This window comes from Pan troglodytes, chromosome 7 (assembly GCF_028858775.2).
Source record: "Pan troglodytes isolate AG18354 chromosome 7, NHGRI_mPanTro3-v2.0_pri, whole genome shotgun sequence".
Lineage (NCBI taxonomy): Eukaryota > Metazoa > Chordata > Mammalia > Primates > Hominidae > Pan > Pan troglodytes.
The window spans coordinates 145,459,778-145,603,956 of NC_072405.2; the positions used below are offsets into that span (position 1 = coordinate 145,459,778).

At 42.1% G+C, this 144,179-nt stretch overlaps 1 protein-coding gene across 3 annotated transcripts; it reads left to right on the forward strand.

The window, feature by feature from the left end:
* The first annotated feature begins 40,780 nt into the window (after positions 1-40,780).
* On the forward strand, positions 40,781-106,103 carry LOC134810798 (uncharacterized). 3 transcript variants are annotated; one of them, XM_063816832.1, is made up of 6 exons: positions 40,781-41,164; positions 94,500-94,516; positions 97,579-97,755; positions 100,162-100,274; positions 102,901-103,156; positions 105,811-106,103. In XM_063816832.1, exons 1-4 carry the CDS (start codon positions 40,909-40,911, stop codon positions 100,222-100,224), a joined length of 513 nt encoding a protein of 170 aa, XP_063672902.1. In that variant the 5' UTR covers positions 40,781-40,908; the 3' UTR covers positions 100,225-100,274; positions 102,901-103,156; positions 105,811-106,103. The 3 variants fall into 3 exon arrangements, 2 of the variants coding, with proteins under 2 accessions (XP_063672902.1, XP_063672903.1); XM_063816833.1 differs by having other exon boundaries at positions 100,198-100,274; XR_010159386.1 differs by lacking the exon at positions 94,500-94,516.
* Positions 106,104-144,179: the final 38,076 nt, after the last annotated feature.

Below are 144,179 nucleotides of genomic sequence, written 5' to 3' on the forward strand. Positions count from 1 at the left end.
AGGGGCACAGATCACTTCTGCCCCCAGTCCATTAGCAAAAACTAGTCATATGACCCTGCTTAATTGCAAGGATGCTGGGAAATGTAAGAAAGCTCATGGACATAGAGTGGGCAGTAAATGCCTCTGCCAGCTCGGCTGGCTCCTGGACATCCCACATAGCCTTTAGCAAGGTAGTTCAGATTTAGCAATTTTCCCATGGAAGTCAATACCTTCTACCAAACTGTTCCATCTTCTGTATTTCTAATCTTTTAAAAGAAAAGGGTCAATCTCAGCACTGTATCTGGAGCTGTAACTTGCCTCTGCTCCCCTACTTTAGGCCACTTGTGAAACCTGACTTATTTTATCTCCTTGATTTTCCTTGTCCTTGACTTCTTTGAATCTAAGCCTACTTGCCTGTTCCTAACCCATTAGTCTAAATTTGCTTCTCAACAGCTCTTTTCTGGATTTCTGAAGTGTCTCCTATTACTCCAGCTGTTCACACTCCTTCTCTAATTCATCCTTCCTAAGGCTGCCAGAGTGGGCTTTGTTTGTTTTTCCTAGAGTGCTAATCCAAGCACACAATGTCCCTGCTTAAATACCGTTAATGTCTATAACCTTTTGAAACTCAGCTGGTCCAAAACCTAACTTCTTATCTTCTCCCTCAAATCTCCTCCCCAGAAAGTTCCCCCATCTCAGGTAAAGGAGCTCCATTCTTTAGTTGCTCAGCCAAAATCCTTGACGTTATCTTTGGTTTTTCTCTTTTTCTCACATTGTACATCCTATCAATTAGAAAATCCTATTTGCTTTATTTTTATAAGATATCCAGAATCCAATCAATTCTCACTAGCTCTCTCACTCTGGTCCAAGCCACCAACATATTTCACTTGGATCAATGCAAGAGACTTCTAATTAGTCCCTTGCTTCTATTTTTGCCCCTTTCCATCTATCTCATACAGATCAGTAAGAGAGACCCTTTCATAAATAAGTCAGTCAATCACTTCAGTGCTCAAAACCCTCCCATGGCTCCAGATCTCATTCAGGGCAAAAGCCAAAGACCTCAGGATCTCACAATCTGGATACCAGATGATCCCATCTTGGACAGACCTTCTCTTCCAGGACTCTCCCTTTGGGTCACTCCATGTGGTCACACTGATCTCCTTTTTCTTCTTTGAATTCACCAAAGTCCTTTGCTTCCAGGCCTTTACTATTCTCTTGGCCTGGAGAATAACCCCAGATCCTCAGGACTGGATCCCACCCTTCGGGTCTTTTGTCACATAACATCTTCTCTATAAAAGCCTTCCTTCAAGGCTGATGTAAAATTCATCCTCTCCCATTGGCCACTCCCTGCCTTACTTTTTATCCATGCACTTATCACCATCTAACACACCACACTGTTCTTCTTCTTTATCTTGTTTATCATCTGTCTCTCTCAGGAGAAGGTAAACTATATAGAGACAGGACTTTGCTGTCTATCCCTTCACTGATAGATACTTAGTGCCTTGAAGACTGCCTGAGACATAATAGGTGTTCAATATATATATTTTAAGTTGTCCTGAAGGTAATGGCTAATCTTCTTAGTAGAGCCTTCACCTATTTGTGCAATTTCTTTGCTGGCCATCCTACCTTCTTCTTCCTGGTTTTAACCCAGCATTTCCAAATTACAATCTGGACAATGCCCATCCTGCCAGCATAGATACTTTTTAAAAATGTTTGGGAAATACTTCATATTCTTGACCCTCCCACCACCCCACCAAATTGGCTAAGTTTCATAATACATAAGGGCATAATGGAAAATTCAAGAAGTACTGCAAAATGTTTAATTTTGTTTCTAAGCTTACCTGTTAGTGAAATTCTTTTAGATGATTTATAGTGGTATCCTGTGCAATTATAGTTCCAGTGTGTGGCTTTTCTGCTGTACTGGATCTTTTAGTTATCAGAATGTATCATATTATTTATTTCATCTCATTGTGTTTTCTCATTCTTGAATTTTCAAATGCCTCTATGCTACACGCATATGCACACACACCCATGCACACACTCACATGCATGCACATACACAAGCACACACGCTCACTGTCCAGAGCAAACAACTACTTCTTTCTTCCTTTATCCAAGCGGTCACTTCCTCTATGAAGCCCACTTTGATCCCCTACTCCTCTAAACTACTTTTTTTCTCTCGTGCCTGCATCATGGCCTGGACAGTTGCTGATCAGAGCATCCCACTTAGTTAATTCCAGGTATGTAATCACTTGTCTGCCTTCCTGATTAGCTGTAGCTTCCCAGAGGCATGTGCGGTATCATTTCATCATTATATGCATGGCATGCAACCTGCTACCTCCCACACAGAAGGGTGGCCTTCATCAATAGAAACGGCAACCTTATGGGTCTTCTGGAGTTAGGCCGTAAGAATCCTTGAAAGCTTCTGCCTGGTTCTCTTGCATCTCTTGCTCTCAATACTTTCCCTTTCCAAATCCGTCCACATCCACCATCTGTGAGAAGCCCAAGGCATGTAAAGAAGCCTTTTGTAGGTATTCTGATAAAGAATCCCAGCTGAACTCCCAGCTGACAGCCAGTAGTACCTGGCAGCCAGGGAATGAGCCATGTTGGGCGTCCAGACATGTTTGGCCTTCAGATGGCTGCAGTCCCGGCCACTCTCTGCCTGTCACACATGGAGACCCCAAGTGAGAACCATTCAGCTGAGTCCAGTCAACCCGCAGAATCAAGAAAGATAAAATTGTTATATTAACCCATTAATTTTGGTAGTAATTTATTAGACAGCAGTAGGTAAATGGAATAGTTGTCCCATCCCACCTTGCCATGCAACATGTAAACAAGCTTGGTTTAAACTTCCCCCTTGTGGGCAACCCTGCTTTTTCTAATGAAGTAACTTTGGAATGTGAAGCACATCCTTTCCTATTCAAAAAGTCTTGTAAGCTCTTAGATCTGCTAATTAGGAGTAATCCCCTTTAGTCCAATTACAATGTGGTCATGGGGTACCTCCTGCTAGAGTCTGCACTAAACGACCAGATCCCTCCTTTTTCTTTTTTTTATTTTTCCTTTTTTTTTTTTTTTTTGAGATGCAATCTCACTCTGTTACCCAGTTTGACTGCAGTGGTGTGATCGCGACTCACTGCAACCTCCACCTCTGGGGCTCAAACGATTCTCCTGCCTCTGCCTCCCAAGTAGCTGGGATTACAGGCATGGGCCACCATGCCTGGCTAATTTTTGTATTTTTGGTAGAGACGGGGTTTTGCCATGTTGGCCAGGCTGGTCTTGGATTCCTGACCTCAAGTGATCCACCCGCCTCAGCCTCCCAAAGTGCTGGGATTACAGGCCTGAGCCACTGAACCCGGCCGATCCCTCCTTTTTCTATCTGTGCAAATTTCATCCTATTTAAGAGCAGGATGTCTTTTTAGAAACCTTATTCTGTAAATACCATCTATTTCTGTTTGGTATTGAGAAGTGCTCCATGAGCCAGTGCCTCAGTGTGGATAAGTTGTTGTGACATATTATCCTTTGGCTATCACCCACAAGATACAGTAATTGGCTTTCAACAATTCATCTTAAGACTTCTATGTGGCACCTTCTCACTTAGGTATCTCCCCAAGTGCTCCCACATTGTGCTCTCCTATTTGCAGAGCTCTTTCATTCCATGATGGCAGCATTTCATTTTCGTGGTGGCTTGGTTTGCAGTGGTTTCACAGTTCAATCCCTAGAGGTCAGCCTTATTTTCTTAAATTACAAAGTATTGGTGAGACAGGGTGTGCTACTTACAGCCCTCCACTCAGGACCACCTAAAGCAAAGCTGAGATTCGGGGTAGGAAGATAATTTAGGACCTGGAGACCAGCTCTGGGGTTTCCCTGATGGATGACTCTTCAGCTGATGAGACCCTGCAAAACATTAACGCCCTCATCTGAAAATAGACATCCTGCCTCCTTATATCCTCAGGATTATCAAATGAGATAAGATGAATTAAGCTTCAGCAAGCTCACTAGATGACCTCTAAGTTACCGTTCTCTGAGGTTCTAGCACAGGGGTTCCTTCTTAATGAAAATTAGGAGGTAGAATTAGAAGTTAAACATCCTCAAATTCACCCTTGTGCTCTTTTGCCTGCATCTTTCTTCTTCACTAAATTTGCAGCCCCTGGAGGGCAGGGACTTCTGACAAATGTCAAACCTCCTCTCCTCCACAGTGCCCCAGGCCATGCCATGCATTTAGAAAACCTGAGAGGGATAGAAGCTTTTCAGGGAAATAGAGTAAGACACAGGGCAACTGGTTACATTGAAAAGGAAATATTAGATATAAAAGAGTAACCTTAGTATAACTGGGTACTTTGGATTCACCATGTTCCGTGATTTGTCCCCTGTGTCCACCAGAGACAACCACCACTGGCTTGGGAATGCCATCACTAAGTTTAAAACACGTTCTGAAAATGACCAATCATTAAAGAATGATTATTAATATGGCCATGAAAAATGCATGACTCATATTTAATAGCAAAACTAACTCTGTTGCTTTTGCCCACTGGTCCTGTTGCTGCCCACTGGAGACATTCAGGTAAGCTCTCACCTTCCCAGATACCAGGCCTCTGGGCTTTCGAAGTCAGTGACCATGTCTCCCCACCATTTCTCTCCAGTCCAAACACCCCCATTTCTTCATTTGATCCTCAGGTAGCTCTTTCTAGTCCTGTCACTATCCTGGACTCCCTTCCAGGGGGAAGTCATGTTTGTCTCTGTCAATCTAAGCACATCTTCTCTAACAGCTTGTATCTAAGAAAAAAAAGTTCTGTTGCATAAATACATCCAGGGATTCTTGGTAGCCATGGCTTGCTCAGAACCATGGGGCAGTTGTATCTGAGCCTGGTGAGATTTTCTTAGTGTTCCTAAACCCCAAGAGAGACACCGTGTTTCAGCTCTGATCTGACCCAAAGGTCCATATGAGACAGTCTACTTACAGCTAGACTGATCCCTGGCTTATACAGGGCTTGCACGAGCTCTGCAGAGACAAAGACCCAGATCTCTTGCTTACATTGCAGCACTGAATGAAAAATCAGAGGGAGGGAGGGCATGATTGGAGGGAAAAGAAAAGAAGGAAGGAAGAAAGAAGAAAGGAAGGAAGGAAAGAACAAAGAAGGGAGGGAGGGAAAGATGGAGGAAGGGAGGAAAGAAATCCTATTTTTTCTGGAGTGTCTTCCACATTTTAAAGGCTCGCAGGATGATTCTGAAGATGAAAGACCATAAGTCATTACAATATTAATTGAACAGGATTTTACTGGGTGTCTACACTGTGCCAAGCACTGTGCTAGTCATCATGTACATCAACATTTTAGTTATGCATAGACATAAACAAATGGAGCTCCCACCCTAGGATCCAATGTAGTACAGAAAATAGACAGGAAATAAAATTATGACAAAGGAAACAGTAACACACACTAGCAGCAATGAAGCAATTATATGATACCAAACTGTGCTGCTGTTGCTTTGCAGAGGACTTAATGGTCTTACCAGGAAATGAGTTTCCTCCATCCTCCCAACACTCAGTCAGCCATGGCCTCCCAGGTATTGACAGTGAAGCCAAGGACCAGTCTGGTTTGTAGTTATTAGGAAATGTCGCAAAGCTCGTGGTACTTGCAGCCATATCAGGCATAGGCGATGGATACAAGATGAATATGCATTCTGGTTTACCCAGGACAGACATGGTTTACACCTGCTTTCCCAGTGTAATTCTTAATAGTACACTCTGTCACTCTCAAATGTGTCCCAACATGGATGGTAAATTATATGGTCACCCCAGTGATAAAATATAATCTCAATCCCAGCTTCCCTTCAAGGAGAAAACTTTCCCAAATTTTATACAGCTTAAATCACACTTTATATCCAACACTTTTCCTAATTTCCTACTTGTTCTGACCCTTTCCATCATTATTGCAAATGACATCCTATCATCAACAATGGAGGTAGTGGCTGATAGTGATTAGAAGCCAGGAGTGTTTAATTTTAATTTTTTATAGATTGTGTGCATAATTGCCCTTCTGTGGACACTTACCACCCTGCGATTTGGAGCCCCCAACAATAAGTGTCAGGTGTGTGTGCACCACACTTTGAAGCACCAAGGTCCTGCTTAGATTCATCCTTGTCTTCCAGAGTGAGTTCTCACCCAGATGAAAAAAAAAAAAAAAATGCCAGTATTAAATAATCCCCAGTGAGAAAATATGAGGAAACTTGGACTTTCTCAAGGGCCCCAATCACAAAGGGAGTCAGAAAAACATCCTAAGACAAAGAAACATTCCAAATTAATAAGACAAAAAATCCTCAGACTGTGTCAGAAAATGTCACAATAAAAAGGGGACAAAGGGGAATGCAAGGTAAATTGGTGAAGTGGGTTTGAGACACCTAATTTCCTAAAGAAGAGCAGGATAGTATAGAGGTTTTAATCATTATAAAGATATATCCAAAGGGATAAAGAAGAAAAGGAATTGCAGCAGCAAAGCCAACTATTTCTTCCCCATGTGTACCCATCTTGGATCATCCACTTCCCACAGTTCTGGGCCCCCTGTTTGTGTGGGCACTGGAAGCCACTCCTAACTGGTAAACCTGGTTGGACCAAAGGTGGACGAGTGACCTCAGACAAAGCAAGCCACCAACTACCGACTGGGTTGAGCTGATCCTTCCCTTTTGTACATGCATTCTCTCTCTCTCTCTCTTTTTCATCATAATTTGAGCTATGTGATACATCCACAAAGTTAGGCCGTATTAGATGCTTGCATTGTAAGATCATGAGGAATCAGGGTGACAATTTCAACCTTCTGCTTCCTCAACCAAGAAAATCAGAGACAAGTCACTATCATGACCCCCAGTAATAGAAAGTTGCTCCTAGTTCCTTATGAAACTTTCAGCCTGAGTGTGTGAGTTGAATATTTTTTAATTTGGGAGGGGGGGTTGTTATTTATAGGTTTCTGTTTCTTACAACCAAGAAATCTCTAACAGAAAGAGGAAGGCAGATCAAAGTAGGTTTGAAATGTCAAAAAGCTACAGTAAAGTTGCCCTATGCATTACTTTACCTCAATTCCACAGCGTTTTTCCTTTTTAAACTTCCCCAACAGACTCCAGAAAAATACTGACTCCTCCTCCTAGGGAGAAGATAGGACATCAACCAGTGAAAGGGAACCTGTCTTGGCAAAATGGTCCTTCTTGACAGTTCTTGAATCCAGGACAGCTTTTGAGGTCTGATCTCACTCAAGAAAGCATTCCGCTCCATGCAGTAGTGATGAAGGCGAGCAGGCGTGTGAAGATTGTAATTTTGGCCAGTGTGGGAGCAGACACAAAGACTGGGAACCGTAGGAAGCAGAAGACTTGTATGAAGCACAAAGAAATGAGGAGCTAGATTCAAGCACTGTTTTTGAAGACTTTTATGTTTGCTGGCCGAGAATCATTATCAGTTACTTATTGAGGAAGGCAGAGAGCAGAACTCATTATCTGTCCCATATATAAAGAGAAGAAACTGTGTATAGTTCTATTCCACAATGTAGGTTCAGTCTGTCTCCATACATTATTTATTTTCATAAATTCATGAGTTAAGAACCCCTCCAAGCTGTGACTAAGTGAAGGTATTGCTCTGTCTAGGTAGCTGGGTACAACCACTGCAGTCATTATTGTGGGACCCCCAGGGAGAAGGCTGAGCTCCTTACTGTGGACAGCCTTGGTTGAGCTATTTATGTGGTTGACCATCCAGAAGGGAGGTAGAAACCAAACACAGAGTTCCTTTCCTTTTACTAAACCACAATGGCAAACGTGTAGATGGAAATTCGTAACTCAATCTGCCCTCCCTTTTTCCACAGAATACAACAGACATACGTGGCTATCTTGGTTTTTGTTGTCTTTTAAGCAAAATTACATTGAATGACTGATCAGGTTTCTGGTTGGTTGTCTTGGTGTTGGCCTACAAATCCTTTGTGGCAGGTGGCAAACCACACACATGAGAGCATGGGCTCTGGAGCCAGAACATCTTGGTTAACTCTAAGCTCTAGTGCTTACTAACCACCTTTCCTAGAGTCACTTGAGTTCTCTGGGCCTGTCCCCACATCTGTGAAATGGGACATTATAACTACCTCATGTAGGTTATCATGAAGGTTCAATAAGTTAAATATGCAAAGCTTTTAGAACAAGTCATAGCAAATCTGTCCAGATGTGGAATGCTGGCCTCCTTCATTTTCAAAGAATGCAGAAGACCTCATATGCCCAAAGCATTTATGTGTCTGTGAGTTTTACCAAAGATCTAGGGACTTAGAGCAAATACAGGTGAGTGTTACTGTAGAGCCCAGTGATCCTAGGAGTGCTTTGTCCTGTTCACTGGCCTCCGAGGGCCCCAGCTTCATTTCACCTCAGGACTCTTTCTCTTTCCACCTCTTTATGTACAATACTGACACCAAGGCTGAAGGGACCTGCCCCTGGCCAGGGGACATCTTTCTGCTTTCATGGGGAAGCCATGGATATTTCTGTGATGCTGGGGAGACACAGGATGGACTCTCCTCTGTCCTTCCTCGGGATGATTGCCAGAAAAAATACAGGACTCCCAGTGTATTAGTCTGTTCTCACACTGCTAATAAAGACATACTCAAGACTGGGTAATTTATAAAGGAAAGAGATTTAATGGACTCCCAGTTCCATATGGTGGGGGAGGCCTCACAATCATGGTGGAAGGCAAATCAGGAGGAAAGTCACATCTTACATGGCAGCAGGCAAGAGAGTGTGTGCAGGGGAATTGCCCTTTTATAAAACCATCAGATCTTGTGAGACTTACTCACTATCACCAGAACAGCACAGGAAAGACCCACCCCCATGATTCAGTTACATCCCACCGGGTCTCTCCCACAATATGTGGGCATTATGGGAGCTACAATTCAAGATGAGATTTAGGTGAGGACACAGCCTAGCCATATTACCCAGTTAATCTGAATTTCTTTACATTTTAGTATAAGCTTGTCCCAAATATTGCATGGGGCATACTTACACTAATTTTTTTTTACTTCATTAAAATTAAAATTTAATGAAAACTCCTGTCTTTTTATTTGACAAATCTGGCAACCTTATCTCCCAGGTCCTTCTATTTTGCTCTTATCATGTCATTTGTTTATTGCCTCTTTATGTCTCTGTCTCCCCAGTCTCATGAGGGCGGTGATGGCATCTTTTCATTTTCACATTCTCAGCATCTATACAGTTTTCATCACTTAGTAGATTCTGAGTATGTGTTTGCTGGAGAAATGATAAAAGAAGCATCATTTATTATTCTCTGTTTCCCACTCCACCTCAGGTACACATACTCACAGACACATCAACAGCTTTCCAAGCACATGGGTTTTATTTCATTTGTTGAGCAACCTGCAGTGTTTCAATGCGAAGAACTCTCTGTACCTCCCCTCCATGGTCTCATGTCATCTCAGCGTCTCAGCAAGGTCTTGAAATTGTGAAAGGTCAGAGCTCTCCAATCTGTAGTGATTTGGGTCACCATTTCCTTGAGACTTCCTTCGCCTCTTCTTTGATTAAAGCTGTGTTTGCCTCGTCGTCTCCTGCTTTTTTAGCAATTACACTAATTAAGCTAATTTTTCTTTGTTCTCTCTTGCAATTTGCATAAATGGCAAATTTATATATAGTGCCCTTAATTCTTCTATAACTGCTCTGTAATTAACAGGATGCTCAGGCTAAATATAAATAAGTGCAGAAGGAAAAACAGCCTTCTGCTAAAATGCTGATAAAGGCTGGGAGAAAAGAAAGGCAGAAGAAAGAAAACAATTTTAAGCTCTGTTCCTAACCCATTATGCTTGATTGAGACACAGTTGGAGGACACTAGCTAAAGGTCAGCCACTGCATAGGTATCTCCAAGTGCCCTGTCTCTGGAGCAATTTCAGGACAGAATTTGGGTCATTTGCTTGCAATTATAATAACATACAATTTCTCATGGGGGTGGAGCAGTGTGGTATGGCAGTCAGTGGGGTTGGGTGTAATGCCTAGTTCTACTTCTTACCAGCTGGGTCACCTTGAGCTGAGGAATCACAAAGCCAAACACCTGAACTTCAGGTGCTTTCCTGTCACCACACAGTAGAACACGCAGTAGCCCTGTTATCCCACTATTTCTCAGATGTGAAAATATACAGTGATGGAGATGTGCTTCAAAAACAGTACTAAATCAAGGCATTCATCTACAAATGTGAATTAAAGTAACGACACATAGCTATACATTAGTACTTTGTTAATTCGTTTAGGGTAGTGATTACAAAGGTGGCCTTTGCCCCAAACTATGAGAATCCCAGAAGAGAACTTAGGAAACACCATTCTGGACATAGGCTTTGGGAAATAATTTATGACTAAATTCTCAAAACGAATTGCAACAAAAAAATTTGACAAGTGGGACCTCATTAAACTAATTAAACAAGAGTTTAATATTCTAATATTCCGAATCTATAAGGGACTTAAACAATGGAACAAGCAAAAACCAAACAATTCCATTTAAAAAATGGGCAAAAGGCATGAACAGACACTTCTCAAAAGAAGACATGCAAGCAGCCAACAAACATGAAAAAATGCTCATCACTAATCATCAGAGAAATGCAAATCAAAACCACAATGATGTTGTCAAGGCTGAAGAGAAAAGGGAATGCTTACACACTGTTGGTGGGAATGCAAATAAGTTCAGCCACTGTGGAAAGCAGTTTGGAGATTCCTCAAAGCACCTAAAATAGAGCTACCATTTGACCCAGCAATCCCATCACTGGATATATGTCCAAAAGAAAACAAATAATTCTACCGAAAAGACTTGCATATTCATTGCAGCACTATTCACAATAGCAAAGTCATGGAATCAGCCTAGGTGCTCATTAATAATGAATTGGAAAAAGAACATGTGGTACATATATGCCACAGAATACATACTATGCAGTCATAATAAAGAATGCAATCATGTCCTTTGCAGCAACATGATGCAGCTGGAGGTCATTATCCTAAATGAACTAATGCAGGAACAGAAAACCAAATACCACCTGTTCTTACTTACAAGTGGGAGCTAAACATCAGGTACTCATGGACATAAAAATAGCAACAATAGACACTAGGGACTACTGGAGTGGGGAGGGCAGGAGAGGGGCAAGAATGGAAAAACTAACTGTTGGGTATAATACGGTTTGGTTTTGAGTTCTCACTCAAATCTCATGTCAAATTGGAGGAGAGGCCTGGCGGGAGGTGATTGGATCATGGGGGTGGATTTCCCCTTTGTCATTCTCATGGTAGTGAGTGAGTTCTCATGCCATGTGATGGTATAAAAGTGTGTGAAACTTCCTCCTTTGCTCTCTCTCTCTCGTCTGCCACTATGTGAAAAAGGTCCTTGCTTCCTCTTTACCTTCCACCATGATTGTAAGTTTTCTGAGGCTTCCCAGTCATGTTTCCTGTTAAGCATGTGGAACTGTGGGTCAATTAAATCTCTTTTCTTCATAAATTACTCAGTATCAGGTAGTTTTTTCATAGCAGTGTGAAAATGGGCTAATACAGAAAATTGGTACTTCAAGTGGGGCACTGCCATAAAGACACCTGAAAATGTAGAAGTGAATTAGGAACTGGTTAATGAGCAGAGGTTGGAAGAGTTGGAAGGGCTCAGAAGAAGACAGGAAGATGAGGGAAAGTTTGGAACTTCCTAGAGACTTGTTGGATGGTTTTGACCAAAATGCTGATGGTGACATGGACAATGAAGTTCAGGCTGAGGTGGTCTCAGATGGAGATGAGGAACTTATTGGGAACTGGAGCAAAGGTCACTCTTGCTATGCTTTCACCAAGAGTCTGGCTGCATTGTGCCCCTGGTCTAGGGATCTGTGGAACTATGACATTGAGAGAGATAATTTAGGGTATCTAGCAGAAAAAAATTTATAAGCAGCAAAGCATTCATGATGTGGCCTGGCTGCTCCCAACAGTGTATAGTCATATGTGTTCACAAAGAGATGGTCTAAAATTGGAACTTATGTTTAAAAGGGAAGCAGAGCATAAAAGTTTGGAAAATTTGCAGCCTGACCACATGGCAGAAAAGAAAAATCCATTTTCAGGGAATAAATTCAAGCTGGCTGCAGAAGTTTATGTAAGTAAAGAGGAGCTGAATGTTCATAGCCAAGACAATGGGAAAAATGTCTCCAGGGTATGTAAGAGACCTTCGTGACAGGACTGGAGGTCTGGGAGGGAATAATGGTTTTGTTGGTGAGACCCAGGGCCCAGCTTCTCTGTGCAGCCTCAGGACATGGAGCTGCTCCACTTCCAGCTGTGGCTAAAGGGTGCCAAGGTACAGCTCAGGTCTTTGCTTCAGAGGGTGCAAGCCCCAAGCCTTGCCAGTTTCCACATGGTGTTGGGCCTGAGGGTGCATAGAAGGTAAGAGATAAAGTTTGAGCCTTTGCCTAAATTTCAGAGGATATATGAAAATGCCTGGATGTCCAGGCAGAAGTCTGCTGCAGAGGCAGAGCCCTTATGGAGAACCTCTACTAGGGCAGTTCAGAGGGGAAGTAGGGTTGGAGACCCCAGAGAGTCCCCACTGGGACACTGCCTAGTGGACCTGTGAAAAGAGGGCCACCATCCTCCAGACTCAGAATGACAGATCCACTAACAGCTTGCACCATGCACCTGGAAAAGCTGCAGGTGCTCAATGCCAGCCTGTGAAAGCAGCCATGGGAGGTATACCCTGCAGGATGGCCACAGGGACTGAGCTGCCCAAGGTCTTGGGAGCCCATCTCTTCTATTAGCGTGCCCTGGATGTGAGACATGGAGTCAAAGGAGATTAGTTTGGAGCATTAAGATTTAATGACTGCCCTGCTGAGTTTCAGAGTTGCATGGAGCCTGTAGCCTCTTTGTTTTGGCTAATTTCTCCCATTTGGATTGGGAGCATTTACCCAAAGCTTATACCCTCATTGTATCTTGGAACTAACTAACTTGCTTTTGATTCCACAGGCTCATAGGTGGAAGGGACTTACTTCATCTCATATGAGACTTTGGATTGTGGACTTTTGAGTTAATGCTGAAATGAGTTCAGATTGGGGAACTGTTGAGAAGGAATAATTGTATTTTTCAGTGTGAGAAGGGCATGATATTTGGGAGTTGCCAGGGGTAGAATGATATAGTTTAGATTTGAGTGTCCCAAATCTCATATCAAATTGTAGGAGGGGCCTGGTGGGAGGTGGTTGAATACTGGGGGTGGATTTCCCCCTTGCTGTTCTTGTGTTAATGAGTTCTCATGAGTTATGATGGTTTAAAAGTGTGTGGCACTTCCCCCTTCACGCTCTTCTTTCTGCCACCATGTGAGGAAGGTACTTGCTTCCCTTTTGCCTTCTGCCATGATTGTTAAGTTTCCTGAGGCCTCCCAGTCATGCTTCCTGTTAAGCCTGTGGAACTGTGAGCCAATTAAACCTCTTTTCTTCAAAATTACACAGTCTTAGGTAGTTCTTTACAGTAGTGTGAATATAAACTAATGTAAGTGCTATGCTCAGTACCTGGGTGAAGGAATCATTTATACCCCAAACCTCAGCATCATGCAATATATTCAGGTAACAAACCTGTATATATACTTCCTTAATCTAGAATAAAAGTTGAAAAAAAATGGTCTTTGGATCTTGGTCTTCATTCTACCTCTGGCTCTGTGACCTTGGGAAAATTGCTTAATGTGTCAAAACTCAAGTTCCCTTTTCTGTAGAGTGGGATACAACAGCCTCATGAGGTTGTTTGTAAGACTAAAGAAATATCATTAAAACACTTAGCATGGTGCCTGACAACTAGGAAGTTCTCAACACAATTTAACTTTCATGCTTGTCAAGTCACATAATTCAGTCCTCACTGGTTTTAGGTGAACTGATCACATTGAGTTTCATATAAGTATATGGGATCCAGACCTAGAACTTTGGGTGGTTCAACCAACAAACTCCAGAAAGACCTGTCCAAGGAGAGACTCATATTTCCCCCAGTCTTGGAGTTGTGATCATAATCATTTTTAACAACAACATCTATGCTTCATTTGTCTTTATTCCCAGAAAAGTCTATGGAGAGTCAACTCTGTGCCAGGTACTGTCCCAAACACTGGGCACACAGAGATGAATGAGACCTGTAACCCTAGTACTTGGGGAGACCAAGGCAGGTGGATCACTTGAGGCCAGGAGTTCAAAACCGGTCTGACTAACATGGTGAAACCCCGTTTCTACTATGAATACAAAAAAATTAGCCAGGCATGGTGATGCGTATCTGTAATCCCAGCTACTCAGGAGGCTGAGGCAGGACAATTGCTTGAACCTGGGAGGTGGAGCTTGCAGTGAGCCGAGATCATGCCAATGCATTCCAGCCTGGGTGACAGAGCAAGACTCCATCTCTCAAAAAAAAAAAAAAAAAAAAAAAAAGAGAATGAGACCCTGTTCTCCCGGTGGGGAGACATACCGGTAAAGAGATAATTCCAAAGTGTGAGTCAGAGCAATGCTAGTCTCAGGTGCTCAGGGAAGGTGGGGCCTCTCCACATGGATCAGTGGCTTCCAAACAAGATTGTGTTTGCATCATGCACAGGTGGTCCATTTCAGTGTGAGAAGATCGCTTACAGTTTCTGTTCTCTCATTTTTTATATGTGCCATTTAAAACTTATGTTTTGATGTATATTTTATATTATGCATTATGTAATGCATATACACAGGAGTGCATGTTCACAAAATTTTTACTGACAGTGGAGTGATATCAAAGGATACAAAGAAGGATTGGCAAAGAGAAGATCAAAGAAATGGGAGTTAAATGAGGAAAGTTTATCTGAAGAGAAACTTGGAAGCTGTAAGCTCCATGAAGGCAGGGACTATTTGTCTCTTGTTCTTTCAAGTCCCCAGGGTGTAGAAGGATGTCTGGTGCATAAGAAACACTCAGTATCTACTTAATGAGTGACCAAGATGTGATGAAAGTGCAGGAGGGGAGATGAGAAGCCTCCTGAAATGTTCATGTGTTATGGCCTGAATGTGTCCCCCCCAAAATTCCTGTGTTAAAGCCTTAACCCCCAATGTGATAGCATTTGGAGATGGGACCTTTGGGTGGTAATTAGGTTTACATAGGGTCAAGAAGGTGGGCCCCTATGATAGGATTAGTGTCTTTATAAGAAGAGGAAGGGACATCTCTCTCTCTCCCTCAAGTCTTGAAACAAGGATAGCCACGTGGGAATGTTACAGTAAGACAGCCATCTGCAAGCCAGGAAGAGAGGCCTCACTAGTGCCCGACCATGCTGGCACCCTGATCTTATACTTCCTTCCTCCAAAACTGGGAGAAATAAATGCCTATTGTTTAAGCCACCCGGTCTACGGTATTTTGCTATGGCAGCATGGGCTAACTAAAACACCACACTTACATGACCTTGAAGTGGCTGTGAACTGAATGAATTCTTAGATCAGGGAAGGAGGAAGCATGTTTCAGAATCAGGGAAGGGCAGGGGCTAAAGTACATAGGCTGGAGATAGCAATGTGCTCAGGGGACCACAGCAGCTTGCCATTAAGTGGGAGATGCCTGTGAGGCTGAAGGACAGACAAGAAGACAGAGTCAGGTGCTGGAGGACTCCTAGGCAGGGTGAGGAGCTTGGACTTCACACTGAGGAAAATGAAATCACTACAAGGCACACACAGGGAGCAGCATGCATGCCTTTTGGCTGGACACTGTCTAGCAGAAGTGGAGAAGGGAACGCCTTCACACTAGCAAACGGCTTTTGGACCCAGAATCTCACTGAAACTAGTTTAATTTCCTCCAAATGTATGATTGGTGGTTGGCTGAGACATCCAATTGTTGTCCAACATGCAGGAAGGTAACTGTTGGGGGTCCCCAAGACCACACCCAGGTTTAGTGATTCCCTAGGAGAACTCAATCACAGGACTTAGCCTATAGTCTGACTCAGAGCTGTGGTTTATTACAATTTAAGGAGGTAGAGCAGAATCAGCAAAGTGAGAAGGTGGAGGTGTGAAGTCCAGAGGAATTCAGGAGCAAGCTTCCAATGCTCCTCTTCCAGTGGAGTCACACACAACATGCACAATACCTCCAGCAATGAATGTGACAACATGTGCCAAGTGTCTACTGTAATATATTATATAACTATAGAATATAATAATATTATAATACCAGGGAAGCTTGTTAGAGGCTCAATGTCCAAGGTCTTTAATGAGGGCTGATCATGTAGGATACCTACATGTGCCAAATTCCAGTCTCCCAGAAAGTAAGCAGATGTTCAGCATAAACCACAATTCTTGGACAAATAGTTGAGGCACTGTGAGTCAACCTCATCAGTTAGGAAAGAGTGGGAACATTCCCAATTTCCAGCTTCCCAGATACCAGCCAAGAACCACTTTGACAGCAGGACTTTTTACGGATGAGCAGTTTCAGGCCTGCTGTGTTAACTCTTCTCTGTAGAGTGGCCTTGAACATTATTATAAAGATGTACCCACCCACATGAGAAGATACAAAATGGAATGTACAAAAATGGGGTGACGAGAACCACTCTGACTTGAATTAGAATCCCAAATTGGCTTTCATCAAGCAACTAAAACTTCCAAAAAGCCATATAATAATGTTCAGCTCCTTAGTGAAATAAGGTACCACTAATGTCACAGTGTATTAATGACAGTTAAAAGGGATGATGTATTAAAGTGTCTGGCGCCATCAGTGCTGGTTTGTTTTACCTTCCTGCCCAGCATGGTGTTCGGCACAGGAAAGGCTTCCAATAAACTTTTATTGATTGACGAGGTCTCTTTAAGTAGATGGTCAGCAGGGTGTCTTTTAAAAGACCAGAATCAAAGCTGGCATTGGTCAGCAAAAATTGGTGTCCATGAGTAGACATTTCCAAGGATTCTTGAGTGTCTCTGAGATACTTCTGTATTTTTCTTGTCTGTTAGAATTCAAAGACCCATTCTTTCAACATTACATCACTGGGGAAGTACTCAATTTTTAAAAAAAAATTTGAAAAGAGTTTTAAAATTTTGGTCAGAAGAAATATTTTCAATAATTTTGGGGGTAGGTGAACTCTTTTTTACTAAATTATTTTGTGAGAAATATTTAATGGTGTCAATGGAGACATGCCTTTTGTATGAAATATAGGTCATTGCTGGCCCCACAAAGGCAATCTTTGTTAGCTTCTCCAATCTTGGGTGATTGTCACTTTAGCATGATGCAAGGGAAAGAACACAGATTTTGTCTGAATTCCAGAACTGCTTCAACTGCCTGTCATCCTTCATGTGATGTTAGACCAGCTGGTTAAACTTCGTCTGGGTCTGTTTCTTCTATAAATGAGAATAAAAATAATCCCAAAATAGTTTTGTTATGTAGGTAAGATAGAATGATGCAAAGCTTCTGCATAGTAAGTGGTCACTAAATATTATTTCTCTTACTGCAGGTAAACGTTTGATTGTTTAGGATCTAAACTTAAGTAGCAGTTTTACCTCCAAACCAGCTACTTGGGAGGCTGAGGCAGGAGAATCACTTAAACCTGGGAGGCGGAGGTTGCGGTGAGCCGAGATAGAGCCATTGCACTCCAGCCTGGGAAACAAGAGTGAAATTCTGTCTCAAAAAAAAAAAAATGCACTTTTATACATGGTTCAAAATAATAATCACTACTTTTTCATTGGAGAAGATGAGGTACTCACACCGTGTTAGAAAGATTTGCTGAGGGACAACACCCAGATCTCAGCTGCTTACAGCAAACATTGATTTCTGGATTGCATCACATGCTGGAAGTTGTGGTTGGACCGTGGCTGCTGAGGTTCTGATGGGCTCTGCTTCACAAGACTTGTTCCTGGATCCAGGCTGAAGGAGAAGCCCCTATGTGGGACACACCCATCCCTGAGACTGAGCAGAAGAGCGAGACCAAGAAATTACATGACAAGCTCCTGCTCAGAAGTGGCAAAGTCCCTTCTACATATATCCTGTTGATCAAAGCCCAACAGTAACACAGCAGGAAGCACACTTGTCCCATGTGAAAGGGGAAAGTATTTGTGAACATTAATACGACCTTCTACACATCCATGTTCTCTCATGCCTCTGCTCTCTATAAATGATGTTTGTACACTTCTTTTAAATGAAAGGTGCTTGACCATTTTTCTTGTCTGAATTTGGAGTAGCATTTCTCAAAGTATTCAGTGGACATCATCAGTGTTTCCCAAGCTCATTGGATCATAAGCTACCCTCTCTCTTTTTTCCTGTGCATGTGATCATTATTTGGAACAAGCTTTAGGAAACACCAGTTTAGAGAACATACATTAGGTTTTAAAAGAACTTGTGAGGTTCTGAGTCATTAAATAAGTACCAGAGACAAATGGCTGGGGTCAAGGGTGGATTCACAAGGCCGGAGATGAACATGAGGAATTCTTTCGGAGCACAACCTGATATGATGGGCCCTGGAGCAGCAACTGTAGAGAAGGGAGGTGGGAAAAGGTAAAACCTGAATAGTAGAGAGAGTAGGTCAGCTATCATCTCCATGCCTGGCTCAAAGTATGCAGTCAACACACACACTTGTTGAATGACTGAATAAATGAATAAAGCCCAGGGAGGCTCAACTGGGTAGGGCAGGCTTGGCAGTGCCAAATGCCAGTTGGAGAACAGGATCAGAGGATTGAGTTAGTTACAAGGGTGCTGTGGACCCTTTATACATCTCCTCAGCCTCACCTCCTCCTTCAGCCATGGTTTCAGCCAGCTTCACGCAGGTGTGAGCTGGCAGTATCTCACCAGGGAATCTGTCACATGTCTCCTGCTTCTTCTCCTGGACTTCTCTAACCACATGTTGGAACCTTGGGCACTTATGCATATACAACCCAGAACTGAGAGAGAGTTAACACCGATGGAGTAATTTTGACCAATGGGGAATGGGAGCTGATGAATAACTGTCTTACCCATCGACCTCCCCTAGCTACTTCTAAGATACTTTCTATAGGTTTCTTGGGTGCTTTATAATGGAGCAACCAGTTACTGTTTGTGTCCATATTGCTAATGCATCTGATTTTGACTTTACATCGTGTATTACATAATATAATGATATTATAATACCAGGGAAGTTTGTTAGAGGCTCAGTGTCCAAGGTCTTTAATGGGGGCTGATCATGTAAGATAGCTACATGTGCCAAATTCCAGTCTCCCAGAAAGTAAGCAGATGTTCAGCATAAACCACAATGCTTGCACAAATAGTTGAGGCACTGTGAGTCAACCTCATCAGTTAGGAAAGAATGGGAACATTCCCAATTTCCAGCTTCCCAGATACCAGCCAAGGACCACTTTGACAGCAGGGCTTTCTACGGATGAGCAGTTTCAGGCCTGCTATGTTAACTCGTCTCTGTAGAGTGGCCTTGAACATTGTTATAAAGATGTACCCACCCACATGAGAAGATACAAAATGGAATGTACAAATGGGGTGACTAGAGCCACTCTGACTTAAATTAGAATCCCAAACTGGCTTTCATCAAGTAACTCAAACTCTCCAAAAGCTATATAATAATGTTCAGCTCCTTAGTGAAATGGGGTAGCTCTAAGCCACAGTGTATTTATGAGAGTTAAAACGGATGATGTATTAAAGTGGCTGGTGGCTGGCTGAGACATTCAGTTGTCTGAGATGCACGAAGGTAACTTGAACACAGCATTGTATGGACTCTCCCTCCTCCCTGTTCCCTCTGTCTTTAGCCCAGTGGGGCAGTGTGGAAACAAGCTTCAGGAATTATAGGGACAGAGAAAAGCAGGCTGCCCAGCGTGGGCTGTGAGGGTCAGGTGAGGGAAGACTTCCTGCGGAATGTGATATCTAAGTCCAGTCTTCTTTCAGAGAGAAGCTGTCTTTCTCAATACTGAAAATCTTGTGGAGCCTGAAGGTGAGAATCTCTTTCCCCCATCTCCTCTCTGCGGGAGAGGAGCTGATTGGACGCCCAGTTGCAATTCCTCACTTCTCCTGCTGTTTTGAAAGGTTCCGATAAGAGGGAAAATATCCTCTCTGGGGAGCCCTTGCCCTTTCATGATTTGCCAAACACCTCTTCAGCAAGGTAGCCAAGAGCCTGCTGCAGCCAACTGAGATTCAAAGAGAAAGCAGATCTAAATGAAGGGTTGGAGTGAAAAGACTGTGTTTATTGTTGCTCCCTGGCATCCTAGGCGATCTTCACCAGAGGAATTTCAGCAATGGGCTCACTGCCTGTAGGCAGTCAGGGAATGAAGAGCTTCTCAGGAGCAGCAGATACAACTGTTTAAATGGGAGAAAGGCCTCAGAGGTGAATTGGGAGCTGTTTGGTGCGCTGCAGGGCTACTGCCCTGAGTATTTCTTTGGTGCTTATCTCTTAGTACTGTTAGTTATGACTAAGTATGAAGCCCATGATTTAAAAAATGAGGGAGCTTAGGGAATGAGGAAAGACCAAAACTATAGTCTAAGCCCTTCATTTATAGTTGGAATCTGAGGTCAGAGCAGGGAAATGACCAACCCCGGGTCACAGAGTGCATGAGCAACACAACAGAGCCCAGTTACCCATTTCCAGCCTCCAAGGCAAAGGATGGTCGCTAAGCTTTTAAGCTCTGGCCTGATTTATTTCCTCCAGAGGTCTCCAGACATTCTTCCAGGCTCCAATATATGCAAGTGTAGAGATCCCAATGACCAGTGTTGGACAAATTATTGCCGTAAATCAATTAAATTTCACATTCACTTGCTGCATTCCAGTCATAAACTTGGGTTTGTGCTACGTCCTGGATAACGAAAGGTGTGAAGTCGAAAGCAGCATCCAAACAAAACACACTCCGCTCAAATTGGTCCTGCCCTCAAGATCTCACAACTTGGTAGGAGACATAGACTTGTAAATAATCAACTATCACACACTGTGAACAACCCAAAGGTTAATATTTCAGTACAGATATACAGCAGAACAGAAAGCCACGAGGGTCTCCATGGTCACCCATCATTGTGCCAGGTTGAATAGTATTCCACAAAAATTCATGTGCACCCAGAACTCCAGGAGGTGGCCTTAGTTGGCAAATGGGTCTTGGCAGATGTAATTAGTTAAGATGAGGTGGTATTGGATTAGGACAGGCCCTAATGCAATGACTGGTGTCCTAATGAGAAGACCCTGTGAAGACATGAACAAAGAGGGACATCATGTGAAGACGGGCAACAATCAGAGGGATGCATCTCCCAGGAACACCAAGAACTGCTGAAAGTCACCAGAAGACAGGAGTGGGCCATGGACTGTATTTTTTCCCAGGGACTTCAGAGGTGCCTGACCCTGCTAACACTTTGATTGTGGACTTCTGGCCTCCAGGACTATAAGAGAACACACTTCTGTTGTTTTAAGACACCCAGTTTGTGGCATTTTGTTGTGGCAACTCTAGGAACCTAAGACACTTGTCAAGTTAAGGGGCTTGGTTTTATGCTGCAGGGGATGGCAGGTGCCATTTTAAATATAAGGCTGCCTCATATTTCTATGCTTTTCTGCCCTTTTCTCTACCACTCGAGCTCTACGGCATCATGGTTACCCTCCCCAGCATACCTACACCAAGAACTTTCTGGGCACAGCTCCCACCTATGCAGAAAATTGGCCAGGCCCCATCCACAATCTAGATGGGTGTGCTGCCTGGACTCTCTTCCCAGCCCTCCTACCATCCATATCTCACTCAGCCATCCTCTGACAGGAGAACTCACATATAGTGCAACTGTATCTCACTGAACTCAGTCTATCTATCAACAAGTCTGTGAAATATGGTCACTTTAATCATCCCTTCCTATAGATGAGGATGTGACAGTCTACCACACCTCAGGAATCTCCTCTTAGTTTCTTTGGCTGATATCTGATAATCCCATCAATGAATTCATTCCAGATATGAAAGGCTGGCTATGCCTTAATATTTACTTGTCCCAGATATTTACCTTTCAACAGGGAAGCCTAGAAAAGTAACACCTTATTCCAGTAGTTCCCAGCCCTGATTCTCATCCTTGGCTATGTATTGGCATTGACTCTGTTACAAAATTAGGAAAAGAAAATAGGTTCTACTCCAGAGACTCTGGCTCAGTGGATCTGTGTGGGCTCTATCAGCTGAACTTTTTAAAAGTGCCATCTGTAGAATTCAGCATAGACTTCACAGCCACTCATTGGCTCCTGCCCTCTCTCAAAGACAAAGCTGCTTAGAAATGTGCTCAGAACTGGAGAACAGACAGTTAAATCTGTGTAAATTCTTTGGCTCCTACCAAGAAAAATTATGTAAATGCCTCCTTTCTTGGCCTGTAAATCCTTCTGCTTTTTTTTTTCCAGTATGTCCATCTTTCTTTCTACAAAATTATCAAAATCCACCTCTTTAATAAGTTCTCTGCAGACCCCTTGAATCCTTGTCGTTAAGACTTCATCTCCATTCGTCAGCCTATATTGAACATTGGCTAGGTGTAGTTTGATGATTTATAATACATTTACCAGGTGCAACAAGCTTGCACAGATTTTAGTTCCTAGAACCCTCATAATAACTCTCAAAGGTGGTATTACTACTCCCATCCTTGTGAGGTCCAGAAAACCTCATTCTGAGTTGGCAAAACTCTTTGTATTAGTCTGTTTTTACACTGCTATGGAAAACTGCCCAAGGCTGGGTAATTTATAAAGAAAAGAGGTTTAATTGACTCATAGTTCTGCATGGCTGGGGAGGCCTCAGGAAACTTACAATCATGGTGGAAGGGCAAGCAGGCATGTCTTACATAGCAGCAGGTGAGAGAGAGAGTGAAGAAAGTGAAGGGGGAAGAGCCCCTGAGAAATCATCAGATCTCATGAGAACTCACTCACTATCACAAGAACAGCATGGGGGAAACCACCCCATGATCTAGTTACCTCCCAGCAGGTCCCTTCCTTGACATGTGGGGATTACAATTTGAGATGAGATTTGGGTAGGGACACAAAGCCAAACCATATTTCTCCTATAGTCAGTAATGGGGAGAAGGCAGGTTAGAACCCAGTCTCTCCACAAATCCAATACTCTGTCCATGAACCACAGGAAAGAATTGTCCAAATGCAAGTATAAAAGTAAAACCTCTGTCATGTACTTCAGGAAAAATGTACATCTTGGGGTATTTATTTACTGAATAAACTTTTCCTGGCTGTCCACATGTAGTAGGTCCACTCTTCAGTCAAGGATACCTAATGGATGCCCATTGTATTCTGTTCTCATGCTGCTCATAAAGACATACCTGAGACTGGGTAATTTATAAAGAAAAGAGGTTTAATTGACTCAGTTTCACATGGCTGGGGAAGCCTCACAATCATGGCAGAAGGTGAATGAGGAGCAAAGTCACATCTTACATGGTGGAAGGCAAGAGAGAGCATGTGCAGGGGAACTCCCATTTATAAAACCATTAAATCTTTTGAAACTTATTCACTACCATGAAAACAATATGGAGGAAAGAGCCCCCATGATTCAACTATCTCCAGCTGGCCCCAACCTTGACACGTGTGGATTTTTACAATTCAAGGTGAGATTTGGGTGGGGACACAGACAAATCATACCACTCATTAAGTGCCCAGCACTATTCCAGGTGCTGAAAACAATAAAAGTCAGATAAGACTCATCCACTGCATTTAAGGAGTTAGCAGTCTATTGGGTGACACAGACCGGCAACATAGTAGCAGGGCAGTGCATTGGTGCAGCCATAGAGACAGGCAAGCATTATTATGGGAGCAAAGAGGAACCTACTCCAGGAGCCAAGAGAGGCTTCCAGACAAAGTGGCCACTGAGAGTATTTCTAAAAAATGACTAGGAATTAACTGAAAGATAGTGACAGAAGAATAATTTATACAGAAGAAACGACATGGACGAAGGCTTGGAGTCAAGAAGTAGGGCTGCATGTTTGAATGGGTGTGTTTGTGTGTATATGTGTACATGCATATGTGAGTATGAACATGTGTGTGTACATGTGAGACAGCAACAAGGAGCTCCCTGTGGCCTGAGGGTTAAGTGTGAGGAAAGGAGAAGGAGACAGGGTTCAGTAGATAGAGTCTTGTTGCCTTTTTCCAACCTCTCATTATGTTGTTTGGGCTTCATCCAGGTTGTCATGGGGAGATATAGCAAATAGGAGAAATGGGCACTTTATTATATTATTTCTCTTTTAGGAAATTTCCAATATTCAGTACATTATGGAATGTATTTGTTACTGAGCAATGGGCTCGCTGTCTGACGATATGCATAGAAGTGAATACTGTGGCACCAGCTTTTGAGAAAAGAAAGGCTTGATTGCAAGCAGACTGGCAAAGAGACAGGAGGCAGCACTCAAATCTATCTCCTGGAGCTGGAGTCTGGGGGCAGATTTTATAGGCAGAGAGTAACAATGAGTGACAGGAAAATGCAATGAGGTGTGATCTGATTGGGTCATACAGAGGTAGTGCTAGGTCCTTGGCTTTTAAGTTAGTACTGCAACAAAGCAGAGTACCCCTCACTTCTTGACTTGGTCTTTGATCCTTGATCCAAGTACTTAGGCTCTGCACGTGGTTGATTTTGTCATTGTGGCTGGCTTGGTGGGGGTCGGGGAGCGCACTGGCTTTCTCTGGACGTGCTCAGGTCACTGACTTGCAACCTGGGGATCCATTGCAACTGAAAAACAACTCACCATTTTGTTACTGACAAAATTGAACTGGTTCTGCAGTTACATATTGATGTGGCAAACAGTCATATACTCACCACCCAGAATTAACATAGGTTAATATTTTGTCCTCTTTAGCTTAGAACTTTTTTAAAATGTGAAACATCAAAGATAGGGTTGAGGTTCCTTCTTAAGGCTTCTAATTCCACTCCTGCTCCTTGGGGACAGATACTGCTATCAATGTGCAATTAAGGATGAAATTTCTTGGGCTTACTTTGAACATTGCACTCCATGTGCACATTTCCACCTAGATTGCCTTATGAGTTTTTGAGACTTACTTAAATGGTAATATTCTGTATGTTGCATTTTGTCACAAAGTATTTTTCAAATGACATCATGTTTTCCATATCTGTCAATACTGATACCTGTAACCCTAGTTTCCTCATTTTAACTAATAAGTAGTATTTCATGAGAATAAATAGAACTCAGCTTAAATATTCTTTTATTGGTAAGAATTTTGGTTGTAATTTTTGTTACAAAGTTTACAATAAGTATTTGAACATGTGTCCCTGTGGTTGTATGTAAGAGTTTCTTTGTGGTATATTTCTAGGTATAGAGACTTGGCAACTAGTTATGTGGATTTTCAACTTTACTACATATTACAAAGTACTTACACCAGTTTACCACTTATTGCAACGGATTATACCAATACATACTCTCACCTACTGTAAAATAAAATGGTATCTCATTGTGGGATTTATTTGTATTTTCTATAGAACTGGTGACTTTGAGCATCTTTTCAGGTTTTTCTTTTTAATATTTATTGGCCATTGTATCCATTTTTCAAAGACTTGCCTATTCTTTTTTTTTTCTCTTAGTTATTTTTTTCTTTGTGATTTGTAAATTATTCATTTATTCTGGACATTAACCTTTTGTCCATTACATTTTTTAAATTTTCTCTTTTGGTATGTCTCTTAACTTTTTTTTTTTTTCCTGAGACGGAGCCTTTCTCTATCGCCCAGGCTGGAGTGCAGTGGCGTGATCTCAGCTCACTGCAACTTCTGTCTCCTCAGTTCAAGCAATTCTCCTTTCTCAGCCTCCCATGTAGCTGGGACTACAGGCACGTGCCACCATGCCCGGGTAATTTTTGTATTTTTAGTAGAGACAGGGTTTTGCCATGTTGGCCAGGCTGGTCTCGAACTCCTGACCTCAGGTGATCAGCCCGCCTTGGCCTCCCAAAATGCTAGGATTACAGGCATGAGCCACTGTGCCCGGCTTTAACTTCTGTTTATGGTGTTTTTGTTGAACAAAAATTTTTACCTGTGATACAAATATGTTCATTGGTATTTTCTATAAACTGTGATTTTTTGGCTCATTAAAGAAATCCTACCCAATCCAGATACACAATATTTTTATATTATTTTTGCAAGTTATAAGCTTTGCTTTAAACTTGCTTGTGTGTAAGAAGGGATGTAATAATGTGAAGTAGTGATCTAATTTTATTAATTTACATATAGTTACTCAATTGCTCAACACCATTAATTGCATAATCCTTTCTTGCCCACTGATTAGTAATTTCACTTTATTTTTCAAGTTGATATATATGGGTGGATTTCTTTTTAGGATCTCCTTTCTCTTTCATTGATGTATATGGCAAATTGTTTGGAAAAATGGTCAGAACTTAATGTGAAAACAGTGGTAATGGTGGGTTAACAGCATTTGTCACATGATTTTACTCTTTAATCCATCAATGTGGTAATTTGATTAATGGATTTTTCTAATATTGAAGCATTCTTCCATTGTGTGTGTGTGTGTGTGTGTGTGCATGTGTGTTTAAATACCTTGCTGGAATGCATTGGTTAATATTAGGATATTTACCTCTTTGTTCAAATGATAGTGCCAATATGTTTTCCTACTATTATCCTCATTTTTTTGGTATTGTTTACACTAGCCTCATAACTTAGATCTTACAATACCCACAGCAACGGTCTTAGTTTCAACCAGACATTTAGATTCTAGATCTGAGTAGGTCACACCTGGCACCAGGATACACAGAAGGATGCAGGCACCCCTTTTTGGTGATAGTCCTTGTAGCAGCTCACACAGCAGTCTATTGTCTAATCTCAGATCACACAAATGACAGCTCAGGTGCAAGGGAAAAAGACCACACAAGTGGATTTCAGAGCCATCATGTCTTAAATCCCCCACCTAAAATAAGATCCAGTATAGCTGAAACAGCTCCATGAACACAGTCTCTAGAGCCCCACAAGGGATGTGCCCAGTTACCAAGTGGCTGCACACGGGAAGTTCAAAGTTCTAGCTTCCCACCAGGTATGTATGATCTGTCCGTCCACAATCCTCCTAGGAATGATACAACTTACCCATCACAGAGCTTTCTAATTTTTTTCTAACCATACATTATGTTGCCTGGAACAGGGCTGACATTCCACCTTTATCAGTTGCCCAGGATTAATACTCAGCCACATTTGTCCATTGGGAAAGAGAGGTTTTTTGGCTTTTGACCCTTACCCACAGCTAGTGTACCTTTTTCTAGTTTCTAGAAAAGCTTGCATAAGATAGGAGTTGTCTATTCCAAGAAGGTTTGGTAAAATTTGCCTGTGAAATTATCTTATGCTGTTGCTTTTCGGGGGTGAGCAGATGGTTGACTACCAACTTAATTTACTGAATGGTCAATTCAGCATTTCTATTTTTGTTGAGTCAATTTTATTAATTTTAATTTTTCTGAAAATATGAATTTCCTTCAAGTTATCAAAATTATTGTCATAATACTATTTGCAGCATTGCTTAATGATTGTTAAAATTTTTCCTGAAGCTTAAGTTATATTTTCTTTGTTGTTGTTAGTATTGTTTGACTCATCTCTTTTTTCTTGAGCAATGTTATCAGAGAGCTGTTTTATCAGTGAACTACCTTTTTAAAAATAAACGTCTTTATGATGTCCTTATTTTCTATTTAATTGCTTTTTTATTTTATCTTTAAGTTTCATTCAGTTAATTCTATTTTTTCCTAGCTTTTGAGTTAAATATGTAACTTTTTGTGGTTTAATTTTTTTCCAATATATACATTTAAGAGAATTATTTCCCTCTAAGTATTCTTTAAGTTGCATTACTCAAGTTTTAATGCATAATGCCTTTATCATCATTCACTTCTAAATTACCATTATGCTTTCTACTTTACCTCATGAATTATTAATAGTGCTTTTCAATTTCTAAACATGTGTTTTATTTGTTTCTTTGCATGACTTCACTCAAGTAAGGTGTTAGCAGCCTATTCTCTTTTACAGCAATAAAATAAAAGGTGTCCAGAAAAGAAATTATGGTGGAGGCCACAAATACGTTGGGTTTATCTTACAGAACAAAAAGAAATAATCTTATTTCATAGATCAAGCATACAACTGCATAGAACAATGTTTATTTACTAAGTTTATTCTACTTTTTTATGGGTATGTTATCATTCAGCCGAGGTTTAGTTACTACACAAAATATGTAAGGAATACAGTTGGTTCTGAGGACGCACTTTATTGGAGTAACAAAACAAATATGTGAACAGCTCTGTGATGGGGCCAGCAGAGAGTCTATGGAATAGAAAAGGATTGCCCGGCCCAGAGATGAGTGGGAAATGAGGAGGGTCCACAGACGCTTCTGGGAGAGGATGGCAGGGCTGCACCTTGAGGAGGAAGCAGGAGTCTACCCAGAGAGTGGAAAATGGTTCTCCAGGCACAAGGATTAGCTGGGACAAATGTGTGGAGGAGGATAGAGTAGGTGGACTTGGCCATGATACAATACTGGCTTGAGTTCTGAGTCATTTCTTAGTGTCTGGGAATCACACCAGGAAAACAAGAGGATTAGAGGATTTGGATTAGGGTAGGCTCTTCCAGTGGTGGTTTGTATGTTGTGTTTCACTTCTATCCATAATCCTCCAGCCTTTCTGAGGAGGCACACTGCTCCCTTGCTGGTGGGCCCAGGTGGGCCTTCCTTACCGTCCTCCAAGGGATAACAAAAGCTGGTCAGTCTCAAAGCAGCTAAAATTGTTCAGCTGCCTCACATCTCCACAGGTGGAGAACAGAAACCATAGTCCACAGTGATTGGGCTCTCACCATGTGCCAGGCACTGTGCTTGGTGCCCTACATGTGTTATCTCATTAATTTTGGAGCAAGTTGGGGGCAAGTCCTGCTACCATGCTTCATATCACAGATGAGGATACTGAGGGTTCAGGCTGTTAAATATTTGCCCAAGGCCACTGCCATGAGCTGAATCATCCATAGGAAATAATTTCCCAATTTGGGGTGAGAATTGTCCCCCCAGATTCATATGTTGAAGCCCTATTACTTCATATGTTGATGGTTTCTGGAGGTGAGGCCTCTGGGAGATTAATAGGCTTAGAAGAAGTGGTAAGGGTGGGGCCCTCATGATTGGATTAGGGTCCTTATGAGAAGAGAAAGTAGAGGGCTTGCTTCCCCTCTCTCTACTTTGTGAGGACATAGTAAGAAGGCAGCCATCTGTCTGCATGCCAGAAAGAGAGCCCTCACTGAGGAAGTGAATTGGCTGGCAGCTTGATCTTAACCTTCAGGATTGTGAGAAATACATCTCTGTTGTTTCAGTCACATAGTCTAGGTGTTTTGTTGTGGCAGCCTGAGCTGACTAATACATTTTTACAGCTATTAGGTTGGTGCAAAAGTAGTTGCAGTCGTTGCCATTGAAAGCAATGGCAAAAACCGTGATTATTTTTGCACTAACCTAATAGAAAGTAGCTGAGATAGGATTCAGTCTCTTCAGGCCCAATACAAGAGCCCATGTCTCCCTCTGTCTCACTGGAAAATAAGAGCATGGGCTCAATCTGTGGGCCTCACACAGGTAATAATGCAGACTCATGAACAATTCTGAACATTGCCCAAAGCTCTGCAGCAGGTGCATGTATACAGCATGGTCTCACAGGTGAGCAAAAGCAACAGCCAGCTCACTGTGCAATATTTCAGGTAGGACGCTCTCAGTTAACAGTAACAGAACAGCCAAATAAACATGACTTAAACAATAGTGTTTTATGTGCTTTTTTTTCAACAATAAGCTGCCCAGAAGCAGGTGGTCCCAGTACTGACTCAGCCAGTACTGACTGAGCATCTTGACAATGTCATCAAGGACTCAAGTATTCTCCTGTCTTGGAGCTGTCTTTCATGGTGTACAAATCATATTGCCATACATGGTCCCAAGATAGCAATGGCAAAAGCAAAAGGGAGGCACAAGCGCTTTGGCATTTTTTATGTGTTTTTTTTAGTCTATTTTTATCATGGAGTGAGAAGGAATATTTTCTAGAAGTCTCCTCCAAACATGGGAAATTTCTCTTTATGTCTCATTGGCTCAAACAGATTCACATAGGCAAGCTGGAGAGTAAGAGCCCAGTATCTTCATTCCCATCACTGGAAGAAGGAGGGTCTGCTAGGGACAAAGAATAGGGAGGAGAATTGTTGTTGGCAACCCACAGCATCTGCCACAGAAGCTCAATTTAATAGAGTGTTGTATTGCTGTTTGCTGCTTTCCACTTATTGTCTGTTGATTTATACACATCTATGATTAATTTAGGAAGCGAAAAAATTGCTTTACTCTTTAAGAAAGAAAATTTGTTTGACGGAAACACTCTCAAAGCTGAGAGTCAATCATTTATTCAAAATGCAAAAAAAAAATTTACTGAGAACCTACTTTATGCCACGCTAGGTACTGTAGACAGAGAGATGAAAATAATTTTTCATATAGATAATAATAATAATAATAGTGGGTTCCTTTGTGGTAGAAGAATTACAATAACCTCTTACTTTATTAGCTCTCTTCACCTCTAGGGATGATGGATCAGTACTTATCCTAAACCATTGCACTCTCCCCTTTCTGCCTCAGACAAGACACGAGCTGGAAAGACTAAAATGTGGGGCAATGCATGCATGCAGGATTTATCTCCAGGGAATTTATGAGCCAAAGCAGACAAACACCATGAGGTGGTAATTCGAGGAAACATCACATTTGCTGGTTTATTTCACAGCAAGTCCCAAATTTCATAGGTCATAGCATCCTGGGTTTTCCATTGGAGGATCTACATAATTTTACGACTTCTTATCGTCCCAGAGTTTACATTCCATGCAGGAAGCGGAATCCCACACCTGTGATCCCCTGACAACAGTCCAGGTCCCAGGTGTCATGAGCGAGTCAAGCAGAGGGAGTGGTTACTGGAGGAGCAAGCTGGCCTTGCAAGGCCTGGGAAGGGTGTGGGCAGAGCAGGGGTTCGGGCCCTTTCACCTGAGAGCTGGCTGCAAACAAGGCTTATAGAGGAGAATGAACAACAGCAACAACAGTAATAGTAAAAACGGCTCTGTAAGAGCACTCAGTATGAGTTCCACACTAAATTATTTAACCCTTACTTCAAACTTGTAAGGCAACTAAGGTACAGAAAGATTTAGAAACTTACTAGAAAGCAAGGGAAATGGGTTTTAAGCCAACATTTACCTGCCTCCAGATCTTTAACCAACACACTGGGATAACACGAGTGCACCTGTTGGCCCGGAATGGACTGTTCACATACATGTGGTGGAAGTTAGACCAGGAAAATAATTTGGGTCAGATTGTCATTTATTTGAGGGATGGCCATGAACTTCTTGAGAGTAGACATTGTGTTTCATTCAATGTTTACTCCTAATACCTGGTATGTAACATGTGACTGATAGGTGTTTATTAATGAATGAATGGATGGAAAGATGTATACAATTTAGATCAATGGAAAGTCAAATTATGGAGTTTGGACTTCAACCTTTGGTTAATGGGGAGTCAGGAAAGTTTCCTGAGGAGGAGACAGGAGAATAGCACTGTTTCAGGATTGAGTTGGCAGTAATGTGTAAAATTTTCATTCCCATGTCCTATAAGGCACAGCTAATTTGATTGCATTCCACATGGGGAGTCCTGGCTCATCCCAGCCAGCTCAGCCTAGGTTGGTGATCTCGGCCTGCAGGTCCAAAGAGGTAGAGGAGTCTGGAATAGGCAATAGGGAAATATGGGAGCCAAGAAGTATAGCCAAATTCATCCTCCTCTGATATCTTTCCTGCCTGCCATGCATGAGTCCACCCAGACACCCCTGATGGCATTGACTTGGGGACGCTCTCCTGGTTCCAACTCCCATTTGCCACGTGGGTCTCCCATTTGCCACCTGGCTCCCCCATTTGCCACCACTGCCATGCATTTCCTGCCTGCCATGCATGGGTCTACTCAGGCTTCTCTGATGGCATTGCCTTGGGGATGCTCTCTTGTCCCAACTCCCATTTGCCACCTGGGTCTAATGGCGTCACTGTAAATTCCCTTCAGATCTAGCTTTTGCCCCCCTGCCTGTTCCTTGGGCTTAGCCCTTTAAACTCCTCCCTATTCCTCACACAATCATAGTCTCTTCTTCAGAAAGGCTGTCTTTGTTTTGTTTGAAGCATTCCCAGAGTTGTGAAATGTGTGCCTGGCTGTCAGAAACAATGATAGGACTCTTAATGTCTTGGTGCTTTAAAATGGATATGGATATTTCATTTGCTTGCTTTTTTATATTACCTTTGAAGTCTTGAAAGACAGGTACCCTCTTCTCACATTTTATTCAGATTGCCATTAGTATAAAATACAACTTAATTGACCCAAATTAGGACGCACTTTTGGAATGGAAACACACACACACACACACACACACACACACACACACACACACTGGCTTTAATTTATCATTTAGTCCTGATTCTGCAGTTGAGGGCAAAGGAGCATGACTTTTGAAAGTGCCAAGGTATATGTAATTTTTGAAGGCAATGTACAAATTAAAAATAAGTTGCCAGCCTTCATGAGTTTTTGCATGTTCAGACACTGTTGATTGTGGGCAGTCAGGTGTATTCGGTGTTTCAGTGAGGCATGGAAGATGGATGGAAGAGAAAACATGGGGTTGTTAGCAAGGCCAGTGTTTGAGGAGCTAGGAAAATTCTCACTTTCTTAAATTGGTAAAGCTATTGGCAATATTTTGCTTCCAGAAAAGGAAGATGAGGAAGCTAACATCTGAGCAGGTACAATGACAAACTAATTTGCCTGCAAATTCCAAGTTCCATGGAATCTGTCCTATTCACTCTTTTCCTCTCAGAGCCTCCACACATGTGAAGGCCCCCTTCACAGGGAGCTGGAAGTCATCCTTCTGTGTAGCATCAGCCCACTGGCCAGTACCAGAATAGTTTTGCAGGGGCAAAGATAAGCCAGTGTCCTAGAAAGAGGCAGACATCAAAAGCAGCTAAGCCAGATTGGTCCTCATGATCACCCCACCTTCTACCCCACCCACCATCCAGATGTACCTGGGCCTGCCTGAGAGATTTCAGTGGGCCAGGGCCCGTGCAAGGGCAGCTGCTCAGAATCTGACTAAAGGCTGGGCTTTGTTTGGCTAATCGAGGTACAGGGTATGTAAATGGTTGAGATATGGAGTAGGGGCAAGGGTTTCAGACAATAGGGTGAGGAGACAGAGAGATGACAGCTTCTTTAGGGAAGGGAAATTTGAGGGAAAAAAATGCTTAAGGAAGAAATTCAGAAATTTGGGCATTGATGTATGTGATTTATTTCTATTCTTTGTAACCTTAAATAGCCTTCAGGAAGAATATTTTTGAAGAAATCTACCTCTCTTTTCCAGGTTTTAGGAGTTGATGTATGATGTGGCCGAGAGGGGGTAGTTTTGAGGTTGTGTATGTGTGTGTTTGTGAGTGTGTCGGTTTGTGTTTTCATGCTTATGTATTGAGAACAGACTTAAGTATACACTGGGGCAACCCAAGAGGTTTTAGCTAATCCAGGTTACAGCATTTTACAGACCTCAGAGTCCTTTAAAATGGCACAGGATGAAGGTGGTCAATGGAAAGCCATAACTTCCTCATCCTACTGTACCCAATTCTGAAGACTCTGTTCCTAAATACCTTCTTGGATGAGAATCCCAGGGCAACAATGAAAGTTCCTAACAGGAAGTTATGAGGGTGCTGCTAACAAGGTGACTGTAAAGATTTGACAAATATCTCTCACATGACTTTAAAAAATGGGGACCAGGACACTCACTAAATAGAGAAAATGCAAGGGATATTTCACACATTCTAAGTGAATGATAAGGGATATTGTACAACTGATATCCATTTACCATTTATTATTCCTAAGTAATTTTTGTTCCCTGGAGCTTGAAAGAGATGCTTGACAAGGTTTTATAAAATGCAGGTTGAAAAAGCACAGCTTGCAGAGTGATTAAAATGCATCCTTATTGTGTTCTCCTGCCATCTATTTAATATGTGTTCAACCTTCTCCTGCCCCTGGATGAAAATAAGGCAAGTCCATGACTTGTCTGGTGACTCAGGTAACTGGCGGTTATACAGTCATTTTAAGTCTCCACCACTGCCTTGATTCAGTAATTGAGTGCTCAAAGATATTAGCCCTATATCTCAACCAGATTTGATAGTGAGTGTTCCTCCTTTCCCCACATCAGGTGTCTTTAGGCTAAAAGCTTGTGGAAGGAATGGTGGAGACCTGGGGCCTCGCTTCTCCGTTTCTCAGTTTTTGCTTCTACAGTCCCCTGAACCCCAGCTTCTCAGCACCTTATGACCCCTTGAGGATTGGAGGAAAGGGAGAAAAGGTAAAAGAACAGCACAAGTCCCTTGCAAATACCACCATCATCAGCAACCCTAGCACCCGAGGACCTGGTGGAGGCCTGGACATTCTTGAGCACTTCATGAATCCTACCACTGGGACTCCCCTGACGTTCCCCCAACCCAGATGGAAGCAACTTGACTTGGGTGGATGCTTCACCTTCTCCCTCAGATTCTAGGAATCGAGGTTGTTCATGATGGATCCCACCCCTACTTGGGGCAGCCCTATTAATTGGAATGTCCCCATCCTGGCTTTCTCTCAACCCATCTCAGTCCCATACTGACTCATGGAAAACATTCCCATGTTCTTTGTTCCAAAAAACAATGGATCCCCATGCAGCAGGTGCCCTGGGTTTTACCCCCAAAATGGCACATCAGCCCTCCTCCACCCACTGCATTTCCTGGTTAGCAGTTATATCTCAATTGCAGGGAACACATTCCAAAGCTCTTGGGGTGACCCCATGGAAGACTCACCACACTTGAGGTGACACCCATAAATACAATTGCATCTCTGAGGAAACCTCCTCAGCAATTTTCTTTCTTTCATTCCCTTAACACTCTTTAAAACCACCACAAGGGCTGGGTACAAAGGCTTACACCTGTAATCCCAGCACTTTGGGAGGCCAAGGCAGGCGGATCACTTGAGGTCAGGAGTTTGAGACCAGCCTGGCCAACATGGTGAAATCCCGTCTCTACCAAAAATACAAAAATTACCTGGGTGTGGTGGCACATGCCTGTAATCCCAGCTACTTGGGATGCTGAGGCAGGAGAATCGCTTGAACCCGGGAGATGAAGGTTGCAGTGAGTCCAGGTCGCACCACTTTACTCCAGCCTGGGCGACAGAGCGAGACTATGTCTCAAAAAAAAAAAAAAAAGAAGTAAAAGAAAAGAAAAAAAACCACAATGAGGAAGAGGAGCCTACTGCTTGGGCAGGTCATCTGACATTTCCTTCGTAAATTCCATATGTGGAGACCTGGATTTGAATCTCTCATCTGTTACCTCCTGGTGCTTATCATGAGGCTTACCATGAGCCTTCAGTTTCAACATTCTGTTACAAATTTGATTCAAGATTATTTGTGTGCCAGGAGAAACTTTAATTTTTTCTCCCTTTGGTTTCCCATCCAAATGTTCTGTGCCTTTGTGGTTTTATGACTCAGACTCTAAGACACACTAAGTCACAAGATGGAATGACTCACACCTGGTCTGTACTCTCTCTAAAGCTCTAAAAAAAGGATGGCTATATTGAACTAAGTCTGAGAATTCTAGGTAAAGCAGATTTAAAATGGAGAGAGGTTTTTCATACTGAGAATTAAAGGAAGAGACCTCTGCATTATTCTGGGAATATGGTAGCTATAACCAGGTAAAAGTACCTGAAAAATGAAGGTGAGATATGGTAACATCTATTTCGGCATCTACTATATCCTAAGGTGAATTGCCATGTGCCTTATATACTTATCATTGAATTATTAAGATTATCACTTAATCTTTAAAACAAACATGCCTGTCCCCTAGCTAGCCTTCATTAAACACCCCCATCCCCAACCTTATTGCTGACGATATTTTAAAGAATTAAGGTTAAGCTGTCAATGTTTGACTTACTTCCTGTGCTTCCTCTTCATCAACCCTCTCCTGATGACCCAGATCTGGGCACCAGAAGAATGGAAGAGCTGTTGGGGTAATGTGGATGTAAGCAATCTAGGAAGAGTCCCCTTTCAAATCACAGCATCAGCTCAGCCTGAATGATGGTAGAGACCATTAATTACGTCCCTCCTACCTTTTCCAAATAAAGCATATTTTAAGTTAGTCAAGTGAACAATCTGGAAGTTTTTTCTTTCAACATATTTAATTCTGGCAGCTCTATTGAGTGCCTGCAGTGCTGGACGGGAGCTGAGTGTCAGGAGGGATTACGGATAGGAGTCCTGTATCTGTAGTCCTGCCCTCCAGGCATTCATTTGAAGGGGAGCAGACAGTGTTCACATGGATCCCTCAGATCCAGTTATGACAAAGGCCCTTGTGAGGGTAGGTGCCTAGAGCAACACGGGCCCAGAGGAGGAAGCTGCTGAGGAGAGATTGGAAGGGAGATTCACCAAGGGGAGCTTGCAGTTAGAGAAGATGTTGGGATTCAGAATCAAGGATTGTACATGAGGGTTTGTGTATGAGGGTTCTGGGCTCACTTTCCAATTATTCCTGAACTAGCCAATGGCACAAAAGGGAAAGCCAGAGAGTTGCCACCCCTGAAACACATTCCCTTATGTCTCGGGGACTTGGGCATTAATTTGCCTGGCATAATGGAGAGGGTATGGAATGTTTAAACACCTTGATCTTAGCTTCTATTCTGCTGCCAATCTGTCTTGTGACGTCACACAAACACATTTTTTACTCTAAGCCTTCATTGTCCCTTGAGCTCTCAGCAACCTGCAAGGCAGGCAAGTCAGGATTTATCCTCCTCATCTTGTGCTGAAAACAAAACTCAGTGTCAGGGAAGTGAGGAAGGAATGCTCTGATCTGAGCTTTACAGTTGCCCTGCAAGGTGAGCTATCACCCTCAGCCTCATTTCACAGATAAAGCAACATACTAGAAAGACTAAGTTATTTTCCCCAAACTTGTGCAGCTGGCTTAGGCGAAAGCAGGTGTTTCCAGCCATGCTGGCCTGCCTCCAGACAGTGTGTTCTTCCACTTCTGCTCACACATTTGGAGCACAAAACCTGGGGTGTGATTTTCAGAAAACGTGAAACATCACCTGTTCCAGAATGAAGACGTTTCATGCTTTAAAAAATCTAATAAGGCATTCTGCCTCCTGTAGCTAATCTCCAGCTCTGAGGCAGTGTCACGAGTGGAGTATCATGGAAAAGACCATCGAACTTTGTGTTGCCATGCCTTTGAGAAACCATTTTTTCCCTTTCTAAAGCAAATTACATATGCCATCAGTGAAGCCTAATTTAATAACCCTTTGAAAATGAAGCTCTGGCCCTCATTAAAGTGAAAGCCACTCATTACCTTGTCTGTCATCATCTGGGGAAGTGTCCCATGACCTACCATACCCTGATTCACCCCAAAGCCTACAATCAAAGCCATCTTGTGCTATTATTCTTCCAAACTCTTTCTTCTTCAAATACTATTACATTTATAAAATCTTGAGTAAAATGACTTTGATCTAGTATCCCAATATAGAAAAACATCATTAATTTAGGTGTCGTCAATTCATACAATGTGGAAATCTGGGCTTATGTGAACTGCATTTGCTTTTCTACTTTGTAGTTTTCTAAAAGCCTAATGCTTGCAGTTACATGAACTCATTTCATGTCTATCAAGTTCTGCTGGCACTTATTGCCAACTTTCCTTCAAATTGGTCCTTCCTATCTCCCTCTTTATTGTTTCCTCAATAGTCCTGGCCACAGCTGTGGTCCAGTTGCCCCAGACTCTAATTTTTCCAGGCCCAAGTCAAGTCTGCATAGAACAGTTGGGTGATTTGCAGAAAGACCGCATTTGCTCCACACACATCTCTGGGAACCTCCACTCTCTGCTGTCTACAAGTTGAAGTCTAATCCATCTCCTTTTCCAGGTTTTCAAGACTCTTTATGTCTCATACATGCTCCTCTTCTCTAGACCCCTCCCTCTTCACTATTATCCTTACTTGAACTCCACTCAAAACATATTCACCATCATACTTTCCCAAGATGACTTACTTTTTCTCATCCTGCATATCTGCTCATGTTGTTCCTTTTGACTAAAATTTTTCTCCTCTCCCACCTCTGGGAGACTGCTATTCGTGTTCTGGCTGGCCTGTGTTCATATTCAGGGCAAACTCAGAAATAAACTGTAAAATCTTCTAGGAAGATTTGCCTGACCTCTTAGTCCTGAAGAGGAATGTTTCCTTTGTGTTCTCATGGTCTCTCATACTTCCCTGCTGTTGACCAATCACCCTGAACTATTTGCTGCTTATTAATTTGTCTGTATCCCTTTTGAGACCATAAACCTGCAAGATTGGAATCACCCAGGTATCCTCAGAAAAATATCTGGTGCATGCAGATTCTCAGTCAACATTACATAAATAAACAAACAAACAATTGAAGATAGGCATATTGATGATGAACGCTGCATGTAAGGAAACCACAGCTCAGTTTTAGTGATTTTAGTGATTTAACCCAACCGATTTATATTTTTCCTTCACACCATGCTTGATCCATCTCTGTGTCTCCAACTGCACCAGAATAGTGCCTTGGGCACACTAGGTGCTCAGTCAATGTGTTTGGATGAATAATAGTGCAGGTCATGCTGGCTCTGGCTATGACCAGGTGGTTTTCTAGGGGCTGGAACCCAGTGTGGCCAGGAAGCCGGCAGAGGGAGAGCTCAGTAGTCCCAGTGATCTAAAAGTGAGTCCCACTGCGTCCGTTTTTGTCCTCTTCTCTGTAGTCACCTCGAGAAGGATCAGGAGGAAGTAAAAACAGCTGGGTGATCCCATTAACAACCAATAATCTGGGAATGCTGCTGAATTCGTTTGAAACTGAACTAGCAGTAACTCCCTATGGGTCCATTAACCTGCAGCCAAAATTAGATTATGTAGAAATAACATTAAATAAAGAGCCACAGTGCTCAGTTAATTGAGAGGCAAACTTGTAAATTGTAAGATCATTCTCTTTGAAAGGCAGACTATTCCATCACCTCAAGACCCTTGGGGGCACTCATAAGTGTCCAGTTTGGTGTTCATTTTAGAGAAAACACATTTTCTGTAGAGGCACTTTAGAAATCTATTTGTTGTAGAAACAGTCTGAAATGAAAAAAATTACAAGCTTTGGAGTGAAACCGAGGTGAGGTAGATTTAAATCTTAGCTCTATTACACACTAGCTCTGTGACCTTAGAGAAGTGACTTAATTTCTCTGAGCCCCAACAGTCTTGCCTCTTAACTGAGGGCGATGGTGGTAATAATATGTATCTCCAAGTCTTGTGAGGGAGGCAGGCACATCTAAACATCATTGCAATACAAGGAAGGAACACATTGAGGGATGGTGTTATGGAAGCAACAAGGAGAACCTCACCTGACCAAGAGAGCCAAGAATGGTGCCTCGAAGAGATGCCAGCTGAGCTGAATTCTAGAGCATGAGCAGGTGCAACTGGATTAAGGCTGGGCCACTAGTACTTGCTTTGGAGACAATCTAGGTTTTGATCACTAAGAATACAAGGAGATGGAGGTCAATTTACTAATCAGAACTCCTCGAGTTTTGATTTTACCCCATGTGACTGAAGAAAGAGCTTTAATAATGTGCTCACAGTGAGGGACAAGCGTGAATAACTATGGCTGCTTTCCAGACTGCCTTGACTTAGTTTTGCACAGATTTGAGTCCAGAAGAGACTCACTAGGTCTCGGCATAATGAAACCAGGGCCTCTTGGTCATCGAATGCCCCTCAGAGCTCTCAGTCTCTCTAAGCAAACTCTGTACAAATTTTTAAATAACACTTCAAAAAAAAGCAGCAGCAGTCCTTTGGCTGGGTGCGGTGGCTCACTCCTGTAATCCCAGCACTTTGGGAGGCCGAGGCTGGCGGATCACCTGAGGTCAGGAGTTCAATACCAGCTGGCCAACATGGTGAAACACTGTCTCTACTAAAAATACAAAACTTAGCCAGGTGTGGTGTTGGGTGCCTGTAATCCCAGCTACTTGGGAGGCTGAGGCTGGATAATTGCTTGATCCCAGGAGGTGGAGGCTGCAGTGAGCCAAGATCATGCCATCACACTCCAGCCTGGGTGACAAGATCAAAACTCCATCTCAAAAAAAAAAAAAAAAAAAAGAAGAAGAAGAAGAAGAGGAAATGAACCAAACTATTGGTCTGGAAGAAGGTTGCCCAGCTCCATGAGAAACAAAATTGCAGCTCTCTGAGCTCGGGCCTCTGGAACTGTGATCACGTCCATCCCCACTTCAGGACAGCACCTGGCTCAAGACAGCTGCCTGTCCTTATTGGTGGTCACTTCGACAGCCAAGTGCTCCCAGCCTCTTCAGTCATAGGACTTGATTTGGAAACCCATCACCACCCTCTCTGCCCTGCTCTGGCTATCAGGTTGTCAGGGCTCCTCTCTCCTCTCTGGCATAGCCCAGAACTGAGTACAGCAGACCAACAGGGGAGACTGGCCCAGAAGAGCATGGGGTATCCCATGTTTCCAATGGGATGCTATGCCCCTCTTCATGGTGTCTAACTTTGTAGTTCCTCCAGGACTTCACTTACACTCTGAGTATATAGAGGATCAAAAGGGGAAGTGGCATGTTTTAGTGGAAAAGACAGGTTGTGGCTCAGAAAATTGATTTAACCTCGGGTAAGGCACTTGACAATTCTTGGCCTCAGCTTCATAATTTTACTTACCTGTAAAATAAGAGTTGTTGTGGGAATTAAATGACAGACGGCATGAAAAAGCTTGGCACCTTACCTAATACATCGGATCAGCTCGAGAAATGGTAGGCTTCTTTCTGTCTTCTCCTTCCTTTCCTGCCTCCCTTCCTCCCACTCCTTCCTTCCTCTCCTCCTCCAGCCATGTCTCTCTCCCTCCCTCCCTCCCTCCCTTCCTTCTCTCCCCACAAGCCTCCATATTTATTTCCTTCCTACTAAAATTTTCTTCCACATTCCCTCTCATCCAGTCCTCAATGAAGCCTGAGGACAGCTATCAGTGGTCACTCTCTTGGGCTTGAAATGGAACAGATCTTCTTGTTCCATCTCTTTCTGATAGCGCCAGTTCCTGCTGAGGACAGAACATTGTCTTCTTTTCTCCCTGCCTCAGGCAGATGGCAGGGAGTGTTGTGTGTTCCCACAAAGGAGCGCGCTGTCCCCGCTCCCGAGTCTCTCAGCGAGCCCTGTCATGGAAGGCATCCAGGAGAATGTGGAACTCCGCACCCGCTTTCTCAGAACAGAGGAGCATCCATGACCCTCAGAATCACAGCATTGAGAGGTACCACAGGATGGGCCCCATGTTTGAATGGTCTGTGCACTAGGGACCGAGACCCTGAGGACAAGCCTGTGATTGGTGAGAAGTCCTGCACATTGCACACTGTGCTTCAGCTGATGGGGGCAGCAGGACTGATTGTCATTGTCCCTACTTTACAGACTAGAAAACTGAAGCTCAGATGGGCTTAGCAATTTTCCCCAAATTACACAGTAGTTAGGAGGTAGACAAAGTTTGCATGCCTGGTCATGGGAATCCAAGTTCAGTGTTCTTTCATTATGATGTTTTGCCTCTGTATATTAAAAAAAAAAAACAAAAAAACAAAACAAAAAAAAACATGAATTTTCAACTGAATGTAGGTAAATAACCCAGGAACTTAATTATATTTTTTTCCTTCTGGTTCTGGCTTTGGCTTAGCTTCTACCTGAGAATCAACCTCTCCCTACAACAACTGTTTCTTTTCTGACATTCTACATTCTTTTTTTTTTTTTTTTTTTTTTTTTTTTTTTGTGACTGGGTATCACCCTGTCACCCAGGCTGGAGTGCAATGGCTCACTGCAACCTCTGCCTCCTGGGCTCAAGTGATCCTCCCACCTCAGTCTCCCAAGTAGCTGGGACTACAGGCATGCACCACCATGTCTGTCTAATTTGTTTTTGGTAGAGATGGGGTTTCACTATGTTGCCCAGGCTGGTCTTAAACTCCTGGGATGAAGCAATCCTCCTGCCTCAGCCTTCCAAAGTGCTGAGTTTATAGGCACAAGCCATCACACCTGGTCACATTCTACATCTTTGTTGGGGGCTGCACTACGGACCCATTATTCACGCAAAACCCGGCAATCATCCTGAACTCTTACTACTCCTAACCCGTGCCCCACTCCCCGCCGGTCGCCAATGCTCTCCTTGCCATGTACAATCAATGCCAGGACCCGTACCTTTGACTTAACAAATACCTCTTGCATCTGCCCCTCCTCCCTGTACCAACTGTGCCCCCATCCACTGCTCTGCCCCAGGCTCTTCCTCACCCAGTAAACTGCAATGACCTTGAACAGTTTGCCTTTTTAAAGGTGTTTTCTGTAAATCTATGCTCCATGCATTGGTGGGAAGATCTTTCAACACCACAATGGATACATTCAGTGGCCACTCAGTTCCTCAAAGAAGCAACTGTTTATGAAAAAATGTGCCTGAGCCAGGCATGGTGCCACAGTCTTTGCACGCAATAGCTCTAAATCACAAAGTAACTCTACAAAGGAAGCTTTGTTATCCCAGTTTCACAGCTGGAAAGTAGCAGAGCTAGACCTCCAACACAGATCTGTCTGACTGCACAACAGTGCTCTCTTCATACCCCACACAGCCTCCCAGATAAAATCTTGTCTCCTTAATATCAGTTGCAGCCCCCGTCTCCTGCCTCCAGACACCTCTCACGCCCTGCTTTCCAGACACATCCCCCTTCCTGAAGTTCACTCATCTCCTGACATGGTTTTGTGTTCCATGGCTCCATTTGTGTTCTTCCCTCTGCCTGGGATGCCTTCCTCTGTCCAACTGTCCCCTCAAGCACCACTCAGCCGCAAGACTAAGGTTAGAATCCAGGATTATCTCACTCTGAACTCTTCTCCTTCCCATTGCAGAGCCCTGTCTCCCACATGGACAATTTTCACTTCATTCTAGGTTACGATGCTGTAACTGGCATGGACCAGGATGGAGAAACGCCACCAGGGAATGCTTCAGTTGGTAGTTAATATAAAGGGATAGGTCTCTGTTGGCTCTTTGTGGAAAATTATTTCAAGAGTTGATTTTTAAATGTAAGGGAAACAGGACTTTATTCCCTTGTCAGACTAATTACTGCACTCCTGAGTCATGCTGATGAGATGGCTTCAGAAAAACAACAGTTCTCCCACTGAGCCATAGGTCAAGGGGTTCTGGGTGTTTTCACAGAAGGTTATTGTTTTCAAGGGGGTTATTGATGGGCTGGAGTGTGAGGTTTCTTGAGGAATAAAACTATCACAATTAATCTGTTTAGAACTTCTGTGTGGGGAGAGGGTGTTATTCCTCAGCAGTGAATGACTCAATGAAAAACAGAATATTCGTGGTACATGTGCTCCATGCTGTCAGGCTTGTCAATACCAAGTTTGAAGACAAAAAATAAAATAAAATAAAATAAACAGAAAAAAAGAAGGCTTTTTTTTAAGTGATTAAGGATGAAAGTGCTGGCTGCTGACCTAGGCCTCTGTGAATTTAGAACCCAAGATGATCCCAGCTGTGTGATGGGGCAGGACCCTTAGTGTGGGAGCTGGGCTCTGTCCCTCACATGTGGGTAGATTGTGAGACCCATATGGAGTCAGGGGACCTGAAGCTGGGTAGGGTCTGCAGCTGAGCTACTGGGGACTTTCTGGTGTCTCTTAGCCTCCCTAGGACCCACATTCATTTTCTATAAATGAGGAGATTTGAGCCAATTCACTGTCTTCCTAATAATCACTGTTTTCTTGTAATCACACACCACTGTTCTCTTAAAGCTTTTCTTTCCAGTTAATTTAAATCAACCCTGTTTTAAGACTTTGCCATTTATGAAAGAATAATATCCATAAAATCATGGCTTTGATTTGCTAATTACATGTTTTCTAATTAACACTGTATCAGTCAGAGGGTCCTTGGTTGAAAGCAATTGAAAATCTTTCAGCCATCTTAAGCAGAGTGAGATCTTATTGGAGAGATTCTCGGGGCTCAGGTAACTTTAGGAGGCTAGAAGATCAGGCTTGAAGACAGTAGGGATTGAAGTTGTCCTGGTTGACTAGACAGCAGAACCACTGCATGAAACTGGGATGACTGGTCTCTGCGAAGCACCACTGCCACACCACTGTCACCACAATGAATGTGGCTATCAGACACCCATGTCACCATATCATCTATCTGCTCAGAATTCAAAATCACAGGGACAGAGTCTGGTTGGCCAAGCTCAAGTCACACTTGCACTCTGCCTACCTTGGGACAGGTGTGAGGAGGATGAAAATCTGGTCCCTTTGACTTCCATAGGTGGCCAAGGTCCTCAGGAGGATACAAAATGGGAGATTCCCCAATAGGGAAAACAAGGTGCTAATGGAAGACAGATTGAACAGTGGGTAGTAAAAACTTGAAAATAAAGAAAAAAACTCCCCAAAACAAAAAATAGGTATTTATTGCACTCATTAAAATAAATACATAATTATGAAAATAAAAAGTTTATTCGTGTACCATAACATCATAAACTCATGTATCAACGCCATGTACCACTCTGTAGGATGCACTGGCCTCTCTAAGGATCTCTAAGGATCCTGCAGCTTTGGCCTTTATTGTACACTAGTGAATACTTCCATTTTGGAAAGTATAGACTCATTTGTCTCTTTCTGTAAAACACTGACCTTGGCTTTTTTTGTTTGATTTGCATGGTAGCTATTCTTTACTTGATGCTTCAGAACCTGTATAGAGCCATTTTTTTTACTGTTTTAGGTTGACTGTCCAGTTCCACTTTATTTTTGATGTGTTCAGAATATCATGCACCCACACATCTTTGCATTTTACTAGGAAAAGTAGCAAGCAGTTCAAAAAAAGAGGAACCTGAACCTTTCAAATGACCTTGATATCCTGCCATCTTTTGATCACAGTGTAGCTTTCTGGAATTCTCCAGGCCATGTGAGGGAGTGTATGTTCCCAATGTTCAAGATATAATTTTACACAAGAATTCTAGAGACAACATGTTCTGCATAGGGCATCAGAAACATCCAAATAAGTCAGAGTTCATTCCACTCTTCCTAAACATGTATTTGGCACTTCCTATTAAACTACCCTAAACTTCATCAAATAAATGTCAGTTTTAGAAGAAATCTTAGCAATAATCTTGTTCATTTGTATTGAGAATGCAAGTGAGACTTCCAAGATAAGGGTAGACTGGGCCTAGAATATTTTGGAATTTCTTCTGAAACCCATTATGGAACTTCTAGTTCAAATAACAAGTTACCTTTTTACTCTCTAACAGATCCCATTTCTCCTGTCAGGGAAGACCACTCCACAGTTACCTGATACTTTATGCAGAAATCAGATTACTTTATGAAATAAGATTCTTTCTAGCGATGGAATTCTGGCTCCACAGAAATTAAATACATCTAAATGCATAGTTCCTCATCCATAAATGAATGATAAGTAATCCCCATGCTTGTGTATAAGCATAGCATGCACATATACATATGGTGAAGGGAGAAAATAAATGGCTCCAAATATTTGGATGTTTTGTTACAGAAGTTAATATTAAAGGCGAAAATCCAAAGTATGGTTGGGAAGAAAAAGATTAGCCGCTGATCTGTTAACTATCCTTTTTAAGCTGGATAATTTCAAGGAGAGATTATGAAGAAGAATGAGAAGGAGAGTAGGAAGCAGGAGGAGGAGGAAGAAGAAGAGAAAAGGAAAGAGAAAGAGAGAAAGAAAGAAGAAAGAGAAAGAGAAAAAAGAGAGAAAGGAAGAAAAGAAAGAAAAAGGAAGCAAAGGAGGAGGAGGAGGAATAAGAGAAAGAAGAGGAGGAGGAAGAAGAGGAGAAGGAGAAATAAGGGGAAAAAGGAGTTATCCTGGTCAAATGTGGAAAGATTCTATTCAAATTTCTGATGGTTTTTAGTGATTGAATGATAATAAGAGAGTCCTTATCAATAGAATTCTTTCAGCAGGATATACTTGATCAATTGGTGTGGTAAACAAACCTGAAAAGTATAGATTTCCGGGGCATGGCCTGCTAGAAAGTGTCAGTTTTGGGTATTTAATTATCAGAGTATAAAATGGATTTATTTCATGCTTAAAAGTTCCCTTTGGGTCAGTGATGAACGGTGTGCATCACTCAGAAGCCCCACGTGTTATACATCAGGGCACATTCTGATGTGATGCAAAAGGGCCCAAGATGCAGCATTGGTGGTCTCAGACTTCTCATGCTTCATCTGCATGTTGCATAAAAGCAGAATAGCTTTTTTGTATTATTAGTAAAGTTTGATACTGAATAAGATCTCTAATTCTTATGAGTCTGATTTGATAATTCCACCCTTTGTGCAATCTTTTTTTTTTTTTTTGAGACCGAATTTCACTCTGTTGCCCAGGCTGGAGTGCAATGGTGTGATCTCGGCTCACTGCAACATCTGCCTCCCAGGTTCAAGCGATTCTCCTACCTCAGCCTCCCGAGTAGCTGGGATTACAGGTGCTCACTACCACGCCCAGCTAATTTTGTATTTTTAGTAGAGGTGGGGTTTCACCATGTTGGTCAGGCTGGTCTCGAACTCCTGACCTCAGGTGATCCACCCACCTCGGCCTCCCAAAGTGCTGGGATTACAGGTGAGAGCCACTGCGCCCAGTCTCTTTGTGCAATCTGAATAGCAAATGTGGTAGAAGGCAAAGATGGTCACAAACTCTTGCTCTTCCTTGATTTCTTTGTCCCTTTTCCCCCACCATATCTCCTCTTCTACCTCTGGGCTCAGCCATGTGACTTGCCTGGGATGTTAGCCATTGTGACACAAGAGAGAACTGAAAAGCACTGGGCAATAGTGATTATTTTCTCTTGCTGCTGTTGGAACCCTGTGACATGTTAACGAAGCTGGACTAGCTGGTTGGAGGATGACAGACCATATGGACAAGAGACAAGTACCTTAACTGAGGCCCCTCTAGACCACCAGCCCTGACAGCTGGTGGAGTCCCAAGGAAAAGGGGCTGACTGGTCAATGTGCTAGAAGCCAATACTATGACACCAGATTCTGAGAAAAGAAAAGCTTTTTATTGCAAGTTGACTAACAAGGAGATAGGAATCCAGCTCAAATCTGTCTTCTTGTGCTGGCTTGAAGTCTGTAATTTGACTAGAAAAGGTTTAGGGGGTGGATTCTGAGATTAGCAGGTGATTGGTGGAAGGAAAGAGGAGGTATGGAAAGTCCTTGGGTATGAGCAGTTATCTCTTCACGCTATCTCATGGGTTATGTGCAGATTCAGGGGGAGTTAGTATGAAACGTGGTGGAATTTCAGGCTGGGATGTCAGCAAGCTTGTTCTGCGCAGACTTCAGGGGGCTACATTGGTTCTAACTGATTTCAGCTAATTTTGTTCTCTTACAAGAGGAGGGAGTTTCAGCATTTCAGCAAGTTGTTTCTTTCTTTTTTCTTTTTTTTTTTAATCTTCCATCCTGTAAACTCAAGAATTTTTGTTAGTTACTGGTTTCTTTAACTCTTTGGGGCATGGTTTAAGTGGGACATGACAGATGTATGAGTGAGTCAGCCCAGCCCAACTGCTGCCCTACAGAAATCATGAGCTAAATAAATGGTTGCTTTAAGCTATTACATTTTGGGAGTGTTTTGTTACAAAGAAAAAGCCAACTGACATAGTATATTTAAAATCCACTGCGGCCAGATTCTAGCCTTCTTTTCACAACCCTCCCACTCCTCCTGCTTGTTCCTTCTCCTTCTATTTGGGATCAGGGCTCACAAACTGGTGGCCAAGGGTTGGCCAATGTGTCCCATGAAGAAATAATGTTCAGCCAAGATTCACTGCAAAGACCATACTTGTTGATTATGCTCAGTGTACGTCTGATTTTTTCAGGGCTCCTGCTATACTAACTGCTAAATATTTTCAGTATCAGCCCTGGTCCTGTGAACAAGTTTTGTTCTATTCACAAAGTATACATCAGAAGATTTTCCAAGGAAATCTGGATTTATGGCTTGCCTAAAAAAGGGGATAGGGAAAGTCTGGGAATGTTGGACTAGGATTGGGCAGGAATGACCTGGAGCTGAGAATTGACTGCTCATTGTCCAGACAGGGCTCGTGCTGCCAGTTCATCACTGTCCCATCATTCCTAGGTGTAGCATGCTTGTCTTGTTTCACCTATTCCTGTTACCTGCCAGACCTTAGAGGAAGTTGGTTGTATGCATGACACATTGGCTAGCATTGGTTTGAGGGTGTAACCATGTACTGTCATGTTTTTACACATTTTGATCTTATTGCCTGGAATGTGCATCTACTTCTTGGACACTTTACTGAACCTCTGCAAATTCTTCAAAATTTAACTTAAATGCTTCCTGTTCTATGACATATTTCTCTCAATAAGGCTGGTTCACCTTGCTCTGTGTTCCATATGACTTTGCACATAATCTCTACTACAGCCTTAACATTTTATCCATCAGCATTGTTTAAAAACTGCCTACAACTATCATGTGACCTCCTTGAACACAGGACTACCCTCTTCCCCTACTTACCCCTTGAGTAGGGCATATGGCAGGGCCCTTAATACCTGTGATGGATTAAGGAATCAACTAACTAGACATTCTGGCTGAACGTCAGAGAATGAATTTAATGCAATTTGCATTTTGTGTAAAACCAAACTTATGATTCTCTATGACACATTCTCTGAAGATTTCTTTATAATCAACAGTGTTCCGCTTTGATTTTAAAGAGCTTCTTTTGGCTTCAGGACAAGCAGCGTATAAAGGAAATAAAAATTATTTAAAGTATAAGAAAATCTGAGTCAAGTATCTTTGAAGAAGTATGTTTAAAGGAACCAAGAGGCTGTTGGCACCAGAATGATCCTTAAAGCTCCCCCACATTCCTAATAAAAGAGAATCTGCATTGACCAATGGAATTAACTAGTTTCTGTCAGGACAGGCTAGACTACACTTTGATAGCAATCCCCAGATCCAAGTGGCTTGACAGCAAACACACTGCTTTGCTACATGAACATCATAGTGGGCAGAGTGATCTATTCATCTTGGTCAGTCAGGGAACTGTGCCAATGGAGGCTCCATCTCAACTCATGCTTCCATGATCACTTGGGCAGAGCAAAGAGAACCTGTGGCCCATACACTGGCTTTTAAAAGTGTCACCTGGAAGGGACACATACCATTTTTGCTCCTATCTAGTTGGTTAAAGCAGAGCATATTGCCAGGCCTAACTTCAACAGGGCAAGGAACAGCAATTCTTCCACATGCCAGGAAACAGACAAGTTGGAATATTTCTGAGCAAACAAGTACCTACCGAAATTTGTGATTTTACAAAGGACCTTCAGTTTTCAAAATGTATCATCATCATCTACCTGCCAATGACCCCTCCAAGGTGGATTTAAAGTAGAATTTGACCTCCATCAGCTGGGTTCGGGTGCTTCTCTACAGTTGTTTCAGAATGCAAGACTCCTTTGTTTCAAACTGCCACAAGTAAACAGAAAATGAGAAGAAGAGACCAGACCCCCCCTCCTCCAGATTATACCCACTCTCGCAGACACAGAAGCAGTCCATGGCAGTATAGGGTGGAAAAGGTGGTGTTTGGGGGGATGTTGGGTGCTGTGGAGGCACAGAAGAGGGACACAAAACTGGACTTGGGGCAGACGTGCTGCATGAGTGGAATCAAGGAAGAGGTAGGGCTTGGGCAAGACCTTGAAGGGTTCGTTGCAGTTTGCCCATTGGACAGGGGTAGAGAAGATACGAGGTCCCAGAGGAGAGGGATATGGATGAGGTCCTTAGGGTCATGACTCTGGTCAAGACACGATACCTGCCCTAGAAGGAAATTATTTACACACATGACCTTGAGCAAGCGCCTTCCTCTTTCTGATCTGTCTCCTGCTCTACAAAACAGAGGTTATAATCAAAATCCCATTTTTAAAAATAGAGCTCGACAATCTGATTCTAAATTTGCCAAGAGTATAAATTAGTAGAAATAGCTAAGAGTATTTCAAATAAGAAATACAATAAGATCAACCTGTCTTATCACAAGTAAAATCATCATATTCTAGAGATATAGGAATTAATTTTGCTCAAAACCTGGCATTATCCAAAGACTGCCCAAATCAATTAAAAGAACAAAAAAGAGAGTCCAGAATTCAATCTGTGGTATTTGAGAATTTGTGATGAGTTTCACTTCAAATCAATTAGAAAAGAAGTAAGAGTTTAAGAAATAGTTTTGACAATTTAATAACCATTGAAAAAGTTATCTTTTAAGTTCACATTATATATAAGAATAATACACAGATTTATTAAACGTTTTAAAAACAAAATTTAGAAAGCATTATAATAAATATAGAAAAATAGTTTTCTTACCTTAAGTTGGAAACATTGTCCTACAGAAGGTTTAAAATTCTTGACACCATAAACAAAAGACTTGCATATTTGATTATAAAATTTTTAATATCTTTTTTGTGGGAGAAAACATAACAAATTCAAAGAAAAGTGACAGAGTAAGAAAAATATAGCAATAGATATATAATAAATGATCAACAATCAGAATATACAAGAACTACTTGTGATCAATTATTAAAAGTATTCATGAAAAAATAGGCATAGAATATAAGAGGACAGTTAATCTGAGTTATGTAAAGGGCTAATAAATATGAAAAAATTCTCAATCCCACAAGATATCAAGGGCACATACATGGAAATCAAAAGATACAATTTTTATTAAGGTAAAAAATAAATAAAATTCTAGCTGTTTAAATCCATTGGTGCCTACATTGCTTAAAAATGGATATTCTCGTTAAGTGACAAGAAATTCAAACTGGTAGAAACATGGGCTATGAAGTCACACCACCTGGGATTGCATCCTGCCCTGTGTGACTTTAGGCAAGTTACCGAACCTCTCTTTGCTCTATTTTTCTCATCAATAACAGTGCCTATATTATAGAGTTATTTTGAAATTAAATATGGTAATCCATGGAAAATGCTGAGAATAGCACCTGGCCCATCGTGAGTGCTCAGTGATAATTAGCTTTTATTTTTCCACTGTCAGTGAGAGTATCAAAATTAGAAATGCATATGCAACTTTATTTATAGGAATCTGTCCTACAGAAATAACCACCCGTGAGCATAAATTTAGATCTTCAGTAATAACCATTTCAATATTTGTAATGGTAAAATGTTGAAAACAACATAGATATTAATTAAAAGGAGAGGAGTCACATAAATTTTGCCTACCTCCTTTTTATAGTAAGTTGCATTTATTTTATGTAACAGTTTACAAAGAATGAGACAGACTCCTATTTATTAAGATAGAATAACCACTAAATATATATTATTATATAAAAAACAAAATAGACCGGGCATGGTGGCTCATGCTTATAATTACGGCACTTTGGGAGGCCGAGGTCTGAGGATTGCTCAAGTCCAAGAGTTCAAGACCTACCTGGGCAACATAGTGAGACTCTAGATCTCTGTACAAAATAAGTAAATAAATACGTAAATAATTAGTTGGGAATGGTAGCAAATGCCTGTTGTCCCACCTACTTGGGAGGCTGAGATGAGAGGATCATTTGATTCCAGGAGGATGAGGCTGCAGTGAGCCCTGATTGAATCACTGCACTACAGCCTGGGCAACAGAGCAAGACCCTGCCTCAAACAGTAAAATAAAATAAATTAAAATAAATAAATAAATAAATCAGAGATAAATTTGAATAATACAATCTTTGGAAATCATTTCAAACATAATATTTGTAAATACATTGAATTTTTTAAAGAAAGAGTCACATCAGACTGTTAACAGTAGCTACTTTGGGGGAAGAGGATGTATTGGATGATGATGAAGGCAGATTTAAATTTTACCTTCACTAGTATTTGTTTTTAAAAAAAAAAATTTTATTTCAATAGGTTTTGGGGAACAGGTGGTGTTTGGTTACATGAATAAGTTCTTTAGTGGTGATTTCTGAGATTTTGGTGCACCCATCACCTGAGCAATGTACATTGTACCCAATATGTAGTCTTTTATCCTTCGCCACTCCCCACCCTTTCCCCTGAGTCCCCGAAGTCCAATGTATCATTCTTATGCCTTGGTGTCTCACAGCTTAACTCCCACATATAAGTGAGAACATGTGATGTTTGATTTTCCATTCCTGACTTACTTCACTTAGAATAATAATCTCCAATTCCATCCAGGTTGCTGTGAATGCCATTGTTTTGTTCCTTTTTATGGCTGAGTAGAATTTCATGGTAGATATATATATCAGCTGGGTTCAGGTGCTTCTCCACAGTTGTTATATATATATCACATTTTTTTTATCCACTCATTGATTAATGGGCATTTAGGCTGGTTCCATATTTTTGCAATTGCAAACTGTGCTGTTATAAACGTGTGTGTGCCAGTATCTTTTTTGTATAATGACTTCTTTTCCTTTGGGTAGATACCTAGTAGTGGTATTGCTGGATCAAATGGTAGATCTACTTTCAGTTCTTCAAGGAATCTCCACATTGTTTTCCTTAGTGGTTGTATTAGTTTACATTCCCATCGGCAGTGTAAACGTGTTCTCTTTTCACTGCATCCATACTAACATCTATTATTTTTTGATTTTTTTGATGATGGCCATTCTTGCGGGAGTGAGGTGGTATTGCATTGTGTATTTGATTTCTATTTCCCTGATAATTAGTTGGTCATTTGTTTATCTTCTTTTGAGAATTGTCTATTGATGTTCTTAGTCACTTTTTGATTTTTTTTCCTTGATGATTTGTTTGAGTTCTTTATAGATTCTGGATATTAGTCCTTTGTTGGATGTATAGATTGTGAAGATTTTCTCCCACTCTGTGGATTGTCTGTTAACTCTGCTGATTATTTCTTTTACTGTGCAGAAGCTTTTTAGTTTAATTAAACTATTTACATTTGTTTTTGTTGCATTTTCTTTTGGGTTCTTGGTCATGAAGTCTTTGCCTAAGCCAGAGTCTAGAAGAGTTTTTCAGATGTTATCTTCTATAATCTTTATGTCTTCAGGTCTTAGATCTAAGTCTCTCATCCATCTTGAGTTGACTTTTGTACAAGGTGAGAGATGAGAATTCAATTTCATTCTTCTACATGTGGTTTGCCAATTATCCCAGCACCATTTGTTAAACAGGGTGTCCTTTCCCCACTTTATGCTTTTGTTTGCTTTGTTGAAAATCAGTTGGCTGTAAGTATTTGGCTTTATTTCTTGGTTCTCTGTTCTGTTCCATTGGTCTATGTACCTATTTTTATACTAGTACCATGCATTTCAGTGACTATGGCCTTAGAGTATGGTTTGAAATCAGGTAATGTGACGCCTCCAGATTTCTTCTTTTTGCTTAGTCTTGCTTTGGCTATGCAGGATCTTTTTTCATTCTCTATGAATTTTAGGATTGTTTTTTCTAGTTCTGTGAAGAATGATGGTGGTATTTTGATGGGAATTGCACTGAATATGTAGATTGCTTTTGGCAGTATGGTCATTTTCACAATATTGATTCTACCTCTCCGCGAGCTTGGGATGTGTTTCCATTTCTTTTGTCATCTATGATTTCTTTCAGCAGTGTTTTGCAGTTTTCCTTATAGAGGTCTATTAGGTTAGGTTTGGTTAGGTTTATTCCCAAGTATTTTCTTTCTTTCTTTCTTTTCTTTTCTTTTTTTTTTTTTTTTGAAGCTATTGTGAAAGGGGTTGAGTTCTTGATTTGATTCTCAGCTTGGTTGCTGCTGGTGTATAGCAGAACTACTGATTTGTGTATATTAATTTTGTATCCTGAAACTGCTGAATTCGTTTACCAGTTCTAGGAGCCTTTTGGATGAGACTTTAGGGGTTTCTAGGTATATGATCATATCATCAGCAAACAGTGACAGTTTGACTTCCTCTTTACTGATTTGGATGCCCTTTATTTCTATCTTTTGTCTGATTGCTTTGACTAAGGCTTCCCATACTTTGTTGAACAGAAGTGTTGAAAGTCGGTATCCTTGTTTTGTTCCAGTTTTCATGGGGAATGCTTTCAACTTTTCCCCATTCAGTATACTGTTGGCTGTGTGTTTGTCATAGATGGCTTTCATTACCTTAAGGTATGTCCCTTCAATGCTGATTTTGCTGAGAGTTTTAATCATAAAGGGATGCTGGATTTTGTCAAACACTTTTTCATCATCTGTTGAGATGGTCATGTGATTTCTGTTTTTAATTCTGTTTATGTGGTTTATCACATTTATTGACTTATGTATGTTAAACTATCCCTTCATTCCTTGTATGAAACCCACTTGATCATGGTGGATTATCTTTTCGATATGCTGTTGGATTCAGTTCACTAGTATTTTTGTCTCTGTGTTCATCAGGGCTATTGGTCTATAGTTTTCTATTTTTGTTGTGTCCTTCCCTGGTTTTAGTATTAAGGTGATACTGGCTTCATAGAGTGATTTAGGGAGGATTCCCTCTTTCTCTATCTTTTGGAATTGTGTCAATAGGGTTGGTACCAATTCTTCTTTCAATGTCTGATAGAATTCAGCTGTGAATCCATCTGGTCCTGGACTTTTTTTGTTGGCAATTTTTAAATACTGTTTCTGTCCTGCTGCTTGTTATTGGTCTGTTCAGAGATTCTATATCCTCCTGGTTTAATCTAGGAAGGTTGTATATTTCCAGGAATTTATCCATCTTTCCTAGGTTTTCTAGTTTATGCATACAAAGGTGTTCATAGTAGCCTTGAATAATCTTTTGTATTTCTGTGGTATCCGTTGTCATATCTCCCTTTTCATTTCTAATTGAGCTTATTTGGATCTCCTCTCTTCTTTTCTTGGTTAATCTTACTAATGGTCTATCAATTTTATTTCTTTTCAAAGAACCATTTTTTGTTTATCTTTTGTATTATTTTTATTGTTTCAATTTCATTTAGTTCTGCTCCGATCGTTGTTATTTATTTTCTTCTGCTGGGTTTGGGTTTGGGTTTGGATTGTTCTTGTTTCTCCAGTTTCATGAAGTGTGACCTTACATTGTCTATTTGTGCTCTTTCAGACTTTTTGATATAGGCATTTAATGCTATGAACTTTCCTCTTAGCACCACTTTTGCTGTATCCCAGAAGTTTTGATAGGTTGTGTCACTATTATCTTTCAGTTCAAATAATTTTTAATTTTCATTTTGATTTCATTGTTGACCAAATGATCATTCAGGAGCAGGTTATTTAATTTCCAAGCGTGCATGGTTTTGAGGGTTCTTTTTGGAGTTGATTTCCAGTTTTATTCTGCTGTGGTCTGAGAGAGTACTTGATATAATTTCAATTTTCTTAAGTTTACTGAGACTTGTTTTGTGGCCTATCATACGGTCCATCTTGGAGAATGTTCCATGTGCTGATGGGTATGTATATTCTGCAGTTGTTGGGTAGAATGTTCTGTAAATATCTGTTAAGTCCATTTGTTATAGGGTATGATTTAAGTCCATTTGTTTTGTTGTTGACTTTCTGTCTGGATGACCTGTCTAGTGCTGTCAGTGAAGTATCAAAGTCCCCTGCTGTTATTATGTTGCCATCTATCTCATTTCTTAGGTCTAGGAGCAATTGTTTTATAAATTTCGGAGCTCTAGTGTTAGTTGCATATATATTTACAATTGTGGTATTTTCCTGTTGGACTAGTCTTTTTATCATTATGTAATGTCTCTCTTTGTCTTTTTTAACTGCTGTGCTTTAAAATTTGTTTTGCCTGATATAAGAATAGCTACTTCTGCTCACTTTTGATGTCCATTTGCATTCAATATCTTTTTTTACCCCTTTACCTTAAGTTTATGTGAATCCTTTTGTGTCAGGTAAGTCTACTGAAGACAGCAGAAATTTGGTTGGTGAATTCTCATCCATTCTGCCATATCCATTTAAGTGCAGCATTTAGGCCATATACATTCAATGTTAATTTTGAAATGTGGGGTACTATTCTATTCATCATGTATTTGTTGTATATCTGAATACCTTGTTAATTTTCCATTGGGTTATTGTTATATAGGTCCTGTGAGATTTATGCTTTAAGAAGGTTCTAGGATTTCAAGGTATTTGTTTTAAGATTTAGAGCTCCATTTAGCAGTTCTTGTAGTGCTGGCTTGGTAGTGGCAAATTCTCTCAGCATTTGTTTGTCTGGAAAAGACTATCTTTCCTTCATTTATGAAGCTTAGTTTTGCTGGATACAGAATTCTTGGCTGATCATTGTTTTGTTTAAGGAGGTTAAAAATAGCACCCAAATCCCTTCTAGTTTGTAGGGTTTTTTTTTTTTTTCTGAGAAATTGGCTGTTAATCTGATAGGTTTTCCTTTAGAGGTTACCTGATGCTTTTGCTTCATACCTCTTAAGATTCTTTCCTTTCTCTTGACTTTAGATAACCTGATGACTATGTGCCTCGGTGATGATCATTTTGTGATGAATTTCCCAGGTCAGGTGTTCTTTGAGCTTCTTGTATTTGTATGTCTAGATCTCTAGCATGGCTGGGGAAGTTTTCCTTGATCATTCCCTCAAGTATGTTTTCCAAACTTTTAGATTTCTCTTCTTCCTCAGGAACATGTTTAATATCGTCCCAAACTTCTTGGAGGTGTTGTTTATTTTTTAAATTTTTTTCTTTGTCTTTGATGGATTTGGCTAATTAGAAAGCCTTGTCTTCAAGCTCTGAGGCTTTTTTTCTACTTGTTTGATTTTATTGCTAAGACTTTCCAGTGCATTTGGCATTTCTCTAAGTGTGTCCTTGATTTCCAGAAGTTGTGATTGCTTTTTATTTATGCTATCTATTTCACTGAAGAATTTTCCTTTTATATCCTGTGTTATGTTTTTGATTTATTTAAGCTGGACTTCACCTTTCCTGGTCTTTGATTCACTTAATAGTTGATCTTCTACATGGATGAAGCTGGAACCCATTATCCTCAGCAAACTAACACAGGAACAGAAAACCAAACACTGCATGTTCTCATTTATAAGTGGGAGCTGAACAATGAGAACACATGGACACAGGGAGGGAAATAACACACACTGGGGCCTGTCCAGGGGCTAGGGGGTGGGAGAGCATCAGGATAAATAGCTAATGCATTGAGGGGCTTAATACCTAGGTGATGGGTTGATAGGTACAGCAAACCACCATGGCAAACATTTACCTATGTAACAAACCTGCACGTCCTGCACAGTATCCTGGAACTTAAAATAAAATTTTTTAAAAATCAACCTTCTGAACTACCTTTCTGGCAATTCAGAGAATTCATCTTGGCTTGGATCCATTGCTGATGAGCTGGTATGATTTTTCTAGGGTGTTAAAGAACCTTGTTTTGTCATATTACCAGATTTTTTTTTTTTTAGTTCCTTCTCATTTGGGTAGACTATGACAGAGGGAAGACCTAGAATTCAAGGGCTGCTGTTCAGATTCTTTTGTCCTTGGAGTCCTCCCTTAGATGTGGTGTTCTCCCCCTTATCCTAGGAATGAGGCTTCCTGAGAGCCAAACTGTAGTGATAGTTTTTGCTCTTCTGGGTCTAGCCACCCAGTGGAGCTACTGGGCTCCAGGCTGGTATTGGGAAGTGTCTGCAAAGAGTCCTGTGATGTGATCCGTCTTCAAGTCTTGCAGCCGTGGATACTAGCACCTGCTCCAGTGGTGGTAGGAGAGGAGTAAAGTGGACTCTGTGAGGGTCCTTGGTTGTATTTTTGTTGAGTGTGCTGCTTTTGTGTTGGTTGGCCTCCAGCCATGAGGTGGCGCTTTCCAAGGCACATCAGTTGAGGTCCTATAGGGAGGATGCAAACTTGCCTCCGATACCTAGTTAAGTATTCAGGTTTCTCAGCCAGTGGGCAGGGCTGTAGAGCTCCCAGGAGATTATGACCTTTGTCTTTGGCTACCAGGGCAGGTAGAGAAAGACCACCAGATGCAGAGAAGGATAGGCATGTCTGAGCTTAGCTTCTCCTTGGACAGGGTTTGCTGCAGCTGCTTTAGGAGATGGGGATGTGGTTCCAAGTCCAGTGGAGTTATATTACCAGGGGAATTATGGCTGTCTCTGCTGACTTATACAGGTTGCCAGGAGAGTGGGGAGAAAGCTGGCAGTCACAGGTCTCACACCTCTCCCATGCAGCCTGCAGTCCCAGAGGCTGGTCTCACTCCCACTGTGCCCCCATAACAGCACTGACTCTATTTCCAGGCAGCCAGTGACCAGGGCTGAGTCCATGAGTTTCTCCACTGAGAAAGCAAGCAGACTCACAGTTTTTTGGCATCTCAGGGAGACTGCAGCAGTGATCCAGTTCCTTCAAAGGGTCTGTGGATTCTCTCAGCTTTCCTGGTTTGTCCCTGTGGTAGTTCTTGGAGCAAAAGTTCATACTGTGAATCTCCACATGCTGCTCTGTGCATCGGAGCGGGAGCTGCAAGCTAGTCCTGCCTCCTATTCACCATCTTAATCCTAGTATTTATATTTTTGTACAATATATATTTCTTTAGGCGCTCAAAAAAATATTTTTGGCTGGGCGTGGTGGCTCACACCTATAATCTCAGGTCTTTGGGAGGCCAAGTCTGGCGAATCACCTGAGGTTGGGAGTTGGAGACCAGACTGGCTAACATGGTGAAACCCTGTCTCAACTAAAAATATAAAATTAGCTGGGCATGGTTGTGTAATCCACCTGTAATCCCAGCTACTCTGGAAGCTGAGGCAGGAGAATTGCTTGAACCCAGGAGGCAGAGGTTGCAATGAACTGAGATCGCACCATTGCACTGCAGCCTGGGCAACAGAGTGAGACTCTGTCTCCCTGCTCCCACCAAAAATAAATTTTTTAAAAAAACCAATATTTTAAAATTAAACAATGTGGATTGAGCCCTATATGCACCAACTAGACATGCTTCTAACTCAAAGATTCCAAGTCTCTACTTCTATCCTCCAGGCGCTAGGGAGCTATGGATGGTTTTTGAGGAGTGATTGACCTGGTCACAGTCACAGGAATTTTTGAATAAACAGCTCTTTATTTTGTTGTTTTATTTTCCTCACCTACTCTTTCCAGTGTTTACATACTTTCTTCATTTTTCTTGCCAGCAATTGGCAGTTTTTCTTTAATTTTTTTCTTCACCAAGCCTCCAAGTTTATTTCTCTCTTAAGGTCTTTATTGTTTTCCTCTTTTCAGACAAAAATTAGTTGCTGAAGCTATTTCTTCTCTGCTGCTTGATGAGCCTCCAGAGACATTGCTTACAGCCAAAGAGCTTTATCTATGACTCCCCTAAGACAGTAATAGGTGGTGGGAAACAAGCCACAGGGATCAGGGGATGAGGCTTCTGGCCCTGTCTCAGCACTGGCCTGGGGACTCTCCCTCCCCAAGCCTCAGATTCCGTGCTAACAACAAGGAGACGACAGTGCAGAGATCCCTGAAGACCCCATCCTGTCATGACCATCTATGACCCCAAGGCAATGAGTGAACACTGAAGTTCAAAAACATTGGTCATAGAGAAAGCACAGAGCCCTGCAGAACAGCTTGTGTCTCTCATATCGAGAGCTCAAAACTTCCAGCCCCCTGCTGCCCACACAGAGAGTTTCTCAGTCACTGGGCAATGGCTGGGCAGTGGTTTGTTCTATGGCAGAGACCACGAGGGAACTAACGCTGCTGCACTCACCCCAGCGTGCAGCCACATCAGCATCACAGAGATCAAATGCCTCCTTTCCTTGATGGGAAAAAGGTTCTTACAGAGATGAAGGTCACGTGCCTTGCCCAAGGCCATGTGGCTGGGTTGGGGGTGGAGTGCCAGTGATACAAACAGGAGACGGGGAAATACTGGGTAGAAGAGGGCATTTACCCAACAAAGGCCCCTCCCTCAAGCCTGAAGACCTGCTGCCCTAAATGAGGACAGGCATTTCTGTTTTTGTGCCCAAAAAGTTGCTTTTGGCCTGCCATTATCCCCCTGCTGCCCCCATAAAAACCTGAGACCTTAGTGGGCACACACACAAGCAGCTGAACATTGAGACCAGCAGATCAGCAGACGAGTGGACCAGCACACCAGCAATGGTGGAAAGATGCAGTAGGGAAAGAAAGAAGAGGAGGGACTACTGGACAACAAGGGGTGTTCAGCTGGGGGCGGTCAGAGAACAGTCTGGTTGCTGGGTGACCCGACTCCAGGAGAAGACCACCTTCCCACTCCATCCCCCCTTCCAGCTCCCCATCTATCTTGCTGAGAGCCACCTCCACCACTCAATAAAACTTTGCACTCATCCCTCAAGCTCATGTATGATGCAATTCTTTCAGGACACTGGGCAAGAGCTCAGGATACAAAAGGCTGTCACACTGGCTCTCTGCCCTTGGGATAAGGCAGAGGGTCCATTGAGCTGATTAACACACAAGCTGTCTGCAGATGGCAAATCTGAAAGAGCTTTGTAGCACACACCTACTTGGGCTTCAGGAGTCGCAGGCACCCACCTCTTGATGTTGCGGTGGGGCAGGAGCCCAAAAGTGCTCACCTAAGCCTCTGCACCTGCCTGTCTGCATGCTTCTCCTAGGGGTTTGAGCTGCAGGGCAAACAAGCAGGTGAGCCACACCCCTGCTGCACATCCTGCGAGGGAAATCAGGGAACTCTCCCTTTTCACCAGTTCATTCAATAAGAAGCTCTAAGAAATACCACCCCAGTTCCCACTATCTCCCCACTTCTACCTCTCCAGGGAGAGTGGTCTCTACTGAATTGGCATTGGGGTTAAACAGATCTAAGTTTAAAGCTTTGGTATGTCACTGACTAGCTTTGCGATCTGATTTTTAAAAGGCTCCTATCTTCACATGGGTTGTTCTCAATTTCAGATGTTCTACTCCTTCTTCTTTGCCTACATCCATCTTATTCTTATCCTTTAAAATCTCTATCAGGGATCTTCTCCCTGAAGCCCTCCTGCCTCCCCCAGTCAGGTTCACTCACCCCTCCAACCCTCTTGGTAAGCCCTAGATTTAATTTGTCTCTCCCACTGGATGATGATGCTTTTTCCTTCAGTCTCTCCCATGCGAGACTGTGAGCTCCAGGTAGAAGAGGGCCACACCTATATAGCTCCCGGCAATGGGCACAGAGGACTGTAAAATGTGAGACTTTCACAGCTCAATGAAAAGGGCTGTGAGAGCACAAAGAGGACTAGAATGTAACCATCGCAGGCTCCCTGTAGCTGTAAATTCCTTGTGGATGGCGGGTGCTCAGCACAATGCTCTGTACAGGTTGTTGCTCTCAAAATATGAAACAAAAAGCTCAGAGATAAGTTGTTTCTATTAGTCATTTACACCATAGTATGAAGTTGACTGCATTGCCTGCCTCTTAGGGATGCTAACTTTTAAGTTTCTCTCCTTGAAGAATTAAAAACTTGTTCAGGACCGTGCATCCAGAAGCAGCAGAGAGGAGGAGGGAGGGGAAAAGAGAGGAAAAACTAAAGCTAAAGGATGTCAGCTTCTCTGAAAAGACATTTAGCCCTCGTGCCCATGCCTCAGGATGGCTTCTTTTAGTAACTCAGAAGTTTTATTTCCATGAGTTCTACCCCTCCTGTGACCCTCCAGAAGCATAAGATCTCAGCAAGGCCCTCTTCTGACGCTGATATCTCCATCCTGGGCCTGCCAGAGGCAGTTTGTTTAGTTGTTTACCTGCTGAGAGACACAGCCTTTATTCGGCAGGAAGTGTGAACAAACAGACCTGAGGCGATTCTTTTCATCACCACCTACCTCCTGGAACAACTGTCCCTTCCTCCTTCCCTCCTTCTTTCTCCCTCAGAGAGCTTTAATGCCAAGAATACCAAATGGAGATCACAGTTCTGGGTGTGAGTCATGGTTTCACTACAGGCTAGCTCTGTGACATTCTGCCTCGGTTTCTTCATCTGTGAAATGGGACAAAGTCCTCGTCATCTCTTCCACTATGCAGTCAGTTCAGGCAAATGCATCAACGTCATGAATTCAGCGAAATGCATCACATCTTTTTTGATGGTAGGTGCAGCAGCTGCAGAAATGCCTAAGACAAAGTTTGTGGGAAGGATTAAATGAGGCAGTGAGGAATAAGGACCAAAGTGTGGAATTATTTTCCAGAGGATACTTTGTCCATGTTCAGGACCTATGCTTTCCTGATCCATGGGGTCAGGTTCACTTCCTGGAGAGCACTGTGGTGCAAGGACGGTTGTGGCACGCGTGCCTCTTCGTCCACCAACCCATGGCAGAAATCACTGATCAACCCAACGTCATCTCAGGATTCTCCTCAATACAGGGCACCTGCAAGCCACTGACCATCAGCCAGAAGCTGAAACCTACATGCTATTACAGGAAAAAATAGCATAGCTTTGGAGTAAAACTAATGTGGTTTGAATCTGGTTCCTCTGAAACATTGAGCAAGTTTGACAGTCTCCTTAAATGAAAGTACTCATCCATATCTGTATAAAGAATATATTTCTGCCTAACTCCCAGGTTTCCTGTGATAATTAAACAAGACTAAATATCATGGAAGTACATATACATAGTAGTACTCCTTTTCTTTCTTTCCTTTTCCCTCTTTCTTTCTTTCTTTCTTTCTTTCTTTCTTTCTTTCTTTCTTTCTTTCTTTCTTTCTTTCTTTCTTTCTCTTTCTTCCTTCCTTCCTTCCTTCCTTTTTTTCCCTTTTTTTTTGCGCTACAGAGTCTTGCTTTGTTGCCCAGGCTGGAGTGCAATGGCATGACCTCGGCTCACTGCAACCTCCTCCTCCCAGGTTCAAGCAATTCTCCTGCCTCAGTCTCCCAAGTAGCTGGGATTATAGGCATGCACCACCACGCCTGGCTAATTTTCGTATTTTTAGTAGAGACAGGGTTTCGCCATGTTGGCCAGGCTGGTCTCAAACTCCTGACCTCGTGATCTGCCCGCCTCAGCCTCCCAAAGTGCTGGGTTACAGGCGTGAGCCACAGCGCCTGGCCGGTAGTACTCCTTTTCTACCCCTGCCCTTCCAATTCTAAACAGGTCTTTCCTCTGATTCTCGGTTTTTACCATGTGTAAAATATTATGCATAGTGCTGTTCTCACGAGGTTGTTTTGGAGTTTCAAAGTGCTGCCCCTTGCATATGACAACTCTCGATCATATTGAGGTAAGAAATTGTAAGTCTTGGCTGGGTGTGGTGGCTCACAACTGTAATCCCAGCATTTTTGGAGGTGGAGAGATCACTTGATGTCAGGAGTTTGAGGTATTTTGTACTCAAAATACAAAAATTAGCCAGGTGTGGTGGCATTCACCTGTAATTCCAGGTACTTGGGAGGCTGAGGCAGGAGATTCACTTGAACCTGGGAGGCAGAGGTTACAGAGAGCTGAGATCACACCATTGCACTCCAACCTGGGCAACAGAGTGAGACTGTGACTCAAAAAATGAATAAATGAATACAAGTCCTGACTCTCACCCTCATCACTGTCCTCTGTGCACAACTAAATCAATGTGCCCCTAGCTGAAGTTCTATCTTGCCTCAGTTTCCCTTCCATCCTCTCCCCAGTTTTGAGACTCAGTCAGCATAAGTTGGGGAAGGGCCATTATTTCCAAGCAAATAAAAGAGTTAGATCTTGGTCCAGCGTGTGTGTATGTGTGTGTGTGAGTGTGTGTGTTTGTGTGTGTTGGGGTTGGTGAGGGTGGAGAGGGGAAAGATGAGTTACTTCATTCAGCAGCAGCCCTGACTACCTCCTCCTCCTAGTTTGCTCCATCCTGGGGGGTAGGGAAGTGGAGGCCAGAGCCAGAATGTTCCTTAGAACTCTTGGGAGTCTGGTTTTCCCTCAGCCCCTTTAGGACCTTTAGTACCTCAGGGAATAAATGTCCCCACTATGCATGCTCTTGTGAAGGAAGACAGCTGGTGTGTCTCAAAGGTTTCCCCAGCTATTTCCCCTTCCCCAGTGGATCCCACCAGGGCCTGATCAGGGCTCCTAGGACACAGAATTTAAGGGGGACCTCACTCCCAGCATCCTGCAAGTGCCCATCCTGCAATTAAGAGTGAGGGCCTCCTTAAATGTAGTCCTCAGTTCCTTGCCTGCCTCATCTAGCCTGGTCCTGAAAGTATAGAAAGAATTGAATAAAAGCATGAAATGTTAGATGGGAATGTTTGAAGGAGTGGGCTTTAGAGTTGGGCCTTCCAGGTTCAAATTCCAATACCACCACCACTTGAGTTATGGGACTTCCTGTAATTTAACTATAAATTTTTTTATCTGTAAATTGGAGATAATAATAGTACTACCTTCATACTCATGCTGTGAGGATTACATTAGGGACTGCATTAGCATAACCGAGGAAGCATTAGTAAGAATAAAAGAACAATTTTTATTAGACTGTATAATACTGAAAATAATAGGGATCCTGGGGAAGTGAAAGAGAACATATACCTACCAGGTGGCTGGTCCTATGCTGGGTACCTTATATATGTTTTTTCATGTTAAGCCTCAAAAACCTTCTCTATATCATGATGTTAAGAAATTAAGGCCACAAAGTTTCAGGAACTTGGCCCAAGACGTTCAATGGATATGAAAACGTTGCAGTAGTTGAGCTCATGTCCCTGAAATTCCAAATTCTCTGCTCTTACCTTTTGGCCTAAAGCCATCTTAGTGTGGAAATCCATGCACTGGGTGCATGGTTCCTCAGCTGGCTCTTCATTAGGATCATCTGTTTGGCTTTATAAACATACACTTGCCAGAATTCCAGGCTTGGCTTAGAATCAACAATGAATCTGTGTTTTGAATAGGAAGCCCTGGGATGGGCGTGAACTGTCAGGCTCGGGCACCATTGCAGGCTGAGTGACCTCTAAACTCTCTCTACCTCCAATTTTCTATGTAGAGCCTCATGAGAAAAAGAGAGTGAAAATGATGATTAAACTGTAAGAATAAAGTGTCTTCCTAAGGAAAGGCTGGCACTTTCTAAGGACATATAATTAAAGCCCAATAGATTAAGATTCCTTTAAGAAATGAGTAATACAAAGATTAAGGCATATCTGATGTAGCTTCTTGAACGGCTGCTCAAAGATTTACAGGCAAAGGATAAATCAGCTCTTCTGAGAGAGAAGAAGATACATCTTATTGCTCACATCTGGCAGTGGAAGGTAAAGTGTGCAGAAAAGGAGAAGTGGCTGGCAATCTTCAAGCAAGGCAGCAGAAGTGCTTTTGCAAATATATTCTGGATGAAGAAAAAGAAAATCCCCGTCAAGTGAATGGTTTAGTTGTCAGTCATGAGTCAAGTGATTTGGCATGTCACATTTCTTTCTTGGGCAGGTTTTTTATCACACACAGAAAATGAGCAAAGGAACTTAGAGTAATTAGAAGGTAATGAAGTTGTCAGAATAAGCTATTGACCAAAGAGCAGACAAGGGAATAGATGAAAAATTTAAACGTTTCTAATTTAGCTGATCTGGAAGCTGCACATCCTTTGGCCATAGGGGAATTATCCTCAGTGCCTAATGAATGAGTTTTTCTGGGCAAAGCAGGGAGCATCCCAGAAGACAAAGGAAGAAGGAATTGGAATCAAAGTCCAAAACGTTAATGGTGATAGTAATAGAAATTATAATTAATCCCTTACATTTTTATCTGTCTTTGCAAAGCACTTGAACATATATTACCTCATTCAATTTGCACAGAAACCTAAGAGGGAAGAAACATCCAAGGATGTAAGTATGGAAACTTGAGGTCAGAGAGTGTAATCACTTGCTTAAGGGTCGCACATTACCCTCACTAGTGCAGGATTGAGACTTGAATTCTGGTCCTTCCAGCCCACAGCAAAGCCCTGTTAATTATACATTGACATGGGGAGCATTGAGGGTAATTAAAGAAATTGACAGACCGGTTAAATTAGATCCGTGCAATGAAAATTGCCAGACCCTGTTTCCTTTCTTCTTACATCCTTCCCTTCCTGCTTCCCTGGTCCCTTCTGCCCTCTCTTCATTATTCATTATTCATTATTTTAATCTAATGAAGTGGGTTCCCTGAAAAGAATCTGGGCTTCCTCTGTTTATTCTGGCTGGTGCTGCCAGTGGGGAAAAAGACCAAAGGATAATTATTTACTTAGCACAGTTTCTGTGTTTTGCCCATGATATGATTAGGCTTTGTGTTCCCACCCAAATCTCATCTTGAATTGTAATCCCCATAATCCCCACATGTCAAGACCAGGTGGGGACAATTGAATCGTGGGGGCAGTTTCCCCCATGCTGTTCCTGTGATAGTGAGTTCTCACAAGATCTGATGGTTTTATAAGGGACTCTTCCCCCTTCACTCGGCACTTCTCCTTCCTGCCGCCTTGTGAAGAAGGTGCCTTGCTTCCCCTTCACCTTCTGCCATAATTGCAAGCTTCCTAGGGCCTCCCCAGCCATGCTGGGGAGGTTAAGTCAATTAAACCTCTTTCCTTTGTAAATTACCTAATCTTGGGCAGTTCTTTATAGCTTTATGAAAATGGAGTAATACAACTCACAAGGTCTCTCTTATTCAGTGCTCAAAATCACTCTGCAAGGTAGGTGTAATTACCCCCTCTGTTGCGCATGCAAAAACTAGGACCCAGAAAGACTAGACAACTCACCCTAAAACTCCACTAGATAAGTTGTGCAGCTCCACCCAGTGTCTCCGTAATCAGTATTTACATTCTTTTTACTATTACTTCCATCTGCCAGGTCATGTTAGCTGGAGAACAACAGGCCACAGAGATGACAATTTAGCCATGAAGGTAAAGGCTGAGAGTGAATATGGCTCAACCTGCAAGTCTGCAAAGATCCTTCCAGTCATTGGTACATTGTTTGCCCAGGCTCAGCCTGTCCCATAAATGTGCGTCTCCAGAAATCTGTGCTCAACTCTCATCTGCTTGATCCACAGCCCTCCCCAATGATCTCTTCCATGTCATAGCTACAACTGCCCCCTTCTTATTGATAACTTCTCAATGTGTCTTTTTCAACAGACTTCTTTCCTGACCTAGAAATTTCCATATGCAACTGTCTGAGCAGCCCACCTGTCTGCTTCACATCCATGTCCTACTCAGCATATGTGAAGGTGACAAGATTACACCCCCTCTTTTGGGCTAAGTCAAACCCTAAGTCTTGACTCCTCCCTCTCCTTTGCACTCCACACTGAATTACTCATCAAGGTTGGGGTAATCCTATTTCCCAAAGTTCTCTTGAATCCATGCTTTTCCTTCTGGTCCTAATGCCAGCCTCATGTCAGCCCCCCATTCTCTCTCACCTATAACAGTTCCAATAGATTGATAGGTGGTCTTTTAGCATCTACTCTTTTCACATCTCCAACCAACTTTTCATTGTAATGCTGGAATGATCTTTCTAAAAGGAATAAATATCTGGCTGTACCATGACCCTTCTTGTGGTTCTCTTCAACTTCATGTTAAAATCCAAGCTATGCAGCATGTGATTAAAGGATGTTTGTTACTTGTTTCTGATTTCCTTCCCTTTCTCATCTTCTATGTTTGCTATCTTCGAACTTCAGGCTCCAGAAAGCCCGAACTGCCTGCACCACCCAAGAATTCTAGCCTCTCTCATCTCTTGATGCCTCTGTGTGCTATTTCTTCTGCCTGTAGCACCCATCTATTTCTTGTCCTTCAGAAAAATTTCTATTTATTCATCGAGTCTCATCTCAAGTTCTAGCTCTTCTATGAAACATTTTCTTACTCATCCAGGAAAGCTTAAGTGCTATTTCCCCTTTATTTACCCTGAACCTTGTTACGCACCTGTGTCCTGGCTGTTGGCATGCTGGGTAGGAACATCTGTAGGAATGACCGTCTTCTCCATTTGACTGGGAACTCTTCAGGGAAAACACCAAATATCTACTTATTTTGGTATCTCCATAAGGGTCAGGAAAAAAAAAGTAAACATTTCTTAAATAAATTTAAGTAATCATCCAGTCTGTAAACCTCTGTCTGACCCAAGCACACTTCAAAATATATAGGCATAATAAGTCTTCATTAGGCAATTACTAAAGTGTTTTTCCATTAGATCAGAGGGAATAAGCTTTATTTCTGATTTTCCTCTAAATTATTGCCAAATCAAATTCTTTCTCCTTCTTTTCTCTGTTCTTAAAATTGCTGCCCTTATAAATTTTGCACAGATATTACGTGTATGGAAATGAAATTGATACTATACGCACCTATTGGAATGGGTCAAAATGATAATATCAAGGACTAGCAAGGATACAAAGCAACTGAAAATTTTATGCATTGCTTGTGGAATGCAAAATAGCAAGCATTTTGGAAAACAGTTTGGCAATTTTTTATAAATTAAACTTCACTTACAATATGACCCAGCAATCCTATTCCTATTTACCCAAGAAAAAGAAAGATGCATGTTTACAGAAAAGCTGTACACAAATATTTATGGCAGTTTTATCCATAATTACCAAAAACTAAAAATAAGTCAAATGTACTTCAACTAGTGAATGAATAAACAAACTATGGTGCATAGTTTGTGTACCATATGCATAAGTGCATAAGCAATGCAGTCATTCTCAGCAATAAAAAGAAACAAACTGCGTAACACATTGTATACACATGCAGCTCAGGGCAGACCATACATGTGGACGTACTTCGTGAGCAGTGAAGCACCTGAAGGTGCTTTATCATTTTTAGTCTGAGAATATTCTAACCTAGACAAAGAACTAAAACAGACTTATTTTTCTCCAATCACTGCCTAGATTTGTGTTTTGTTGAATTCCCCATCTTGTCCCTTGGCGGCATCCTAGGAAGACTCCATCACTCTCCTGCCACATCAGGAATAAAGTCCAGGCTGGCTAGTCCAATTGAAGCTGCCAATCTCCTTCCAAATGCTACCCTCGCTTCTTCCCTGACCTGCAGCTCCAAGCTTATGTGTACCTTAGGGCCTTGGTGTGAGGAAGCTGGAGGGTGTGCACTTTTATTCCTCTTCTCTTTTCTCTTCTGTGTCCCCTCCTGTCATAGAAAAGGGATGGAGGAGAGGAAAACACCTCTATAATGGGCCAATTTTTGGTGTACTCCTTGAAGCCCTAACTCCCACAGAGATGGTTTGTGGAGGTGGAGCCTTCAGAGGATGATGGGATTAGTGTTCTTATAAAAAAGGAAGAGAGACCAAAGTGCTTTTTCTCTCTCTCTCTCTGTCTGTCTCTCTTGCCCCCCCGCCACACACATACACATGCTAAGAAAAAGCTATGCGAGGACACAGCGAGAAAACAGCCATCTACAATCCAGGAAGAGAGCCTGTACTTGGAACTGAATGCTGCTGAACTCTGGTCTTGGGCATTCCAGCCTTCAGAGCTGTGAGAAAATAAGTGTCTGTTGTTGAAGCCACCTCATCTATGGTATTTTGTTATGGCAGCCTGAGCTAAGACAGCCTCTAACCAGTGCTGCCAAGCCCCTTGCTTGGCTGTCACTGGCCTCTGCTTCTTCCAAAAAGGAGCTTCAGATATGCATTTTCAACAAGTCTCTTTGCTTCCCTGTCATGAGGAATTGCATGTAAGGAGTCGGGGGCTGCATCTGCAAGCTTCTGGCAGGAGGAGACATGTGAAGTAGAGCTACCATTGATGTGCATTAGATTAAAGCCACTGCCAACCAGCAGCCAATTGTAATGTGAGCTAGAAATTGTCTATTGTTGTGAGCTGCTGAGATGTAGGAGTCATTTGACACCTCAGCAAACTAATCCCCTACTTGCCCAAGCAAATCAGCAGGTGACTACAAAAGCTGAGATCCAACCTTGGAATGTGATACCTAGGATGCACTATTTTGATTGGCCAGTCACCTGTAACTTCTATGAGAGATTCTCATGGAGTTGCTTTCTTTTGGCTTTGGGACTCGGAGACTCATCTCTTGCTATGTACACTGAATTCCAACTATGCTTCCCTGGGAAAATTCCCTTGATGTGCTAGTCTTCTACTTCTATCGGCTGGAGAGGGGATGGGAGGACAGGGGATGAAGCATAGCCAGCTCAGCTGTGTCTCAATAATTGTTGGAGGCATTGTCTCCTCATTGACCTTGCCATTATTTTTGGTTTTCTATAGATAGACTGTTCTCTCTCTCTCTCTCTCTCTCTCCACCCACCGCGCGCCCCCCACTCCCCACCCCCCGCCTCAGCATTGAGTTCTAGTACCCAGTTCCAGGATAACAGAAAACTTTCACTCGATAGTGTGATATTACTTCTATTAACACACACCCCAAGTGATAGTTGGGCAAGACAATCAAGCCATCTCTTCTCAGGTATAGGACTGCTAAGGCAGTCCTGCATTCTGAAAATATCACTTATTCACAAGATCATTTGCTCGTGCATTCATAACTTTAACAAATACATATAAAATGCCTACTGAACTTACACAGGTGATGCTTGAGAGACACCTGAGAATAATCTCTGTAAGGGCTTTATTTGTGCAGGAAATGGGCATGACAAAGGCATGGATGAGCATGAAGCCAACAGGGGGTTGCCAGAACTCAGTAGCACTGAAACATAAGAAGAGAGTTATGACTCATTCTGGTGCAAGTGAGAGAAACCCAGCTCCAATGGCACCGAGAGCAGAGGGAAGTAATGTTTTGGCCCATGCAGTTGACAAGCATGGGGATAAGTTGGTCCAGGTTCACAAACAGAGCTGCAAGAATCTGCCTCTGTCTGTGGCTCTCCTTTCTTTCCCGCTGGTGTCGCTCTCAAGCACTGTCTCTCCATGCTGTGGCCTCTAGCTGCACTCATCAGATTTTCTTAGGTTCAAGATAAGACTCAACCTCACTGGCAGAGTTTGTAGAATGAGCTCTAATTGGCTCTGGTTTGTGCACTTTGACATTTCTGAACCAATCTCTGCAGTCAGAGGGATGCACTATTCAATTGGCCAGGACTGGGTCATGTGACTGCTCCGAAGGCACAGACAGAGTTGGTATCACCTAAATCACAGCGATTGAGAGTGGGGGAGGGTGGTCCTCTGAAAAGAATTTGGATATTTTTCAGAAGAAGGGAGAAAGACAACTAGACAAACAGACCACAATATCTACTTTAGAGAGCACCAGGGACTGGGAAAAGAGAAGGTTGGAGGGGTGGACGGGCCCATCGTGACAGAGGGTAAACTCTATCTTGATGGTAGGCAGGAGCCAGGAGCAGCCAATTTATGTTTTTGAAAAATCCCTTTGATGGCAAGAAAAGGATGACTTAGTTGGGTGACGGTGAGGGGTAAAGAGAAATTAGGAAGTCAGGGGCTCTTGGGATGTTCCTCTTTAGTTATGAGGCAAAGTCCCGGAGCTGGGAAGGACAGAAGGGATGTAAAATCCTTTTACGTGCAGAATATAATTGATGTGGAGGCTGGTTGCTTGTGGTGGATGAAGGCATGGGCCCACGTTTGCAGGCTCGGGGTCCCTGGGCTCTGCAGGCTGGGGTGACTCTGTGAGATCCCAGGGAAGCACTGGTTTCTCCCATGCTGGGCCTGCTGAGCTGCTAACAAGCAACGCTGAAGTAACACACAATCTACCTGCTCAGAGTCATGGTCATGTCAAATTTTGGGCAGTACATTCTGGGTGGAAGTCCCAGGGGAGCTTGTCAGCTTGTCATTTCAAAGCTCTAGAGAGGTTTGGTCACCCAGCCCCAGGAAAATGCAAGCAATTTTGATGTTAGCAAAGATCTGCTAAACAAACAGAGGCCAGTTTTCAGAGCAAGAAAAGGCAAAGCAAACCAAAGGCAATTAGTTTCACATATTGCAAATGTTAACCTGCTCCTTGGAGTTGCAAATCTCCTTCAAACTCTGTCCAAATTATGAAGTTTGACTTAGAAAATTGGAGGAAATGGCAAACACGTAATCCATTTATATTTTTTATTATTGAAAAAAGGAAATGTCAGAATTAATAAACGTATACTATAATCACACACTAGTGATACCAAGGTTTGGATTCAGAGAATACCTCAATTTTAAGAGATTTTGAGTCAACAAATATTTGTTGAGTTCCTACTGTATACCAGATACTATATAGATAATTTTGCAACTGGGCTATAATTCTCAAATTACAATTGACAGAATGGAAGCCCAGAGAAGGCCCATGACTTATTCAAGGTCAGAGAGGAATAAAATGCATGTTTACATCACTTGGAGGGATCACATGAAGGTCAGGTGCAGGAATTAATGGTTAAACATTTTGCGAACTGCACTGGTTTGTAAAAATGGAGTTGGGTAGGCCGGGCGCGGTGGCTCATGCCTGTAATCCCAGCACTTTGGGAGGCCAAGGCGGGTGGATCACGAGTCAGGAGATTGAGACCATCTTGGCTAACACGGTGAAACCCTGTCTTTACTAAAAATACAAAAAATTAGCCAGACGTGGTGGCGGGCACTTGTAGTCCCAGCTACTCGGGAGGCTGAGGCAGGAGAATGGCGTGAACCTGGGAGGTGGAGCTTGCAGTGAGCCGAGATCACGCCACTGCACTCCAGCCTAGGTGACAGAGTGAGACTCCATCTCAAAAAAAAAAAAAAAAATGGATTTGGCTATTTTTTATTATTTTTATGGAAGTACTTGCTAACAGACCACTTTACCATGCACATCCACTATGCAGGGAAATGCAGTAGAATGCTGGTTTGTCCCCATAGCCCCCTGAGCCCTGAGCTCACCTCTTTGAGATTCAAAACTCAAAGTGCAGTAATTACTTGGTGGAGAAGCTGATTCATTCTATCATGTTACTTAGCAAGACAGAAAGTAAAGAAATGAGGCTCAGAATCTGGAAGACCCAAGGAAATGAGCCTGAGTCCCCCTCAGGCCTCCTCCTGCACCCCTGGTTAGCTCTAAACCCTGCTGCTGACCAAATGAAGCATAAACCCTCACTTTGTCTGACAAGGTCTTGATGGCCTGGCCAACTTACTCCAGAGCTCATCACTTGCTCACTCAGCAACAGTCACTTGCCTGGTTTTCTCTTCCTCAGACATGCCATGTTTATTGCCTTCTGGTGGTTTTTGACTTTGTTGCTCCTTTTGCCTGCAATGCAGTTCCCCTGAGTCTTCACCTGGCTCTTTCTTCTCTTTAGGTCTCAGATGGGGTGTTTAGAGAGGCTTTCCCAGCCTGCATGGTGACACCAGGCCCAGACTTAGCCGTCTTTAATCTATTGCTGTCTAATTGTGTTCATAGCACTTACTAAGCTTTTCTTGTATATTTATTTGCATACTTGCTTATTGTATTTCATTATCATCCTCCTACCCACATCTGAATTTAAAAGTCCCGAGAGCAGGGCAGAAGTTGGCCTCATGAAGGGCCACAGTGCACAGAACAGTACCTGCTATGCAGAAGACACCTGATATTTATGTTTTACAAAACTGCTGCTTTATCACCAGAAAAAGATCCTGTAAAGTATTGCTGACTTTAAAAGCAAGGCGGGAGGAGACACTAGATGTGCTTGCATTGCAATAGAAACCCAATATCCAGTAACTACAGAATTCAAGAACCACGCCTTTGTGGAAACCTAAGGTCTGGAAATTTTCATGTCACCTTTTTTTGTTCCTATTTCTTGACACCCATCAAGGAAAGCCCAGCTCTTGTTGATTTCACAGTCATCATCCAGCCTCAGCAGGGTCCCTTCAAGATGTGTACTCTCCCTTCACCATGCACAGGGCCAGAAGCTGCCTGTGGTCCCACCTGTGGACCTGCCTGTGGATGGCTACTTGCTCCCAGGAGAAGCTCCGATGGGGTGCTGCCTTCCTAGAGGATGGAGGTGCGAGAGGGCACCTTGAGAGAAGGGCTGAGTGCCTCGAAGGACCTGAGCAGGACTCGGCTTGAACATGAAAGGCCCTGAGGAAGTGGAGGGTTCAGAGAGGCTGGGGAAAGCCAGGTATGCAACGTGGTCCAAATCTCCTGTTCCCTGAGTCTGGAAGCAGCTCCACCTGACACTTGTGCCCTGAGAGCACGGTCAGGTTCATTCCAACAAACTAAACCCAGGGTGTGGTGACTGAAATGGGGGACAGAAACAAAATACATCTAACAGAGGTGGTTTTGGAAATTGCCTTTGAGCCCCAAAGCCTCTCCGCCAAATGCTGTTCCTCTGATCTTGTCCTATACCTGACCTCAGCCTCTCGCACCCACCATCATCCTGTAGAACTTCACTCCCCCATGATCTTAATGTCATGCATTCTGGCATCTGACCACCGTCCGGTTCATTCCTACCTGTGCCCCAACCGCAGCGGTGCTCTGGCAATAGGAACTCTTGTGTTTAAAGCCATTCCCTACCCGATTAATGTCCTCTCCTCCGTCCTTTCCCCAGGGAAATTCCACAATCACTCTAATCTCTTTTGCATAATTTTAACTCTCCTTTTCTCTCTGTTTCTCTCTCTCTCTCTCTCTCTCTCTCTCTCTTTCTCCCTCTCCCTCCCCCCTCTCTCCTCCCCCCCCTCCCCCGGATTCACTTGGAAAAACTCCAACTCTAGTAAAATTCAGCTGCCATTCTATTCCTCCCCAGCACCCAGTGTGGTCTGGTGGGAGACAAACCCACAGCCACATTGACTGGTCTCATTGAAATCTATGACCTCAAACCTTAGCACCTCAGGTGGCTTTTCACTGCTGCTGGGTAACTGCCCTAAACTTCCGGACTTTTCATTTCCCTTCTCCTAGGCAACCAGCCTCGCCTTTTTGCCCGACAAGCTCCAGCACTTTCGCCCCACTCTTGGTTCCCAGTGGACAGCATTGCTCCCTACTTCACTCAGAATAGTGAGGTTAGAAAAAAAACAAAAGCTTCCATGCATCTCTTGCCACACCCCGGCACCCCAGCCCACACCCCAGTTCATATCCCAGCTGCCTCAACTGTCACTGCAACCTTACCCACCCACACATGGGCACCTGCACCCACCAGTCTGCCTTCCCACCGGAGCTGCTCCTGGACCCGTCACTCCTCACATTCTGTTTTTGCCATTCTGCTGTGATGTTCTCTACACAGACGGGGCCATCCCTGCAGACTGCTTTTCAGGGTCCCACCTTGGCTGGCTTCCTGGTACATCTAGCCAAAGGGAGGCACAGGCAGGAGGTGGAAGGGCAGGGGAAGTGAGAAGCCAGGTGGATCCAGCTTTTCCCTGAACTTCCTGTGCTCCAGCCCACACTGCTCCATCTCCCAGTGGCTCTAACGGCTCCGGAGTCGCCCTAGCCCAGGGCATCCAGCATTTCTGCCCTCAATCCCCAAGTCTGGGGGTAGCAATGGCTTCTTCTCATCTCTGAGTTACCTCAGATCACTTGTTTGTCTTCTCACCTCACCCACCATCTGTGTAAATAATTCCCTGCATCAGCCATGCAAGATAGATAAGTTCTAGAGATCTACTGCACAACATCGGGCATATGATTGACAACACTGTATTGTACAGTTAGAAATTTGCTAAGCGGGTAGATCTTATATTGTGTTCTTACCACAAAAGGGAAAAACAAACAAAACAAAGAGGCATGGAGGAAATGTCTGGAGGTGATGGATAAGTTTATGGTGGTGTTGTGGTGACAGCTGCATGGTTGCGTACTCATCTCCAAGCACATCAAGTTGCATATATTAAATATCTATAGTTTTTGTGTGTCAACCATACCTTCCAAAAGTGGTTTAAAAATTCCTGCTGTTGCAAATATATAAACTTACCCTCTTTCTTGCTTAATCCCTGAATGATTCAATTCTTGGAAATAGAAGTGAGGTTTATCCTCTGAAGGTCTCAGAAAAGTGTCTTACTAAGGCATATGATTAAGTTTATGATAACCTGAAGTTATTCTCAAGGAAGATCCTGCTTCTTAAATCAGGTAAAAATATGAGGAGTTGTGATATAAATTACCCCCTTCTCCCTGTTTTTTCAAGTCATCATCGATGGCATTCATCTTTGTAATTCTCCCAGAGATGAGGTATTTGCTTCCATCCAGTGACAAATAATTGATCCTATTTTGACTGTAATCAGAAAACATCAGTCTAAGAATCACAGGATGGAGTGATGGAGTTGGGAATGGGCCCTCTCGCTAGTAATTATATGACCTGCTTACCAGGTCTTTTTGTCATGTCCGCTCAACCTTGGTCTCTGCTGGTCTAGAATTCTTTATTCCCAGGAGAGGACACTTCTCCCAGGGGACAAAACACTGGTTAGTTTAACCTGGAAGTTCACAGTGCTCCAGGTTAGTTGGGTCTCCTCTTTCCACTAAACCAACAGGCCAAGAAGGGGCTCACTATACTGGATGAATATAGTGAGCCCATAGTGATCCTGATTACCAACGGGACTTTGGGTGTTTGTTACAAAATTGGAGAGGGGAGGGTTATGCCTTTTACCAGGGGATTCATTGGGGCGTCTCTTATAACTTTCATATCTAACAGTAAAAGTCAATGCAAAACTATAGCAACTGAATAAAGGAAGGCTTGCTGAAGACTCAGACACAATCCCCTACTCCCAGAAAATAAAAGAACAAAACAAATAAAAACCAAAATGCTGATTCAGGGCAAGAATGGTTGAGCTGAAAAAAGAAATTACAAGTATCAACCATAACCTCAGACAGAAGCCTGAGTAGCTCTGCATATCTTTGTTTTATGTATAACAAGCAATGGATATGCTTTTCTTTTTAATTCCCCTACTATTTTGTTGAAGAGAGTGGACGTTGCCTAACTTTACAACTTAGTTCCTAGGTCCCAGACCAGGAAGAGTCTGATCCAGACCTGGGGGAGATCCTGGTCTTGAGAAGGATGTGGTGATGATGGAACTTTGTGTCTCCCCTTGCTGGGGAGAAGGGGAGAATATTCTCTTTTTAATAACAGGTCATGTTTCCACCTAACACGAGAGAACAAAGCTATCATCTGATGGCTGCAAACAGATAGAAATGAATGTAAAGGAGCGAAAGGAATAGATTGTCCCGGCCCTAAAACTGTTTGTTTGACATCAAGTCCCTTCCTTCCTTGCCCCTCTCTTGTGTGCTAAATGTTACTTTGGTGGCTTCCTAGTGAATCATACTCTCCCTCTGAATCTGGTCTGGCCCTTGACTCACTTTAGCCTATAGATTGCAGTGGATGATATACCATGCAAATTATAGAAATGAGACTTAAGAAGACCTGGCATTTCTGTTTTCACCATGTTGGAATCCAACTGCCATGTGAAAGTCTATCTACCCTGAGAACTCCATGCTGTGAGAAAGTTCAAGCTAGCCACTGGCAGGGGCCTCATGGAGGAAAATCCAGGAACTCAGTGACAAGGAAAACCAAGGTCCCCAGACCAACAGTGCTAGCTGAGCTCCCAGCCAACATTCAGCAGCAATCCACCAGCCACATGAGTGAGCTGCCTCAGAGCTGGCTCCTCCAGGGGGCCCTGTGAGCCATCCTAGCTGAGGCCTGCTGAGGCACCAACAAGCAGTGGTAATGAAGCCCCACCCTAGTAGTAGAATAATGAGCAGACACAGCAGGTTTTATGTTTTTATAGTTTTTATTTTTTTTTACTTTTAGTTTCAGGGGTACATGGGCAGGTTTGTTCTATAGATAAATTGCGCACCACAGGGGTTTGTGGTACATATTATTTCATCACCCAGGTAATAAGGATAATACCCAGTAGGTAGTTTTTTGATCCTCACCTTCCTCCTTCCCTCCACCTTCAAATAGGCTCCGGTGTGTATTGTTTCCTTTTCTGTGTCATTTGTACTCAGTGTTTAGCTCCCACTTGTAAGTGAAAACATGCAGTATTTAGTTTTCTGTTCCTGCATTAGTTCACTTAGGATAATGGCTTCCAGCTCCAACTACATTGCTCCAAAGACCATGATCTCATCTTTTTAATGGCTATATAGTATCCCATGGTGTAATGTGGACCACATTTTCTTTATTCAGTCCACCACTGCTGGGCATCTATGTTGATTCCATGTCTTTGCTATTGTGAACAGTGCTGATATGAACACGTGTGTGCATATGTCTTTATTGTAGAATGATTTTTATTTTGGGAGTATATCCCCAATAATGGGATTGCTGTGTCAAATGGTAGTTCTCTTTTAAGTTCTTTGAGATATCACCACACTGCTTTCCACAGTGGCTGAACTAATTTACATTCCCATCAGCAGTGTATGAGCATTCCCTTTTATCCACAGCCTCACTGGCAACAGGTTTTAAGCCACAGGATTGTGGGGTAGTTTGTTACACAGCCAAAGATAACTGGAATAACCATTATGCACCATCGGAGAAGGGCTTGCCCCTGCAGGCGTTGTTTCACCAGGCAGATTTTGGCCAGTGGGAGCCTCTGGAAGGAGACTGACAGGCTAAAGGGAGAGAGGAGCCTCAAGGTGTGTCTCTGGCAGAAGCTGCTGCTCTTCTGGTTCAAGCTGTTTCCAGAAAGACCCTCTGTGCTTCTGGTTTTGCAAGGCAATCCCAGCTCATTCCCCATTACACTGCCTGTCCCCTTCATCCCTCCAGCCTGGGGTTGGGAGTGGCTTTTGCTGTTGTTCATCACAGTCCTGTTTTCCTCAATTCTTCCATGAGTTGTGTAATTAAATGCCCACATTAAATTCCCTCTATGAAAAATAAATAATTTCTGTATTGCTGGTTAGATTCTAACTGATACATCTCCTGTTGCAATAAATAAGCCATCCCTGTTGTCTTCTACATCCTCATTCTTTTTCGATGCTCCCGATCTCCCATCAAAATATAAACATGCTCTTACCCTGAAAGCTGGCCCCTCTGGCCTCTCTGATACATCTCTCCTCAATACTCTGCCTTGCCTTGTGGCCTTTGCACTGGCTGCTCTGTCCGCCAAGGAAGCTCTTCTCTCAGATGTGAGCAAGGCTAATTCTCTCACCTCCTCCAATCCTCTGTGCAGGCATCACCTTCTAAAGATTTCCTCAATCCCTACTTAAATGGCAGCCTCTGGCCCTCATAGTCCCCCTTATTCTATTTCTTTATCTCTCCTTTTTTGCAGCGCTTATCATCTGTGAACATACAATGCAATTTTCTTATTTATCCTGTTTATTTTCTATTGTTTCTCTTCCCCGTTCTACATAAAGCTGATTTATCCCACATGCGTTGAACAGGGCTGGCACATGGCGGATGTTCAGTAAACATTTGCTGAAGACATAGATGAATGTCCAAAGCAGAGAAAAGCTACACCTTTGTGGATGAAGCAGATGAAAGGGCTGACCGCCCAGGCTGCTCACTCTTCCCCTCTCCCTCAGTGATATTCTCTTTAGGACCTCATGAACATAGTTTAAAACCCACAGCTGCAGAGTCCCTGAAAGCCCTGGATTATTTTGGCATATATATTTAGTGTGGGCTCACAACTTGTTGTCTATTATTTATTACAAAGTTTGTTTTACAAACACATTCACTGAGTTTTAACAAGTGATACACCCCAAGATGGTTTGGGAGGGGTTATCTAAATAAAAATACAGAAAAAATAGATTGTTTGCTGCAGAATTTCTCACAGCTTTTAATAAGTTCATGACTGTTATGAATTCCCAAGGGGGACTTGGAATATTTCCCAAATGTATTTGACCACAGAACCCCTTTACTACGAAAGGTCTGGTGGGACACTTTGGGGAATGCAGTTCTGTCTGCTGATATCAGCCATCCACTCATTACTATAATCATTTTTCATCACCATAAATATTTAACTCATATTCTTATCTTAATCACTAATACAGTTAGTAATTCTACATTAACATCAACCCTTCTGTTGTATGATCTTAATGATTAACTATTCATTTTAAATGATCGACTGTGGTTCACCCCTCAGTGCACAGTAATGAAATTCCAGTCCTAAGAAGAAGGTCAAGATGGTGGACTGGTAGAATGAGCTCTCTGGCGGAGAGTCAGACAAACTGGATCTGGTCCTGTCTTTATCACAGGTGTGTGACTTGGGGCAGGTAACAGAACACCTGTGCCTCAGTTTCTTGTTAGCAGAGCTGTCTTGAGTCAGTCTAGATATTGACGCTAAGATTCCTCCCACATGTAGCAATGAGGAAAGTAAGCACATGTGTCTCTGTCACTACCCAGAGGAGCTCTGCTGGCATTACTTGGTGTAGACCTGCAGCTGTGTATTATTCACTCTCTGTAGCAGGCACTGTTTTAATAGTCTCTGTCACAATGCCTACAAAAACCAGTGCTACAAATGCTTCAAATAAGAGTAATGAAGGAGAGAATGACTGGGGATACTTTACTCCATGAAGTTTATAGCTTCAATGCTCTGTATAGAGCTACACCTCTACAAACTCTTCTCTCTTTCTCTATCTATTTATCTATCTATCTATCTATCTATCTATCTATCTATCTCTAATGTGTGCATTAGAACTGAAAAACATTATGTTGCAAGAGTTTAAATAAGTGTAAGAGACCAGGCAAGCTGAAGGAGTTTAGAGAAAGGAGAGATTATCTTTTCCCAAGGAAGGTTGTGGGGTCAGAGCTTGAGGGTGTTCTCTACTCAGAAAGAGTATTTCCATCTGTAATGAGAAGCAGGTCCCCAAAGGTTGAGTGTGAGTCAATAGCCCAGAGGTAGAATGTCAAATGGATCTGCTTGGTTGTTTAGAGGTTAGACTAGAAAAACTGTAAGAACATTTCCTTCTCCAAACGCTGCCTGGAGTCCCTGAGAAATCAGATACTAACAAATCAGACACTTACTTTTTCGGTCCGGTCCCTCCATGTGGGACAATCAGTAGTTGAGTCCATCTTCCAAAGGAAAAGAAACAGAGCACTTGAAATAAAACAGTTCTACCTGCAATATTTCCAAGTCTTTTAGCCTGTTTGAATCCTACAGGTGACATATTAAATTCATCTAGAGATGAGTCTGACCATATGCACTTATGCACTTGTACTCATCTGGAAATTATAAAGATTGACTCCAAAACCAATCAAGTCTGAAGGTGAAGGAAAAAAGTCTCAAATAGAGAATTCCCTTTTCAAAAACCTGAGAGAAGCTCTGACAAAGAAAGATGTTACCCAAGATTGGAGATAGAATAGGCTGTCTTTTCTGAGTTCCAGGACTTGAGCAATCTGAACCCAGGTCCTTAAAACATGCTGTCAATTAAAGCCAAGGAAATCAATCTCAGAGTAATGGGCATCTGTAAGTTCCCAAATCTGAGCCCCATGCCAAATATGAATGGGAAAATAGTGCAAAACAAATGAAGGAGGGTCCTTCAGGCAGGACCTGGCCCTCCCACTAATTCTCCAAGTGATATTTGGCAAGTCTTTTCCACACACTGGGCTTCAGTTTCCCCACTTGTAAAATTAAAGGATTGGTACAAGATAGAATATGGTACATGCATAGAATAGATTCCAACATTTGTGCTCTTATAGCAAAGATGGGAATTGTCATTGGGTCAAAGCACTCTCATCTACTAAGCACAGATTCTGCCTCAGAACCCTTCTCAACATTGTGTTTGAAAACCTACCAGAGATCACCTGGGCATTTTTGGATCAATAATGTCAAAAATTCTTTCTGTGGTAAACATGCTTTTTAATTCTATGAAAAGCAGGCTTTTTTAGGTCAAAGAATTTTGGCCATTCTAGCGTCTTCTCACTACGTTAGTACCACCTTCACAGGTTGCCTTCAAATGTGTAAATAGTTTAAATAATGGCTTAAAATTTCTACCCAGAATGTGCATGAACCATCATTTCAAAGTATTTGCACCTGAAAGCCACTCATAACCTGAAGTCCTTGATGCTGTGGGCAATCTTCCTGATAAAAAATCCATTAGAAAGACAAAGTCATAGGTGCTGGCGGGCATCTTAACGACTAAATCCCGACTGCTTTTAAAACCAAAAATGTTTTTAATTGGACTTCCTTGGAGACCACCTCCTCTGTGGTGTCTTGAGGAATGTTCTTGCATGGTAACCTTGTGTGAAGGACATTTCACAACTTCGAGTGCTAATTATCCTCTGGAGGAAAGAGGAGAGGGATCCTAACCAGAAGCTGATTCCATAATCTAGTCAACTCTCCGGAGTTGGTCTTTTGTTATTTCAATTTCCTCAAGCTCATTATTAGGAGGAACCTGTGAACTCTTAACTGGGCCCCAGTTGAACAGAATGCTCAATTTTCAGTAAGCTTTTCAGAGCTCTCCTATCAAAGAGCAAGAGGCAAATGATGGCACAACAAGTTCATGTGAAGGAACTCAGAACAGCAAAAGATGCTTAGGGAAAAAAGAAAGTATGGCCTTACAACATTTGTTGTATTATTATGTAATTTTGTTTGTTTATTTTAGTTGCTTAAAACAGCAACTTGTTTTTGCTCATGCTTCTTCCATGGCTCAGGAGTTCAGGCTGGGCTCAGCAGGGATGGTTCATTTGTGTTTCACATGGTATCAGCTCAGGCAGCTCCACTGGGTTACAGGATCCAAGGTGGCCTCACTCACATGCAGTTGAAAGCCTTGCTTCATCTCTACCAAATATCATTCTCTCCAGATGTTCTTTCATCAGCCAGGAATCTAGACTAAGCCTTTTACATGGCAACTGGATTCTAAGAATACATATTATTTTCAAAGCTTTAATTTTTACTTTCCCTGAAATATTAGTCTTTTTGGGAACATCAAGTTGTGGGCACCCATAACTTTGGTAAGGAAGAGGAGTTCTTGGTTCTTACTCCTGCCATTGGGATCTGCTTACTCTCACATCCCAGGCTACTTCTGGTTTGGAGATACAAAGTAACTAGGATGCTTAGACTGGGAAAACATTAGGAAGATTTCAGTAATTGGCTTTCTTTGGTATAAGTTAGAGTAGAAGTCTCTGTGCCTCTCAGTGTGAGATTTCTCCAAACTTATCCCTAGTACATAGCATTATGGAGTGTAAGCCATTTGTCATCCTTCAAATCCACTGCCCAAATGTACTGTGTCTGAGTTTATCTCATTACCCACCTGGCTGCAGACTTCAACAGCTGTTCCATTACCCCTAAAGAATCCACTTGTACCAAAGCATTAGTCAGCAATGTGGATTAATTGACAATTACAAAATGGAAAAAAATTTACATAGCACAACCCTCAGCAAAATTAAGAAGAAATATATATCCCCTGTTAGACATTTCTCTTTTCTAATTCCCATCTCCTTCACAGAATCTCTGGGAGATTTTTCCCTCTCCAATTTCCTTCCACTACACCCAGTCTCCCTGGATCCTTTCTCACCTCTGACAGATGTTACTAGGTCCTTCAAATTCATCTTGCCTCTATCATCCAGTGTGATTCAGCTCCTTCCTCTTAAATCTTGACCTTTTTATTAAAACTTTTTTCTGTTTTAAGAGCTGAGCCTATAAAACCTCCAAGGTAGAACAGAGAGGAGCATTCTGAGCCAATTCTACCCAATTGTTCCACCATCAGTATCACCTCCATCCTCACAACCAAGACAACAGCAAAAAGAGGTGACTCTAGAAGCTTGTTCAGTGGCCTGGGTCTACTCACTCATTTATTCATTTACTCAACAAATATTTACTGAGAGATCTTATCTATGTCAGACGCTGTGCTAGTCAGTAGCACAAGACTGAACAACACATGTCTACATGGATTTCACATTCTGGTGCATAGAAACTGGCACACATAAATAGAATGATGTATAAATGGACTTCAGTGTAGGAAAGAAATAGTGTTTTGATAGGAAATAGGAGAAACTTTTTTAGACAGGATGGTTAAGAAGGACTTCCATGAGGATGGGGCAGTTAGGCTGAAATCTGAAGGATGAAGTGAAGCATTAAACTCTTTTCTTCATCCTGACATTTTCTTGTTCTCCAGGAACAATCCCAAAGAATGTTCAGAAAAGGAGAACATCAGCATGAATGACTAAATTGGCAAAGAACTTGGCATGTTCCAGGGAGAGTGGAATACTGTGAGTAAGGGGAAAATGGCTCAGAGTGAGGCTGGAGAGGCAGGTTGAGTCCTGCTTGTGTGGGACTTAGAGGGCCAGGTATTCCTCCCAGGGTTTGGTTGGGAGTAGAGCCACTGCAAGTATTAGGAAATAAGGGATTTAGTATAGGTGTTGCTCCTTACACACATGTGGGAGTCACTGGGAAGTGATGTATAGAAGCAGGGAGTTGAAGAATGACAGCAACAACAGTCACTGAAACTCCAGCAAGGTGGACAGGTTAGAGCTGGCAGAAAAACCCAAATTCAGAAGCATGTCAGGCGCCTAAAGTAAAACCATGAAGGGGCGCTCAGGATGGGTTTCTGGGAGCTGCTGTCTCTGGGTAGCAGTAGCATTTGTGGAACTGCTGCCTATGGAGTTGCAGCCAAGTGTCTGAGTTGTGGTCAGGAGCTAGGAGGGTGAGCTGGATGCAGTGGATTATGAACAAGTGGTGCCTAATGGCCTTCTCTGTGCCTGTTCATGGCCTTTTATTACCACAGCTACCTTCTGAGAGTTGAAACTCTGCTTTCCTTCCAACCAGCAAGTCCCCCTCTTGGTTAACTCTAAACCAGAACCATACAGGAAATGGGATTTTGGGAAACAGAGCATCCAACCCCTGAGCTGAGGGTTTAGCTTTTATGCTCATAGAAAGGAAAGTTCACTCACCTTTACCACTTCAGAGCCTATAATAGAAAACATCAGTCCCTTACCATCTACCTTTGCTTCCTTTTACTCCTCCAGCCACCATATTTTTTCTATATTTGATTATGACTAACAGAGTTATTAAGCATCAAATTCTTCAAGTCTCCCCTTTTCTGATAGACAACTGAGAGTATCACATATTCTTTTCTTGGGCATTTAAGTTCCTCCCTGAGTTAACAGATGTCAGTGCATGCTCCACCCCTTCACAGGCTTAAAGGTCTTGGGGCTGGAGGGAGGACAGGTTTTGTAGACTTGTCTCAGGATGCCCACGTGGGTACTATCCACTGAATGGTTATCAGGGGCAAGTTAACTATATGTGCTCGCAACTCACCCACCTGTGAAAGGGTATGGCAAACCCTACCTCATAGAATTGTTAAGGAGATTTAATTAAATAATGCATTATAAGTGGACAGCTTGTATGCAACATGTTTTATTCACAGAAAGCGCTCAGTTAAAGTTAATTCACTTTTCTTTTCCTCCACCATGCTGCCTGGACTAACACACAACTTTGGGGTTAATCCTTGCCCACTGATATTATTGATTCCTATTTCTCTTCATTGCACACCACCAATATTGCAGCCTTTATTAAGCTACAAAGGCTAAACCAATTCTTTCATTTATCACCCTTTCTAATACTTCAACACTATAATTAGCTTTCTTTTTTTTTTTTATTATACTTTAAGTTTTAGGGTACATGTGCACATTGTGCAGGTTAGTTACATATGTATACATGTGCCATGCTGGTGAGCAGCACCCACTAACTCGTCATCCAGCATTAGGTATATCTCCCGATGCTATCCCTCCACCCTCCCCCCACCCCACAACAGTCCCCAGAGTGTGATATTCCCCTTCCTGTGTCCATGTGATCTCATTGTTCAATTCCCACCTATGAGTGAGAATATGCGGTGTTTGGTTTTTTGTTCTTGCGATAGTTTACTGAGAATGATGATTTCCAATTTCATCCATGTCCCTACAAAGGACATGAACTCATCATTTTTTATGGCTGCATAGTATTCCATGGTGTATATGTGCCACATTTTCTTAATCCAGTCTATCATTGTTGGACATTTGGGTTGGCTCCAAGTCTTTGCTATTGTGAATAATGCCACAATAAACATACGTGTGCATGTGTCTTCATGGCAGCATGATTTATAGTCCTTTGGGTATATACCCAGTAATGGGATGGCTGGGTCAAATGGTATTTCCAGTTCTAGATCCCTGAGGAATCGCCACACTGACTTCCACAATGGTTGAACTAGTTTACAGTCCCACTAACAGTGTAAAAGTGTTCCTATTTCTCCACATCCTCTCCAGCACCTGTTGTTTCCTGACTTTTTAATGATTGCCATTCTAACTGGTGTGAGATGGTATCTCATTGTGGTTTTGATTTGCATTTCTCTGATGGCCAGTGATGTGAGCATTTTTTCATGTGTTTTTTGGCTGCATAAATGTCTTCTTTTGAGAAGTGTCTGTTCATGTCCTTCGTCCACTTTTTGATGGGGTTGTTTGTTTTTTTCTTGTAAATTTGTTGGAGTTCATTGTAGATTCTGGATATTAGCCCTTTGTCAGACGAGTAGGTTGCGAAAATTTTCTCCCATTTTGTAGGTTGCCTGTTCACTCTGATGGTAGTTTCCTTTGCTGTGCAGAAGCTCTTTAGTTTAATTAGATCCCATTTGTCAATTTTGTCTTTTGTTGCCATTGCTTTTGGTGTTTTAGACATGAAGTCCTTGCCCAGGCCTATGTCCTGAATGGTAATGCCTAGGTTTTCTTCTAGGGTTTTTATGGTTTTAGGTCTAACGTTTAAGTCTTTAATCCATCTTGAATTGATTTTTGTATAAGGTGTAAGGAAGGGATCCAGTTTCAGCTTTCTACATATGGCTAGCCAGTTTTCCCAGCACCATTTATTAAATAGGGAATCCTTTCCCCATTGCTTGTTTTTCTCAGGTTTGTCAAAGATCAGATAGTTGTAGACATGCGGCATTATTTCTGAGGGCTCTGTTCTGTTCCATTGATCTATATCTCTGTTTTGGTACCAGTACCATGCTGTTTTGGTTACTGTAGCCTTGTAGTATAGTTTGAAGTCAGGTAGTGTGATGCCTCCAGCTTTGTTCTTTTGGCTTAGGATTGACTTGGCGATGCGGGCTCTTTTTTGGTTCCATATGAACTTTAAAGTAGTTTTTTCCATCTCTATGAAGAAAGTCATTGGTAGCTTGATGGGGATGGCATTGAATCTGTAAATTACCTTGGGCAGTATGGCTATTTTCACGATATTGATTCTTCTTACCCATGAGCATGGAATGTTCTTCCATTTGTTTGTATCCTCTTTTATTTCCTTGAGCAGTGGTTTGTAGTTCTCCTTGAAGAGGTCCTTCACATCCCTTGTAAGTTGGATTCCTAGGTATTTTATTCTCTTTGAAGCAATTGTGAATGGGAGTTCACTCATGATTTGGCTCTCTGTTTGTTTGTTGTTGGTGTATAAGAATGCTTGTGATTTTTGTACATTGATTTTGTATCCTGAGACTTTGCTGAAGTTGCTTATCAGTTTAAGGAGATTTTGGGCTGAGACAATGGGGTTTTCTAGATATATAATCATGTCGTCTGCAAACAGGGACAATTTGACTTCCTCTTTTCCTAATTGAATACCCTTTATTTCCTTCTCCTGCCTAATTGCCCTGGCCAGAACATCCAACACTATGTTGAATAGGAGTGGTGAGAGAGGGCATCCCTGTCTTGTGCCAGTTTTCAAAGGGAATGCTTCCAGTTTTTGCCCATTCAGTATGATATTGGCTGTGGGTTTGCCATAGATAGCTCTTATTATTTTGAAATACCTCCCATCAATACCTAATTTATTGAGAGTTTTTAGCATGAAGGGTTGTTGAATTTTGTCAAAGGCTTTTTCTGCATCTATTGAGATAATCATGTGGTTTTTGTCTTTGGCTCTGTTTATATGCTGGATTACATTTATTGATTTGCGTATATTGAACCAGCCTTGCATCCCAGGGATGAAGCCCACTTGATCATGGTGGATAAGCTTTTTGATGTGCTGCTGGATTCGGTTTGCCAGTATTTTATTGAGGATTTTTGCATCAATGTTCATCAAGGATATTGGTCAAAAATTCTCTTTTTTTTGTTGTGTCTCTGCCTGGCTTTGGTATCAGAATGATGCTGGCCTCATAAAATGAGTTAGGGAGGATTCCCTCTTTTTCTATTGATTGGAATAGTTTCAGACAGAATGGTGCCAGTTCCTCCTTGTACCTCTGGTAGAATTTGGCTGTGAATCCATCTGGTCCTGGACTCTTTTTGGTTGGTAAGCTATTGATTATTGCCACAATTTCAGAGCCTGTTATTGGTCTATTCAGAGATTCAACTTCTTCCTGGTTTAGTCTTGGGAGAGTGTATGTGTCCAGGAATTTATCCATTTCTTCTAGATTTTCTAGTTTATTTGCATAGAGGTGTTTGTAGTATTCTCTGATGGTAGTTTGTATTTCTGTGGGATTGGTGGTGACATCCCCTTTATCATTTTTTATTGCGTCTATTTGATTCTTCTCTCTTTTTTTCTTTATTAGTCTTGCTAGCAGTCTATCAATTTTGTTGATCCTTTCAAAAAACCAGCTCCTGGATTCATTAATTTTTTGAAGGGTTTTTTTGTGTCTCTATTTCCTCCTTCAGTTCTGCTCTGATTTTAGTTATTTCTGGCCTTCTGCTAGCTTTTGAATGTGTTTGCTCTTGCTTTTCTAGTTCTTTTAATTGTAATGTTAGGGTGTCAATTTTGGATCTTCCCTGCTTTCTCTTGTGGGCATTTAGTGCTATAAATTTTCCTCTACACACTGCTTTGAATGTGTCCCAGAGATTCTGGTATGTTCTGTCTTTGTTCTCGTTGGTTTCAAAGAACATCTTTATTTCTGCCTTCATTTCGTTATGTACCCAGTAGTCATTCAGGAGCAGGTTATTCATTTTCCATGTAGTTGAGCGGTTTTGAGTGAGATTCTTAATCCTGAGTTCTAGTTTGATTGCACTGTGGTCTGAGAGATAGTTTGTTATAATTTCTGTTCTTTTACATTTGCTGAGGAGAGCTTTACTTCCCAGTATGTGGTCAATTTTGGAATAAGTGTGGTGTGGTGCTGAAAAAAATGTGTATTCTGTTGATTTGGGGTGGAGAGTTCTGTAGATGTCTATTAGGTCTGCTTGGTGCAGAGCTGAGTTCAATTCCTGGGTATCCTTGTTGACTTTCTGTCACGTTGATCTGTCTAATGTTGACAGTGGGGTGTTAAAGTCTCCCATTATTAATGTGTGGGAGTCTAAGTCTCTTTGTAGGTCACTCAGGACTTGCTTTATGGATCTTGGTGCTCTTGTATTGGGTGCATGTATATTTAGGATAGTTAGCTCTTCTTGTTGAATTGATCCCTTTACCATTATGTAATGGCCTTCTTTGTCTCTTTTGATCTTGTTGGTTTAAAGTCTGTTTTATCAGAGACTAGGATTGCAACCCCTGCCTTTTTTTGTTTTCCATTTGCTTGGTAGATCTTCCTCCATCCTTTTATTTTGAGCCTATGTGTGTCTCTGCATGTGAGATGGGTTTCCTGAATACAGCACACTGATGGGTCTTGACTCTTTATCCAATTTGCCAGTCTGTGTCTTTTAATTGGAGCATTTAGTCAATTTACACTTAAAGTTAATATTGTTATGTGTGAATTTGATCCTGTCATTATGATGTTAGCTGGTTATTTTGCTCGTTAGTTGATGCAGTTTCTTCCTAGTCTCGATGGTCTTTACATTTTGGCATGATTTTGCAGTGGCTGGTACTTGTTGTTCCTTTCCATGTTTAGTGCTTCCTTCAGGAGCTCTTGTAAGGCAGGCCTGGTGGTGAGAAAATCTCTCAGAATTTGCTTGTCTGTAAAGTATTTTATTTCTCCTTCACTTATGAAGCTTAGTTTGGCTGGATATGAAATTCTGGGTTGAAAATTCTTTTCTTTAAGAATGTTGAATATTGGCCCCACTCTCTTCTGGCTTGTAGGGTTTCTGCCGAGAGATCCGCTGTTAGTCTGATGGGCTTCCCTTTGAGGGTAACCCGACCTTTCTCTCTGACTGCCCTTAACATTTTTTCCTTCATTTCAACTTTGGTGAATCTGACAATTATGTGTCTTGGAGTTGCTCTTCTCAAGGAGTATCTTTGTGGCATTCTCTGTATTTCCTGAATCTGAATGTTGGCCTGCCTTGCTAGATTGGGGAAGTTCTCCTGGATAATATCCTGCAGAGTGTTTTCCAACTTGGTTCCATTCTCCCCATCATTTTCAGGTACACCAATCAGACCTAGATTTGGTCTTTTCACATAGTCCCATATTTCTTGGAGGCTTTGCTCATTTCTTTTTATTCTTTTTTCTCTAAACTTCCCTTCTCGCTTCATTTCATTCATTTCATCTTCCATTGCTGATACCCTTTCTTCCAGTTGATCGCACCGGCTCCTGAGGCTTCTGCATTCTTCATGTAGTTCTCGAGCCTTGGTTTTCAGCTCCATCAGCTCCTTTAAGCACTTCTCTGTATTGGTTATTCTAGTTTTACATTCTTCTAAATTTTTTTCAAAGTTTTCAACTTCTTTGCCTTTGGTTTGAATGTCCTCCCGTAGCTCAGAGTAATTTGATCGTCTGAAGCCTTCTTCTCTCAGCTCGTCAAAGTCATTCTCCATCCAGCTTTGTTCCGTTGCTGGTGAGGAACTGTGTTCCTTTGGAGGAGGAGAGGCACTCTGCGTTTTAGAGTTTCACGTTTTTCTGTTCTGTTTTTTCCCCATCTTTGTGGTTTTATCTACTTTTGGTTTTTGATGATGGTGATGTACAGATGGGTTTTTGGTGTGGATGTCTTTTCTGTTTGTTTGTTTTCCTTCTAACAGAGAGGACCCTCAGCTGCAGGTCTGTTGGAGTACCCTGCCTGTGAGGTGTCAGTGTGCCCCTACTGGGGGGTGCCTCCCAGTTAGGCTGCTCGGGGGTCAGGGACCCAGTTGAGGAGGCAGTCTGTCCATTCTCAGATCTCCAGCTGCATGCTGGGGGAACCACTGCTCTCTTCAAAGCTGTCAGACAGGGACATTTAAGTCTGCAGAGGTTACTGCTGTCTTTTTGTTTGTCTGTGCCCTGCCCCCAGAGGTGGAGCCTACAGAGGCAGGCAGGCCTCCTTGAGCTGTGGTGGGCTCCACCCAGTTGGAGCTTCCCGGCTGCTTTGTTTACCTAAGCAAGCCTGGGCAATGGCGGGTGCCCCTCCCCCAGCCTCGCTGCCGCCTTGCAGTTTGATCTCAGACTGCTGTGCTAGCAATCAGCGAGACTCCGTGGGCATAGGACCCTCTGAGCCAGGTGCGGGATATAATCTCATGGTGTGCCGTTTTTTAAGCCCATCGGAAAAGCGCAGTATTCGGGTGGGAGTGACCCGATTTTCCAGGTGCTGTCCGTCACCCCTTTCTTTGACTCAGAAAGGGAACTCCCTGACCCCTTGCGCTTCCCAAGTGAGGCAATGTCTCGCCCTGCTTTGGCTCATGCACAGTGCGTGCACCCACTGACCTGCGCCCACTGTCTGGCACTCCCTAGTGAGATGAACGTGGTACCTCAGATGGAAATGCAGAAATCACCCGTCTTCTGCGTTGCTCATGCTGGGAGCTGTAGACCGGAGCTGTTCCTATTCGGCCATCTTGGCTCCTCCCCATAATTAGCTTTCTTAACTGTAAACAGGCATGGTAATAATGGTCCCTAACTCAGATTCCTTATTAGGAGTGAAGGAGATAATGTGTGGAAAGGTGTTAGAACACAGCTTGGCACATAGGAATGACTCAATGAATGTGAGCTATTCTTGTTACCCCAATCATCATTACTATGTACATTCCTTTTCCAAAGAAGTTGGTCAAGTCCTCTGTGGTGTGGTGGGAGGAGCCAACAGGGCACTGGACCCTAAAGTTTCCCCATCCTCATACAATGAGTGAGATCCTGGCTGGGCACGGTGGCTCACACCTGTAATCCCAGCACTTTGGGAGGCTGAGGTGGGCAGATCACTTGAGGTCAGGAGTTCGAGACCAGCCTGGCCAACATGGTGAAACCCCATCTCTACTAAAAATACAAAATTATCCAGGCTTGGTGGCGTGTGCCTGTAATTCCAGTTAGTTGAGAGGCTGAGGCAGGAGAATCACTTGAACCCAGAAGGTAGAGGTTGCAGTGAGCCAAGATCATGCCGTTGCACTCCAGCCTGGGAAAAAGAGCAAAACTCCATCTCAAAGAAGAAAAAAAAAAGACTGAGATCCTGAGACAAAGGTCAAGGAAAGGTGTTGGTTGTCCGCCTTAGGAGAGCTCTAAGCCCGTGGGCAACCCCAAGAGGTCATGAAGTGAACTTTGTTCTACTTCTCTCTGATTTGAAACTCTGGAGCCTTGTTGCCCAGGACAAATGGACAATTTTAACCTGCTTGAATGACTTTTTCCAGGAGGTTGCTGTCCTTTTGTAAAAAGTCCAGATTTGTTAGCTGAAGGGACAGACCCATTTTGTCCCTTTCTAGGATCTTCAACATATTTATAATTATTTTTCTAAGTGCTTATATGCTATTTCAGTAAAAACAATAATGTCTAACATTTACTGAGCACTTAATGTATACTTGCCCTTATGTTGAATGCATGAGATCCGCTATTTATCTCCACGGTGACCAATGAAGTAGAAGTTATTATATCAATTTTATAGAGGATAAGACTGATATACATATATACATATATATGCACACACACATACATATATAAACACATACATGCATATACACATGTATATGCACACATATATAGAGATGTACATATATATAAACATATATTATATATATATACAAATGTTTGTGTATATATATATATATAAACATTGTTCTAGTGGTGGCTACTTGGCAGTCTGAAATAATCCAGAACCCTTCCTGCTACTACATACAACATACAAATAGAAATGTTGGATAAAATGTTATAATTTAAAAGACAAAAAACGCATACACATAGCTTGGTTTTCAAGTAAAGAAAATCAGCAAGTACCAGAAACAAAGAAGGAATTGAAAGTTCAAGTGTTAAATATAAAATCTTATAGTGTGGCCACTGAAGGGTAGGGAGTAGTATTGGACTCAGAAAAATGCCCAAATGTTTATGGGCCTAGATTTCAATCTCACGTTGACATAGGAGATATTGTCTGAAGTCTATGATAGGAGGAAAGTTGGAACCCAGACTGCATAAAGCTGGAACTGTAAAAAACAAAACAAAACAAAACAAAAACAAAAAAACAAGCCTGAATTCTTGGTGAACATAGAATTAGAAGCTGGGTGTGGTGGCTCATGCCTATAATCCCAGCCCTTCGGGAGGGTGAGGAGGAAGGATCACATGAGCCCAGGAGTTCGAGACCAGCTTGGGCAACATAGTGAGACCCCTTTTCTACAAAAAATTTAAAAAATTAACCAGGCATAATGGTACACACCTGTAGTCTCAGCTACTCAGACAGCTGAGTCAGGAGGATCACTTGAGCCTAGGAGTTTGAGGCTGCAGTGAGCTACAATTGAGCCACTGCACTCCAGCCTGGGGAACAGGGTGTGACTTTGCCTTAATAATAATAAGAAGAAGAAGAATTAAATCAGTTTAAAAAAAGAAAAATAAACAATTTTAACGAAAGTAGACAGGAAAACTCTAACCACCAACCTTGGATATTTATTTAAAAAAAAAAAAAAAAAACCCTCTCTCCATCCATGATTCTATGGAAAATAAAAACCCTAACCCTTCGTTGCAATTGCGTTTGGAAACTGAACTACACAGTGTGAATAGTTCAGAAATCTCAACCTACCAAATTAATATAAAAAATAATTTCTGGTTTATGGTACCCTTGGAGCCAAAACAAAGTGCTCAAAAACACAAATTTACTCTCCAAAATGCATGAATGTCCCACCAAGCAGAAAAATTAGCTCTTACTAAATATGTATTAACAATAAAAATGTACAAAACATATGAGGAAGTGACTCAGCACAGGGAGTTTTAATGATCACAATCATTAGGTGAACCAATGCTCCCAAGAAGTTGAGACAATAGAACTGTCCAAAGGGATGATAAGAACTTTTAAAAATTATTAAACAAGTAAACTGTAGGGGACAATTAGATATTTTTAAAAGACCAGATTACTTTGAAAGATTGGGAAGTTAAATGACTAGATATTAAAAACTGTTCCTGAAATTCCATATCCAATGGATTGATTGACTGTCAGACTAGACACAGCTGAAGAGATAATACACGAACATGAAGGTCAGTCTGAAGAATGCCACACAGAGAATCAAGACATGAAACATACGAAGGAAGCATAAGGAAATCTAGTGGGTAGGATAAGAAAATCCATTGTTTCACTAGTAGGATTTGTAGAAGTAGAAAATAAAGAGATCAAGTAAAGGTGATTTTTACTAACACAACTATGAACTTTCCAGAGTGAATAAGATGTAAGTTCTTAGAACATAAGCCCTGAGTAAGAAGGGTTAGATGAATCTTTTCAAGGCAAAATAACTAATAAGCAGTGGAGTCTGATTCATATAGACTCAATCTGAATGCAAAGTTTTGCATTTTAACCAGCATTCCTAAAGTGCAAGCAAATCTTCGGTATCTTCCTTGAGAGCTCAAATTGTGACTAACTCATAGCACCCTTAGTTTTGTAACAAGAGTCATTCTCTATCTGGCTCAAATCCAATTACAATCATGAAGCTGCTGAGCCAACATTTTCTAAATGTGTGGTTTTGTAGTTGTTGTTGTTAAATTTGTCCCGTAAGATGTTCTTTTGAGGGTGGTGAAAAGTAGGAGTGGGGAGAGTTCTCTGATCAAATAAATTTGGAAAACAACTATATATGGTGTATCTTTTTGTAGAGGCATAGGAAATATTAGTATATTAAACTTCCTGATATGTCTGGAACAAAGACATCTGTTTGACTCCAGAACCCATTTCTCCCCAAATACCAACAACTATTGACTTTCGGAAGACTGTGTGTCACAGCCTTGTGCAATATCACAAATAATTATTCAAATCTGTTTGAATATTTTAATTTTTAGGTAATTCGCTACTGGCTAAGGTAGGCCTCTCTGCTTTTAGATGGCTTTTATTGAAAGTTTTTTTTTTTTAAATATTGAAGGAAAGTGTTTCATCTTCTACCCATTGGTACTAATCATACCTTGTAAGATTACAAAGAAAATGTCTTAACCTGGTTAATTTATGTTGCAGTGACAAATGACCACTAAATTTCAGTGATTTACAACAAACCTTTCTCTTTTTTGCTCAGGTATGTATCAACTCCAGGTGAGTAGAAGCTCTGCTCTTTGATCATCTTTATTTCAGGACACATACTGAAGAAGCACCCTCTGTCTTGGTTTTGTGGCCAAGGAGAAAATGGATAGAGGAACCACACATGGTTATCAAAGCTTAATTATGGCAATCACTATGTTCTCTCACATTTCCTTGGTCAAAACAAGTCATATGGCCCAGGCAATTATCAGAGGATGGGAAGGTATGGGCCTTCCAAGGACAGGACGGCCGATATTTAAGAACTACCATACAGTCAATCACATAGTCAAATCTCTGTGTCAGAAACATTAGAAGACTGCTGCCATGTGCTCCACAGCCTTGTTTTCCCCAGCTTCTCCCATTTTCAGTTCTTTTTCTATTCTTTTATGATATTGAGCCTCTTGGGATCTTTCTTCCTTGGAATATGCTCCAGTTAATGTGAATATTAATAACCATAATGACTGCTGGTGAATATGTCTGTGGCTATGCTTTGTCCTTTACTGGCATCATCTCTTATAACCCTCACAACAGTCCTGGGGATAAGTGTTATTATTCCCATTGTACAAGTGTTCAGATAGGTACACAGAGGCTCAGCGAACTATATTAATTTAACCAAAGTCACACAGCTGGCACACAGCAGAGGCTGTCTGAAAGTTCAGCTTTATAGTCTGTCTATAAAGCTCAGCTCCTAACCTCCAAAGCAGGCACTGTCTCCCTGTGTAGCTCTGTTCCCTGGATATATAGGAGAAGCCTGAGATGAGTTGATGCCTTTCTCCTTTTAAGAGCATAGGCTGTCGGACGTAAATGTTCAAAAGTAAGAAGAAATTCTGTGATACAACAATTGAACCAAGAATAAGAATATGTTGGCACATCTTTCAGAAATGCAGTGTCCTCCGAGCACCTGGAGGCCCTCTATGCATTTAATGTACATTAAAACTGTACACTCTGAGTGAAGTTATCAACAGAGCAATTTATGGACATGATCTGGATCACAGATGTAAAAAACATTTTGTTTTATATATAAGGTGACCAACTTGAGCCCTGTGTTAAGGAGGATCTGGAGGCATAATACAGTGGCATATCCCACAAGCAATGTCTGATAAAAAGAAGGAAGAAGGAAGCTATGCTTCTATATACCAAGCATTTGTCATCCCTGTCCTAGGGAAAGCCACCCCTATGATCCAGAGAATAGATCTTCTTGGAGAAACACTGGACCGATATTTAATTTTATAAAAGGAAGGAGAAAGCTAATATTATTTTAGCACCTACCACTGAGCATACACTTCATTTCACTTACTTCTCACAACACAGTGCAAATGAGTACAGTGCTCCCATTTTCCAGTCAAGAAGACGAAGGCTCAGAGCTGCCAGCTAACTCTTTCTGAGACCCACAGTGAGTAAATGGCAGAAACAGGACTCAGTCTTAGATCTGATGGACTCTCGATGCTACACTATGGCACGCCACCTTCTGAAATCCTCAGAGCTCAATAAAAAGTCCCACTGTTCTATGAATTTGTTTTGCCCAATTTCAAGATATTTAACACTGTTCTGTTCTTGCCTTTCCTCCTTCTCACTGGCTGAAGTCTCACTCTTCTCAAAACACAAATGGCTATGAGGCGAGGCACTTTGTTGGACCAGATCGTGCCTCCTAAAGGTGGCAAGTTTGCATCACGACTTTACATAAATGCTCTTGGCACTGACAGCGGGAGGCAGGCAGGAGTGCGGCTCTGCCATGTGACAAATATAGAGCTGCTGTCCTTAAAGCTCTAACAAGAGACTAACCCTCAAGGGAGACGCCATGCAATAAATAATTTTTGCCATAACACATTTCTTTCTTTGCATAAATTTAACACCCTGCTCTCTGTACAATATGTGATCTTCCTGCTAGCTCCCCATAGACAGAAATAGCTCTGGTAAGATGTGATAAAAGACAAGTGGCAGAAAGGAAGGGAGACATGACACATTGGAGAACTTGACTTTAGTGTCGGCTTCTCTACAATGAATATTATCTTTTGCATTCTTCGTGGTTAACAATATACAAAGAAGGACTGCAGTGGGGCAGATCATTAGTCTGATGGGATCCCCATTGCATCAAATGAACTGTTTTTGGACTGTAAGATGCTGATTACCTGTTTGCTCTGCCAGATGTTACCTGGCTTCCAGCCTTTCTTCTCTTCCCCATAGCAACGGTCACCAGACCACTTCCTTCACCCTAAACACGAAGGTAGCCCAGGCACCAGCCTGCAGAGTCAATCCTGCCTCCAATAAAAGGGTTCTGAGAAGTTCTAGCAAAACTCAGATATTTATCTAGCAGATCTCTGGTTTTGTGGCTCAGCTCAAGTTGTTGTGGAACTTTGAATGGGGATATGCAAATATACTTGGGGTCCTTCTTTCTGGAAATCAGAGCACTAACACAAAAGTCTGCCTTAGATGTTTCCAATCTACCTAAATAATTTGTCTCATATTTTACATCCCCCCAAAAGGGCCTTTTGGCACCTGGAAAATCTTTAATTTGGGGGTAGTATCCTGTGTTCCCTTTGATCTAGAAAGCCTGCAGAATCATGGTGCTCCAATCTCAAGAGAGGAAGCACATTGTTTAGGAAGTCCTCATTCCTGCAGATAGAGGATGCCCTGACTAGGTAAGGGTGCCTGGTCAATACTCCTTTATTGCCAGAATTCTGAGAGCAGCACCTTTTCTCTTGCATTGTCTTTCTCCCATCTCATGTCATTCTGTTGGGAATGCCAATCACAGTCACACATCCTCTGCACCTCCAAGCGTCAGTGTGACCATGTGAGCACAACCCCACCTCTGGAATCAGACAAGCATTTCACAGGACTAAAGTGAGGATAATCAATAAAGTGAGGATAATCAAGTCACATGCTCAGAACTGGCCAGAGTTTTTCAGTTTCAAGTGACAAAATCTCCAACCCCCAAAATAGAACACATAGGCCTATGTAAACTGAAAACCAAGAGTAGATTTACTTCCAAAAGAGTCAAATCAAGGACTTTGAGGATGTGGTCAGGTATGGGTCCCTCTCCATGGACTCCTTGTCTTTTCCTTCACCCCCATATCCAGGTCTCTGCATTTGTCCGCGTTCCTCACTGTCATGTGGTTCCTCCCGATGTGATAGCAAAGATGCCCGTGGACAAACCAGGCTTGGGTGCATCATATTGGCAATCTGGAGGAAGCCGAGCACTTTTTCTCCAACTGATTCAGTCCCAGGATTGGCTCTCATTTGCCCAGCTTGTGCAGGTGAGCCTATGACTAATCCCAGGTGTGATGGGTAACATTAGGTGCCAGCTTCACAGAAGTGAGGGATGCCTCATTGGCTGGTGGAGCATTGTTCTGGGTATGTCTGTGAGGGTGTTTCCAAAGGAGATTGACATGTGAGTCTGTGGACTGAAAGAGGAAAACCTACCGTTAGTGTAGGTGGGCACCATCTAATCAGCTGCCTGCATGGGACATGGCTAGAACAAAGCAGCCAGAAGAAAGGGAACATTCAGCTTGCAGAGTCTCCTCTTTGTCCCCAGTTGGAGGCTTTTTCTCCTCCTGTCTGTGGACATCAGACTCCAGGTTCTTTGGTCTTTGGATTCTGGGACTTGCTCCAGAAGCCTTTTGGGAGCTCTCGTCTTCACCCTCAGATTGGTGGCTGCACTATTGGCCTCCCTTGTTTTGAGGCATTCAGACTTGGACTAAGCCATGCTACTGGATTTTCTCATTCCCCGGCTTGCAGATGGCCTATTGTGGGGCTTCACCTGTGCAACCACATGAGCCAGTTCTCCCCAATAAACTCCATTTTATATGTACATATATCCTACTGGTTATGTCTCTCTGGAGAATCCTCATATACCAACCAAATAGCTTAAGCCACCTTTAGATGGAATTCTGTCATATGCAACTGTGAGAGATGGACTAATAGGTTCCTTTCTGAGGGGTCATTGACTTAGACCTTGGCATATCAAGAACCCATAGAAAGGAGATTAAGGCTAACGGAAGACATACCAGAGCATAAACACATGTGAATTTGGGGAGATGATAAAAAGACAGAACTCAACCCCAGCTCACCTCTCTCATCTCTTCAGAAAAAGTCACTCCTGCCTAATATTGCATTAGTGGGAAGTTCTGTCAACCGCTGAACCTGGTATGGTGCATTCCTCCCTGTGGTGGTCAAATGGGCTTGGAGTTTAAACATTTTGTAGAAGTTTACACATGAGCATTGAGATTGATACTACATTGCTTTCTACCACAATGCTAGTTGGCATCAAAAGTCAAAAAAGCCTCCTTATGGCTGAGTATGGTGGCTCACACCTGTAATCCCAGAACTTTGGGAGGTCAAGGCAGAGTGATCACTTGACCCCAGGAGTTTGAGACAAGCCTGGGCAAGATACCAAGGCTCAGTCTCTACAAAAAGGTAAAAAATAAAAATTAGCTGGGTGTGATGGCACATGTTTACAGTACCTGGGCAGTGAGGCCCCATCTCTAAAAAAAAATCTCCTGGTTACTCTCAATGATTCAAGAAACATGAAAGATACGACATGAGAACAGTAATAACTAGGCTTCTGCTGCATTCCTATGACCTAGGCTTCCATTCTTATCACTCAGTCCCAGTCTAGGTCATTTGGTCCAATGTTTCAGTTATAGTTTTGGTTTCTGGCCTGATACATAAGTCCCCTTAGGACTTTGTTCCCCTAGAGATTGAAGCTGTATCCTTGAACCCCCAGCCAGTGCTGGAGAGCTACTGTGTGCTGGCATTCTTGCAGGATGACCATAGTCTGCCATATCGGTGAAAGTCATCGAGTCCCAAGCTCAGTTACTAAACATATCCACCGATACCATCCCCGAATCAACATGCCCAGAATTAATTGCATGCACCAAATCTCTTCTTCCCAATCTGCTCTTTCTCCAGTGCTCTCAGTTTTAGTAGATAGCGTCACGATTTCTCCATTTTCCCAATCCAGAAATTCAGAGGCCATGCCTGAGTCTGTTTTTCCTTACCCCCAACCCATATCTAATCACCCAGTCCTATTGATTCTACTTCTGATAATTATTGTGATCTGATTCTCTCTGTATCTACTGCTAGCTCCTTGGCCCAAGCCACCAGCATCTTTCATCCCAACTGCAGAGTTACCAGTTTACATTTTTGCCTTGCTCTCGCCAATTTTTCTCATAGCAGGCAGAGTGATCTTTTCAAAATACAAGGTCAATCCCACACATGCTGTCCTCCAATTGCTCCTCTTTGTCTCAGTCCCTATTCATCCTGTACATCTTAGATTAAATACAACTGCAACAGGTCAATTTTCCACGACAACTTTTATAGCATCCTACATCTAGTCTTCATAATGTTTATCACAACTTGAATATACCAATTATTTGTGTTACCATTTTATGTCTATTCTCCCAGGTAGATTAAATTCTGTAAAAGGTAAATACTGTGTCTATTTTTCTCCCCATTTCTCCAGAACCAATTTCCCCATATAGTTAATGCTCAGTAAATATTTAATGAATAAGTTTATAAACAAATGTCACAGCACATTCAAGCAGTGTCTAAGCAGAGGCCAAATAGTCATCATTCTGAAATGTTGCAAAGAGAAACTTCTGCTGTGAAGTTTGAACTAGATAATTCTTAAAGCTCTAAGTATTACTTTGATTCCCTTTTAGAATCTCATTTTCCTAATGTTAAATACATGTCATCAGTGCTCAATGTTACAGCTTCAAACATAGAAGATATAAGAAGTAAATGCTGAGATTTCGCTATTTGTTAACCTATCATGGTAGGTACCATTTGTTGTTACAGTGTGTTCATTGTCTCATCTCATTTCCATTTTTAAGCCCTTTCTCCCAAATATGGGAGAGAGGGGCAAAATTCTATTGACCTGATTTATCATCATCATAAACATTTAAGCCAACCAATCCAATAAATTAGGGGATGGTTTTAGACCTTACGAAAGGATTCACCAAAGGGGTTCCTTGAAACAGTAAGCTCTCTGATGGCACTTAAAATTGGATTTGATTTACAAAAATTTGATTTGCACGTAACTATTCAGGAACATATTGATTGCTTTAAGTGAGGTACACTGGGACATAACTACCTTTAATCTTTTATAACAAAGGCAGCAATTGAAATTGCTTTTGCTAAGCAATTTTTGAAATTGAGGGTTCGATCTCTCTGCTGGCTTTTTCTCACTCAGAAGATTCCCCGTCTCCCAACACACTTTCCTTCTCCTAATTAAATGAGGTAACCATTTTGTATTATTTGTAGACTGCAGTGGCTGACAGAATCGTACTCGCGTCTTAGGGCTACTGAAAAAGCGGCCCTAGGGGCTTAATTTCATTTGCCTCCCTCTTTGTTAATACAGACACTTCTTCTTCTCATTTCTTGGAAGCATTTTAGAGAGAATTGGTTTGTTGGTTATTATAAAATGGTCAATTACCACGGTATTAGATGGACCCATATTCCCCAACCACAATGTCACTTTCATCCCATGAAAAAGTTTGCCCTTTGTGTGCATGTCTGTGTGTTTGCTTTATTTAGCTTGTGCTGTAGAGTGCCTAATAAGGAATCCTGACACTAGTTTGCACCATCTCCAGATTGAATTTCTTTATAGATCAGCCTTAGTAATTCATTTCCCAACTGGTTCTGATCAATACAGCTTGACTTGGCTTAAGGTTAGAGAAACTAGCACAACTGTGGCGCGCATAGGGTGCCTAAAAGCACCTCCTTCATAAAGGGTCTCTTTGATGGTGACCTGTCGAACTGATCCACGGCCTCTTAGTGGAGTCAGGGCCTGAGCTCTACTCAAGCCCCAAAACTGTCATTGTCTTGTTCTCTTTGATTCTGTGAATCCAGAGGCCAGAGAGGCTTCTACGAAAACAGCATGGTGTGAGGGCAAAATCAGTAATGGCACATCAGGGTATGTGAGCCCCTGGCCCAGTTGTACTAAGAACTGACTATTGAGCTTCAGTGAGTGGCTCACGTCCTGAGATTCTGTTTCAGCATCCATAGACTAAGGCAGCCAGACCTGTTGATATCTAAAGCTCCACTGAGCTCTGAAGTACTAAGATTCTGTGTAGAGGCAGAAAGTTCTGCTGTATTTTTAAGTATTTTCCTCAATTTTCAACAGCATACTCTGAAATGACCACCTTTTGGGTAAAGGGAAGGAAAATCATTGTTTCTAGATCATGGAAAACTACTTTCCCTCTGCCATAAGGATCCCAAACCAGACTTTCATACTTCCCAGCTGTGTGGCCTTGGCCAAGTCACGTGATCTCTTCTAGGTTCTGTTTCTTATTTGTAAAATGGTGACACATAGTTCTTCCTTTTACCCATTGAGGGGTGAGGATCAAATGAGGTCACAGATTATGTGAGAAGCACTTTGGAAGCAAAGCAGAATGCATAGAAGAGACTGTTTAATCAGGTGGCCATTGCATTTCCAGAGAACGGAGGCATGAACACCCCTCTGGAGTTTTATAAATCTGGCTTCCTCCTACTCTGTGCCCTCCCACCCTCCCCACTGTGGCTGTAGTTCTTGCTGGGCCAGAAATCATGGCTTGTTTACAACCTATTTGAATGCAGAGACTCATTAATGCAGGCAATGACACCCATCCTTGGGGACTACTGCAGAGATTCAGCCAAATAAACTCAGCCATCCTGTTCACCCCACCTGGACAAAAGCCCTAATACCTACTTGGTCAACCAACCAGCCAGCCAGTCAATGCTCTGTCTAACACACTGCAAGTACAGGGCTCACAAATGCTCCAGGGCAGAATCAACCTTGAGGATGAGCTGACCTCATATCCTTTTAAGTCAATAGTGACATTCATAGACTATTCAGTGATGTTCTAACAGGAGGCATGTCTATACATTTTTTTTCCTAAAATATTACTCATTTTTCTCTTAAATGGCACATCTGTAGACCCTAGGATCTGGAAATATAACTATATTCAGCGATCATTTTTTAAAACTATCTATAATGTCCTGCATCCTTACTACAAGTTTCATATTAGACATGTTACACAAATATTCTCACTTAATATATTCTTTGCAACATCTCTGTAAAACAGATATTCACTTAACAACATTACTTGAATGAATGAACACATTAAAAAATTAATATAGTTAAATAATGAACTCTTGTTGAATGCTTTCTACATGCTAGGCATTTTGTTAAGCAATGGAGATATAGAAATGAGCAAAATAGGCAAGGCAGCCATTATCACTGAGCTTATGGTCTAAGTATTATAATCTCCATTTGTAAATAAACAAGTTGAGAACACAGAAGATGAATTAACTTGCCCAAGGTATTCAGTAAGACAATGTTAGGTCAAGGGATCAAAAGTTAGCCTGGCTCTGGCCACAATGAAATGACTGATACAAATTTCTCTTCCTGACCCAAACAGTGATGAACCTATACAAATTGTGTAAAGCAAATGTTTTCAGGCATTGGATGTCAAGCAGCACAGGACTATCATCCTGAAGGAAAGAGAATCACACAAGATGAGCCTCATATTTATCCTGGCTTTCCACTTCAGAGCACTCTCTCAACTTCAACACAGAGAAGTGAAACCCAAGTGAAAGAGTATTGCTAAACCAAGGAGGCAGAGCTCATGTTTGTTCAAGAGTACCCAAGAGATAGGATCTGTAAGAGGCACACAGGTGAGACATATGTTTGGGGGTTCCCGTTGCATGCGCGCCAGGGCAAGACTACACAAAGCCTAACAGAGAGCAGCTGCTGAGAGCTGAAAACTGAAGGGAAGTTGCTGAGGTCATGGAGAGCTGTGACACATTGGAGGTTCAGCCCAGCCAGAGTAGATACCTCACTGAGCACCTCAAGTATTCAGCTGAGACCTCAAGGACCAACTTCAGAAGGGCCAAACTATAGGAATAAGGACCCAGCCCTCGATTCAGGATCAATCCTTAGGATAAGGGCAATATGAAGACAAAACCAGGCTTCAACAAATTAGAAAACCAGTTTTACAAAGGAAAGATTTGAAAAATTCCAAAATTGAAAATTATAATAATTAAATGTGTGTAATGACTTAACAGCATGTTAGAGTGACAAAAGAAAGGATTAATAAACTTGAGATAAAATCAATAGAAATAATCTAACCTGAAGAATAAATGGGAGGAAAGCTTGAAAACAGGAAAAGCGCCTCATTGGCACACGGGATAATATCAACTGCCTAGCTTATGCATAACTGAAGCCTCCAAAGGAGAGAATATGCAGGAAAAATATTTCAAGACAATTTCCAGACCATCCAAAATTTTATAAAAATATCAGCTTATAGATCTAAGAATCTCAGCAAACATAAAGCAAGGTAAATACAAAGAAACCCTGTAGTAGAAGATGACATAACAGTACTGATTTTAAAGACAACAAAGAGCTGACAAAAATATTATAAGCATATTTTTAGTAATAAATTCAACAACTTAGATAAAATTGAGATACGGACAAATTATTTGAAAGGCATAATGTAACAAAAGTCACACAAGTCCTTTAAAAATTGAAAATTTATTCTAAAATGTATATGGAAAAGCAAAGGACCTGAAAAACAAAATAGTCTTGGAAAAGGAAAATTTGGAAAACTCATACTGTCTGATTTCTAGATTTACTGTAAAGCTACAGCAATAAATACAGTGTAGTATTGGCATTAAGGACAGACAATTAAATCAATAGAACAGAATGAGGGAATCTACAAATAAATCCAGACATTTGGATCAATTGATTTTTTAAAAAATCATGCTAGCAATTTAACAGGGTAAGAAAATTCCTTTCAAGAAATAGAGGGAAAAGAGACATTCTAACACTTTCCTAATCAAACATGAAAATCAATTTAAGATGGATCATGGACATATATGTAAAAACCAGTCCTATTAATCTTCTTTAAGAGAAGGAAGAATATTTTCAAGCTCTAGATAGAAAGATTTCTTAGAAACTCTACAAAAATAATCCAAAAGAAAAAAACTGATAAATTGAACTTCATTAAAATTGAAGACTCTTAGTCACACACACACACACACACACACACACACACTTCTGTTAATAAAATGAAAGGGCAAATCATAGACTTGGAGAAATTATTCACAGGACCTATATCTTACAAAAGACTCATATTAACAATATAAAATAATATCTGCAAATTAATGATTTAAAAAATGATGTCAGCTAGGCATGGTGGCTCATGCCTGCAATCCCAGCACTTTGGGAGGCCAAGGTGGGTGGATTACCTGAGGTCAGGAGTTTGAGACCAGCCTGGCCAACATGGAGAAACCCTGTCTTTACTAAAAATACAAAATTAGCCAGGTGTGGTGGTGCATGCCTGTAATGCCTGTAATCCCAGCTACTCGGGAGGCGGAGGCAGGAGAATGGCTTGAACCCGGGAGGCAGAGGTTGCAGTGAGCCAAGATCGTGCCATTGCACTCCAGCCTGGGCGACAAGAGAGAGACTCCGTCTCAAAAAAAAAAATGATGTCATAAAAATAGGCCAATGACTTGAGTAGACACTTCACAAAAGACATATGAATGGGCAATGAGGTTGCAGAAAAAGCTCACTATTTTTAGTCATTAGGAAAATGTAAATTAAAGTCACAATAAAATACTACCACATACCTACTAGAATGGCTAAAATTAAAAACAAAAGAAGAAAGAAAATGTGGGCTAGAATGAGAAACAATGGAAACCCTCACACATGCAGTGGAGATGTAATGACAGACTTTGGAAAACTGTGGAATTTCTCACAAAGTTAAATGTACGTCAGTCCTACAACTTAGCAATTCCACTCCTAGGTATTTACCCAAGATAAATGAAAAGACATTTCTATGAAAAGACTTGTCTTAGAATGTTTATAAAGCTAAACTTAATATCTCTAATCTAGAAACAGCCCAAATGTCTACCAATAGGAGAATGTATACTCACGTAATATGTTAATTCAATGAACTGCTAATTAGCAATAAATGCTATGAAGTACTGATATCCACAGCAACATGAATGAATCTTAAGAACATTGTACTGAGTGAAGTAGCTAGACAGAGCACATACTCCATGGTTCATTTATATGAAGTTCAAGGACAGGCAAAACTAATCTATGGTGATTGAAATTAGAACGCCGGTTGCCTTTAGGGCAGTGAGGATTAAATGAGAAGAACCGTGAGACAACTTTCTAGGATGATTAAAACATCCTTTATTTTTACTGGTATTTTTTAGAGAGGGGTATGTATTTGACACAACTCATTAAAAAATACCTTTTAAAATCTGTTTTCTTATGTATAAATTTGTCTCAGTTAAGATAACCCAGTCTGTTTGACTCCAAGGACCACATTTGTTCTACCACGCTATGCTGAATATGAGGCAAAAGTTAACACCTGGAAATTTTGCTATCCTGAAATGAGGCAGTGCATTGTGGAGAAAAAAAGAATGGACTCTTCTATTAAATGAACGTAAGTGAGCAAGCTGTTTATAAACTATAAAAGTGACAAATATGTATAATTATATTTAAATATTATTATTACAAATTGTTAAGGCAGTATTGCACCCTACGGGCTTTGGAAACCGTGACCACTTGTATTCATTATCGATCATTGCATAAAAATAATCACAAAACTAAGTGGCTTGAAACACCAGATTTTATTCTTTCATTATCTGTGGTCAGGAGTTTGGGAGTGCAAACAGTCGAGCTGTCTGCCAGGGCTGCAGTCATCTGAAGGCTGGAAGGTCTTCTTCCAAGTTTGCCCCATGGTTGTTGACCTGTCTCAGTCCTTCACTGGATGTCTACAGGAGGCCTTAGCCCTCTCCACAGACTGCCACGAGTCCATGCGACATGGCAGCTGGCTTCCCCCAAAGCAAGTAGCCCAAGAGAAAGCACAAAACCAAAATGGAAGCTGCAGTGTCTTTTATACTTTTATACTCTAATCTTGGCAGTGACATGCCAGCACTTCTGCAGTATTGTGCTGGCCACAGAGCCCTCCCCTGGTGCAAGTGGCAGGAGGGTGTTCCAGCATCACTATTTCAAGAGAAGCAGGGACCAGACTATCCTGGCCAGATAGTCTGCCTAAGCACTCTTACAGTCTGCCTGTAAATCTGACTTTTGAAAATGGCACCTTCTAATTTAGGCACCTGAATCTAGTAAGTTCAATAATCAACCTACATTTCGTAACTTCTCCCATCACTCTTATATGTTCCTCGTGTTCTTAGTATCTTTTTCTCTTTCCTTTCCCATTAGACTGTGAGCTCTGTTAAAGAAACTCTGTGCTTTAATCTTCTTTAAAATTTTCACGGGCACTGTTTGAAGTTCACATTGATTTTCACGTAGCCAGGGCTCAAGCTGTGCTTGCTGGTTACAAACATTTTACAAAGCAGAACACCCAGAAAGTAAAGGTAACTGTCATAAGGTATATCAATCAGTTATTTCCCCAATAATAGTGTATAAGAAACCACCTCCAAACTTAAATCCATGTAACAACCACTTATTCTCTTGCTCATGGGTCTGCAGGTCAATTGAGAATGGGTTGATCTTGGCTGGACAGCTCCACTTCAGGGTCAGGGTCAGCTGGGCTGGGTTTCTTGAGGCAAGTTAGACTCAGGTCTATGCCACCTGGGTTCGTTCTGGAACTCAGGCTGAGGGGCAGTGTCCATTCTGAGGAAGCTCCTCTCAGGTAATAGCAAAAGCACAAGAGGGACAATATAACCAGGCAATGCATGTCAAGTTTTCTTGCTTTGTGAATACTACCATCCCATTAGCCAAAGCAGGTAACATGGGTGAGCCTAAAGTCAGGAGCAGGGAAATACACAGTTTCTAGCGGGCGGAACTTTAAAGTCATATAAGAAAGGACATGAGAAAAGGAATAAAAATTGTGGCCAACAAATCTACTATGTACTGGCACAAAGTTACTAGAGCCATCTAAGAACTAAGTGTTGCTGAGAATATTTGACTTTCTGGAAATAATTGAGTATTCTTTTCCTTTTAGAACTGAGAAACACTTGAGAAGTGACTTAAACCTGAAAATCAACATGAGAGTGCTATGATACGTAGCATAGAATTTAGCAATCCTACTGTCCCCCACTTACTGGTTGGGGACTCTGTCACAGTTCTTTTAACTTCTGAGTGTTTTTTTGTCCAAAGTAAAGACAAGATAAAATCTATGCAGGTTGTGAAAATTAACATAAATTAACATATTACATATTGGTACTAGATGTTCTCAATGTCTGTTTCCTCATCTATCTTGCTGGAGGGGCAGGGAGGGTGGAGGGAGCTTTAATTTTCCAGCAAACTTGGGAACCTTGGACTCAGTCAGGGAAGGACTCAGCTTTCTTGAAATGAAAAAGAGGTAATGACAGAGACTCTATACCACATTCACCCTCATGTTGCTTAAAGACAAAAGCATAATCAACTGTCATTTATCTCGTGCACTGAAATACTACGTTATTGCCATAGACACATAATTATGAGTAATTAAATGGAAGTGTTTTCTAAAATCTTTTTGAATTAAAGTCTAAATATCTACCTTTTCACTCAATTCATATAAGCATAAGTTAAACACTGCAGCACATATCTTGTTTTGCTCCAAATCAAATCAGTGAGTTATTTGTGGCAATCTTATCAGAAGCAAGTGAATGAAATCCTCTCCAGCCTTATTGTGAAGGTACAGCTTCCACTCTTCCTTAGGAGTAGAATCTGGCTTACCAAAGCAAACTGCAGTATAACGCTGTTTTGTTTCTACATCTCTATAAAGGTCTGCGAGCGGGTCAGTAGCTTTTGAGAAAGCTCTTCCAACAACATTGGAATAAATTGGGGCTCTCTTTGCTAGAAAATCCCATAGAGGAATCCTTCAAGATTTGAAAGAGACCTGTGAGCTCTCATCACTTCTGTCTCTGTTCCTCACACGCTAGAATCAGTCCCCACCAAGCCAAAGTACATTCTGCACAACCCCATCGCAGCAACTTGGGTTACAACTATAGCCTTTTTTTTTTTTTGGAGTTAAGAGTCCTACGCTGTTGCCAGGCTGGAGTGCAGTGGCATGATTTCGGCTCACTGCAACCTCCGCCTCCCAGGTTCACTAGGTTCAAGTGATTCTCATGGCTTAGCCTCTCAAGTAGCTGGGATTACAGATATGCATCACAATGCCCAGCTAACTTTTTTGTATTTTTAGTAGAGACAGGGTTTCACCATGTTGCCCAGGCTGGTCTTGAACTCCTGACCTCAAGTGATCTGCCTCAGCCTCCCAAGGTGCTGGGATTACAGGCATGAGCCACCATGCCCAGTCTATAGCCTCTTAAATGCTCTCTCTGCATCTACTCTCATCACCATCCCAATTCATTTTCACATTGCAACTACAGTGGTTTTTTACAAACCCAGAACCACATCACATGTCTCTCTGAAAAGAAGGCTGAAAAGCCTTCCAATGATTTATCATTGTAGTTAAGACAAAAACTCAAATTTGTTAAGGAGTCATCAGGGGTCCACTTGGGCCTGTTTGCTCTCCTGCTGGTCTGTATATACCTCAACCTCATATCTAGTTACTTAACCCCACTGTACTGAACTTTCTCCCAGTTCTTTAATATTCTAGTTCTTTCCTTCTCGGGATCTTTGCATAGTTGTTCCCTCAATCTGAACCACCCTTTCCCCTACCCTTTACATGTCTGGTTCCCCCTTATCATTCATCTTAATTTAAATTTCACCTCCACAAAGTGGTCTTCCTTGATTCCAATAGATGTCATCATTCACTGCTACCACTGCATTCATTTCCTTTAGTATTTACCCTAATTTGTTATTGTAAATAGATTTATGATTTGACTTGTTTGGTGTCTGACTCATCCATTGGATGTGCGATCCAGAATGACAGGAGTAAAATCTGTTTGTTCACCATATCATAACAGTGCACAGCCCTGTGCTTGGCCCTGGAAGATGTCCAGTAATTATTTCTTAAATACATGGATGGATGAATAAATGAATAAATAAATGCATGAGTAAATGAAGGAGGCTAAGTCATCAATATTTACATGAATATCCAAAATATCTTCAAACTCCCATCAGATGGCTCTCCCTGGGGCATTGCCTGTAGAACCAGGAGTCTGCTCTGAAGTCAGGCATTGTCTCCGGGAGGACAAAGCAAAGCTTGGAAATAAGAGAGCCTGGATTCTCCTGGTCTTTGATCTGTTTCCAGTTTCCCACATGACCCTCAGCAAATTTCAGAGTCCTTCTGAACCTTAGCTTCCTTGTAGTTAAAATGAGAGTTTGCAACCAACTCAGGGATACTTAACTACAAGGGCCATGACCCCTATGGATGTCCATCTTATCTTATCGTGGGGTAGTTAGCTTTCAAATTTTAAAATGTTTTTTACTCCAAAAAAGGTTAAGAAACATTGGCTTAGGTTAACTTTAAAGTCTCATATGCCTCTGATAATCTGTGTTTGTATAAAAGGAAGGCCCATGTACTGGTCAAGGTTAGATATGCTTGCATGTAACAGAGACCCCAAACGACAGTATCTTAAACAAGATTGAGGACCATTTCTGTTCCTGTTCTCTATAGGTCTGGAGGTGAGCATTCCAAGGCTGGTAGGGATTCCAAGCTGCCAGAGACTCCGGCTGCTTCTGTCTCATTGCTCCACCGTCCCTTGGGCAGGGCCCTTATCTGAGTGGATATTTCACCACATGGATCAATGGATATTCTAGCCAGCAGAACAGGGATAGGGGAGGGTAAGTAAGGGGAGTGGCCTCCATCTATAAAGACAGAAATGGAAATGTCACATAGCACTGCTGCTAACTTCCTATTGACTACACCTGGCTGAAAGAGTGGAAAATGCAGCCACTCTTTTGAGTGGCCGTGAGCTCAGCTAAAAATCAGAGATTCTGACATTGTGGAAGACCAGGGCAACAAAGAGTCTTAGCCAAAATCAGGGATTCTATGTAAGTCTTGAGAGATGTGTCAGAGCTTCCCACTGTCACAGGAGATGTGCTAAGTAAAGGGGAATTTGGCTTATAGGCTGCCTTGTGTAACTACAGAATTTACAGAACTTAGAACATCTAATAGAATATATGGCTGCAAAAGAACTCAAGAGTTGTATAATTGAGTCCTTTTGGTCTCTATCAATCTTTCTACAGCATCTATTGTGGTTTCTTCCTGAATTTATTTATATATAGAATTAATTATTTATTGAGCACTTCCATCTACTATGTACACAGACAGTGTTTTAAACTCTATATAAAGAGGCTCTGCTTTCTGGGAGTTTACTGTCTACTGGGGAGGCAGACAACAGACCTTCCTGCAGAAGATAATCTATTCTCATAGAAGACAGTGGGAGCAGAAAGAAGGGGACCCTATTCCACCTTCTTGGCCTTCTTATAGCTCAAGAAGGGCCCTTTGTAGGAGGGTCTCAAGCTGAATTTTGAAAGATGAGTAACGGACATAGTGCCCGGCAAGGAAGGCGGGAAGGAAAAAAGGAGGAGGAAGAAATGGGAAAACAGAATTTATTGCATTTTTAAAAAGTCACTAGAGGCTTTCAGATTGCTGACCTGGTAATGATTATAACTGATCTTAGACTTTATAATATTTATATACATAGTATTTTTATTATTGAATAAAATGGTGGTGATGTTTTCTGGAACAAACAGGCTATGCTTCTCTTTTTGTATGCCCTTTTCATACACTCATCCCATTATTCCAGGTGTCTGTGCTGTTTGCATGTCCATCTCCTTTCCAGATGGTAAGCCTCAGAGGGCACAGGTTGTGTCTGTTTATCTCCATAGACTCAGACTCCAGCAGGGCATGGCACAATAGCAGTTTCAATAATTGCTTGGCAAATGAGTGAATGAGCAGGTGTTAGTCGGATGAAGGGGAGCAGCTCTTCTAAGCAGAGGAAACAGCATCAGGAAAGATATGGGAGGTGGGGTAAATTCATCTCTGTTGGAGGCCAGTGTGCATACTGGGGCAGAGGAAGTGAAGGCGGCTGGTCAAGAAGACCACCACTCAAATGTACTTCCTCAAATGCCCTTCTAAGCCCCCCATCAGGTATAATGCTAATAGCCGACGCCTTTCTTATATGGTGCCTATTACCATTTCTAACCATACAATTGAGAATTAGTGCATGGAGATTAAGAGTGCAGGCCCACTTCCTGGGCACAGATCTTGGCTCTGACACTTCCTAGCTGTGTGACCTCTGGCAAATCACTTAAACTCTCTATAAGGTAGTTTTCTTATCTGGAACATGAAAATAAAAGTGTCTATTTCATAGACTTGTTGGAAGGCCAAAATGAAAAAAATCACTTAAAGTGATTAGAATAGTGTCTTGATCATTAGTGCTTAGTAAATGTTAGCTATTGTTAGGTAGATTGTTAGATAGATAATATACAGATAGATTATATTTAGATGGAGACAGATGATAGATAGATGAATAATCTGTGAGATTAGTTGATTAAGGTATATCTACCATACTACAATATAAGAAAGGGCAAGAACACATGTTACTATTATGGAGGCAGCCTAGAAAAGTGTCTGGAATGGAGAAGGTGCTTAATAAATGTAGACTGAAAGCTACATTTACCGAATGCGAAGATGTGACTGGAAAGGTAGGAGAATGACATGGGATCTTATAAGCTGTCCTAAGAAGCCTGAACTTTTCCCTGAGAGCTGGTCCAGGTTCCTGAAGGAACATGAAATGATCTAATTTGCAGTAGCACAGAGACTGGACTGGAGGGTCACAGGTGGGGAGGCCCGGAGACCAGCCACTCCAGCTGAGAGAACAATCCAGGCCCTAGTCGATGAGAGTCTGGATTGAGGAAGAGGCAGCACAGAAGGAAAGAAAAGAGTTTTACGTTCTCTGACTTTATTCAAGTTGTCTCACTCAATCTTAGTTTCCTTATTGGGAGAGCAGAGCTGAGAACACTATACTCACAGGGTTTTTGTGGGAAATATATAAAATATAGGAAGAGTGATTCACATATACTTGGTGCAGTAGATAATCAGCATGTTACTCCACTTCCCTCACCGTTTTCCATCACTAAACACATTCCTCCCCCAAAACACACACGGTTAACTTTCTTTTCATTGGTCAATAATCAGGGAAATAGAACCTAATCTTCTAATCAGATACTCTTAAGGATGAAACAAACCTTTAAGATCAATTAGTCCTACTCAGAGATGTTTGTTTAGAAATGGAAGAGATCCTAGATCATAATTTCTCCATACACAGATAGACACAAAGAATCAGAAAGCAAAGGTGATTTTCCCAACATTGCACAGCTTATAGGCATTAGAGCTGGTCAGATTTATACCCAACTGTTGATTCCACAACCACTAGTTCCTTCACCTTATCTGAAAGGTTGACCAATGTGTGGTGTGATGTGAGTGTTAACATGCAGGAGTATTTTTAACTATGTTCACAAACACCAATGTCAGTTAGCCTAAGGTAAAAAAGAAACCCTGGAACAATAATATCTATGATGTATAACACAAAAAGGGTGTTCCAGGGACCGAGACACTTTCTTTGTTTACATTCCTTCATTTCATCTTCATTACTATTCCTATTTTACAGATTTAAAAAAGCAAGTCTCAGAGAAGTAAATAATTGCTCCTAAGTGATATAATTAGGGCTCAAACATGTTAATACATTAAACAAGCTGCATTAAGTAGCTTGTATTGGAGCATTTATTGTTTGCTAAATACTCTGCTAGATACTAGATCAGTCCAACTGCAAACTGAGCTCTGTCTTTGTTCCAAATCAGTGCTCACTCATGCAAAGCCCCAGTTGAAAACACATGTATTGCACTCGTGGGCTAATTTTTCTCTAGGATTCTGATTTTTCTGTATTAATTATTATTTCCAACTATATTTTCATTGTTTTCAACTATATTTTAAATATCTTTATTTCCTTCCTCTAACATGTCAAATTCAGTCTGTTTAACCCAGTGGATGTTTAATTGAGTCATAACTATGTAAACACAACATAATAGAATGGATTATATGTAAATGTCAAATAAAACAGAATCCTTGCCCAGAAGGAGCTGACAGTTTCACAGTTTTATACTAGGTGGTATAAGGATTCAGTAGATGTACTAGACTGTGGGGTGGAGGGAGGAGAACAAGACATTTAATGAAGGCCTATCTTGTACCAGATACTGTTGATTGGTGCTTCCCATATATTATCATGTAAACCCTCATAAGAGTCACTTCTGGTGGATAACAGACGAACATTGAGGACTCAGAGAGGCTGACTAACCTACCCAAGCTCACACTGCAAGTGCTAGTGAGTGACAGAGGAGGGGTTCTGCCCCCAGCCTGACCCCCAAACCTACACCCTATTCATTAGGTCACACTATCCCCAGGAAGCAACCAAATAGTGGAAGAGGAGGAAGCCATAATTCTGAGTGGGAAGCTGTATCTCCTTTAACTGTTTTTTCACTCCCATGTTTAAAATCTAGGCATACAATGTTAAAATGGGAAGGGGATTTAGAGATTATCTGGTTCTAAGAAGGCAAGTAGGTATGTGTGCATGGCCAGTGGGAAAGGTAATTCCAACCTAACAGCTAACTAATCTTACCTTCCAATTTATCAGATGAGAAGTCCAGAGCCCAGAGAGGTAATGTCTTTGTGTATGTTGAAGACCATGAATTAATCCCAGGCACATTGATTTCTGTCCCATCCCTGCAGCTGTTGATGCAGTGTGAGTTGCTGGCATAAGGATGGCTTTGTTTAAGCTCAGGTGGCTGGAAAGGGGGAAGGATAGGAATGGCTGAAGTATAAAAAAAGCCTTGGAGAATATAGTTGAGATGGATCTGCACTTCCAGAACCAGATGAAGAACTCAGAATGGAGACATATCCAGAGGTTAGAAGAGGATGGTCAAAAAACAGATAAGAAGACCCAGGTACTGGCAAAAAAGAGGGCAGTCCTAAGACCTTGGAAACAGCCAAGAGTAGTGAGACAAAACCATGAGAAGAAGTGGGGCTTGAAATCAATAATGAGGCTATGTCACAGGAGGCAGATCAGTCCCAGAGCTAAGAGGAAAACAAATATTAACGACACCATGCTGGTTATTTTTGGATGCGCTAATTTATTTAATTTTCACAAATGTGGGCTAGGTATTCTAACCACTGATATGTATATGGAGAAACTGAGGCTTAGAAAGGTAAATAACTTGTCACACAAGTGAAACTGAAATCCTGATCTTTTATTTCTAGCAAATTGATCTTTTCACTGGCCTAAGGATTCTCAATTCTGGGTGATGTTTTCCCTCCCAGGTGTGTTTAGCAATCTTTGGGGATATCTTGCAACTGATGTTTCTACTGGCATATTGTGGGTAGAAGCCAGGGATGCTGCTAAACATCCTACAAAGCACAGGGCAACCCCTACTAACAGAGAATCAGCCAGCCCCAGATGACAACCATGTTGTGGTTGAGAAGCCTTGGTCTACACTGCTGGTGTCAAAAACAATATATTTTGAAGCAAGTGTTTTCTATTTGAAAGTATGCATTCACTCACTAGTCACACATGTATTGAGTGCTACTACTTCTAGGCACTGTTTTAGACTCTGGTAATACAGAACTGAACAATTAAAATTTTGTCACCTTGGAATTGATATTCTAATTAATATACCATCAATAAATACATCAGCCAATGACAGCACCAGCAGGTAGGTAGGCAGTATACAAGCCATAGAACTGAAGGAGCTTATCTAATGACAGTGGCAAGAACATTCTAATGGAGGAAGAGAAATAACAGAGTTCTGAGCCCTTAACATTCAGAGATTGGAAAGAGGAACAGCATCCAGCAATGGGGCTGGAGAGGAACAGCCATGGGATAAGAGGAGAACCAAGAGGTGAGTTTCCAAGAAACCCAATGAAATGAGTGTTTCAAAACAAAGAGAGCAATCCTCTGAGTCAGCAGATGTGGATGTAACTTCTGGCCTCACCACTCCTCTCCAGGGAAATGGATCACTAGCTTCCAGGAACTCGGTTTATCTCCCAGTGGATTAATTTGTTCTTGTAAAAATAGGACTCCTGAAGTTTGCTGTGAGAATAAAATCAGTGAATGAATATGAAATATCTTTGTAAATTGCTTTATGAATAAAAGAGATCATCATTATGCCCTCCAGAAAGCCTGTGTGTCCAGACTTTGGTTTCATGGTTTGTTTGTTTTACTGAAACCTTAACGATGTGAAGCTATTGATGGGAACAAAGGGAGACGTTTTCTGATACGGCGTAGCTTACAACGTGCATCAGAAACAACCTGATAAAGGAGTGCAGGGACGATTTTTTTTCCAAATTTGTTAAGAATGCTTGGCTAAATATTTTTGTGTAATTTATTTTTAATAAGTTTACTTAATAAGCCATTTGCTTGGCATTAGAGTAGAGCCAGTGCAATCTATAATCACACTCCATCGTCATATAGGGAGAGTATTTGAAGGTATTTCCCCAAAGAATATTTTGGGCTTTGGAAAAGGGAAAATAAAGAAGTAAGTGCTGGGTGAGCAGCCAAAAATACTTACTAAGGTAATCACTTGTCCTTTAAATCTGGAGCAACCTTAAATAGAGATCCTCAGTTTTTAAAAATAACAGGTGTTTACATTGCATTTACCATGCACCAGACACTGTTGTAAGCACTTTACACAAAAAATGCATTTAATCTTCACAACAACCTTTTGAGGTAGATACCACTGTGATCATTTTACAGATTAGAAAACTGAAATTGAGAAACTAACAGAGGTCACTTCGCTACTAAAGGCCAGAGCTGGGCACGCACCCAGAGCATCCAGAGTCTGTGCTTGTAACCACACTTTCACATCCCTTCGACTGTAGAGATAAGCTAACAAACACGAAGAGGCATAGGGACTTAGCCAGGCTTGCTCGCTAGTTAGTGATGTAGCAAGGGCAAGTTTGCAGTTTCTTTGTCTCATTAGTCAAGATGATCAAATAGCCACTTTTTCAACAAATAAAGATTCTAGCATTTTTAAGGAGATGTATGAAGACAAGTGTCAATAGTGAGAAAGAGGAGGATGGCAACTGAGCAGCCACTACTCATAACTACTGGAAGCTGCAAAACACTGTCCCAACAAGGCTTGACTGATGCTCTTCTGTTCGCGCCATCCCTAGGCCACCAGCTCTGGTGGGCAAAACAGCCTGGAAGGCCTATGCCTTGGGGATATCGTCAGTATGGTTTTGATGTTTTCAAAGGCTAAGCACCCATGAGAAGCAAAAGTCTCTGCCTCTGGCAATTCTGCAGCATTAGAATTCCTCAAGTACAGCTTCTCTGGCCATCCTGGGGAAATCAGTGACCAAATCAGCCAGATAAGTGTGACTCCCTCTGGAATCCATACAGGCTACAAAAGAATTAACAAGGCCAAATTAAGGGTTGTCAGAACTTGGGAAAGTCAAGCTATTTTCTACCCAGGAGCAATCAGTTAAGACCATAGAAATCTGGACAAATAACTAGAAAGCAGATCTCAGGGAACACTTTCAGACCAGTGAGCAATACAGAATGATTGTCCAGCTAAGCCTTGTCCATCCCGATTACCTCCAATCCTATTATTGGCAGGTCTCTGTGGAACCATCTACTCAATATCATCTCACCACAAGGTGCTACCCTGGATCTGCCTGAGGAGTTAATCCTCTTTCCTTTCTCTGCTTCCTCATTCCTCCCACTCTGTCCAGGAGAACTTCAAAACAAATTCTTCAAAGAGCCACATACTTCATTTCTGATCAATTCTGGTTTATTATAAACAAAGAGGGATATATATATATTATATTATATATTATTATATGTATTATATTATATATTATAAACAAAGAGGAAGATATATATATTATTAGCACATATATATATATTTATTTATTTATTTATCCTTAGCATATATGTATGCTAAGGCTGATGGGAAAATACAGGAAAGGGTAGAATTGTTTCTGTATCTTTGACATTGAAAACCTGTTTTTCCTGATTGATCTTGGAGCTTACATTTTTCACTAATCAAGGAGAGAGGGCTTTTTAATACATTTGTTGTTTGTGTTTAACAATAGAACAAAGAACATCAGCAGATTCCCCTGCTTAATAAAACAAAACAAAATTTTTCCCTGTCATTGAACATTTATCAAAATATACAGATGGATGGATGGTGAGTGTAGGGATATACATAACGGAGCTTGAGGTTTACCGAGGCATTGAAGTCTGGTACTGAGTCAGAGAAAAAAAAAAACTATTAGAATATCACTAAACTACAGTTATTTTTAGTTATCTTGAGTGTCTACTATGTGCCAGGGATGGTGTCTGAGGCTTTACAGGACTCTTAATAACCCCCAGAAATTGGTACTATTATTGTACTCTCTTCTCAATAAGAAAATATAAACTCAAAGATTGGGTAACACCAAAATTACAAAGCAAGTAATTGGCAGAGCCAGAATTTAATCTTGGTTTATATCCACCCCACCTCTCCCAGCACAGGCTCTTATCCATAAAGTCCTACTGTCTTCTACCAAATGATAATTGGTATTTATTTTGCTGAAATACAATAGATCTCATCCATCATGTAATCAGAGCCCTTGGTTCAATGGGGAAAATAACCATGAAACTCACACTCACGAAACCTTATATTCATATCCCAGTTGTGACATTGATAAGGTTCAGGACCTTGGACAAGCCATACCTTTTTGAGATTTGATTCTTCACGAAGTAAAGAAATGGAACTGCAATCTCTCTAAGATTTATAAACATTTGTACTGAATCAGATCTCTTGCACCACTTCCACTGTCCTTGGCTATATGCCTCTTGGGCCATACTGTAGTTCCGAGGGTCAACTGGTCACTGAGAGCACAGAACCCAACCCCTGCTTTGGCCATTCCCACACAGCCAGTCTGATCAGTTGCATTCATGGGGTTTTGGTTCCTTCCATCATTTCTACACTGGATGAAATGACACCATCCCTTAGGATGAGGGATCTGTCATTTTGAACAGCCACTAAAGAAGCCAGGTGCTACAACTCAGAAGGTCAGGTTAGTTAGCTTCTAGGGCTTTCATCCAGTAACAGGGTTGGGAGGCATATTTGTGAGTTATACAGTCATCCAAAGAATGAGAAATCCTCACTCCTTTGCCTCTAGGAGCTTTCAGTCTAGTAAGAAATTATAAAAGCAGAACTTACCAAAGGCCATGACAAATATAGCCTTATATTAAACTTAAATAGTTTGTGCTAACCTGTTTTATATTTTCTGGGACAGTTTTTTAAATTATCCATTCACTGGTACTGTGGGAATTCTAACCCAGTAGGAGGTTGTTGCATTGGACCCTATTAACTCCAATAGGGATGGCACCAGGTTCAGGAGGGTGAAGAAGAGACCTAGAGTCAGCATATAGACAGGGTTTTACTAGTAGGAAACGGACATGCGAAGAAGTCCAGTGGTGGTGAGCTGGGCAGGAGAACCACACCTGCCTGCAAAAAACATGCAGTTTATATAGCATTTTCACTTAGCACCTTTCCCCTAACGACCTCCATCTGGCAACCTTCATTTAACCCAAAACAAAGGGCCTCAATCCCGTGTACTGCCCAGGTTCCATGGGAGGGTCCAGGGGCTCAGATATTCCTCATAGATAAACATTGGATATATGAGTTGGCTACTCCTGGATTGCCTAGCTCCGAACTCCAAAGACACATTCAGGTGCATCTGCCATACAGGGTCATTCTCAGGTTATGCTCAAGTCAAGTGATTGCTGTGAAGTCCATCTACCATACAGAGGTAAAAGACAGAGGAAGCCTAGCTAATAAATTATCCCTGTATCCTCCTTGCAATAAGTTGCTCCACAGTGGGGCTTCTCCTACAAAGCCCATTGTATTAGTTCATTTTACATTGCTATAAAGAAATACCTGAGACTGGATATTTTATAAGAGAAAGAGGTTTAATTGACTCACAGTTATGCATGGCTGAGTAGGCCTCATGAAACTTACAATCATGGCAGAAAGAAAAGGAGAATCAAGCATGTCTTATATGGTGGCAGGTGAGAGAGGAGAATGAAGGAGGAACTTCCAAACTCTTATAAAACCACCAGTCTCATGAGAACTCACTGACTATCATGAGAACAGCCTGAGTGAAACCACCCCCATGATCCAATTACCTCCCTCCCTCGACACATGGGGATTACAATTCAAGATGAGATTTGGGTGGAAAAACAGAGCCTAACCATATCATTTCAAAACTAATCATGCCTTCTCAACAGTCCCCCAAAGTCTTAACTCATTTCAGCATTAACTCAAAAGTCCATAGTCCAAAGTCTCATCTGAGACAAGGCAAGTCCCTTCCACCTAGCAGCCTGTAAAATTAAAAGCAAGTTGGTTACTTCCAAGATACAATGAGGGTACAGGCATTAGGTAAATGCTCCTATTCAAAATGGGATAAATTAGTTCAAAACAAAGATCCCATGCAAGTCTAAAATCCAGCAAGATGGTCATTAAATCTTAAAGCTCTGAAATGATCTTCTTTGACTCCATGTCTCACATCCAGGGCATGCTGATGCAAGCAGTGGACTCCTACAACCCTGCGCAGCTCCTTCTCAGGCTGGCATTGAGTGCCTGTGGCTTTCCTAGGCACACAGTGTAAACTGTCAGTGGATCTACCATTCTGGGATCTGGAAGACAGTGGCCCTCTTCTCACAGCTTCACTAGGCAGTGCCCCAGTGGGGACTCTATGTGGGAGTTACAACCCCACATTTCCTGTCTGCATTGCCCTAGTAGAGATTCTTCATGAGGGCTCTGCCCCTGCAGCAGACTTCCTCCTGGACATCTAGGCATTTTCATACATCTTCTGAAATCTAGACAGAGGCTCCCAAAGCTCACCTCTTGTCTTCTGTGCATCCACAGGCCCAACATCACTTGCAAGCTGCTAAGGCTTGGGGCTTACACCCTCTGAAGCAATGGCCTGAGCTGTACCATGGCCCCTTTTAGCCATGGCTGGAGGTGGAGCATATGGGATGCAGGACATCAAGTTCTGAGACTGCACAAAGCAGGGGGCCCCTGGGCCTGGCCCACAAAATCATTTTTCTCTCCTAGGCCTCCAGACCTGTGATGAGAGGGGCTGATGTGAAGATCTCTGATGTGCCCTGGGGATATTTTCCCCATTGCCTTGGTGGTTAACATTAGGCTCCTCATTACTTATGCAAATTTCTGCAGCCAGCCTGAATTTCTTTTTGGAAAATGGTTTTTCTTTTTTACCACATCGTCAGGCTGTAATTTTTCCAAACTTTTACGTTCTGCTTCAACTTTAAACATGAGTTCCAATTTCAGATAAACTCTATCATGTTCAAAGTTCCACAGATCTCTAAGGCAGGGGCAAAATGCCACTAGTCTCTTTACTAAATCATAGCAAAAGTTACCTTTAATCCAGTTCCCAAAAGGTTCTTTATTTCCATCTGAGGCCACCTCAGCCTGGACTTCATTGTCCTTGTTACCATCAGCATTTTGGTCAAAACCATTCAACAAGTCTCTAGGAAGTTCCAAACTTTCCCACATCTTCCTTTCTTCTTCTGAGCCCTCCAAACTGTTCCAACCACTGCCATTACCCAGTTCCAAACTCACCTCCACATTATCAGATTATTTTTATAGCAGTATCCCACTCTCAGTACCAATGTAATATATTAGTTTGTTTTCATGCTGCAGTAAAGAGATACCTGAGACTGAGTAATTTATAAAGAAAAAAGGATTAATTGACTCACAGTTCTGCATGACTGAGGAGGCCTCAGGAAACTTACAATTATGGTGGAAGGTGAAGGAGAAACAAGCACATCTTACAGGCAGAAGGTGAGAGAGAAGAATGAAGGAGGAACTTCCATACACTTATAAAACCATTAGATCTCATGAGAACTCACTCACCATCATGAGAACGCATGGGGAAAAATGTGCCCACGATCCAATCACCCCATCCTTCAATACATGGGGATTGCAATTCGAGATGAGATTTGGGTGGGAACACAGAGCCAAACCATATCACTCATCATCTCAAGATAACCAACAAGTGGAGCAGATCCCCTGCTAAGCAACTTGCTGCACCTCCTTGCAGATCATTAAATGCAATGGTCATTATGCTACTGCATGCTTTGCATTGCTTCTGTCCTTCTTTCTACCTTTCTGTCCTTGTCTTCAGCATTACTGCCCTGAGTGTGCAACTTCCAAATATAAAGCATTAATACTTAATCCTCATCTGTGGCAGTTTTTTTCCAGGGAACTCAAGAGCAGATAACAGTCATTGATACTATGTTTATATTTGAATTCAGTGTCCATCTGGTTATAACAACCCTACTTCTCACTCCCAGTCTGACAGAAATCTTCAGTAAACTCATCCTTCCTTCCACAGTGTGGCTCCATGGGAAGAAAAAAGCTCAGCAGTTGGAACATTTTGGTGATACCCCTCATATCTGTCAGAGCTCCTTTGAAATATTCTAGTACCAGTGAATTGGAAAATGGCCCTAGAATACACAAAACAGGTCAGTGCAAATTATATAAGTTTAATATAAGGTTATACACATCATGTTTTGTTTTGCTTTATTTGAGACAAGGTATCTCTCTGTTGTCCAGGCTGGAGTGCAGTGGTACAATTATGGCTCACTGCAGCCTCGACCTCCTGGGCTCAAGTGATCCTTCCTCCTCAGCCTCCTGAGTAGCTGGGACCTCAGGCATGCACCACCATGCCCAGCTAATTTTTGTATTTTTTGTAGAGATGGGGTTTCTCCATGTTTCTCAGGCTGGCATATCATGGTTTATTGTGAGTTCTACTTTATTAATTTCCCACCAGGCTCAAAGCTCCTTGAGAGAATGAACTGAGAATTTCCCATGCTGTGGATGACTATGTAGCCTACAAATATTCTCCTCCACCACCGCATACTAGATGAAAGCCCAGTGGCCATGTCTATATCATATAACCCTAAGTCCCAGCCACAGCTTTTTGATCCCAGAGAGAAGATCCAACCCTCTCTCCTGTGAATGTTAAGGTTAGAACAGAAAGAACAAAACTAAAAGGACATTCAAAAATTCTCTCTTTACCAATAACTAATGCAAAGTGTGATTATATAAAACCACTACAAGAGCCATGTGGCAAGACAAGGTCAATGATGTAGAATAATCAGCTGTTCTCCTAGCAGCTGAATGTCTGCAGACAAAACACAGTCATGGTCCCCAGTGAGATCAACAAATATTAATTGAAAGGACAAAGAAGTAAATGAATGAATTGGTGATGGCTTCTATGACATTCTGTTAGAGGCAACTTGCCATGTCCCCTCTGGTTCTCACTCAAAGTCTACTTGAGGAATCTGAACTGTTCCTCAGACCCTGAGGGTGAAGGTCTCCCTCTAGCCAGTCCTTGACCTGGGTGTGAGACCCTAACTGGCCCTAAAACATGTGGACAGCTCTCAAAATGCACAAGTGAGCTTAGACTCCTTGGTCTTGCATGGTAGTTTCCTATAGATTTGTCTCCCCTCTCTCTTGCACCCGCCTCCCACCTAATTTCCCACTCCCATTACACTTGTCATCTTCCCCAACCCAATAAATGACAAGTGCCTGATCATCTGTGGTTAGATATTACCTTAAATTGGATTCAGTGCCTGTCTAATGCTCATTCATTCAGTAAATATTTATTGAACATCTACTATGTTCCAGGCCACTGCAGATAGAACAGGGAACAAAAAAATAAAAATTATTTTCCTTTTGGGACTTGCATTCTAGTGTGGAAAGACAGGCAACAAACAAATAACCATAACAGTTATGAAGAGAAATGAGGCCAGGTAGGTAGAGCTGGTGAGTCATACCCATTCATTCAATAGAGTTGTGAGCACTGACTGTACAGGGACTCAGAAGGAAATGGGAACACATCTGGACTTCAAGAGGCTCAGAGGCTGGGAGGAGCAGAGACCAAGGGCTGCAGGAGATGTTTGTGCCAGTTCAAGTAAAGGTGAAAGAAGGGAGTGGTCCCTTCTACTGAGGGGAAGGGGATGGCAAAAGAAGCTAAGGAGGTCTTTGAGAAGCAAGGGGTACTTAACCTGAGCCTTGAATTCATTCTCTGAGCAAACAAAGAGGAGGCCTATCTTCCAGTTTGAAGGATATTCTACTTCATAGCTTTGCCACCCAAAGTGTGGTCTGCAGACCAGCTATATCAGCATCACCTGGGAGCTTATTAGAAATTAAGACTCTCAGGCTGACCCCAGGCCCACTGAGTCAGAATCTTTATTTAAATCAGATGCCCAGGTGACGCCTATGCAAACTAAACTTTGAGAAGCCCTTTCTCAACTAGTGGCTTTCAAATTTTGTGGTACATTAGAATTGCCTGGGTTGGGGAAAGGGCAGAATTTTAAAAATCCTGATGCCTAGGCTACAGCCCCTACCAATTACACCAGAATATCTGAGATTGGAAACAGACACAATTAAATTAAAAACTCTTCCTGGGGTGAAAGCCCTGCCTGATAAAATTTCTTTCTCACCTCAACCTATGTGCATTGTCCTCAGTAAATACTCAAGGGTCACACAAAGGGACTACTTTGTGAAACAAGAGATCTTAACTCTCACTTGACAAATAGGGCTACATTGGTCATAAACCCCCAGAATGCTTAATCAGAGAAAGAAGAACTTCCAACTGGTAAGTGGGGGAGGATGCGAAAATTTTCACCGAGTGTGAAATGGATTTCCCTGCCTGGTGACAAGCTGGCAGATCCGGCCTCCTGCAGATGGCTGGGCTGCTGCAGACACAGTGCCGCATATCTGACACATACGTGTTGGGCTTAGTGTTCCTTCCTGCGCCAGAGCAGACGGATTTGGGAAGAGAGGACAGCGGTCTTTGGCGGGAAGGAGAGCACGCTGTCCCAAGTCCTCATCAACAACAGGCTCTGTTCTTGAGGAGCAGCCAAAACACACATTTCTCACCAAAACTGAGTCATACTGAAAAAGCAAGAAGTGGAGCCAAGATGTAAACTTTTCTCAAGAACTTTCTTCCCAGATCTGCATTGGGTACCACTTGCCTATGTATATCTTTTGAGCCATTCCTCCTCAAACTCTCCTCTCCCAACCCCAAATCTATAGGAAGTGATCAGAGCTAAAAGCATGGGGGAGTGGAATGCTCTTGACTGGAGCATCTGAGACTTTGATGTAAATCTTGGATCTGGCAGTACTTGCCATTACACTTTTAAAAAGTGATGCAAATCTCTGAATCTCTTTCCTTGGAATGCTGTAAAATATAATTGTCCTCATTATTTATACTTTCTGTTCTTTCTCTTGTCCCTTTTACCTCACTGTTATCAAGGTTGGGGGCCAGAGATCTACTGGCTCTTCCAAGAATATGACGATTTAAAGGCAAAGTCAGAGGCCATGAATTTCAGAATGCTGGATGGGTTCAGCCATGAGTCAGTCTATCTCCAACTCTCTAGTTGCTGGTTTCTGTATTCTAACTCTACGCTAGTTAGCTCATCCACTCTCATGGGTCCATCTATGTCTTCATCCCAGTGGCTCACACATCTGTGTCTCTGGTCCCAGGCTTAAGCTCCTGATTCAGACTATCCAATTGCCTCAAATTCAAATGTCCCAAACTAAACACTGTGGTGTCTCTGTTACACACACACACGCACACACAGACATCCATGCAAGCAGAGTCACACTCAGCAGAACTTGGGCTTCCTCCAGCATACCCTTTCAGAGAAAGTCACCACTATTCACCCAGTTACTTGTCAAAACTTGGCTCTCACCCTTGATTCCCTACCCTTTCTCCCTACAACAAATGGATTACCAGCCCTTATGGATGCCACAGCAGAAATGTCCCTCCATTCCTGTGCATTCTCCTGTCATGATCCTAACCCAGACCACTGTCCTCTACCACCCAGAGCACTACCCCAGTCTCCCAGGACTGTCCCAGGCTTGAGTCCCTTCCATCCACTGTTCTCATGGGAGCAGAGTAATAGATCTGTAATGCAAATCTGATTACGACCTTCCTTTCCTAGAGACATTCCTATGGCTTTCCACTGTTCCTAGGATCAAGCCCAAGCTTCTCAGCCTGCCTTCAGGAAAGACCCTTCAGGAACAATAGCAGGTGCCTTTGAAGCCTCAGCTCTCACTACCCCTCTTCACACAGGCTGCTCTCAGCATAGTAAACGTCTTTCTGTTTCTCAAATGCTCTGCATACCCTTTCTCATCTCTAAATGTGGGTGCATTTTCCTTTCTCTCAATGCTTTTTCTCCCAGCTAATTTTTCCTGTCTTTCAGGCCTTGGATTTAGTTCTGCTTTGTACAGGAAGTCTATCCACACAGAAACTGGACTGAGTGCCCTGTTAATTGTTCTCATATGCTTCTGTGTCTTCCCAGTCACAGAGCTTAACAGACTGCTACTGTTTACTGACCAGAGCCTGGACATGATAGTAATCTCCATGAGAAGAGGAGGCTTGTCTGTAGGGTAATAGCTCTGTTCTCAGCACCAGAACAGACACTTATCAAATATTTATTAAATGACTGAAAGTCCCCTCCTGATCTCTCAATACCACATGAGGACAAAGTCTCATCAACCCTTAGTAGTCTGCAAATCCCACTGCAGCTCAGCTAAGACTCTCATCTTTTAATCAAGCTCCTATCACAAGACACTCCCCAAATATTTTTCTGTCTTGAGTTTGGCCTGTTTTCTACCCAAGAAGCATCTTTCTGCTTCCGTGTCTCTTTGATCTTTTCTCTTTCTCAGTTAAAATCTTTCTGTAGATAACCATTGTCTTCAGGATAAAATATAACCACTTCAACATAGCAAACAGACCCCTCTGAGACCGGACCCACAGAGTCATCACCTCAGCTTCATGTTCATCAGTTTCTACCTTCTTCACATCTCATTTTTAGGTTCCCAAATACTTCAGGGCTCCAGGGCTTTCTTATGCTTTTTAAAATATGGCTCTTTCTGCCTGCGGTCGCCTCTGCCTTTCCTTGTTTTCTCTGTCCTGGCTTGTAAACATCACATTGTCTTCAAAGATTTATCTCACCTATTTATAAAAGTATTTACTGGCCATCTACTAAATGCCAGGGCCTGTACCCAGCAACAGGAGCACGTTGTTGAACGAGACTAACATGGGCATTGCCCCTGATAATTTGGAATCTCCTGGGGGAAAACCAGAGGCTTGTGGTTGCCTTCCTAAATGTTACCTTTTCTACTACCTCTTCCCCTACTTTATGCCCTGCTGTGCTTGTTCACACTTCTATTCTTGTCTCTGTTTACTTGGCTTATGTAAACAAAACCATACAGATCATGCAGGAAAGGGACCATGCCTGATTCATCTTACAGCCCCCACACTGAGCTCAACGTGGTCGATATTGAATAAATGTTTGTGAGATGAATAAATAAGAAGTTAATAATTTCTTAGTTTTTACCAGTAATTGAGGCTCTGATGAGACACAAAATTGGTTAATGTGATGAATAAGATGGCATAAAAATGTTGTTCCTCAGAAGAGGGATGGTTCAAGTTGGGCATTCCAGTGGTAATAGCTCTATAGCCAAGGGATAGCAGAAAGGCATTACTCAGTGAAAATGAAGGTTGTGACTATGACAGAATGGAGGCCCCTCCATCGAAATCTGTATTTTCCTACTGGACTGTCAATCTGTGTTCCATCCCCATCTCTTGCATATATTAAGATGGGCTTAGTTGTTGTGAGTTCAGAGCAACACCTTCAGTTTTCATAACCTAATCATGATTTAGCAACCTTGAAATATTAAGATTCGATATGCCTTTGCCACATGACCTATCAATATTTTGGCAGTGTTGTGCTAATGGGAAGCTGAATCTAACTTCAGTGTGTATTACTAAGGAAATGGACTAATATAATATAGTGGATACATGCTTCAAAATTATAATCAGTAGTAAGCAATGAACTTGATGGGCTTACAATAACATGGATGGTCTTAAGAACACAGTAGAGAAGTAGTCAGTTTAATAAAAGGAAAAACAAGATTTACAACACAATAACATTTATATACTTAAAATATACACACTCAAAATGCTATACATTTTTCACAAGGATACAAGCATAATTAAGGAGCATGTATCACACATTAAGGTGGGTAACTAACCGTTCAAGGGAAATGAAGAGATTGAGGAACAAGAGGAAAAACAGACTGGAATGGAATCTTAAACTGAATGATGATGTCAATGTAATGTGAACTAATATGTTACCTGTCCCTAAGGCTTAATTTTAAACATTATTGCAAGTGTATGGGATTTTGACCCACTATCAATGTGATATCAAGTAGCCTCATACTCTAGATGTTTGTTGAGCTGATCCCTCTGCCCTTCCCTCTATGCTAGCCACAGTCCCAGATTGTTGAAGGGTACAATTATTCTTGGCTTAGACCCAACCTGGAAAAGAAGGTGAATTAAATGTAAAATCTTGCAAGGCTCTATCAGAAGATATAGCATAGATTTTAAAAAGGAGTAAAATCCCCTAGTCCTAGAGGACCAAAGCTTTTAAGCCTGAAATGAGTTACTGTCTCCTCAGGAGCATCTAACCAGATCCCTCACAATAAAACCTTCTGAGTCACTGTGGAGCTCTCCTCGGTTCTGAAAAAGAAGTCCCTCTGGCGTCTTTCCTGCCACAGATCCTGGTTTTGCTGGCAGAGACCTTCCTGTCTGACCCTACTCTGTGACGGCTATTAACTGCAAGTGTTTACTAAAGGTAGAGGTTGTATCTTAGAAAGAAATAGGTGGTCAACCTAGTTTTTATATATGACTATAATTGAAAAAATTATGCTAATGATTCTCTGTCTGGCTCAGCCTACTGCCTACCCCTGTTGTCTAAGTCTTTGTCTCTGAGTCAAGCCTTGTGTAACTTGGGTATGTAACAATGTAATGATACCTTGTACATACATGTTTCCCATGTTAGAACACCTGTGTCTCTTGGGAAAAGAGAAGTGAGAAAATTACAAAAATTGGGCTGAAAGAAAAAAGGTTTAGGGAGTACATAATTTACCTCATTTCAGCTTTTCCTAATAAATGTCCTGAATGAGTTTCTAAATAAATAAATTATTAATCTTCTATCTAGAATATCTTTCTCTTTCCTACCCTAAAGGAAATTCACCTAAATGCTCCTACTATACTTTCTCTTGGAACTTTTCTCCAAACAATAAAACAAGTATGGGCAGGTACTCTTAAAAACAGAATTCTGGGTCAATAAAATGTGGTCCAATTTAAACAAAGAGCACTCTAGAAAACCAAAAAGTTCTGGTCTGAGAGCACATATCATATAGGATAGCACAGTACCTGAATTCTTATTAGAATAACACAGAAAGGCAGATAATAAACATATATTGAATATGTACCACAGTTTATCCTTAGAAGAACTACAAAAAATAGGTATTTTACTCACATTTTCTAGGTTACAAAACCAAAGTTCAGGAGATTCAGTAGGTTGCACACACTGAAACAAAACTAATAAACAGAACAAGGATTTAAACCCAAGCCTAGTTGATTCTAAAGGCCCTTTAATTTCCTTTATAATGATAAAATGATTCCTAGTTATTAAGCACTAGCAAGGTTGGCCATGATACTAAATATTTATATGTATCACCTCATTCATTTCTGCCAAAAGCACTAGAAGGTAGACATTGTTATTATTTACATGACACTAAAAAATTTAAGGAAGAGGCCAATCAAGCTCTTGTCTAAGGTTACACAGTTGATGAGTGGTAGAGATTGGATTCAAATAAGTTCTAGTTTTATCCAAAACCTCTGCTCTTACCATTCCTCAATAGTTCTTTAACCAACCTCAAAATAGATAACTCTAAAGTTCTTTCATCTTGAAATTGTCTTGATTTTTTTTCACTGTAAGCACGATCCTAGGACTGAATGCCTATCTGTATAGACTCTGCTCCAGAAATTCATTCGTGTTTTGTCATTAGTGGATCAATGCCTTAATAACATTTACCTAGGTGTCTTGGAATTGAATCAGAGGACACTATTGGAGTTTTTCATCTTAAACTCCTTTCCCATAAGTATGCCTGCAGGTGACCACAGAAGAGACCAGGAGGAAAAAGTGGAAGCTGTGATTTCCACCGGTATTGGTGGGGGATGGAGAGAGAGTGACAGGTACATCATTTGATTGATACAACATGTAAGCTGCAAATAATAATATCTGGCAAACTACTAGCTTTTAAAGTAATTTCCATCCTGTGGAAAATTGAGGAATAAATATTAAAGATGATGTCTCTGAGCATCTTTCCCCCTGGAGGTCACTGACCATGGAAATGATATGGTTGGCTGAATATTTAGATGAGACAGGGTACCCTACTCAAGTGGCAGAGGATTGATCCAAGACTCTATTTATTCCCACATGCCTTTCCTTGTCCTAACTTCCTTCAGGGACATGAGGATACTTTAGGGAATGATCTCATACAGAGGCAAAGAAAGTGATTTCCTGACTGATGTGATTTACCCCCTAACTTTCCCCACAGTTGCTCCATGAAACCTAAAATATTGTCATTAGAGGCACGACTTTAGTTGGAAAGACAGCACTTAAAGTGAAAAGATCATGTTATGTCATTAAATGTTCTTTGCAAATATGACATTTAATAAATGCATAATATTCCATTGAATATTTGTATTATTGAAAATTAAGGTCATTTCCATTTTCTACTGCTTTAATGCTGCACTAATTTAATACTTTTATATATACATCTCTATTAAAATCTATTATTTATTTAGAAGCGTATTCTAAGAGTAGATTACTCGGTCAAAAGTTCTAAAGCTGGTGGAGATGTGCATTGTTAAAAATTTTTGAATAACTTTTTTCCAACCTCTACAATTTTGAAACTTTTCAAATACTTTGCATATGGGTTGCTGTTAAACCAAGTCCTCCCTACCCCCTACTTGTGCCATTGGTTTTTTGTGCCTGTGTTCATTTAGCACATCGGGTTACCCTTATTACCCTTGTTAAATGCACTCTTACCAGTGTGAGCCCATCACCATAATTGCCCTTTAGAGTTTTGCTATGGCCTCAAACATATGATCTCCCCCTCCCAACATTGGGTCAAAACTAAGTATGTCTTCTAAGCCTCTAGCTGGATCATAGTTGAGGCACACCACATGAAGCCTCTTTCTAGGTGGAAATGAATCCATTAATAGAGCACAAATGTTCATCCAGCTCCACATCTATATCAGTACATTGTGAGTAATAGACTGTCCATAAGGGTGCCCTTGAAAATCATTTCTGACAGCCCCTTGCACATCATTTCGGTGACGGCATCAGTAATGGAAAATTACCTGACACAGGGTTGCATTGGCTCCTGGGAATTACTATTTCTTTTATGTACATTACCACCACTTCCTCCCGCATGTACACATACAAATCTGCAGAATACTATGTCATAGCGTGTTTCTGGGCAGGAAGTGATGTCCACTCAGAGGGTATGATAGTTAAACTCAAGACATGAATAACAAGGAGGGTCAGTCACAGGAACATCGCGGGGAGAGCGACATCAAGGTTGAAAACTCGCAGTCTCCCAGGACCAGGGCAGAGGACACTGCAGGACAGCGAGTGGTGGGTTTGACAGAATGGAAAACAAGGCCTGAAAGCTGTGGCAAGAGGAGCCAAGAGAAATACCATCTGGCCAGAGCTGACAAAGAAGTAGAGTGGAAGCAGCAAGCAGTGGGTGGATGCTGTTTTTATGACATTTTCTTCAAGTGGTTTTGAGTTCTGTTCTAAGATTTTGTTCTCCTTCAATCCAGAAACAAATCAGAATTTGTTTTTCTATTACTGATGATGTTACATGTCATCTATTTGTTTATTCCTTTTTAGTTTATACCAGAAGGATTCTTTCCAACTCCAAACATGGGGGAGTATTTGTGTGTACATGCACGTGTTCTTTAAGAACATGTGTATGCCACCCAAGGTCTGGCGGAAGAAGATTTGCAAGTCAATGTTGAAGCATTACAGGAGACCAGAGCTGTCCCTAGCACCTCTCTGTGAAATGGAAGGGTCAAGTGGGGCTTTGCCAAATTTGGCCAAAGGTGCCTCCTATTACTAATGAACAAGAGTTTCGGAGTCAGGAGACAAGGGTTCAAATCCTAGCTCAGTCACTGTGACCTTGACCAGCTTACTTCACCTCTGCCTCAACTATCAAACAAAAATTCTCCGGAAGAGTCTAACAAACCCACTCCTATGCCATCCTAGTCAATAGAAGTATACTGTCTGCTATAGCAGAAATTTGAGTCATTGTTCTAAAACTCTCCTTCCACTCATATCCCACCCCTATTTTCATCCTGATGAGACCTACTTGAGTCCTTCCCCCTAGTTCTGAGCTCTGGATTTCTTACCCTGTACTGGATGATGCTCTGTCCACCCCCAGGCTCCACTATCTTCTTGGTTCTTCTAGGCAGATGCACCAATTCTTAGGAGCTAGGGTGTAGGCAACCCCTCTGGCAGAATGCAGCAGGACAAAGGAGCCCTGGTTGTGTGCTAGCTATCACTTGAGCAGAAGTCAAGACTGTGTATGCCAGAAAGTTTTCATATGCTTCCTGGACTCTTTCTGTGTCTTTATCTCTTGCTCAACTTACTATTTATTGGAGGTTTGGAAGATTCCACTGTGGCTCAGCTGTGCTCTGAGCACAGAAGTGGAGTTCTAGCCAGGCATAAACTAGAGCATTGAAGACAGGACAGCAGTGCCTTGGGACTGGTGGTGGAGCAATATTTACTCCCATTTTTTGAGTTCTACTTTAGGCATTTCTCTGACCCACCCTAGCCTCAACCTCCACCTCCACCTTGAGGAAACTCAGGAGAGAAAGCCAAGGATCCAATGAGTGAGATGGGGCGAGGCCACTGAGTTTCTTGGCAGCCTCAGGACACCCACATTTTCTGCAAATCTATGTGATTAATTCAGAAGAGTACCTGGCTCTCTGCCCCTGCGGTGGGAAGGCCTGAAGGTTGGGCTGGACAAGTTAAATTTGGTGGGAGTGGAAGGAGTAGGAAACTCAGTTTGTCATAGCCACAGATTCCAAACCCACCTGTTCATTTATAGACCTGATATTTTTATCTTCATTTCTCTGACTCTTGCATGTCACCTCCTGATCTATTCCAAATTTGAAGGATATACAGGTGTTGTCTGTCATCCTTCTTAAAGTTCCGCATGTTAAAGATTTGTGTGGAAGCTTCAGAGGTAGTCATTGGAATTGTCATTTGGAGCCCCAAATAGTGCAGAGAGACACCGTTTCTAGCACAACCAAGTTGGAGGCTTTGGTGCTTCAGAAAACCTTGGTCTTACAGGATTTTCACCTGTGGTTTGCAGCATTTTCTACTATGGCTTTTTGTGTGACTGTTAAATGACACCAGCCAAAGACTATTGGTGAACCTTGATCCTGGAGTCTTGCTGGCTGATTCTGACTAGAAGAGTACCACTGAGGCAAACATCAACTTATAGGAACAGGAGTCTTTCAGGCTCAGGGAAGGCCTAGCTCAGTGCAGGCAGAGCTTCAGTTTATGGGCTTTTTAGTCTGCAGTGGGAGGAAATATATATATGGTTCTTTTACCATATTTCTTAGCAAGAACTCTAAGCCAGGACTTAAAATTGGAAAAGCTACAAAATTCCACATGGATGACAGAGGCACTAATAGATGAGGATTAGACCTTAAAATGGAAATGCTGAGGCTAAATGAATCAGCTGCCCCACGCATGTTCTGCGAATCAGTTGCACCCTCACACGGATACGTTAGTCCAGGCTGTGATTTGGATTTCAGAGTCCCAGATTGTTGCTCCACCCACAAACCAGTGATGGATTCATCTGTGACAAAAGGAGGAGCAGAGCCCCGTAGGGCATAGGGTTAATGTCAATGTCTCAGGTTGAGTTAGAAGACAATGTAATAACAGTTTCACAAATCTGATAGACAATAAAGATACTAAAAAGTTCTGTGTATAGGAACCTTTCCTTCTAAAATCATAGAATAATTCAACTGTTTGATAATAAACACCAGATTTATTGTCAAGCAGGAAAGAAAAATGAGGATGATCATTTTTCTTTATTGTCAAGCAGGAAAGAAAAATGAGGGTGATGAAAACCCAGGGAAAATGCAGGTGATTTTTGCAGTGTTTGAGATCTGGGTCAAGTCTAGATAGCCAAGAAGGTTAAGTCCCAGAGGACAAGCTGGACAGGTGTGAAAGGAGGCAAAGATGTACCTATGCCCAACATTCTTAAAGATGGAGCCAATGGGAAATAAATGGTTTTGTTGTTACTAGGTCATAGAAAGCAGTAGGAACCAAATAAATCTAATAAAAAGAGAGTCAAGAACTGAGAGAGAAAACCAGAGTGACTCTTAGAAAAGGACTCTAGGTCCAATAAAGTGTTTAGAATATAATTCCCGAAGTTCCAGGTACAGACCACAGTTGGGGAAATTTCTTGGACTCCAGGATAGCCATGCCAAGTGGTTACACAGGTCCGAGAGGGGTAAACTGAGGCAGCTGGCAATATTAAGTAAGCTCAGGTGGAAATGGTGTAGAGAAATGTGCCCTGAGGGTGAAAATCAAAATAATTTATGGAATTGGGACCTAGGGAAGAGGTCATCATGATAGGAATACTGAAAAGTGATCAAAAACTACTTCAAGGCGTAGGCCACCTGTTGGCCTGATGGAGGAACCTGTTTTAGAAGGGATGCAAAATTCAGGAGGGTGCATCTGGTCAAGAGTTGTTCGAACTATGGATGATTCTGGAAGGCCCAGCTCTCCTTGACTTCATTGTTTTTGCTGTGCTGTACTCACAGGAGAAAATCTAGACGATGCTTGAAAACCAAATTCCCTTGTCAGTAAGACAGCCAATGAAAAGAAAAAGGAAAGGAAGAATTTCAGCCAAGAAGGCATAAAAGGAAAGGAATCCATTTAAGATTAAATATGTTAAAAGTTCAGCCAATCAATTTTGAAGCGAGTTTAGAAACAAGGAGAAAGTGGACCATCAGAGGCACACACCATAACTGCAGGGAATGCATGAGAGAGGGCATATTTAGCTGCTACTGAAGTCGTGCCAATTACCCAGACCTGAACAATTGCAGAGCTAGGGAAAAGCAAAGCTCTGGGCATGAGGCCATGGCAGAGGCACCAAAACTCCCCAGGCCTGTAGGTTCAGAACTTCAGAAGCCTAACCTGCATCTCCAGCTGAGGAATCTGCTAAGGATGCTTCTGCAGCTGCAACCAAAAGATGTCACAGTGGAGGCAGGGGTGCAGCCACTGCAGCTCAAGCCTGGACAGAGCTCACACTCCTCATGGCAGAGTGGGACAAGGTTACCCCAGAACTAACAAGAGGGATGAACATGAAGAGTCTGAAAGCAAAGCAGCATGAGAAAGTAGAGAGTCTTAGGAGGTGGCCTGCAAAAGAAAAAGTATAACACACCACGGGAGTATCTCAACTTTATAAGCAGACAGAAATATCTCAGGTGCCACCTTCCAAGAGCAGAGGCAGTGTGCATAGGGGGATAGAGTTAACACAGCCCCAAAGTTAACCTCCTAATGGGAGAGTTATTTGCTCACAGCTAAGGAATCTGGATAACTGGCTTAGACTTGTCAATATCCAGAAACCAAGTATTTCTTCACTTTCCCTAAGATATCTCTGAGATTTTCCTCTGGTCTTTGACAACAGAGATAATATAGTCTAGATTAGGAACAAGGCCCTGGGAATATCATTTTTCTAGGGATAACTAGTACAGGAGTTAAGATTTTCTAAATTGATTGTGGGGTGGAGGTTGGGAACAGTTGGGGGAGATTGGCACTGTGTTGTTGTTTTAACTATTTAGACTTCTTAAATGGTAAGACACATTTAAGAAGATAGTCAGGTTTCAATGAACGTGGTGGACTATATGGTCGTATACCCATTCTAGTGAAAAGTTGCCGAGGAGCAAGCCCAGGTAGGCTGGTGCCAGAGGGTTCAGGTGTCCAAGTCACCTCCCTTGCAGGGTCTTTATGTCACCATTTAATCTCAGTGCAGAACATCTGGGGGTTTCCATTGGACAAGATGCTGGACTGAGTAACAGAGAGTAAATTTTTTTGCCTAGAGTTCAGGGAACCTCACTTTGGGTCTTCCGTGGAAAAGGTTAAACTTCTACCAGCAGTCCCAGGAGGAAGAAGAAAGAAGAATTTGGGGGAACCTATAAAGATGGGGGCAGTGCTTTCAGATCTCCTCCTCCAAATGTGAGAGCTGCAGCCCTGTCTGATCATCTCACTGGATCTGGAGGACAAGGAGTCTTCAGTAACTGTTCGAGGGAAAAGCATTCCCCTTTTGGATCAAACATGCACTTCCAGCTGCTCTCCAGGTACTTAGTTTTCTGCCCAAGACAGAAGAGAGATTTATCTAATTGGGGAGACTGAGTGGAGGCAACGGACATCTTGTTCCTCTGTTGGGGAACCCTGCCAGGTCAAATGCTGCTCTTGCAATTTGGGATTTTCGAGTTCAGTTCAAAGGGAGATAGATTAAGAAGCCCAGGTATGTTCACACAGCTAATGTCCATTCTTCAATCCTGCTTTTCCATAATAAAACTTTATTTTTAAATCTCTCAATTTGCCAACTGTTGTGAACTGAAGTGATGTTATGGATTCTGCCATCTCAGACCTCAACAGTAACTTAGTGAGTATCAGAGATAATGTCAGAGATTGTGGAGGGACCTCAGGAAAAGTGGAACTCTGCGGATGAACTAGTGCTGCTTGCCTCACGTGCTTCCACACCCCAAGATTACTTTCCTCCTTCCAGTACTCCAGACCCTCTGTGATCTGATATGCTGAGAGGCATTCCCCTTACACAGAATGATATCCCATGATAATTTATCAATATGTCAGGTACAAGGCTACATGCTTTGTTTGTGCCATCCTACATGAATCCTGTGAGGAAGTTCTATTTTTATCCCCATTTTATAGACAAAGAAACTGGCTCAGAAAAGTCGTCCATGGTTAGGATAATAGCAGGCAGCAGAGTTGAAGATTCAGCCCTGGCACTGTCTGACACAGGGCTTATGCCACTCCATTCTAGGGCCTTTCCTGACACTTCATAGAGGCAAGGATGAGGTCTATACCCTAACCTCCAAAGTAACTTCCACAGGACTTTCAACCAATATTGAAAAGGTGGCAGTGAAATTAAAAACAATGAAGAAACTCCCATGTTGTCCAGGGCATGGGCAAACAGGAGCTCATATATACTGTAGGCATTTAAGCACAATCTTTACAGAACTCAATTTATTGATGTGTAGGAATTTGTTCTAGGAAAATAATTATAGCAGTACACAAAGATATATGTGCGATGCAGTTCTCTAAAACATTATTTGAAACAGTTAAAAAATGCTTTAAACAACCTAAATATCCATCTCCAGGAGGACTGGTTAAATGCATTAGAGTAAATCCATCTGATGCACTGCACTGTGACCATTTACAATGATAATATAGATCTATATGTATTGACTCGGAAATATGTTAACTGAAAATGGCAAGTTACACAACAGTATGCATAATAGCATCTCGCTTCTCCAAAAAAATAAAAAAGTGTAAGTGAGTCCACATAAAAAAGACTAAGGACCCAGAAATCAAATCTCAGCAGTGAGGTAGTCTGCTCAGTGGTAATGAAGGAGGGCTGTAGCCAGGGGACCTAGATCCCTCTCAGTTCTTGCTCGTGACCATGGACAAGTTCCTGAACCCTCTCAGCCTCAGTCTCCTCATCTGAAAAGTGGAGATTGCTGTTGCTGTTCTTATCTTTTGCTATTGACTTAAGGATTAGATGAGATGGTGCATGTCAAGTCTCAGCATAGACTATGGCACATTCTAGATACTTAGCACATGGCAGCAGTCTTGATATTTATGGGGGTACCTGTTCTAGTTATCTAGTGTGGTAGAAGTAACTCCCCCAAAACTAAGTGGCTTCAAGCGATAACCACTTCGTTACGTCTCACAAAGTCAATGGGTCCCAAATTTGGGCAGGGCTTGGCTGATTCTTTGCTCTCTGTAGCATTGCTGGGGTTATTTAGAAGTGCTTGGTTGGTGGATGTGCTGGTTGGAGCACCCAGTGTCATTTCACTCCCGAGTCTGACACCTTGGTATGGATGGCTGGAAACCTGGGCTCAGCTGAAACTCTTGATTGGAGTACCGATCTTTGGCCTCTCTAGTATGATGGCCTCAGGGTAAATGGACCTTTTACATGGGGCTGGCTTCCCTTAAAAATACTGTTGTTGTCATCTTTGGAAAATATAATCTGCCACAGAACCTATATCTTACATCTCAGTGTTTTGCAGATATAAAATATACACATCAATAATATAAAGTATATCTCTATAGACAGAGCTTTAGGAATAACTTTATATAACTGAACACAAATAGAGACACGTATAAAGATAAGTATACATTCTGTAGCAGAATTGCCTTGGCTGAGGAGGCAGGCCTGTTGCATGTGAAGTCTGAAATGTTTGTGCAGAAAAGCAATGGAAAGAAGAAGGAGACGCTCGCTTGTATATATAGCGTAGGTTTTGCCCTTTACAATAAAATGATGTATTTCACTTTGCTTCCCCTGTTGCTATGGTATCTGTCACCTTATTTATAACTGTGTCTGTTCGGTTGCATCCATATACTTGAGAAGCTTCTCTGCTCTAAGAAAGAACCACAGCAAGCATGGGGGGTGCACTGGGGTGGGGCGGGGGGTGTGGTCAGGATGTTCTTGCTTATGCTGTTTCTCTGGTCTCCCTGAGTTGCCTCTCCAGTTCCCCACAGCCCTTAGGCAGAGGGGTCTTGCATGCATCCTGCACTCCCCACAACTGGTCATGCATGTCAGAATTGAGGTCTGCCCTGAGCTCTCTGTTACATTGCTAGCTGTGTGACACTGGGCAAGTTACTCAGTCTCTCTGAGGCTCCCTCTTCTCTTCTGTCTTCCCTTGGTAAAACAAGAAGGCTTTAGCAAAACTTACTAAGGCCTCTTTCCAATCTACCACGCTACATGGTTCTCTCAGTTTCTGGAGAAACCTGATCCCTTTCCACTTGATGGCCTTCGCCTACCTGCCTTCCTCTGCCTGTTAGACTCTTCTTCTGCTCCTCATCATCCTTAATGTCACTTCTTCTGAGGAGCCTTCCCTGATCTGCCCATCTGTCGCAGATGCACTCAGTGCTCCACCTTTAGGCTCCCATTTCCTTAGATCAGATTCTTGGCAGTCTTTGGCACCCTGGCGTCCTGGGTGTATTCACTTTCAGCAGCCGGCGCCGGAACCTCTTCAGCCTCAGTCTGCTCTCTGGTTCCCAGAAGCCACCTTGTCTGAATGCAAGGGCTTGGGGATGTTTGTTCCCAGGGCTGAAGGGTGCAGAAGTGTACCTGCTTCAGCACCCTCATTCAATCAGGAAAACTCTGCCCTATCCTATGTCCAGAGCTCCCCTGTTGATTGACAAGGATTTGGCTTGAATTCACTCACTTACTCGTTTCCTTCCCTTCTCCATTATACCCACCATCCCACTTCCCCACTCACCAGGTTGCCCTGAGAAGACTTCATAACACAGGGCTGTCACTCATAAGCTCTTCTCAGGGTCAACTTCTGGGAAACCCATCGTGAATCACTCTCTGAACTAGCTGAACTAGGTCCCTCTGCAGTGCTGCCTAACTCTGCATCCTTTTTGTTTCCAGGACTCCAGGCACATAGCCCAATCCATATGCATTTTTTAAATTTATAAATCTCTCTCAGCCCCTCTAGGCTGTGTGTTTTGTGAAGGCAGAGGCTATTTTTATCATGTGTACTATTTTGTGACATGATGTAGTTTTTGGAACAGGAAATGTATGCAACAAATGTGTTAAATGAAAAAATTAAAGAATAATAGAACGATTATCTTTTTATGATGACCACCTGGGCACCTTCATCTTTGTTCTCCTTGCTGCCTAAGATATCCTCCCTACCATGCTTCCATCTAAATTCTTTTACTAATTACAACCAGTAAATAGATGCTTGGAAAATGTCCAATGTCACTATTAATTTACAAAAGCAAATTAACATTAAACCAAACATATAAAGAGCTCTTACAGCTCAATACGAAAAGGACAACCCAATTAAAAATGGGTAAAGGACATAGGTTGACATTTCTCCAAAGACATACAAATGGCCCATAACTCTATGAGAAGATGCTCAGCATGACAGTCATCAGGACATGCAAACAAGACCAGGCCTGTAAAGAAGACTGCTGGGATGTGGGTGCATAGGATGTTCTACTCTGTGCTTCCAAATTTTCTGTAATGTTGATATATTCATTTTATACTTTTAAAAATATCCTGTAACTTCTCAAAGCTCAATGCCAGTCCCAACTTCCATATGACACCCATCCAGAATAATCCCCCACGCTACATTGTTCTCTCACTTTTCCAAATTTTTAGGTGATTTATGGCTTATATGACATGATCTGTCGTGTGGTTAAGAATATTGATATTGATACCTATCATTTATTGAGTGCCTTCCAGAAGTCAGACACTTGATATAGAATATCTTACTCAATCTTCTCAATACCCTGAGTATGTAGGTACTTTTATACTCCATTTCTGGATGAAGCAATAAAAGATGAGAGAAGTAAAGTAACTCATCTGAGGCCATACATCTATTAACAGTGGAGCTCTGACACGTTCCTGGGCTCCCTGGACCCTTCCTCTTTAGCAGCCCACCAGTGGCAGCTCCAGCGTTTCTACAGGACAGACAGTAACAGACACCTTTGGCGCCTGTCCACATGCTATTAGTGCTTGTCTTCCGCACTGGAAACTTTCTGTTCCAAGGGGGTGGGACTCTCTGGCTGAGGGATTCCTCTGGGCTCAGAGCATGGCCCCCCTATGCAGAGGGCAGGCCAGAAGTATGGAGGGTGAAGAATTCCAGGAGAGGCCCTCGACCCGTGTGAATTGGAGTTGGTGGATAAGTACCCCAGCTTCCTCGCCCCTTGGGTAGAATACACCAGAGACACGTTCTGCCTGGTCTCCCAGAAGTCCCCATGGGATTGGGCTTCAGTTGCCCACAGCAGTGCCCTGCTCGCGGATGCACCATGTGTTAGCTTCCTTCTCTTTCTTTGGGCCCCTCCCCATGACTGCTTCCTTGTATTCACTTCCAAAAAGAAAAAAAAAAAACACCTACTTGTGTCCACGTATCCTTGTGTCCAGGTCTGTCTAGGGGAACTCAACTTAGACAAGGGCCATGAGGAGGGACTTACATCTGGAAGGAAAGTGGGTCTAGGAGCCTTGCCCTGATGCAACCTTTTTTTTTTTTTTTTTTTTTTTTTTGAGATGGAGTCTCTCTCTGTTGCCCAGGCTGGAATGCAGTGGCATGATCTTGGCTCACAACAACCTCTACCTCCTGGGTTCAAGCGATTCTCCTGCCTCAGCCTCTCAAGTAGCTGGGATTATAGGCATGTGCCACCACACCCAGCTAATTTTTGTATTTTTAGAAGAGACAGGGTTTCACCTTGTTGGCCAGGATGGTCTCTGTCTCTTGACCTTATGATCTGCCCATCTCGGCCTCCCAAAGTGTTGGGGTTACAGGCATGAGCCACCAAGTCCAGCCGCAATGTTTACTTAGTTTTAAATGTTATTATTGGGGGTGGCCTCAGGGGAAGGCTAGTAAAGATTATGGGTGAGGGGCAAGGCAACCATAAATCTCTCCTGATTATCTGCTGCAAACCAGCCTCAGATACTCACACTATGAGCACCTGCTGTTGTCGCCTGCCCCTCAGCCCCTGGCACAGTTCTGACCACCTAGGAGTTATTAAGCACTTGGTTATGGGTTTCACATGCCGACCTTATTTTGCTGAACTGCTGGCTACTTTTAGGATAAGAAAGAAGACTGCAAGTTGAGAAATCACATCTCCAAGCCTCAAAGGGTCCTGTCATGTGGAGATGCAGATCTGCTCTCCCAGCAAGCCTGGTTGGTCATCCTCAATCTTCTGCTTCCAAGCTGTGTGACCTTGGGTAAGTCACTTGGCATCTCTGAGCCTCAGTCCCCAATTGTGTGATGGGAACATAACAGTGCCTAAGTGAGGGGGTGAGTCTGGGGACTGAAGGGGAAATTGGCATGAAGGGAGTGCTCAGGATTGGTGTTCACAAGTAAAGATTAAGTAAAGTCTGCTGCTGTGGGTTGCTGGAGTATTCTGCAGCTCTGCCTGCTCTGCCCTGGAACAGACTCTTGACCCTGAACCCCAGACTTGTGACGGGGGCCTGTACTTCAAGTAACCTCTCACATCTGCTTCAGCCCAGCTGAGCTCCCCTGGAGCCCACTGGTGTCTGATGCCTCCTTGGGGCCAATCTCTCTAGGGATGCACTTGTCTCCTCTCAGCAGCTGTCCTCCTAGGGTGTGTGCTAGACCTCGGCTGATAATTGGGCTGCTCCAAGATGAAATAATAGTAATAGTAATAATAATTACTATTATTATGTATAAGCTACTCTGTATTGGGTATTGTACATCTATTCTCTCTGGTTCCCTAATTATTATCACTATTTTACAGATGCATCCAAAGGCAATGAGTGAGCAAGGGGCTGAGCCTACACTGGAGCCTGAGGTCTTCCCAGACCCAGAACTTCACTGCCTCATGGACTCATGGAGCACATCATCAAGTCAGATGTAGCTCCAAGAAGCCCTTTGTCAGAAAATTTCAGAAATTGTCAGTTCATCCCGGATCCACCCTGCATGCTTTCTGTGTTGTGATCCCAGGTATGCACACAGGCTTAGGAGAGGTAGGTGAGGCCCTTTGTGCTTTGGAGAAGCCCAGGACCACAGCGGGTGTGCAGCTTCACAAACAAAATGCTTCCCAGTACCAATTGCTCACATTGGGCAAATGAGGTCTGAAAACGAATACAAACCAGCCTACCCATGTCCTGAATTGCAGCCTTGTCTAGGCACTGCCTCCTGGCTAATTGCTTTTCTTAATAGTAGACAATAAAGCTGTAAAATCCATCAACAGCTCAGGGTCCTGCTGGGCTCCCCATGCCCTGCAGCCTCTTAGGCAAGCCCCAGCACCTTGTGCAGATAACAGAAGGCATGGGATGCCATGGGCCAGTGTGGAGAAGGTGTCCCCAAACCCTACCCTTTAAAGGTGGGGGTCCCCTCATTGGAAGGCTCCAGATATGGGATAAGAGGGGATTGGATGGATACTTGGAAAGAGGCTGAGTCCCAGGCAGACTGGGACTGGAACACTGGTCATCATCATTCACAAGCTGTGACACCTGGTTTGCCTCACCTCTTCTTCCATCCTCATCATAGAATGGGGATAGTACAAGTGCTGCTGTGCATCTGCCTGAGGATCCTGTCTGAAAATCTAAGAATATCAGGTACAGGACCCAGCACAGTGCCTGGTACATGGAAAAGTTTGGGGCTCCCTGTCCTTCCCTAGCAATAAGCCCTAATTTTCCCTTCGGGCCTAGAATGAGGACTTTTAAAAGGATGAAGAGGTGAGGTCGAGCCAAGATGGCCGAATAGTAACAGCTCCGGTCTACAGCTCCCAGCGTGAGCACCGCAGAAGATGGGTGATTTCTGCATTTCCATCTGAGGTACCAGGTTCATCTCACTAGGGAGTGCCAGACAGTGGGCGCAGGACAGTGGGTGCAGTGCACCGTGCGCGAGCCAAAGCAGGGCGAGGCATTGCCTCACTCAGGAAGTGCAAGGGGTCAGGGAGTTCCCTTTCCTAGTCAAAGAAAGAGGTGACAGAGAGCACCTGGAAAATTGGGTCACTCCCACCCTAATACTGCGCTTTTCTGACAGGCTTAAAAAACGGCACACCAGGAGATTATATCCTGCACATGGCTTGGAGGGTCCTATGCCCACGGAGTCTCCCTGATTGCTAGCACAGCAGTCTGAGATCAAACTGCAAGGTGGCAGCGAGGCTGGGGGAGGGGCGCCCGACATTGCCCAGGCTTGCTTAGGTAAACAAAGCAGCCAGGAAGCTCCAACTGGGTGGAGCCCAACACAGCTCAAGGAGGCCTGCCTGTGACTGTAGGCTCCATCTCCGGGGGCAGGGCACAGACAAACAAAAAGACAGCAGTAACCTCTGCAGACTTAAATGTCCCTGTCTGACAGCTTTGAAGAGAGCAGTGGTTCTCCCAGCATGCAGCTGGAGCTCTGAGAACGGGCAGACTGCCTCCTCAAGTGGGTCCCGGACCCCTGACCCCCGACCCCCGAGCAGCCTAACTGGGAGGCACCCCCCAGTAGGGGCAGACTGACACCTCACACAGTCGGGTACTCCTCTGAGACAAAACTTCCAGAGGAACGATCAGACAGCAGCATTCACGGTTCACAAAAATCCACTGTTCTGCAGCCACCGCTGCTGTTACCCAGGCAAACAGGGTCTGGAGTGGACCTCTAGCACACTCCAACAGACCTGCAGCTGAGAGTCCTGTCTGTTAGAAAGAAAACTAACAAACAGAAAGGACAGCCACACCAAAAACTCATCTGTACATCACCATCATCAAAGACCAAAAGTAGATAAAACCACAAAGATGGGGAAAAAACAGAGCAGAAAAACTGGAAACTCTAAAAAACAGAGTGCCTCTCCTGCTCCAAAGGAACGCAGTTCCTCACCAGCAATGGAACAAAGGTGGACGGAGAATGACTTTGACAAGTTGAGAGAAGAAGGCTTCAGACGATCACACTACTCTGAGCTACAGGAGGAAATTCAAACCAAAGGCAAAGAAGTTAAAAACTTTGAAAAAAATTTAGACAAATGTATAACTAGAATAACCAATACAGAGAAGTGCTTAAAGGAGCTGATGGAGCTG

Excerpts from the sequence above, each read along its gene's own strand:
- LOC134810798 (XM_063816832.1), top strand. The coding sequence starts at position 40,909 with ATGGAACAGATCTTCTTGTTCCATCTCTTTCTGATAGCGCCAGTTCCT. Across the intron at positions 97,756-100,161 it reads CATTTGCCCAGCTTGTGCAG|AATCTCATTTTCCTAATGTT; the intron begins GTGAGCCTATGA and ends ATTCCCTTTTAG.